Source organism: Lichenostomus cassidix, chromosome 4 (genome assembly GCF_008360975.1).
Source record: "Lichenostomus cassidix isolate B80296 chromosome 4, HeHo_3.0, whole genome shotgun sequence".
In the NCBI taxonomy this organism is placed as follows: Eukaryota; Metazoa; Chordata; class Aves; order Passeriformes; family Meliphagidae; genus Lichenostomus; species Lichenostomus cassidix.
The window spans coordinates 26894192-27038370 of record NC_139484.1 but is presented as its reverse complement, the minus strand read 5'-3'; the positions used below and the strand labels follow the sequence as shown (position 1 = coordinate 27038370).

The 144179-nt window shown below is 40.6% G+C and overlaps 1 long non-coding RNA gene across 1 annotated transcript; it reads left to right on the top strand.

Moving 5' to 3' along the window:
* Positions 1-50750: 50750 nt before the first annotated feature.
* Positions 50751-120930, top strand: LOC146438129 (uncharacterized). Its single transcript, XR_014852025.1, has 3 exons — positions 50751-50897; positions 52653-52720; positions 118772-120930. It is a non-coding gene; the product is annotated as an uncharacterized LOC146438129 (long non-coding RNA).
* The last annotated feature ends 23249 nt before the right edge of the window (positions 120931-144179 follow it).

The following is a 144179-nucleotide window of genomic DNA, read 5'->3' as shown; positions in this document are numbered from 1 at the left end:
ACCAATTCAATAGAATTATTCTAGAATTATTTCTAACAGAAATAGAATTATTCCAAACAAACATTTCAATACCAAATAAGCTTTTTCTGTGTCTTGAGAGAAGCACCAAATACATAGCCCTTCCTTTCTGGTCAAGTCCCCCTAACCAAACAACAATTATACAGAAAATATGAGCATCTCAGAGCTGTGGGAATTTGCACCAGTCATTATCCCCTGGCCAGCATAAGCATCTCCACAAAAGATGCATATATACTAAAATTCTGTGCACAGTGTAGCACCTAAACCTCTGTTCTCTGCTGCTTTGTTGCTAGTGGGTGTTGCATATTAATTTCCTCCATACCAAGCTCTTCCCATTTTGTTTACACCAAACTCCATCCCATTAACTCTTTCCACAACCACCACCCCAGGAACTGGGCACCCTGTGTTGGGTACCTGCTCTGGGTCTGAGCTAGCCCCTAATCCAGAAGGTGGGATCACATACACATCGTGCCACATACATGGAGAAGAGGCTGCTACAGGTATTCCCACACCTCCAGGAGAATGGAACAGGCTTAGTTTATTTTTAGATTAGTAGCTATTTTTGCAGTATTTGGGTTTATCACTCCACAAACCCTGGAGGCAGAAAAACACACTAAGTGCACAAAAATGACAGGAGAGCTATACCAGCCATAAGATCTCACTTGGGCACTGTTAAACACACAGGGGAAAAGATTCCTACTTCCCAGGCCATACTTATACATCAATACAGTTCTCTCCATTATGCAGCTGACCTTTTTCCTAGGACTGATTTGAGACCTTACATGAACTTCTAAAGCCAAAACCCCTCAACACCTCCAAATAAAAATTCAATGCTGACATCCTTAATTTCTTTCTGTAGCATCTCTCTCTGAATCAGCTCTTAGTGCTCTGCTGGGAAAAAAAAAGCCAATGGTGATAAGCACAAAAAAAAATCTAAGATACTCAAAGGCACTGTGTTTACACTAGAAAATCAGTAAAAGATGCACGAGGTCACTTAACACGGTACTGCACTGTAGCATACTGTATTGCATACAGCTATTCAGCTTTTACCAAGGTCTGTTCTTTGTCCTGAGACCAAAGCAAGCTGGACTTTCTGGGGCATTGCTACTGATTTGATTTGATTTTAGAACATACATTGCTGTAAGTAGATAGCTTGAGAATCTTTTGGCAAACTGCAGGTCATAGCTACCTTTTATTGTTTCTGTCATGAACAAAGGTGTGTCTCTGTGTATATACCAGCTCCTGGCACAACATTCCCTGCTTTCACTGGGATCTGATCTCTCCTGATACTCATAGCCGACTAGGTTATGGCTGGGTTCTACTAGATCAATCTTAGTTTAATTGCGTTCAGCTAGCAATTCAGTCATGTCATCTCAGTCAAGTTTTATTCACAAAAAACTTCATCTTCCATTTGATACAGAAGTCCACTGTTCTGATAGCTGTCATATTTCCTGGCTTCACATTAGGAAAGTGTGTGCTTGCTCACATGCTGAGCAGGGCTGGACTCTAAGCAGAGGTTTCAAAGCCATTTAGAAAACAGCGTCCTTGAACTGACTCAAGTAGTCTGTTTCTAGGAACTCTGTCCCAGGAGAAAGTCTCACTCAGCTCCTGTTTCCCAACACATACCTCCTTTCAGAAGAGAGCTTTATCACTCCCTCCCCAGCTCCATGCAAGCGCTAAGGTGAGGGCAATATGCAGCAGAACAGATGCTGTGGCAGGAGTGTGTTTACATGAAGCTGCTGATAGCAGATGCCAGCTTGTAAAATTAGCCAATAAAAATACCAGCATCACTGTTTACAACTACTCTGAGCAAGACGGGCTGCCAGCAAACTGGAAAGCACATTGAACCAGCACACCAGGTTAAAGTTACAGCATTTGAAAAAGCATCACTGTTTTTAGGCTACCAGAAGTGTGATTCTCATTCAAGTATAAGGGAGCCAACCAAGAGCTGCCCATCAGTCTCAGTCCTTTTCCCTTCTGCATTCTAAAAAAGCCCTTTTTAATGTTAAAACACAAAAGAACCAGAAATACTGTAAATACAAACCCACATGTATCACTAGCTCTTGAAAGCTTTTTATGTTCTATTGCTGTGGTCAAACCAGCAATTGAGCAACATGTGAACTGCAAATGTGTTATAGACCAGGAAGCTGTTACTTGAACTTAAACCTCCTCTAGTACATTTTGCAATCACAAATGTAGTAAAAAAAAAGTCCTGATTTTTGTGAAAAATTGCTGTCTGCATCTTACCCATGTAAATCTGGAGATGCTCAGATTGATCCTTTCAGAATGTTAGAATAATACTAAAATTTTTCACCAGTTTATTATCATTAATTCTTCTGAGTTATTCAAAATACCATTAAGACTAGAATCTAGACTAAAATAAAATAAAGACCTTTGAGAAAATAATTAAAATTATGTTTTTAAAAATAACAATGTGCCAGATAAAGCTAGGTTTTAGAATATCTTTTTTCCTGTCCATTGATTTCACTACATTGGAAAATATCAACCTTCATGAAAATCTCAGTTAATACATTCAATAATACTCTTAATTAGAAAGCTAGAATTATAATAGGAAATGTTAAAGTAACTGGGATATTTCAAAGATTAAGTTTGAGAACAAGTTTTGACAGCTTTTATTTTAAACAAACACTCAATTCTCTGAAAAAAATTCACTTTTTAAGTGTTTAATATGCTACTAATGGTTTCTGTAAGCCTGCTGGAGGTATAAGCAAGAAGTTAAAAAAAAGTAAGTAAAACAGCTACAAGAATGAGACATGTTATATCCCATAATTAAAAGTAGCTTCTTTTCCTCTATAATCAAAAATTGATATCAGTTATAGTAACATAACATACCTTTGGGATGCATCCATGAAACTACAGTACTAGATGAACTACATGCCTGCAATGCCTTTTTTACTAGAAATAACGAACAGCTTCAGTCTTCTGCTTTATGGACTAATGCAAGATAAGTGAAACAAAAAGAGTAAAATTGAAGTGCTGAAATCCTGTTGTCAACAAAATTCAAAGACTTGATTTTAAACCAGCATTTTTCCTCAATACATCGAAAAAGCTAACAAATTCAACCTACCCCAACATTAAATAGAAAAATAGCTACAAACCACCTTCTACTATACTACTCTCTTGCAAGGAATAAGCAAGAGCCTACATCATGCAACTAAGCAATAAATAGTAGAGGGTATTTTATATGTTTTATGGTTTTAGCAGGAGAGAGACCTCTACAAGAGGTCTGTGGTTGGTGGCAGTGGTGTTAATGAGCCCTTTGGTTTCTTTTTTTGTCAACAAAATAATTGGGCTTTTTCCATAAGCAGCTGTTGTTCATGACTAGCTTGGGGCTTCACATCTGTGTAGGTGAGCTATGATACTAGAACATGCTTAAAACATAAAGTGGAGAATAAGGATTCTCAATTTTGGGAGCTGAAGAAACCTTTTTTTCATATTCTAGTAAGTAGAGATGTTTTTTTCTCTATTCAGTTTAGTCCTGAGAAGTAATGTTGTAGCTTTCTCTTCTTAAGCCCCTCTTTGCCCCATATATATGTTTTTCTAATAAGTACTAGGCTTTTTTTCCCCTGAAACACTAGAGGGGGAGAGGATGGCTGCTGGGACCCCCTGTAACAATTGCTGTTTCAGAAAAATAGTTAAAATTGGTAAAAACTCTGTCTCTTCCTTGGCCAGTCTGATTGTTACCCTAATTGTTAATTAGGCTTTGCTAGATACAGGTGAAAGCTATATGCCTGCCTAGCGCAGGGAGCTTCTATCCACAGCTGTTAATATATTGATCAAGGTTTGTTCCTCTGCTTAAGCAGATGCAGAACTTCATGCTGAGGAGAATTTTGTAGATGTTTGGTTCTGTTTCAGGTGCATAAAACAACACGTGCAAGAAATTACAGGAAAGAGACTTGGTGAGTGCAGAAGAAATGTAGTCTGTTGATAATGTGATTGATGTGATTAACTTAACTGATGTATGTTTTTACTCCTTTAAAGTTCCAGAGCAGTGATTCAGACTGTTTATCATGTTGTGATAAGACCTAGAGACTTTATTCATGCTCTGTTAGTGAGCTGGTGTTTAAGATGCTGTTTTAAGCTGGTGTTTTAAGACGTTTTAAGACTCTGTTAGTGAGCTGGGAGTCTTAAGATGCATGTGGTCATACTTACTTATGAGTCTGAAAGGACTGTTTAAATCTTTGATGGTTTGTATATCAACTTTCACTTTCCTGGGTTTTATTATGTGTAAAGCAGGGGCTGCCACCAAGACTTCATATATGCTCTTTCCTAAATAAAATTATGGAAAAGGTTTCTTGCAGGTACAGTTGTGCAGAACTGAATGGCTTTCGTTTTGCTACTAGTGTGCTATTTTTGTAAGCCTGTTCAATAGCACTTAACCCTTTAAATTAATTTTATTCTGGTTTTGATCAGTTTATATCAAGCTCTCCATTTAGATGTGTGTAGAGGCATTTGACTTGTGGAGTCTCTAGGGATTGATGCCTTCCTCCCTTAATGTGGTGTGTGTGTGATAGGGTATTTTCTTGCTGGGATCCCTAAGGACTTGTGCTGTGCTAACAATGATTGGTAAGTGCTTTAAACTGCTCCATGAGTTATATGCTCTGGATGAGGAGGGTGAGTGGTATGGATGTGGGAAGGACAGGGTTCATAGTTCTCCAATAGGGAAAACCTTTTCTTAGCCAAATGTGGGGTTTGTGACTCTATTTGTCTCACCAATGGTAAATAGGATATATGTGGGTTGTAGGACTGTGAGGGTGGACTCTTTCAACTTAACTATACATATTCACGTTAAATGAGACTGAAGGGCACAAAAAGCAACTGTCATAGCACTTCTGAAGGGTTTTTGTCTCTAGCTGTTGAGTTCAGAATTGAAATTAAAGCCTCCCCAACAGGAAACTTCTCTGAAGCTTGCAAAAGACAAGCATGGATCTCCCTGAAGGATTTAAAATGGTAACATATAGAAGCTACATCAGGATTCTATCAAAAGACATCTCAAAAGTGATTTTTGGTGCCTTTATCTGTGTTCTAAAGAACACAGCAGCAGCATTTGAGAAAAGTTTCATGTCACTAGAAGCAGTTGTTTATGCTGGAAAACTCAACCCGTTCATAGGTTTAACTTCAAGAAACTGAACTCATGCCTGGGTTTTCCTTTGGCAATTTTCCTTTCCTTATTGGTAATGTTTCTATAGTATTTCTTAAATTAGTAATTAGTATCTGAAACAATTCTCTTTTATAGAAGCTACTCTAATTGAAAATAGAATTGACTGATTAATGTTCCTTTAGCATATAGCTGTAATGTCCAGTTGATTTTTACAGTCCCACCATTTTGTACTGGTCCTAGGGATTCAAGTTTTTTTTCTTCCTCATACTAGTTCTGTATCTGCTAGCATAAATGTGGTCTGTCAACAGGCAAATAATTAAAAAATAAGTATTTAATTCCTTTAGTATGCTGCTAAGGTCTACCTTGTATTTTTAAATCAAAGTAAGAAATAGTGATTTGGGAGTTAGCTCATCACATCAGGCATGGCACCGACCATGGAAATGCCTCATAGCCTATGGCTGTGAAGTCTTCATCCTGCTGTAAATGACCACCTGACTCAATATCTTCTGTTTAGACCTGAGCATATAAAAGGGCAAAGGAATATGATTTCCATCTCAGATGTCTAGTAAATAAAAAAATTCATCAGGTGGTATTTGTCAAGAAAAATCAGTGCATCTGTCTGGTATATGTGGATGGGAAATTGCATCCATCAAATGAAGTCCTGCCTTTCAGTTTAATATGACTGTTTGGCTCTACTTCATCTGCTTTTATATTGTATTTAACTGTCCTTTGAGGGACCAAAGTAGTGTGACTACAGCTAGGGAGGCAGCAGGTAGTTAAGCAGTAGCATGATTGAGGTTGTTGTGTGTCTAGGTATGGCAGGTGTTTTCAACTGCTTTGTGGAATTGGGATGGGTATTTAAGTAGTATTGGCTTCCTTGTTTTATGACTAAGGAGAACATAAGTTGCTATCATGGTGTCTGTGATGTACCAGGTTCTTTTTAAAAGAACAAGCTGCAAGTATTTTCTCCTGTCAGATTTCTGATTTTTCTCTTGCTTCTATAGCACTTTGCAGTCTGGCTTCAGGGCAAAATATTCAGCAACTTTCATCTCAGATGGTGAGAATGCTCATGGGTTTTTCCCAAAGTATATCCTCCAACTTGAGGGAAATTGCAGTGCTAGTGGTTAACTGTACAATATACTTCTCAGTAGAGTGGAGAGGTTGGCTTTGGCTTAGGAGGTTTGCCTGAGGTAAACATTAGTTTGGCAAGTCATTGGACTGACACTCTTGTTCTAATTGGTTAGTGGTTGACCCAAACACCCATGAGGTTTTCCAAAATGGAGACTGACTGAAACTGCTTGCGGTGAAATATGTGTTTTAAACCAAAGCCAGAATATCTTCTTCCTGGTACAATTAAATGCACTTATTTTTTGTCTGTTTGGAATTCTAGATATGGTGAGCTAAAAGTTATTTTGAGCTTTACTCACAACACGAGGCCTGGATCATGTTTGCTGTGGTAGGCAGTTCAGGGACATCCAGAGTGTAGGAGCTGGGTTTACCATTAGAGCAAGTGACTGGCCTTTGGTTTAGCCAGCAGGCTGTTTCAGAGGCCAGAGGTGTCTTGGGTTGTGTGGTAGAGGGGGTTACAGGAGTGGCTTCTGTGATAAGGGGGTAGCAGCTTCCCCCATGTCTGATGGAGCCAGTCCCAGCCAGCTCCAAGATGGACCCACCACTGGCCAAGGCTGAGCCCCTCAGTGCCAATGATGGCACATTGGGATGAGAGATTGAAGAATGGAGGAAATAGCTGTGCAGCAGGAAATGCAGCCAGAAAGAGGCATGAGAACTTGTGAGGGGAACAGCCCTGCAGACACACAGGTCCATAAAGGAGGGGCAGGAGGTGCTCCAGGCACTGGAGCTGAGATTCCCCTGCAGCCCATGGGGAAGACCATGGTGAGGCAGCTGTGCCCCTGGAGGTCCACAGTGGAGCAGGTGGATGCCCAAAGGAGGTTGTTACCCCATGCTGGAGCAGGCTCCTGGTAGGACATGTGGCCCTGTGGAGAGAGGAGCCCATGCTGGAGCAGGTTTGCTGGCAGAACCAGTGACTCTGCAGAGGAGCCATTCCAGAGCAGCCTGTTCCTGAGGAATTGCATCCCGTGGAAGGGACCCATGCTGGAGCAATGGCCTTCTTTGAATGTCATTGTATGATTGAAAGGCCAGAGATGGAGTGCTCTTCTACAATAGCTTCCCTGTTAGTGAGCAGGTATTCTGTGAAAGGAGGAGTAGCCAGAAACTTCAAAAGAAAACTACTTAAATGGAATTCTGGCTTGCTGTGCAGCTCATTCAGACCTTGGTCATAGAAGGTGAATTAAGCTGCAAGGGCCTAGCACTTAATCGGGAACTGTAGCAGGCATTAAAATCTTTTATGCAAAAAACTACTTTGCAGGAGTAAAAGATAAATGTGTTTAGAGTGCAGGCAAGCTGCCAGCAGCCTGCCAGAGACTGGTGTGTAACTGCAGGACAGTTATAAATAAGATCAAATCTTTTGTACACTTTTTCTCATTCAAGGAAGATGTTAATCCCCTAATGTGTCAAGGCAATGACTCATCAGGTGTTAGGTGCTGTATGTGGGTTAACAAAAAGCATCTTAAGCAACTTTGTTTCTCACCGTTCTCACCAAACCAGCAATGTTGCTAGACTTTGATTTTACTCCAAGATAGCCAGCTTCTAAAGCTCCTGAAAAACCTTGTGTTGCATTAGTAGCAATCCTGTTCCTTAAACATATTGGAAGCATCTATAACATATGATATAATCAGAACAGATTGTGACCCTCATACCCCCTGATTTGAATTGGATTCTTGCAAAGTCTGGTTCAATCCAGGGACTTAGAATTGTGTTCTTAGCAATCATGTATGCTAATTATCTGTAATCATGCTGTGTAGAAAAAATTTTGCACAATATGTAGCTTCCCTCAAATGTATGGCTGTCCTAGTCACTTGGTAATGTTTATTTTTGATGGTGGGTGGAGAGAAATCTTGCTGACTTTTCTCCTACTAGTTTTTCTCTTCTGAAAATGAATTGTGAGATATCTGTGTTTCATTGGAAAGCTACGGAGCTGACAGCTGAAGAAATACAGGAGGATGATGAGAAAGTTATGTACCTTGGGCATTTGATAGCTTAATCTGCTCATCCATGAGTGAATAGATCTATCTTGCAGGAATTTGTCTTTGGAGGCCTGTGTCTTTGGTAGTATATGGAGACAGGATAATTCACCTTTGTTCATTAAATCCCTGTGAGAATATGTTCAAAACAGGTTGGCATGGCATATGCTGTGATCTGGGTTGTTTGATTCACTAATGGAATAATCATAGAACTTTTAAGGTTGGAAAATGTCTCTAAGATAGAGTCCAACCATTAACCCAGCACTGCTGAGTCCACCACTAAACCTTGTCCCTAAGTGCCACAGCCACACTTTTCTGACAACTTCTAGAGACTGTGATTTCACTGCTTCCCTGGACAGACTGTTCCAATGCCTGACCACCCTTTCATTGAAGAAATTTTCCCTAATCTATCCAGTCTAAACCTCCACCAGTGCAAATTGAGACCATTTCCTTTTGTCCTGTTGACCCCCACCTTCCTATAAGCTCCTTTCAGAGCTAGTTGTAGAGGGTGAGAAAGTTCCTCCTGAGCCTTCTTTTCTCAAGGCTAAACAACCCCAGTTCCCTCAGCTGTTCCTAATCAGACTTAAGACCTAGACCCTTCACCAGCTCTGTTTTCTTTATCTGGACATGCTTATGTTTCCCCTTGCATACAGCAAAGGATGGGGATTCTCCTTAGCCACCCCTTTTGTTGTTTCTGTATTTATAAGAATATATTTGTTATCTTTTACAGCCATAGCCAGATTAAGTTCTAGCTGGGCTTTGGTCTTTCTAATTCTCTCCCTGCATATCCTCACAACATTCTTTTAATGCTTTGAGTTGCCTGCCCCTTCTTTCAAAGGTGATAATGCTGATCACAGGACAGCCAGGTTCTGGTGAATGTTCATACATGCAACTTATCTGAATGAATTTGTCAGTCTGTCATGTGACTGGTAGAATAATGACTTGTGTCAAAGGCACACCAGTGAAGTCTTTGCTTTTGCATCTTATTGAAGCTTCTGCTTCTACCTTGTGCTTTCTAACTCACCTGTGGAGGCTGACATCTGAACTACTGCGAGCAAGATGCTCTACTTCCCAGGACCTGGAGCTGAAGTGTGACTTTCAAAAGTTTTCACCTACGAAGCAGGTATGTGAAATCCTGTATTTTCCTGGAATGCTGAGCACTAGCAGATTTCACTCTCTTCAGAAGCATTTTAGAAAAGTCTGCATCTTTGGACCAAATTCCACAGGTCTTAAGACAGGGAAATAATTCTTTAAATGCTTATACCTTTTTTTGTATGATAAGTTGTGTTTTCAGGACTGCTTAAGGTCAAAAGCAAGGTACTCTCTTGAGATGATCTCGTCCTTTGCAGACAGTGATGTGTTTTTGTCCTTAAACCAAAGTCTAAGGAGAAAATTCTGCATGTTCAGGCTTGAGATGGGACTATCTGGGATTAAAGACAGTAAAAAAGGCTTCTTTTTGTAGGGAAAAATACCTCTTTGACATGACACAGCAGCATTGAAACTGCCTGCAACTGCATGACCAAGTTCAAATGTTGTGTCTGGTCTTGTGTTTTGCTGGGAATTCTATGTGACCTTATTGGCATTAAAAAGTTACGTGGAAGTCATTGTGGGACAGTTGCAGATTGATCATGGCTTGATGTTTTTTCTACAGAATACTTGGGAACTACCACAGTTCCTTCTCTGACAACATAACTTTAATTTTAGACCTTTGTCCCCATGAACAAATGTAACATATCAGCCTTTCATGATATCGTCTTCTATATTTCATCTGGTTGGCAACTAGAAGCTGAAAGTAAACTGTGCTAGCTTTTCTTGCTCATTCTTTTCAGCTACTCAAGAAAACATATACATTTCAACAAAGCTCTGAAAAAACTAATTTTCACTCAAAAATTTGAGACTTCAAGAAAGAAGCAAGCCAAATAACTGGGAAAGGGTGCTCTCCTTTTTCAAGAAGGTAGTAGCTGAGGCTGCCTGGCTACTTTCCTTTGGCCAGTTTTTGCATATGAAGTTTGAATTATCTAAATACAGGCTGGTTTTTGCTATGAGGTCTGAAGTGTACCAAGATACAAAGTGGACTCTCTCTGGGGCTTGATCAGGAGAAGACACCTGGGAGTACTTTTACTTCACTGGCCTGGATACAGGTTCCTAATTTTCTTTATTCCTACTGGAGACCTGTGTGTCTGACTCTCGAAGTGCCAAGGTTGAAGTCAATGGGGGTTATCTTAGACTGTGTCCTGATATATGCACAAAGTGCTCACTTCTGTGGCTTTAGTCAATCTAATCTTTTGAAGGAAACCAGACTGAGTCAATGGTGTTTGAATGTGTGGCTTTTGATCAGTCTGAAATTTGACTGCACCAGTTCATCACCCAGTTCATGGCAGTAGTGATACTCCCTGTGGTATGTCTTGGTCTTGAAGAGGGATGGGCCTCTGGCAGGGCTGAAGGTTTCGTGGAAGCTTACCAAGAGCAGGGGAAAGGTGGCCTGATCTTTTCTTTCCATTCCAGGCCCAGAAATTAAACGTTTTTCCTGGGGTCAGCCATTTGACTGTAAACTTGGCCACACTAAATTGCATGGTCAAGCTCTGGTGTGTCCTGGCCAGCCCCTTTCAGGATGATCAGTCCTGTTCTTGCTGACAGACAACTATTTTAATATCACTTGCTTCTACAGAGAGACTCCTTATGTCAAGTCTATCCTATTTGACAATTTTGAACTAATGTCTGATTTAAAACTATTTTCAGCCTGTAATTACTACAATGAAAATACCAAAGAAATTGATTTCTTATATTCCTCACATTATATTACTGTGGATTCCTGTCTAAGTGCCGAGGGGTTAAATATGATTCATGTAATCTACTTTCCCACTAATCATTTATTCAATTACCTATTAGAACTCAGGCAAGAAAGACCAAAAAAAGGAAAGGGGAGAGAACAACCTGGAGTATATATTCAATAAAATGCTGCAAAAAACAACCAATCATTAATTATCTAATCAGCATTCTGCGAGTCTTTTAGCCATGATCCCATTACTGTAATTAATTGCAAGAATCATTTTGTAAACAGAGCACAATAAAAGTATATGCAACATAACAGCACCCAAATTAAATCTAAATCCCAGAATGAATAACAGAGAAAGCTGGAAGATATTACTATGAGAGGGTGTCATTAAAGGAGATCATATTTCAATGTCAAAATCTGGTGGGCTACTTATGCTGCAGGAGTAAATCAATAGTGTTGCATTGAAAGGACTGGGCCAGATCCACTTTGGTGCAATTAATCACTACTCCATTAAAGCTTGGAGAGGTAGGGGTGGCTTCTTAGCTAGTAAAATTGGATTTTCTTTTTGTAGCTACTGGGGCTGGCATGTTGGCAAAACTTCTGTGCTCTGCTAGTTTTTTTGCACCTAACAGGTAAGATTGTTCATGTACTTACAGGATTTAGGAAACCCAGTCCCTTTCCATTTTGTAGTGAAGAAGCTCTTGAAGGGTTTCACATATTGAATGTCTTCCCTTTGGCCAGGTTTCTGTAGTCCTTCACTTCTGATAGTGGTAGCCCTACTCTACTTTTTAAGACTGTTTCTACAATAAATAATTAAATTATGCAGACAGATCCCACAAACACCTGCAGGGCTTACATTAAAGTTATTTCATGGCACTTTCAGGATTCTACATTTAATATTCCAGCAGCACAATATGTTACTTAGTCTTACCAGCCTTTTGACTACAGTATTTTGTCATCTTTTTCTCCTTTTCGTTTAATTTTTCATTATTTTTTCTGAGGATCAATGTCAAGATTCATTTAAAAGCTATAGAGCAATATATATAAAACAGTCCAAACAACCATAGGCTTGGTTGTGCCATTGATTTTTTTTCTGAGCAGAATTCCCTGCTGTCTGCAATAGGGAGTTGCTCAAAGATATTGATAGTGTGTTTCCCTCTAGAGGGAATTTAGATTTAAAACATGATACCTTCTAGTCAAAAATGTCTGTGAGGAGTGCATTAACTTTGGGGGAAAAGCTCTATTGTACAAAAAAAACCCAAAAACAACACCACCAAAAACCTCTCCTAGCAGACTCTAAACTGCCCCTTGCAGTAGAAATGAGTGTTCAGATGAAGGCTGTAATGTCAGGGAACCCGTCATTCATGCTCCCACCTCTCCCTGCTGAGACCTTACAAAGTACTGGGCTGTGGTCCAAACTGAGCTCCTTGGGACAGGGTAGGAGGCAAGTATGCCTGATGGCTTTCTGCGTGGAGGATCCCCCTTGTCTGTTGCTCAAAGCAGTGTTTGTTTTATCTGGACAGATTGGCCAAGGTTCAGATTTGAGGAACTTTAAGACCTTGTCTTGCATTGTACTGTTCCTTGCTAGCAAGTGCTACGTGCCTGCCTCGGTGTGGTACCCTGCCAATGTGTGGGTCAGGATGTGCTTTAGGAGGTTTGCCATGACACTGCAATGTATTTATTGAGCTACTGAGTTCAGAGCATCCCTTAAATCCTCCCTCAAAGAAAATTCTACAGAGGAAATGCAGAATGCCTTGTTAATTCAGTTTTAATGGTGAATGCCCCATGGATTTCCTTTTGATAATCACAGTTTGCTTCCATGAGCAGGTGAGCAGGTCATACCTTCTCAAGTCTGCGAATTCCTTCAGGTAAAACTGAGTGTTAGCCAATTCTGTAGATGAGGGGAATACCAAAAAGCGGAACTTTGGCCTCTGCCTGTTTTGCAGGTATATAAATAGTGGAAATACAGCTGAGCCAGGGAACTGCATTTTCTGTGACAAAGAGAAGATGTTTTAAGTCACTGACTAATTTTGTTTTTAAAGACTTAAATGTCCTTAAAACATTTTTTGCTTTGAAAGGGTAATTCTGATGTTTTATAGAGTCAGCCTCATGTTTAAATTCATTTGTCCTTAACAACGCACTACTACTGCATTTAGCAAGTGTGTTTTAATGGTAGGGTTAAAATAAATGCCTTTTTTTCCCCAGTAAAAATAAAAGTGCACCATCTATATGAATTAATAATTTCCAAAGTAATAAATATTATTAACTTATTCTTAGACACACTGGGATAATATTTTTCTGGTTTTAGACCATTAGCCAATTTTTACATATGCTCTGTTTGGCATGCTGGAGAGATGCCATAGTGGGGTCTGCATTTTTTACTAGTGCAGCTGTTAGATTAGTTGCATTGCTTGATTGATGCATCATGTGAGTGAGCTCTGGGGAATATGTCCACTTCTCTGACTAGAGTAAGGATGCCACGACCTTTCCCAGGATATTGGCATTACTCCACCTGTGCTGAGTCCTTGTGAAGGCTGGGCAAGGAAAGTGTTCAGTTTCTTGTACTGGGAAACCTTTGGCATGTGCAGAAGTTCCTCATTCACTCTGAGTTTTGGCAGACTGGGTGTCCAAGTCCTGCTTTGGGTACTGAGGCACTTGGGATTTGAAGGGGAGGTAATGCCCTTAGTGTAAGGGCATCTGTTTGTTTGGATTATATGGCATGGAAAGCATATATTGACCTTTACTTGTTTGCTGCTTCTGTGCAGTGTCTGAAATGAGATTATTTTTTTAAAGTTTAGCTGCTTAGGAAGATTTGGGAAAATGTTAGCTGTCATGAAATGTAGGGTGTTTTGTATTGGAAATAGATATTACCTTCCAAGTAGCAGTAATAGCTATTTTTCCTCAAAGAATTACATGGTGCTTTCCATTGGCTTTAATCCTGACCCTCGAAGAATAGATTTTACCATCTGCATGATAACTGAGTTTGGGAAATAAACTTCTAAAGGAATAGTGGATGCATTGTCTGTCCATGTGGGATTATTAAACTGAAACAGCTACATGGTATTTTGTCAGTTGTCTCCCATCTTCAATTTGAAACACGGACAGCTCAGTTTCTCCATTTGCAGCTTTGAATATACTTGAGAAACTAATAAACTGAAATGACAGATACAGAGGGATTACAGGATATCAAGCAGTATTTTCCAAATGGAATAACAACTGCTATAAAAAAACATTCTATTGTAGTAATGAAAGTTATCTTTTTACATCTGCTGCTTGCTGGTCTGGAATCACCAAAGAGATGAGAATTTCTCCTGCAGCAAAATACTCGGCAAACCTGCTGTGGGATGTTTGCCAGTGGTTACTGCTCTGAATAACTAAGGTAAATAAGCCCCTCGCCATTACACTGGGAAATATCGGATAAAACACTCTCTGCTGCTTAGGCTGACAAGAATCTTTTACCTCTCTGAAACCTTTCTTTTGCTTCATTCTGTGAAACTAGTGAGATGTTAGTGATTCTGGGGGCATCTCACCAGGCTCTGGGACAGTGATGAAAGCATTGGAATCACTGTCTGTATTCCTTCAAAACACCTTGAGTCCCTCTGAGGTGTGTGCAAAAATTAGAGAATAGATTTGATGGCTGTGCAGAGCAGTCCCTTCCAAAGCTTCTGGGATCTGGGAGCACTGCCTCTCTGAGTGATGAACCCTTGCTGAAAAGGGTCTGAGGTGAGAGCTACCTGACCCTTGCTTAAATACTGAGGTCAGGGCTACCTGAGCTGAGTTGCTATGAGTCTGAGGATCTCAGTGCAAAAGGTGATAGCACTAGCCCTGTGGCAAGTGTGCAAAAAAGAACAACATCTTAGTAGTGAATTGTATTTGGAGGAAGTACTCTAAATTTACACTAGACAGATTTCCCTTCTAGGACATTTCAATCTTTGCTGGGTCTTGCTATAATTAGAATCTCAGGACAAGAATACTGTTTCTTCTTGTTTGATTTGATTTCAATCTAGAAAATCATTATTTGAAGGGAATCTTCACACATAACTGTAAGTACTTGCTTAGCAACCTCGTATTAATGGCCTTCCTGAACAAAGGTGACCCTGAGTATTTTTCTTTCTCCAATGTCTCTGGTTTTATGGCTTAACTAGGGATGAAATTTACCACAATTTGCATAGAATTGCTTGATTGGATTGGGGTACACTCCCCAGTATATAAAAATAAATGTAACAAGGGCTAGTGCTGGATTCTGCACTGGTATGGGGCAACTCTGGATGTGTGTACAGACTGGGGAATGAGATGATGAAAAGCAACCCTGCAGAAAAGCATCTGGGAGTCCAGGTCGCTGGCAAGTTGAACATGGGTCATTGTGCCCTGGCAGCCAGGAGGAGCAATCGTGTCCTGGGGGCATCAGGCACAGCATTGCCAGCTGGGCAAGGGAGGGGATTGTCCTGCTGTGCTCTGCTCTGCTCTGGGGCAGCCTCACCTCGAGTGCTGGGAGCAGCTGGGGGTGCCACAACATACAAAAGACATTGAGCTGTTAGAGAGTGTCCAAAGGAGGGCCATGAGGATGGTGACAGGTCTGGAGAAGAAGCTGTATGAGGAGTGGCTGAAGTCACTTGGTCTGTTCAGTCTGGAGGAGACTGAGGGGAGATCTCATTGTGGTCATCAACATCCTCAGGAGGGGAAGAGGAGGGGCAGGTACCAATATCCTCTTTTTGGTGATCTCAGGTGACAGAACCCGAGAAAATGGTGTGATGTTGTTTCAAGGCATATTTAGGCTGGATTTCAAGAAAAGGTTTTTCACCCAAAGGGTGGTTGAACACTGGAACAAGCTCCCCAGGGAAGTGGTGACAGCACTGAATCAGTCAGAGTTCAAGAAGCATTTTGACAATACTCTCTGGCACATGGTGTGACTCTTAGGGATGGTCCAGTAGAGGGCCTGGAGCTGGAGCTGGTGATCCTTGTGGCTCCCTCCCAACTCAAGATATTTTATGGTTCTGTGAATGTTTATATTATGTGTTATACAGCAAAGAACCTTCAAACTTCAAAAATGCTGCAGCCCCTTTCTTCAGAATTTATTTGCCTTTTGGCAATTTTGATGCTGTGTATATATGTCTATGTAATGGCTGCTGAAGTTTCTCTGCCGAAGAGGAAGAACAGGCCTTGGGATCAGCTTGTGCAACTTGTGTGGCTTTGCCACTGTGTAGGATGTCGCCACCTTGACTTTTCAGGGCAATCATGTTCTTTTATATTTCTCCAGTGTCCACATAGCCTGCTCTATAGCCACCCTTCCTCTGGAGGAAGCAGAGATAAGCAAGAAGGCAATGCTGCAACTTGCTGGAGCAAAAGTGTTTTGTGATTTAATGGAGTTCTAAATGTTTGGTAGAGTTATTGAAGAACTGAGTGTGGGGGGAGGCATGCCTCATTTTTAATTCAGACTGTATTATCCTCTATAATGCATCTGAGGTGGGGAGGCAGCCAGAGTGTTTTTCAGCTGAATGTTTCAGCTGCTGCAATAAGGTGTGCAATAACCTTGCCTGTAAGTGAAATGTCCAAGTATCAGAGATGGAGGGAGATCTCTGTCATACTGTCCAGAAATTTGAGGGTATGTTCTTGAACTGTGCTTTCATATCAGGCAGTCAAATTATGTGCAAGGATCCTGTTGTCCTAATCTTCTCAGTGGGCTCTCTCATAAACAAATAAACAGCATTCTTGCTTTCTGCCTCAACTTTATCATGCACTCTTTAATGTTAGATATTAGCGTCAAAGGCTTATTTAGCTCCCAGAGCCTGGAGAATAATGAAATAGTTTGCCCTGAAATAGTGGATATATTGTATTCTCCAACCTTCCTGTTACTCTTCTCTTGATAAGGATGTTTCCCTGGGGATAATATCCCTACATAGAGCTATTGCCTGAAGATGCCTTCCTGCCCTTTTAAAAGATCTATTAGCTAATGCATCTTAAACTTTCTTTTCTGAATTTTCATCACAGTTGAGGTAACATTATTATGAGACTTCCCAGTAATGTGGTCATAGGTTAGGTGTGTGGATGATGGGTAACTGAACTTTGGGGATGGAGGCGTAGTTGGAAGGATTGATTACTTTTCTTCCTTTTGTTTCTATTCCTTCTTCTTTATGTTATTACACATATGTGAACACTTAGTAATGCTGTTAGGAAAATCACCAAAAAGATTTTTGCTGAGCTTTGACCCTGTGAATAAAGTTGAAATGACAGCTTATTCCTGTGATGAGTAACAGAGTTCTCTGCAACACTGGCATACCTTCCCAGTTGGCAAGAGGCATGGAGAAGTGATATTTTCCTTGAAGTTTCCAAACTGTTTGTCTACCAAAGACTTGAGGGCTGGCATTGCCCCTTTAACATTGCTTCCAGTCTTCTGAACCTTAGACTGATTCTATTTCATTACTTATACTCTACCTGGAGCCTGGCAGCAAGTGAGGTGCCATGTGGTCTGTACAGGGATGTGTGCTGTTGAGCTCCTTTACCCATTGCCTGGAAGAGAGGTTGGAGCACAGTAGCATCACACTGGCAGATGATCTCTAATTGCAGGGCAGGCCTGCCAATGCAGAAGGACCTGGGCTGGATGGAATGGGCTGCCAGGGGCCTTGGTGCATTTCAACAAGGATTAATGGCAAGTCCTGCCCAGTGGAGGATGAGTCCCAGGCAATGACATAGACCATGATTAGGGTGCAACTCTGTCAGAAGGATCCTGGTATTCCCATCCTTGGGGAGCTGAGTGTGAGCTGGTCCTGAGCCCTGGAGGTGGAGGAGGCCACTGGCATCTTGAGCTGTTGTGATAGCAGGCAATGAAACGTGTTCGGGTCTTCTCATGTGTTCTGCCCCACATACACACCTCCCCCTTTCCCTTCCCTTTCCTGTCTCTGATGGGCAGTGTGAATTGCCCCAGGGCAAGAATACCAGGTGGGAATTGTCCTATGAACACCAGGTGGGAATTGCAGGAGGAATTGTCTGGATGCTCAGATAATTAATGCATTGCAGAGATGGGGAAGCTGTGAGGGTTGCAAATGACTTGTACACATCAGCCTCCCAAAAGGTATAAAACGCTGCTGGAAACTGGGCTAACTGTACAAACTGGTATTCCAAGGTTGCAGGCAGCTTCCATGTGTATTCCCCATGCTGACAGTGCTTCCTTCAGGGTACCTCCAGACCAATGATGGGTAACACTCATAAATATGAGGAACACTCACTTTTGAGTGGGTGAGTGAAAGCAAGCCCTAAGATCCTGTCACATACAGAGAGCAGACTCCAAAGTAGCTCCAGAGGTGCTTTGTTACTGTGATTTCTTCAGGGCTGAAGACTGCAAATCTGTACATCTCTAGCCAAACTTGCCTATATTATAACCCTTCAGAATATTATATACTACATTGGCAATATTTAGATACCGTATTAGCTGTAAGTCTTATCATAATCCTCCTCATAATCAGTGTCATATTTCTTGCACTCTGACTGAGAGTCTTGTCTCCCTTTCTCAGCTACCACTGTGTAAGAGCAGGTGAAGTGAGGTGATATCCCCTCTCCTACCTGATGGGCCACAGGATCTGTGATAAAGTTGCTTAAGGAACTTTCCTGTTTAGGTAAAACTTCATATCATGTCTTCAGAGGCAGCTGTCCTGGAGGAGAAAATTCTCTTCCAGATCAATTCACTGTGACTTATTTCTGTTGCTGCCCTTAAATTAATCTTTTCAGGGTTACATGTAACAAATTAGAGAATTGCTAATATTATACTTGTGGCCAATATATTAGTTTCTATTTTGTGATTTCAGTTTCTCTTCTCTCCCTCGAACAGTGCTAGTGTAAAGTTGAAGCTGTCTCTATAATTCAGCTTTGTTTAATGCATTCCTGCAATAAAGCTTTTAGAGCTCAGCATCAATGCATCTGTTGTGGCTCCTCTGACACCTCTTATCCATCAGTTTTAGCAGTATGGCACAGAATCTGTGTTTTAAGACACATGTAATAAACATAGCTAAATTTCAGCTCTGCTACAAAATTATTTTTTCTTAAGCAATATCTATAGGTTTTTAATACATTACAGACTTAAAAATGTTAAATTCAAATACAAAGATGGGATCTGCTTTTTTTTTTTTTGAGGGAAAATTATTCATTAGTTGGCTCTAAATATCAGATAAGACTAATTTCTGGCGCATGACTTTTTGAAGGTTTTGTATTGCAGAAAAGCTTGCAATCTTCAACACCCTCTCCATTCTCTGCAAACATTTAGAACAGCTATTTTCTCCTTCAGATGACAATTTTCATTTCAAGCAGGCTACAAGAGGTCATTTAGCTAATTTATGTGGAGATGAGGGAGGGTTGGTGGCACAGGCTTGAGAAATCAGGGCGATATGCAGCAAATAAGACTGCAAAAATAGTTGATGAAGTGCCTTTGCTGTCAGCATTTGCAACTGCAGATTAAGGTGTTCACATCCTAATTTAGCCTTGTGCTTGAGGCACACCATTAACCTCCTGACAGCTAGCAAAGTGCATGCACTATGGATCACCTGATCTGTTTTTTTTCTTCTGAATGTTGACTGTTTAAGTGCTGCAGAAGTGTTAAAACTCTCTGGCCACAGACTCCTGTTCTAATTTTAAACTAGAGTGATTATATGGCGATATGGAGCTGATGCTATTGAAAGGGACAGCATGTTGTCTCCGAAACACAGACAACGTTCCCAACTATTGTCACACACATCAACAGCCTGGCTTCTCCTCTCCAAGCTGTTTGTTTCAGCAAATTCCAGAATAATAAAAATTCAGACCGTGTTATCTTCTATGAGTAATTCTCCTGCTTATGCAATGTTATTCCAGGAACTGTACTCTGCCAATGCCAACAATTGGCATAGATTTTGTTCCAACTCTTGCCCTGCTTTTAAACAGATTTTAGCTATTGCAGTGGATTATGCTGTGTGGGCTATTTGTTTTTCTGTGACAGTTATGTGTTAAATTTGATATTTGAAAGATAGCTTCTGTTACAAACCTTACATACATTCATCTTGATATGGGGTGAATAAGAAAAGAATAATTTTCTCATGCTGTGCATCAGTCACACAGATTCTATGAAATGTTTTGGATATGTCCAAATCCAGCCAATAAATTGCTTTCTTAAAGTTAGCATAAATCCTCGGATTTAATGGGCAGTCAACGTGAGATCCCAAATTCTGGTTGAGTAAGGCACAACAGAGAAATAGCAGCTCTGGGCTGTTCTGCACCCAGGTGATGCTAGCAGCACCTTTCCTTGAGTTTGCTGCAAATTGATCCCAGGTGTTTTGTTTAAAATGGGCAGAAAAACACTTCCAGTGGGATTTGCTATATGAACAGCTTAGTTTCAATTGTTCCTGGATTTCCTTGTATTCCCCTCTAAGATGCAGAGGTTTTCATAATACTTTGATCCTGTCACTATTTCTCTGGGTGGGAAGAAAATATCATCTTGTTTTCATTGCTCTGTCTCGAACTTGCTGAAGTTTTTAGCAGCCTCCTGCTGTGGAAGAAGTTTTTTGCTGAGGTGAAAACTGGTACAGATCTGTTAAATATAACATTGCTTCTTTCTCTTCTGCCAACCCTTTTCCCTGTGCTACAGCATGATAAATTGTGCATAAAACTCTGCACTTCCATGACATTCCTGTTTATCATTTGGGAACTTGCTGTCTTTACAAGAAAAAATTAAGCTAACTGGTGTATGCCTTGGATTCCCTGATCCTTGGTGTTTGAGTAGTGACTAGTGAGTTCCAGAAGGGTGAATGAAAATCAAAGTATCAATGCTGGTGAATTTTTTTCAGCCTGTGAGTTGTATTCAGGCTGGATGCAGCTGCTAAAGACTTGTTTTAGAGTTTGAGGGCCATGAGGGAGTTAAGTCACTGCCCTCATGGAATGAGTCACATCCTAACTTGGTGAGTCACCCAAAACTGGTGAGTGTTTGAGTCATGCTTCAGCTTGGTACTGACTACTTTACCATGAGGAGATGGTCCCTGCCCAGAGTACCAGTGCTGTAGTTCACAAGCTGAACCTCTTAGATGCTTTTTTGCAAAGGGCACAGTGAGACTGGATATTTCTTATTCTGAAAGAAGTATGATTACATGTCAGTTCTCGGAACTGGGTGTATAAATAGCAGTGTGTGGAAAAAGAAGAAAAACCTTCCACAGGTTCCACTCTTGGAGAGTGACTCAGGAGCTGCTAGCATAATGGAATGACTCTTCCATGACAGGGAGCAGTGGGAAATGGTGTTATTGCTGACTTTCCACTATATTTTCTTTACCGTCATCTTCTCCTTCAGACATGTGGGCTGTTAAGGATGCTTGAGGAAAGACTGGCAATCTCAGAGTATCCTTTGCCTCATTCTCAAACTGTGCTATTCACAGTGCCATTATTCAGAGCTGTGCTAGGGTTATGTCTTGTTTGCAGTAAAATATTATTTCTGGTGATCTCTACATAGAGGTGGCAGCAAGGCAAGAGGGCTCATACATAGATGTGTAGATGTTTCTTCTAGTCCTTTTCAAGACTGCAGTGGCCTGATGAAGGACAAAGTCAGTAATCTAATTTCATATGTTTGTGTCCCTGCCTTCTGCAGTGGCAGGATCTTGTGCTCTTAAGAAAGGTGTAGATAGAGAGGGGGAAAATACATCTATTTGAATGTTCCTTGATATTGAACCATTATTGAAGGCCCCTTTGAATAAACGTGCAAATAAATGGCATTGTTATTGTATGATCCAGGATCTGAAAGAGTGCTAGTCTTTTACCATTACAGTGACTTTTGGTTTGAGATGGAGATCAAAAAGCTCCAAATTCCCTTACTAACTTTACAGATTGTAACAGATGGCTTATAATGGTTGGGCACAAAGGGTTAGATGAATGGGGTAACACCAGGCTGGTGACTGATCACTAGTGAGATTCTGCAGGGCTCCATCCTTATCCCAGCTCTCTTGAGCATCTTCATTAATAACTTGGACAGGGGACTCAAAGGAATACTAAGTAAATTTGCCAATGACACCAAACTGTGAGGGGCTGTCAACTCTGTTGAGGACAGAGAGGCCCTGCAGAGAGACCTGGACAAATTAGAGTGATGGCCATCACCAACAATGTGAAATTCAACAAGGGAAAGTGCTGGATTCTGCACCTGGAATGGACAACCCTGGTTGTGTGTACAGATAGGGGAACGAGATGATGGAAAGCAGCCCCACAGACAGGGACCTGGGGGTCCAAGTCGCTGGCAAGTTGAACATGAGTCATTGTGCCCTGGCAGCCAGGAGGAACAATCGAGTCCTGGCGGCATCAGGCACAGCATTGCCAGCCGGGCAAGGGAGGGAATTGTCCTGCTCTGCTCTGGGGCAGCTTCACCTCCAGTGCTGGGGGCAGCTTGGGGTGCCACAGTATAAGAAAGACATTGAGCTGTTACAGAGTGTCCAAGGACGGCAATGAGGATGGTGAAGGGTGTGGTGAGGAAGCTGTATGGGTACTAAAATGTATTATTTAAGCAACTGTGTATGCATAGACAACTCAACAGTCTCAGTTCCACCCGTGGTCAGCATTTCTTAATAAAACTTCATGCCATGTGCTTTTGAGGGTGTCAACCTCTGCTTAGAAGTAACACACATTACTGTGAGCTTCTGCAAGCACCTGTTCAGGACAGGTCCACCCTGCACATTCTAACTTGGAAAATAAAACTGTACAAGAGCAGCTCAAATGAAGCATGGCTATGGCTCAGATTGTAGACTAGAAAGAAGATTTCTGTTAGTATTTCCCAATGCATACTTCCTGAGAAAAAAAAATTCTCAATTTTTCTAGCATGTTGTGTTGCTGTGTTTCTATTCTATTTTTTTTTTTTCATATTCAGTGAGTTTATTATGTTTTTAGATGCTCTGTTACATGGATTTCTGTTCTGCTTTTGTGTGACACCATTAGAGGTGTTTACTGAGGAGCTGGTGTTAGGAATTCTTCAGGCAGTAGTGTCAGGTAACAGTTTCTATAGTGGTTTTGAACTGCAGTCCAGAATGTTGTTTCTTGTCAGGTAGGCAAACAGAATCTTAGATTACAATGAGTAAGGTATAAAGATAATATTGCTAAGCTTTTGTATGGCAGGGTTTGTTAGTTTTCATTTTAGTGATCCTCTCATAAATCCACAAGGCTAATGTGGATGTTCTTGGTCCCCATTAACTTGTGAATGCATCAATGTCAACCTAAGAAAAGCCTCTCCAGTCTGTTTCTGACATTACTGTGTAGTGTTGCCTCTCTCAAGCATGTATAGTCTTGCATTTAGAGGCAGCACAGAAAGGTGTTTTTTTTAATAAAGATTTTGTCCAGCCTGCATGGTACAAAATATTAGTTTTCATCTGCTGCTATGTGCTGATATACATGTGTGCCAGTTATGTGTGTATATGTATTTATGTGCAGGTGCTACTCTGGGTTTGCTGACCTGAAACATCTCAATGACAAAAGCCATTTCCATGACACTTTACAAAATATGCATGTGTCCTTTCCTTCACTTATCACCACCTTGATGTATGTTTTAGCATACCTGAAAGCCCACCAATTGCAAGTTTTTATTCTCCTTAAATGCCTATCTAGCACTGTTTTACCTATTTGAGATATTTATTGTTTGAACAACACCCCTGAGTCCTAGATAAGGCAAGGTCCAGCTGAGACAAGCACTGTGTAAATACATAGTAAAAATCCCTGCTTTGAAGAATTTCAATATCAACTCTATTCCTTTGATCAACAATACACGATGGACTGCTGTGCCAATCTTGGTCTCCTCTGGAACTCTCAGGGTTCTAATTTATCCTCCATTTGATCCTGTAAATTGCAGAATGGAGGCCAAGATGGACAAGATGTGTGAGGTAGAAGGAAGGAGAGAAGTACAGTGGAAGTAAGAGCAACAAAAATGGAGTAGTTTTTATAACTGAGCTATGGCTTAGCATTTGAAAAATGACCAGAGGTGTGACGGGTGAGGGTGGGATGTTGCCTCTTCTAGCATTAGAGCTTCAAGGCATTGGGTAACCTAGTAGGTGGCTAGTAGGTAAAAGTTAAGAGAGAGTTAAAGGAGGTAATAATCTGTTGTGCAACAAGTAGTTAAGCTGTTGATGTGCTTGCCACAGGGTACTGGATATGCTGAAAGCTTATATGGTCCTAAAGTGTGACTGGACAAATTAATGCAATTAAAAGACATCACAGGAGATTAAAGAGGGATGTTTCCTCTGGCGCAGGATTGGGAAACAAATTTCCAGTGTGCTGGGAAGTAAGAGCTTTGCTCTCCAGTTGTAATCCCTTATGTTTGCAGATATCCATGTCAGGCCACTGTCATGGAACATTAGTCCTTGCTGTGGCATGGCACACCTTTGTGTTGTTACGTTCTGTGTTTTTTTATTTGTCATCATCTTGGGGAAGTCTGGCATGCTAATGTAATGGTAGCCACTGGACTTTATTACTGTTAAATTTGCCAAAATATTTTGCTTTATGAACAAACAGTGGCCTTTATTGCCCTTTCCTCATGACACAGGTGGTCATTTCTGTAAATGAGCCATTGCTCTTGGGCAGCTTGTCATGGCCAAACTCTTAAAATAAATGAGCATGTGCCTACTCTGCTAACCAGTTGGACCTGATCCCTCAATATTTCCAAATGCTATCTCCTGTTGACATTCCTAATGTCTACTGGTCCAGGGAGGTGCTGTTTCTCCTACACTGAATTCAAAATAACTACTTCAGAGGTCTAGAAGGTCCTATAACAAGGCTAGAAAAAAATAAACAAAGCTTTAAAAAAAAAGGCTAAAAGCAGACATAGAAATAAATTCTAGTTGTGCATAAATGTGCAGGTAATTTTGGCAAAGGAGGGTTTATGGTGGTAGATGCATCAAGGGCTTAGAAAGCCAGAAGAAGGGAAGTTTTCACAGATGCAAGATGGATTCACAGCCTATCTCTTTTGCACCCAATGAGCTAAAATAAGGGAGTGCATGCAGACTTCATTCGGAGGCCAAGAAAGCAGATATTTGGATGCTTCTGTTAAAGGAGAGGGTATCTCAGTTGACATAGCAGCCCTATGAAGCCATCTTACCGCTGTGCTCCTCTCTTATGGACCTGCCATGCTTGCTGCTTATTTCGAAATTCCATGTATTTTTGACAAGTTATGACTATTTTTGCACAAGGTTCAGATGTTGATGGTTACACAGAAATCGGATAATAATCTAGAGAAAGGTGCAGGAATATAAGTAACACCACACTTTTCATTAAAGCAATATCTGTACTGTGCACTGAAGAATATTCTGCATACTGAATAACTTTTCTTCTTTGACACCCAATGGGTAACTTTGATGAGCAACAGTACCTGTAGAGACAGTAAAATCATCACAGCTGTCAGCTAAGCCTACATTAATGTGTCTTGAAAGAGTGATTAATGGGTTTTGACAATATCATTGCATTTCATATTTAATCAGATTACGCATCTGTTAGGAATGGTGCACTCCTAACATCTGCAGTCAGAGCCCATGATCTGCATCCAGATCATCGTTTTGGCAGGAGCATGAAGCATGGTCTATGGTGGACCTTTGAGAAGTTAAAGCTATATGCTGTCTAGAGTGCTTTTAAAATTGGCTGTGTTCACCTGCATGGCTCCTATGTGTGTATATGTATGCTCATAGGCTCCTTTCCTGGTGAAAATCCCAGTATGGCAAAGCATAAAGCCTGAAGACAAAGTAAATGGAATTCTTTACTAAAAGGGAGAGGTGGTGTAATATACTGCTAGCACACATATATCAGTATATGTATGCCTAATGCTTGGTTCCCAGCTCTGCTAGGTGCTTCCTGTGTCACTTCTCTCAAGCTGGCTGCAGTCCAGCCATAAGGGTGTGCCCTAATTTCCTCTGGACCTTATGTTCAGCTCTAATTTGGTTGGTAGTGCTTTTAGATATTGTGGGGCTGTGGAAAGATGGGGGCAACATCAGGCGCTACAGTAGTGAAGGTTACGTGGCCAACAGAAATATAAGGGGTCATGATTTCAAGATGATCATACACCTATTTGAGAAGCTCTTAAAATGCATGGGAGTCCCTGCCTGGAAATACGTGGAACACACTGATGTGTTCTGGCTGAAGGCTGTCTCAACACTTATCTTTAATATCTTTTGAAATAATTCTGCTTAAATTCTTTGTGAAGCAAAACAAACTGCCTTGGCTATTTGGCTGCCAAAACACTTCTCAAATAGAGAACCTGAGCATAGCAACACAAATACACATGGTCCAAGAATTAAAAAAAAAGTCCATATAGACTATCTTTCTTTGGTACATACAGCATGAATGACCTCCCCAAATACTATCAGAAATTTATTTCTGGGGTGTCCTGCTACGCTGTGCAGTGACAGTGTATAATGTAGCACTCGTTGGCCAGGAGCAGGCAGGGAAAGGTAGTGGAAAATTAACATGGAATGCACAAAAGTGTGCACTTCATTGTTTTGGTTTCCCTAGGCACCCAACAAGACCAGTGACTGAGGTGCCCCCCTGACAGCAAGTTGGGGGATGTAGCAGGGGATAAGCTGTGCTCTGGAGTGAAATAAGTTACATGGCATTCACACAGGGGGGAGCAATCATGACTCTGACCAGCCTCATTATCTCATCTTTGCAGATATGTCTCAGGGCTTAGAAGTACATTATAAAAGTACACCCCAGGGTGAGTGTGAGCAGGAGCTAAGTGCGAGCCTTCCTTGTCAGTGAGACACTGTCTGCTTAGGATTTGTTGGTCTGTCTCCATTGTTCTATGAATGATATTCCTCTTCTAATCTGTAGAGCAAACGTCCCCCACTCCAGAGCATGTGGAAGCAGGGCTTGCAAGGGAGCCGCAGCTTTCATGGGGAAGATGACTTTAGTATCACCTCACTCATTTCTTCTTTTAAGTGACTTCATGGTATGCAGGGTCTTAAGCAGTCTTGCTCTTCCTTTGGAAGATGAGGTCTCTGCTTTGACAGACTGAGAAGAATTAATTTTCCATTTAAATACCAGCTGTCACCCCAGAGTGGTTGCATGACCATCTACATCTGCAAGGCAATTTTCTTTTCAGAAAAACAAGTCATCTTATTTGCTCTGTGAATATCTAAAATGGAGGATTATTGTTTTTTAAATAAACAATAAGTAGTTAAAAGACATTCCAGTCAACAAATACAAAATAACAGCCTATAATTCCCTTGTCGTGACTATTGTAAAAAGCAGTATTTTATTAGACAGGCTCATGTCATCTCTTGGTATATATTTGCCATCAGATGTGTCAAAAGGTGTCCAAATGTCCATGATCAGATGCAGGGAGATGCTTTGAGGAATAATTATACACTGGTAAAACAAAAAGATATCAGTGATTCATAATTTTGTTAGATAAATCATCAGTCTCAATACTGGGGGAAGGGATTAGAATTGCTTGTTCAACAATATTGTCTCCAAAAGGATCTTAAGACTTTAGTCCATGTTTCAGAACTTTCTGTTGCACTCTGGTTATGCAGCAAGTTTTGAGCCCTGATGTGGGAGAACCTGTTTTCACCTGAGGTGGAAAATATGCCTCTTAAAGTGAACTATTAGTACAAAGTGGAAAGACACAAAACAAAGGCACTGCTGAAGAAAGAAGCAGGATGAGGCTCCTGCTTGAGAGAAACCATCCCTGTTCAGGAAAGCATGTGAATGCTCGTGTCCGTACTCCCAAGCAAGGAGCAAGGCAAGCACTTAACAGAAATGGTTTCCTAACTCAAGGCACTTCTCTGAGAGGTTTGCTTGAGGGAAGGGTGGGGGAGGTGTAAGTTTTGGGGAGGATGGACTTTTTCCATTTTCATGGAGTATGTTTTCTTGGGTATACTGAATAAACTGGGGAAAATCTTAAGAACAGAGCTCGACTGCATTTGTGCCTGACTGTTGCATTGCTCTAAAGACATAGGTAAACGTTGGCTTAGTGAATACTGTTGGCTAGGAAACCATTCCCCTTTCCTCAGCATCCTGCTTGCCAACAGGGAAACCTGTCTGTGTGAGCTAGTCTGAAATCTGACAGTTGAGTTCTGGGATTTAGTGTGGAAACTGTGCCTGGAGGGCTTTTAGCATGTCCCTTACAGTCTGCTACAGTGAGGACTGCAGTTGGATTTCTTTTCCTTGAGCTCCACATTTTACTGTTGAAGAATTTTGAAGTGCTCCCAACTTTGAAAAAGGGTGGAGTAAAAGCATAACCACAAAGGGTTGCTGAACTTAAAAGCCTGAGAGCTGGTGTAAAAACTGGTGCAGGGCTTCATTAGTTGTCCTTCATCCATTAACCTCTGGACCGGGGTTAATGGGGCACCACTAAAAGCAAGTCTTGTGCCTTAGACACAAAGACCTTTCTGCTTGCCTGCCCTGTAGTCACCCAACACCTCAGAGGATAAATCAGCTGCAGGTTTTCCAAAACCTCTGGAAATGGATGTTTCCACATCAGTTGTTAGTCTAGCAAATTGGGACTTGATGGGTAGATATTTGATGGACACTCAGTGTACAGGTGTAGGAATATATGCCTATGGGAGCTAGAGGGTCACAGCCCATTTCTTAAACCTGGTGCAAAAGATCATTCCTACAAATGCATGTTTATGCTTACTGTGAAATGAGTATTTGTCATGCACCAGACTCTGGCAGTGCTGGTGCTATTTTGAATACAGCTGAGACCAATTGTTGGCTGTGGGCTGCATTGTTCTGCAGCATTTTATGTTTAAGCATCTTGCCTGTGTTTTTCTTGTTGGCCTGCCTCCCTCAGGACTCAGTCTAACACTGCAAGCAGCTTTAAATACTGCAAGGTAAAAGCTGTTTGAGCAGTAGCACCATGCCTGACAAAGAAAAGTTTTGCTGTGCTGTTTGGATCCAGTCACCAAGCTCAAATCTGACTTTGTTTCGGAATAGCTCAAGTCTAAGACCTTGAGTGGGTAATGTACAGTACTGGCATGAAGATGGGTGTAATAACATCCCATAAGGTTAGAAAGAGCAGTAGACTCACTCTGCCATTGGGAAGCAACAACTGTCATGTCTGTTAGAACAGGGAACTGCCTTTCTTCCTGCAACATCGTGCAGCACTGTTGCAGTGAACTACTCTAAAGAAATTTATTTTATTTTTTCCCTTTTTGAGCTCTGTGAGTATAGAGAGTTCCATATTATGTCAAAAGCTAAAAAACGGACCAGTGGAAAAATAGAAATAACTCTCCAATGAAACCAAGTGTTTACTTTGAAGCAATGTGGCATCAAGCCTTTAGCACTACTGAATTCAGTTTGTAGAGTCACCTTCTCTGGAGACAATAAAAAGTTGTCTGGACATAATCCTGAGTAACATGCTCTATGGGATCCTGCTTGAGTAAAGAGGTTGGACTAGATGACCTCCAGTGGTCCCTACCAACCTCAACCATTCTGTGATTAGTGGCTCTGCACAACTGCTTATTCAAGAAAATGAAATTAACTCCATGCGTTTAATTTCAGTGGTAATTAGAACTGCTGCACTCAGGCTTTTCAGAAAATCACAGCCAATATCTGAGATGTGATGCTGCTCCACAGCATGTAATTTCTATGTCCACAGGGAATTCTCCATCCCTTGTGAGTTAGATCATCCTTAGAGAACTAGATTTGAAATTTGTGCTTCCTGTGTATAGCCGAAAGCATTAAACTCATCTGCCATTATTTTGGCTGTATTTTGTAGGCCTTCCAATTTTTCATTTAGCAATATAGCAGCCATACTTGAAACTAATACCGAGATTTAGTAATTAAGATGTCTAAGCTATCCTGTAGTCCTGCAAAGTCCATCCACTACTGTTCATTTAAAGACAGGCTTTAGCAAAGCACTGGTATTAAGGAGATTTAATTCTCAAGTTTGCTGCACTTTGGAATCTTTTGAGTTGATTTATCTCCTCTGAGCATTACACATACATATGTATGTATGTGTACATATATATAATGGAATGTCTGCCAGTTGTGAGGAGTACAAGGCTCTTATGAAAACTGATGAACACACCAATGTGCATTATAAAAGCCAAAATTCATGATAACTACAGCAATGCAGGGTTGTTTTCTTTTCAAGGAAATTTTCCATAAAGTAAGAATTGTATCACTTTTATTATGCAGCTACAGTACTTACCATGCTGGAAAACTTTGAAAAATAATACAGAATACATTTGACCTCAGAGATGAATATGATAAATTAGAGTTGCTTTTAACAATTCAAATTAGATTTGCAAACTGGTTAGTTTGAGCCAAGATGATCTTGTAGAGAAAGGGAAAAATAATGGCAGAAAGATAGATAGACACTTCACCATTAAATCCTACAGACTGTTCTTTTCACTTTCTCCCGCTTTTTCCCCCTGGTTTTGTTCATTCATTAGCAAACATTGGTAAGTAATGTCTTTCCACTCTTTAAACTAGAGAGAGGAATTTTATTTTTTTTTTTAAGGTCTTACTCTTTAAGGGTTTTGTCTTTGCTCACTGAAACTCTTCAGGACACTGCATAGAGGATCTGAGTAGTTTTTGGTTTCTAAAGTCTACAGAAGCTGAAAGCTACTTTTCTGGCAAACTAGTAAGGGAGAGCAAAGGAGGCAGCTAACCTCTAGGTATGACCCAGAGGGACAGAGGGGAAAAGCTTGGCATATTCACTGTGATATCTGGTGTGAGATATCAGGGACAGGAATATCCCTCAGACAGTGGGCACTGTTGTGGGGTGAACACCTCCTGTGAAAAGGCATCCTCCAGAGGCCAGACCCTCCCAAATCCTTCCCAGATACACAAGCAAAACTGGCTGACCTGAGTTCCTTCAGTCCAATCTTTTACGTGGGATGAGGGAGAAAAGCTCTCAGTGCACAAAAAACAAATGGCAAAGGCAAGCTGCTGCTTAAACGGCCCATTTTGCTCACAAGGGTCTGAATCTTTCTTCTGGTTCTGACTAGTTGATTTGCTTTTCTTTCACAGACATTTAACAAAACAGAAGTATTATAATAGGGTGAAAAGAAGGAATAGGAATGAAAGATGAGGGGTGCTGATAGGCCTGAAAATGAATAAAGTATAGTACAAAGAAGGACAAGTGCAGAATTTCTTCCTTCAGCAAGAGTTTTCCATCTGTAATTCAGCCTGATATGTTGAGAACCTATTTGGCAGCTGAAAGGGACTTCACCTGATAACTTTTTATTTTAGGCAGGTTGAAGTGTGGTGGGAGGAAAAGCTTCTTCTAAATCACAAATGTAAATCAGTTGGACAAAATGTTTTCCCTTCTCATAAATGGCTCATTTTCAAGGGTGGTTCCTAATTCCTTTCATTGATTGAGGAGGGGTAGATTAGAGAATGAGCAGTAGATTAGGTCAGGAGCACTGGTGCTGTCCTGGGAAAAAGGAGTGAAAGGATTTCACTCTTTTAAGATTGTAGCCCACAGGAGCACTGTGACAAGTGCCTGTGTGGTACCCTTAGATGGCCAGGTTTGTCCCAGATGTCTTATTTCATGTCCCTTTCTTCCATCCCCTTTGGTGTTGTATGGATCTTTGTCGCTGGATTAAGACCTGGGCCCCCTGCTTGCACATGTTGTGTGTCCACCCAGTTTACTCTGTCCAGCATCCCCAGCCAAGGTGGTCAAGGCTCAGCTCTGGCTGTATCTCCTTTCCAGGGCTTTGCAACTGGAAATACAGCCTGAACTGAAGTTGTCTGGATTTTAAGTGTAATCTCTTTTCAGCAATTGCTCGACAGTGATGTCTGCTTCTCACTCAATTCTTAGTTGGATTCTTGGTGTCATCTTGAGCGTCAGCTAAATGAAAAGGAAATGCTTGGGGAAATCCTTCACTTGATTTGTACCCATGGAAACTGTATGGTCCCTGCTTTGCCAGGCATTTGGCTCTTGCCTTAGTAGAGACATTTCTGCAAAACTCAGTGCATCCACAGTATGCTTTTAAACTGGGGAGGAGCAAGCATACACCTGTACACTTCCACAGCTGTAAAGCAAAATGCAAATCATTGTCACAGCTTTAACTGGCTGGGGTGTGCCTTGTTCTTTTCCTAATCTCAGCTCTTAGCAGTTATGGGGCTGCCACCTAGTCTGGCACCTGATTTTTCAGGCAACTTCTCTTTCACAATGACAGATTTTAAAGCTATCTGAATGTGTTTTCAGCATGTGACCAGGTCAGTTACTATTTTCTGCTTTCATGGAGGAGGGCATAAAGAAATAAGATCTCTGATCTTGAGTGACTGAAATGAGTAGGAGTAAATCAAAGGCAAAAAAATGTGCAAGAAGGTGAGTTTTTAAAAAGCAAACCTCTAACAGTTTATTCTAAATTATCAAAGACAGATTCTTGGATTTTCTGTTACAAACAGATGTTTAATGAAGTCTGATGCTTTTGTTGAATACAACAGCAGCATGTGGCTTCAGGAGTCTCAGCTTTGGACTGGATAAAGCTAAGTCTTCACTATATGCACTGGTCGTCAGCACTGGATGCTTCAGGGGGAGATGTAAGCATCCTGCAAGCAAGTTGTCTATAAAGAAAGTTTTCCTTCCATGTCTTAATACCTGTTGACTTATCTTCTAAAGTAATTTCATTTACCTAATCTATTTCCTTAACACTGATAATGTTTTGTATCAAAACAAATGCTATTTTGAATGCTTCTAAGGTATCTCACACAGACATCTTATGGCAGAGCTCTGCAGATTAGTAATAGGGAAAGTGTTTTATCAGTTCTGCATCTAACATTTTCCCTTGTCACATGGGCCCCTAATCTTATTCACAATTTGAACAATAAATCTCAGAGGAGCTGGTTTAGAATCATCCTTTCTGTACCTGTCTTTAAAAGATCCCATTTTTTATTTAGCTGAAATGCTCACAGCAAACAACATTTCTTCTCTGGAACATTTTCTTAAATTTGTGTTTATCAGATCTCTGGAGTTTTGTTGTTGGGGTTTCGTACGAATGCTTACTTTAGAATCACCTATTTATGCTTAAAAACTGTAAAGTACAGTTGGAACTTTGGCAACTGCACTCAGTTTAGACTTCAGCTTCCAAAGACAGAAGATAATCTTATATTTCAGAAGCCACACAGTTGCAGAAATTGCTCTATACATATATAGGTGTTGCTATATTTAATTTACTCCAAATGGAAAGTGCCTGTGGTTCTAGCTTAGCACCTGCTGTACATGAAATTACTGGTATTATACTTCATGATCCAGACAGCCAAAAACTTAAGGGGCTAAAAAAGCAGGATATAAGTCTTTTAAGCACTTCATTATTAAGTAAAAGACGTTTCTATCTTTCAGGGACATAAAGAAAACCTGAATGCTACAGGTGATAATGACCCACAGTCCAGGGTTGTAATTAAGTTATGGGATTTCAGATGCAGTTGCAAGGAGTTCTGAACTTACATTTATTATCAGATTATTCTACCAGCATTATGCTGGCAGTAACCTACTAAAGGCTCCAGTGTAGAACCAGCACTGAAACACTTAAGGCAGGAGCGCTCACCAGCAGTGCTCTTTGTCAACTAACCTTGGCAGTATGGTAGTGTTTCCTCTCTTTGCTTGGTATTCTGCTATTCATCAAAATCTTCTTCTTAGGTGTCTGAAAGCCAAGAATACTCTTTGGAAGCTGCATTGCTGATAAGTGAAAAAGGTCATTTGGGTCGTGTGTTATTTTAATTCCATGCTCCCCATATTCCAGTGTGTGATGTCTACTCATCAGAAGAGCTTATTTAATATTGTGCTTTCACTAAATTAATACTTATTTCTGCTTTAGTGGGCACTGATGTAGCTAGAAAAGAAAAAAGGAAACATAATCGTTTTAGCCACCAGGCAGTATGGATAAGCAAACAAAAATGGGTTTGTTGTTTTGTTTTGTGCAATAAGACACTAATGCTAATGAGAATGCTATGAAATAAGGTGCTGTGCTAAGGAGGTGTACAAAAGAAGCTGGTGGCAGCTGTCAAGACTTCCAGGCAATGCTGTCCACACTTCAGTCCCATATACAGACAACAAATTTCTGTGTATGTAGCCAAGGGATGTTCTTGTAACAGCTGCCTGTCAGTTAATAGACATGTTTAGGAGGATGGGTAGATGTGCATGGCAACACAAGGAAGAAATGCATATAAAGGGCAAAATGCATTCCTCAACAAGAGGTCTTTGGGGCTTAGTGTGGAGAGTGAGTAGGAAACCCATTATGAGATTCCTGCATTTGATAATGGCAGTCCACATGATTAAAAAGGTCAGAGAGTGAGTGTCTGTATTCCCAGAAGCTGAAAAAATAAACCCACAGCCTAATATACCCAAATTAGGGAGATTGAAAGTGGATATTACAGGAGGGAGAGAAATACTCAGATTTATCCACAAGAACCAGAAGGTATATGGGGTGGAGAGTCCTGGTCTTTTGAAAGATCTGCCCCAAGTAACATCTGAGATCTGTGAATATGGAGTGAGACATGCCTGGAGGTAGGCTTGTCCCAGCTGCAGCCGTGCCTTTCTCTTGCTGTCCAAAGCACTGAGCTGGACAGTTTGGAGCTTGGCAGTTTGTGAGCAGTTTTGTGAGGTGCTGGCAGCGTGTCCCCAGGAGGCTGAGGAGCAAGCTGAAGCAGTCGCAAAGCTGACTTTGGGAGAGACAGTCTTTAGCTTACTGAGCTTGTGTTAACAGCCACAAGTCATGTGGGAAAGGGGCTTTGCTTTCAAAAGAAGCACTAGAAAGATTACTTCTCTAGAAGGGTCTTGGAAAAGACTCCGGTGCCCAGTTTTGCCTAATCTCTGAAAACCTGAAACCCAACTGTTATGCCATGTTAACACCCATAGCAGAGCTATTTCAGGGTGGTGCTGACTGCTTCAGGACAGGTCTCTGACACTACTCAATAAAAATCTCTTCTGATACCTTACATCTTTCATTGAAAACATTGCAATGAGTCCAGTCAGCCTTGTCCAAGGCATAGCACACATAGCAGACCAGTAGAAAAAATGCATAGCTCATTCAAACTCCTTTATTTTTGTAATGAGTTAATATTTCTGGTTGTTAGCACATGTGAGATGCAGCTAATAGTTAATCTGCTGAGGGCATTGCAGGTGCACTAACAATCATACCCCTCCTACAGTGCTATCTGGAGACAAAATGCCTAACTGTGCTTGGAGCACTTTCCATTGAAAAAACACATTATAAGAGGAGTGCTGATTACACCCTTCCATGAAAAATTAAATCTACAGATAATGTGCTGTTTGTAACTTGCCAAGAACATTGCTCATAAGCAGTGCAGGAGAATCAATTCCCTCATTAGTACAAATGAGCATACATCTTTTTATGAATGCTGAGGAATATTACATTATATGAGTTTTTGAGAAAAAGGTCTTTTGATTGAGGAAGTGATTTGTATGTCTTGTCTGAAAATGCCTTTTCAATTCTAAGACATTTTTCAATGAACAAGGTTCCAAACATGAGGAAAGTATGAAGCTGCTGATGTGCCTGATGTCAGGCTGATAATATTTTACTTGTAAAGTTAGTGTACTTCCACTAAGGAACCTGCATTTGTAATCTAAATGTTGTGCAGTCATATTTTTTTGAAGTGCATCTGAGCTTATTCTGTGTATTCCTTCCATGTCATTCACATTGCTGCTCAGCTGAGGTTCAAAAAATTAAATTGTATTATCTTTTCGTGGCTTGAATAGCGATTCAATCCTGCCTAATGTGCCTGTTATAAAATACTAGAGGGGGGTGACTGTAATTAGTATTTAAAAATATCAATACTTATCATGCCATCTTGAGAATGAGACAGCAACTTTGTCCAAATCTGGTAGTTATTATGTACTTAATAGCCAAGGAATTTTAAAATTGGCCCAAACCTCTTCTTTCTGAAGAAAGTGGTAAAACTCCAGTTTAGGCAAATAGAAAGGAGGATTACATAATGACTGCTTGTAAAGTTCCATCCATTAACATTCAATTTCAGTAGAAATTTTCCATATGTTCTACTTGCAAGACTAGATGACTGTGTTAACTAATTAGAAGCACTCTTCAAATATTTACTATCTGAACTTTCAAACAAATGAAAAGATTAATGAGATTCTACCAGTTTTTTTCAGAGTTGTTTTTGGAGGAAAAAATCTATACTTTTCTAACTGAAAATAAACCTACTAAACCAATGCTTATCAAAATCTCAATATTTGTCCTTAAAAATTCTGAGTAGCTATAAAGATCCACCCCTAACACCTGAATATTTGAATACTTTTGGAAGGAACCTCAGGGAGTTAAGTATTAAGGGATCCCATGTTTTTACACTAAAAACAGTAAGTGCAAACTTCAGTAAGTGCAAACTAGCTCCTGAATCTAAGGTTAGCAGCTCTGGTGTTGATTGATATAAATCTTTCTGATCCTTACCCTTGCCCATGCTCTGAGTACGAAATAGGCTCTCAGTCCCAGGCTGTGGCTAGTGCTCTAGAGTCGATGTTTGTGAGATTGTCTCACAAGTCTTGCCTTCAGGAGGGGCTCCTCAGTCTCTCTGCATCTCTCACCCTAAGCAGCTGAGCAATTACCCACAGGTACAGTACCAAGCTTCTGGCTGCAGACAGTCTGAAAAAACCCAAACCAAAAAAACAGAACACCACAAAGTGAACAGCTTGAAGGGTCTGGTGAACTTGAAACTCTTCTACAATGTGTAATATTGAACTATCATTTGTTCTCCAATCTTAATGCATATGGTATTTGTTGAAATTGATTGTAAATGACATTTTCCCTGAGTGGCAAAAGCACTGAAAGCAGACAGATGGTTAGCAGAAATATGTAGTATATTAACAGACCATGACAATTTGGTCCCATAGCTTTTCTTGTTGGCAACTGAATCAACTTTTTTTCAAATTGAGCATCTTGATCTTAAGGGTCTTTTCCAACCTAAATGATTCTGTGATCTAAGTGCACTGGAAAAATGCAAGTTCTTTAGAAGTCATAGCACAATTATTGTTTTTAGATGTCTTTTCCCTTCTACCTCTCCTGAGTACTACTACTTCTAAAAGAATAAGTGGAAAAAAATATGTAACAATTTAAGTTACTTAATTATAATACATTAGACTAAAGTTCCTTCTTTCCATTTGAGAGACCTGGATTGTGTCTGCATACTGAACCATACTTCTTATAATCTGAGTGAAATCACATGTATCAGGAAATTTTTTACATTAACTGACCCCAGAAGGCACAATGATTTTCATTTAACCTAACATCAATTTTTTCTCTGGGCTAAGTAATCCACACTCTCCCTAGGATGAGGCATGCTGGCCATTGGCATAATAAAAAAGCTCTTTTTGCAAAATGCCTAATCTGACTCCATTGAAAAATATTCTTGGGGTGGAGATATCTTCTGCATGTCTGAGTGGCTCTATCATAATATAAGGCACATGAATATCTGGCCTAAGTTGTTAGAAGACACCAACTCACAGGATCTGGATCTGGCTTACAGCTTTAAACATTTTGATGACACCCTAGGAGAGAGAAAAGATAGCATGAGTGTTAGCTGTAGAGCTCACTGTCATGCCAAATCAATGGGGGTTTTGCTAAATAACTCAGTAAATCATTAACGTGCTGCTGTTAAAAAAAAATCTTCAACAGTAAGATGAATCCCATTGTGAGATGATGCTTCAAAGAAATAATTTGGAGTGTTTCATTCCAGAGACTTAAATTGATGCCTTTCAACTTTGCAATGCAGGCAAAAAGAAATTAGGATTTAGAAAAAATAATAACCAGAATCTTTAAATGATTCAGTCAACTCAGACACCTGCTAGGAGTCTTATAAAAAGAGACTGAGTAATAAGTGAACTGTTGTGGAAATCTTGGTACTTCATTGATGAAAATAGGCAAATTCCACAGGAGATGGCATTATTGATTAAGCGGACACTAAGCTTCAGGAAATCGGGTTTCAGTTCCAGTATCTGCCGCAGACTCCCTGTGATGCTGCTATCACTTCACTCCTGTGCTAAGTTTGTCATTGAATCTACAAACTCTGACTGAAATTGGAGCCACATCATGCTACACACAACGCAAATACCCTGGAAAAGAGCCTCTTCCTCCAAGACCTTCCTGTGCAATTAAGCAACAAGAAGGATAAGAAGAAGATAGGGTTGCACAAAGCTGCACAGCAGCAGTATTAAATCCTGAAGCAGCAGTCTCCTGGTGCCCAACTCAAGGCTGTTCTACTTGATGGTAGCAAATCCAAGATTTGACCTGGGTTTGCTCAGACAAATAGACCATACATCTTTATTTGTTGCTGTAGCGGTATTTTAGTTACAGGGGAATCATATGAGAAGTAAATGGTCTCTTTAAATCCATTCCAAACTGAATTTTCCTGTGATCATAGGATAAGGTTTATCTTGGTTTATTTGTTGCAAGCATTTAGGGAAAAAATGAAATAGAAGACATTTGCTACATTTTCTGTAGCAGGCAGCACTGAAGGAGGAAAATATCTTTAAACTGGCGTGGCTGTGGAATGGCTGTTAAACTCTTGCTTGACATATGTAATGGAGTCAAACTTCAGTCACATCTGCATATAGCATTACTTGGACTGATGTGCAAGTATTTGTCCTGTACTGTTGATTACTTGGAAGTGTCTTGGATATCAATCAGAATGCTACAATCAGCCTCCAAATTTTTTTTTTGAATGCTTGGGTGCCAAACTACTTTCAAGTATTTCAGTTCGTGGTGAAAGTCTACTCAATAGCTTCTATTATACTAAAATCAGCCAGCAGGACTTACCCTCTCTGGCATTGTCCCATGCAGGCAGTGGAAAAGAGATCTAGCACTTGAATACATCCACCAATTAAACTGGGACCAAAGTGCTGATGTGCCAATGGTGTAGCAATCTGAAAGACAGACTCATTGCAGATCTGACTTATGCATCAATCTTTATCTAGCAAAGTATTTAAACCTTGCTGAAGTCTTAAGTACATGCAGATGATTTCATGCTACTCCAAAAGATGAACCTAATTATGCTTTCTGCTGCAATCATTTAGAGATCATCTTTAGGGAGTGCTTCCCATTTGTCCAAATTCTGTATCCAAATAGATACAGGGGAAAATATCGCAAAAGATTTGTTTTGCTGATAGTGAATTAGACTGAGTGGTATGTGATAAAAACGTGGTGTGATACATAAAGCACTTGCATCCCACACTGCATATGAATGCACTACTTAAATGAATATGGTGAATTCATAATGTGGTGCAATAGCTGCTGAACAGCACATGAATCTTTTGCTTATGTTCATCTCATGCTGGAGTCATGACATGTTGGAATTTAGACAGAGAAGTGCAATGGTTACCTGCCAAAATTAACTATCTTTGTGCACTAAAAGGAAACAGATCCCCTGCCATGCAGCAAAAATTATGGCCACTACAGAATGATGTGAATGTGAGGAGGGATCTGCCAGACAAGGAGTTTCAGGGTTTGCTGTGGGACTTGCCTGGTCAATGGACTCCCATCACTCAGGCTAGTGTTTGCTGAAGGAACCTGAGGCATTCAGGCTCTGAAACCTGCAACTCCAAACTGAAGAAGGATTTTATTTGTGTTACTTAATGACTTTAGCAAAATAATGGTTTGAGGTATTGTGCCAAGAGAAATGAAGCAATCATTTCAGCTGAAACCCAGCTTTCTATGTGACTCTATTATGGCTGCTGCCAGGGGGTTTCATTTTGTCAGTTGAAAACTGCCCCTCTGGTGAGCTCCGCCTCTCTATGTGGTGCTCAAGTTGGCTGTGTGATGGAGATGAGATGTCAGTCAACTGAAGGGCAGAATACTTACGGACTTAAACATTTTAGGAGGATTCAGGTCATGGGATCTGGGGGCGTTGTGCAGTCTAGCAAGGATCCTCAGTGTAAACGTTCTGACTTCAGAACATATTCATAGACTATTTGGTTTGCACTGCAGTATATCATAAGACCTTACTTAAAACGATATATAATCCTCCTGTACTGCAAACAGGTATCCCTGGGAAATAGAAACAATTCCTCAGAAAGAGACACAAGTTGGACCTGAACTGATCTAATGATGTGACACTACCATTGCACCAATATTTTGTTGCAGTAGTTAAGCTCCTTCACTGGTAAAAGCCACACTCACTTTCATTTAAATTTGTCTCCCGTCTGCTCTCACCTGCTGTCTTATTACATCTTTTTCTGATACTTAAATATATCTTCAATACCCAGAACTTTATCCACATCAAACTATTCCATTCTTAAGTCAACTTTTGATCTTTAGTTTGGTAACTTAAGCAGAGTACGCTAATTAAGCCTATTGAAGCAAGATTGTTTTTTCTTCCTCAAACTGCAAAATTCTGCTTCCTCTCCAACTTTGTGGTATCTTTTCTGAAATGTAAAAATGGCTGCATGTAGTATTTTAGTGGTGGTGGCAGACATTTCCTAGCAAACACTTATCTTCATTTGCAAGATGTAGAGTTGCGCAGAAGCTTTGTGGCAAATAGTTTAAGGCAAAGCATATGTAGAACACATTTTGAGAATCCTTTAAGGACCCCACATTGGATCCTTTTACTGGTGACAGCTCCTAAGTGCTCCCACGTAACATCCCTTAAGTACTTGCTTGGAACAGTACTTAGCCCATATGCAAGCTCACTGGTGGGGTGCTGTTGTTGTGACTGACTTACTACAAGGAAAATCCTTACCCTCTCTAGAAATCCCAGTGCATAAATATGCAGCATGGGTTCCAACTTGTTTGCTGAAGTTAAAACAGGAAAAGATAACTTTGCACAGGTTGAGTTTGTCTTTTTCCCCTTTCCTCAGTGAGGTGGGCTGTGTTGTAATTTTGGCTGATATTTTATACAATGGAGATGCACCAGCATGACATCCTAGTGCAGATATCCTTCTTTCAGTGACAAAGTCCTCTGAGCATTCAGGGTCTGTATTACCGCTGGGCAGTTTTCCCAGTGGCTGCTAAAGGACTTAGGAGTGCCAAGCTCACCATTTCTCAGTGGTATTTCTGCTTCTAACTTCCTTCAGTGCTTTTTTCAAAGCTCTGCAGCAACACACTCCTGTCATGGCAAAGGAGCAAAGTACTGAAAGCAAGACAGAATCTGCTGTCTTGCCTTTGTACAAAACAAGCACAGAAATTAGGAGAGATTTTTCAGGACAAGAATCTCAAGTAAAGAAAAATACTGTCATATTGGGCAATGTGCCTGTTCCTGGAGATACTGTGGGTTTTGAAAAGCTTCTGATTTATCTAGTCTGTTTTGTAAGCCACAGGGGACTGCATGTCATGCTGCAGTTCTGTTTGCTGAGACTGATGCTTTACCACTCTCTGCTGCTTCTGTCTGCTTGACAGTATCTCTGGGAGCCTGGTTTAGGTTGTGCATTGGGTTCACAGAATGGGGTCCCTGGAAAGCCATTTTCAGGGAGAAATTGTGTCCAGCCCTGCATCCTTGCAGCAGCATTTCTTAGGTATACAATAAGGCCTACATGTGGATTTGCACACATACAACCCTACCTATCCTCTCGTACACAGGCAAACTGAACACCACTCAGTTCCTTCTGGCCTTTCAAGCAGACTGTGAACTGGGAGCAGCCTGTTCATGCCATTTCATGGAGTGAACAGCAGTTCCAACAGTCTGAATCCAACCGGCACTCTTTGTTTTGCTGCCAGGGGGAAAGGACAAATCCTTGAACAAAATGGCCCCCTTTAGGGGCATGATATGGTTTCAGTTCAGCTTGTTGATAGGGCAAGTAGCCAGAATTGATCTGTATGAATCCATGGAAACAGAACTTGACCTCTGAAGAGCAAGATTAAATTTATCCATTGTCTTCCATTTATCCCTCTCTCAGGTGATCTGTGAATGCTGCCCGTGGGTGTTTCACCCCTGTGCTGGGACAGTGCTCTGTCACTTGCATCAGTTGCTTATGTATGTTTCTTCCCTGACTGCAGGCAGGGAATCTCTCTCCTGGCTTTCCAGATGTGTAACACATATTCACCTTCCCCTCATGGCTTGGCTTCTTGTCTGTTCCTGTGTAGTGTACGCAGTGCATGTTCGTTTCCTCTTGTCCAGCTCATCCGCTGCTTCTCCCAGAAGTATCTTGCTACTTTATTGCTGAATGGACTCATTCCTTGGAAAGAAATTCCTTGGAAAGGAATGAACAGCTTTCTCTTCTTTGCTCATATCATATGCTCCAAAATTCATACCCAGGTGACACACAGGAAAGAGTGAACTCAGCTCTTCTGTGAGATCGTTGATGGAGAGCTTTGGCACTAAGTGCTGCAAAGCAAGCTTGCTCATGCTACCTCCAAGCAAGCATACACCTGCAAACCCAGAGCTAACAGGCACAGAAAGTCAGGCTTATGGGAAGTGGGGAGGTTGGAAAGACAAATTATGGAAGCACCTCTCAGCTATTAAAGTGCACAATCCAGCACGAGAACTCACTAGGAGATCAGGGAGTGCAATTTTATGAACTAACAGTCTAGCAAAAACTTACATTGCAGAAGGAAACCTTGAGCTTTGGGGATGTCTTATGATGGGTAGTTCAAAGCCAGAGGATATAAAGCTACTTGCTGGAGGTTTTGAAAGGTCTTCCATGTAGAGGGAAAAGCAGGATTAAACAAACCCATTTATTCATGTATGCTCCAAATGAGTCAAGATTACATGGAGATTGCACCATACTGCCTAAAACTAGTAGTGTTGGATTCATTGAGGAACTGGTGAGGCCAAAGTAACCACATAGTTTCTGAGTGTCTTGGAACGTGAATCTCCTCCAAAACAAAAGAAATGCAAAGTTTCTTTCTGCATGTCCAGTAACCTACTGGGTTACCAGTTTTGCACTAATAAAAACCTGTTGGGAGGGGGGTCCATTGAAGGCAGTATCACTTATTCACAGCAAAGGCATCCCTTTACCTACCTTGCCCTGAGTGTGGTATGAAGGATGAAGCTTGCAGTTTGTGTGCATCATCATTAAGGCTGGAAAAGACCTTTAAAATCCCTGTGTCCAACCAAATCCAGTGGCTCTAATGTAATTTTTCACTTTTTCCATGACAAGAGAAAAGCTTACTTCTCTCAACACCTTCCAATCCACTTGTACAGCTGGGAGAAATGTAGGATTTTTTCCTCTCCTACATGAAGAACTCTGAAACCCAGATTTACTTCACTGGGAAGGGTTTAGTCGTGGGACTGTGATCTCATTTGGAGTGGATATAGCAATCCATCTCCTTCTGCATAAGCACTGCATGGAGCAGCTAAGAATCAATGGATATCACAGAGAGAAAGAATGCTTGCATGCTTCTTCGCTCTGGGGAGTAGGAATGTCTGTAAGGAATAGGAACTGGGATAAGCTATAGGATTTAAAGGCAGCCATGTGCCCTTAACCTAAGGACTATATCACCATTCCCCTCAAGCAGATGCTTCTCCTACAGTTACAACCAGCCTGGACTTTTTAGTCATGGTACAATTCACTGCCACTGAGCTGATCAAATTATCACAGTGTCTGGTTTACAATATCACTGATTAAGTCACAGAGGAGGAAGCTAATTATAGAGGAGCATGCTATTTGCACACAGGGATGCTGTAGCAAGCTCTGCAGGAGGCAGATGGAAGTATTTTGAAAGAAAAAAAAGGGGAAAGGCATACGGCAGCAAAACAATTTTTGTAGGGAATGTTACAGCTCTTCTTCTTTCTCTTGAGGCATTTCTTCTCTATAGCAGAGATGGTCTGAGAAATGCTCTCAGGATCTGAATGTACAATTCCAAGAGGCTGCTTTAATTTTATTACATGTGATCATTACGCTACAGACTAGAATAGCTCAAGCTTGGTTTTAATGTCAACCTGTCAGTGTATTCATCACTGAACAAGCATTACATAATTATACTGAATCACAAGATTAGAATATAAGGGATTTTTTTTAGGGTAGGCAGGGGTATTTTAGTACAGAGTGATCTAATTTGTATTGATCTTTCTTTAACATGTTTAAGGATAAGTGTACTTAGGAGCCAACCACATCATAAAAACAAGATCTGCAGTCAAATGGAGGAGAGCTGTGGCACAACCACACTGTGGGTACTTGCTCAGAAGATTCATTAAAGCAAATGGAACCAATAACTAGTTATACTGCCCTTGAAGTGAAATATTTTAAATGCAAAACAATCTAATATTGTACTTGCAATTGACATTTTCTACAGTGATCAAGGGTGTGCTAATACTCCAACTTTACAGTGGGAAGTACAAGTTTGCAGAGTGTGAATCTGATGTTGTCTTACTTTGCCTCTTGTGAGATGGCTTGTAAAGGAGTATAATAAAGAACTGTTGATACAAAAGCTTTTAACCCCATTTGTATATATGTGAAGGCCAGAGAAAGATACAGGGCCAGCAAAGGTTAACCTGATTTATAAATCCTGTGGAATAAATCTTTCTGACTTGTCACCATAAGATTAAAAAAAAAATGGTCTGTTGACCAGGAATTCATGGAAATACTGCTTTGACAGCTTTTCTTGTGAAAGCTGGCAGAATTCAGCTCACAAACTATAACACAGTACTTTTCTTAGAGAAGATTAACAGACAAGGGGGACTGAAGTGACTTTCCTATAGGACATATGAATCCCCTGCAGTCACATCATTAAACCCCCAATAGGTCAGCAGAAGTGCAGATAGCACAAGTAGAAGGAAGAATTGGATTACTCCACTTTAGCTAGCTCCACTTTGGCATTTAGCAGACCATTTTCAGTTCGACAGGATCAGTTAGCACAGTGGGACTGGATGAAGGCCATAATTTCCTCACTGTGGGAATGACCATTGAGAAATCAGGTGATAGGAGAGGTATAAGCATTTACTTTGTGAGGGTGAGCTTTGAAACAGGAGTAATTTGTTTTGTCTCTGCTTATAGAGGGCCTAAGTAGCAGTCAGCTGGATTCTGAGATTTTTTTTAATTATTTTTTTGTCCACAGACTGGTAGGTAATCTTTTGAAAGAAGAATGGAACTAAGGAGTAGGAGATGTTGTGTGAACTACCTCTGTCTGGGGTATCAGTAACAGCACATCCCTGAAAGCCTGAGCTACCAGCAGACTGTTGCTGCTTGCAGTACAACAGCCTTGCCTGGGATGCTGAAGATGAGACAGAGGGACAGACTGTCAGTACATGTTCACACAGAGTAAAGAATAAACTGCTTGGGAAAAAAGTACCTGAGACAGCTGTGATTTTCCTTCTGCTGGCATAACCTTAGCTGTGTTTGGACCCATGTGCAGATTGGAAATGCCTGGTGAGAACATCCTGGGGCCAGGGTAGTGTCTGGTTCTCAGAGAGGAACTGTGGTGGATTATGGGGTCATGGTTTAACCCCAGTCAGCAACTAAGTACAATGCAGATGCTCATCCTCTCCCCTGCCCCCACAGGGGGGGAGAATCAGAAATGAAATATTAAACCTTGTGGGTTGAGACAAGAACTGTTTCATGAGTAAAAGAAAACAAAATATAATGATGATGATGATAGTGGCAGTAAAAACAGCTTTAAAGGGTCTCCTCCAACACAAACTGTTTTATGATTCTACTAATTGTAATGGAAAAGAGACAGAGAGAAATAAAATAAAAAAAACAGCAAACAAAGTGATGCACAATAGAGCTGCTCGCCGCTCACCGACCAATGTGCAGTCAGTCTCCAGGCATGGATTGGCACATCCCAGCCAATTCACTCCATTTTACAGACTGAGCATGATGTTCTATGGCATGGAATATCCCTTTGGCCACTTTGGGTCAGCTGTCCTGGCCACGCTCCTATCCCAGTTTCTTGTGCAATTCCTCACTGGCAAAACATGGGAAACTGAGTAAGTAACTTATGGGAAGCACTACTGAACAACAGCCAAAACATCAGTGTTGTTTTATCAACATTATTCTCCTACTGAATCTAAAACAATTAAAATTAAATCTATCCCAGTCCAAACCATGACAGGAAGGAACATCAGTAGCTGGTGTCTAAGCATTTGGTACATTGCAGCACAAAGTTTGATGTGAACAGAGAATTGGCCTAACATATTTTTCTAGCTAAAGGTAATTAATTATGTGGGAAAGTCGTGGCATGGAGAATGCCAACACCCTAAGGGACTACTACTGTGTTTGTGCCAGAGAGGTATCCACTGGTGCTGATTTGTGGCAATACTCCGAGGTTTGCCTCTGTGTGAACTGTCTTTCTGGAGGTACTATCTCTTCTGCTAGTGAAGGTCTCACTTTCTGTTAGAGATGCTTGCAAATCCTGATAAGACCTGTAGGGGCTGTACAGTCTCTGGATTGAAGTGTCCAATAGTGATTCCCTTTGAAGTGACCTGTGGGGCACTATAAACCGTTAACTGGAGTCCATTTTCTTTCACAATAGCTCATATGGGGCTATGTTTGGGATTTGTGCTGGAAACAACGTTGATAGCACAGGGATATTTTCAATACTGACTAGCTCTTACACTGGTCAAGGTTTTTCTGCCTCTCACCCTACCCCACCAGTGAGAAGGCTGGGGGTGACAAGAAGCTGGGAGGGGACACAGCTGCGAGAGCTGATCCCAGCTGACCCAAGGGATGTTCCATACCATATGGCATCATACTCAGCACATGAAGCTGGGGGAAGAAGGAACAGGGTACCTTGAAAATGATGGCGTTTGTTTTCCCAAGTGAAATATACATGTGGAGGAGCCCTGCTTTCCCAGGCATGGCTGAATACCTGCCTGCCAATGGGAAATAATGAATGAATTCCTTGTGTTGCTTTGCCTGCGTTCACAACTTTTACTTTACCTAGTTTAGTGCCTTTATGTCAACCCATGAGTTTTCTCACTTTTACTCTTCTAATTCTCTCCCCCACCCCACTGGTGGAGGAGTGAGTGACCAGCTGTTTGGGGCCAAGCTGTTGGCTGGGGTTAACCCATGACACCGAATAAGTGTGTAACTCTGCCACAGGGGTAAGAAAAACATGTCATGTCCAGTTGTGGCAAATTCAGCATTCTAAACAGGTGATAAAATAGATACCAATTTTCCGTTTTATTCCTTCAGTACAGTAAGTTTCAAGACACCTGTAACATAAACTTGAAAATAAGGCAGGCTAGATAATTGTGTCCTAGTATTTACTTTCTGAACTGGTCTAAGGAGGATGTTTAAATGCTGAGAACAGGCCTACTTAAATGTTCATAAGAGTCTCAGTATAAAATCCTAATGAGCAATAATCTGTCTCTAATTCCTCTAATGTAGTCTCTGGTCTGAATGATAGCACTTGCATTACTTTCTATGAAACACATTTACCTTCTGCAATTCATTTGACTGTAATTCTTTTGCAGTTTATATTTGGCTGGTTTTGTTTTATTCTTAATAGTAACTCTATCTAAGCATAAATACATTTCTTAAAAAAAACCCCCTAAACATATTTAAATAGTACTGAAATAAGATTCTTCTAGCTGCAGCTATAATAACATCTCTAATGTTTAACAAGCCACAAGAACTGGAAGAATAGAATAATTTACTTGGCTCATAAAAGAACAGTAGTAGTTACATAAAATGAACATATCGGTCTGCTGTTATTTCTATTCCACACTGTTCCCCGTGGCTTATTTCATTTGAGGCTTATTTTTCTTTTTTTGAGGAAAATTAATTCAATGATGATACAGTTTCTTCTGGGTCAGAGAGACCAGGTTAGCCAGAAAGAAATTACTTTTCAGAAACAGAAAGATGATATGCTTCCTGGCTTTCAACCCTGTTACTAGGACAATAGATGGATATAAATTTCAACAAATACAAAATATGCCCAATTGGAGAGCTACTCCAAGAGGGATTCTGAAATGAGACAAAAACAAATGGGTTTATAGAACTGTAAAGCAAAATACTACATTACTTATATCACTTTTCCTGAAGGCATAAAAAGATATTAAAAAGTTATTAGCCATGCTAGCTTAGTCACCTGAGAATTTTTGGGAATGACACTTCAATTCCACTTTCTTAATGACCATGTGGGTTTGTGAAAGTGGAAAGACAACAGAATTAATTCTTCTGGAGTAGCTCTTTTCTGGAAAGATGGCAAAGTGTCCCTAGCAGCTCTGAGACAAACGCCTGCTCCAAACACACATTTAAAGTTCAGGCCCTGTGTCAGACCAAGTCATTGTGGCTGATATTCCAGTCTGTGCTAGGTCTGCAGAGGTAGTGCTGGCAGCTTCTGTGGAAGTCTCATTATGTAGCCAGCAACTTTTCCAGTCAAACTATAATTTTATATCTTCTCATTTTATAGGGCTATGCATTGTACCTCCCTAATTTTATGCTCTTTTGTGGAAAATGTAACATTTGGGGCAAGGTGAAAACTTCTCCTAGCTGTCTGATGTTGTCCTTCAGCAGTCAGAAGTCTGTCTTCTCAGGAGGGGACACTTGCACTGTTTTCAGGAAGAACAGGGCTTTGGGACCAGATCTGCCCCAATGAGTGGTCTAGTGGCATTTCTGGCTTACAGCTGGTCTACTTGGTATTGAGTACACACATAACTCAGCTGCTATTGACTTGTCTCCACTGCAGTGCACAGGGCTCTGATCTCTTTCTTTTGTGTAAAACAGTTCTGCTACTTGTCTGGGATGATGTAGGGGAAAAGGGAATTTGTTGTATATTCTACATTTTAGCCCAGCCCTTTGTCCTGTCTTGGTAAGGAGAAATAGCGAACTCGTGTACAAAGTAATTGCATTCTGTGACTTGTTGACTGGAAGCAAGAGCAATTTTCATAGTTTATTTGCTAGAGTGATTTCCAACTCTTTGAATGAAAGATGAGCTTGTGGAATTGAAGCCTACGTTTAAGGCCTATAAAACATGACATGTGGAGAGAAGGATGTGTATGTATGACTAAATTTCCTCCAAGGGATTTCTTGGAGCCCCAGGCTGGAGCTATCAATACTGTAGGGAAGTGTTTCTTTAGCCAGCGAGCAGATGAAAGGTGATCTTCCTACAGGGAGTTAGCACTGCTGGTGCTTTCTGTCCTGGAAATCCTTAGGGTGGGGAGGAGGGGTGGGGATTGCAGAGAGCAGCCCCTGCTCTGTTTTGTGAGGCTAGAAGTTTGGCCTTTCTTCATGTCTCTTGCTCCCCCTCCTGCACAGCCTTGATGAGACCACAGTTTTGCTGTGGCTTCAGCCATTGACATGGTACTAGAGCATCTGTGATATCATGGAGAACAGGAAGCCAAGGTAATGATAGGACTGGGAAAATAGCTATTAATTCTGAATATAGTCTATCCTCTGCTTAGATCTTATTTGTATTTCTTCTCTCTGTCAGTTTTAAGCCCTCAATAGCCTGTCATTGTTGATAATTATCACAGTTGAGTATCATTGTTGAATAATAAAATGCCTCTGAAGGAGATTGAGGGGCAACAAATGAGGAGATTTGGTGCTCTGCAAATTGTGGTTGTCTCTGTACAGCTTTGCTCTGCTGGGAAAATATCCTGTGCTTGTCTTTTGGCTTTTGCTCCTGACCCTCCAGCGGGAGGGTGAGGCACGTGGTGGGCTTGGGCATCCTGCAGGGCTTTTCCCCAGCTGAAGGACATAGCAGGGAACAGATACCTCCCCTGAAGGGCTGGGGCTGCTCTCTCTAGCATGAGGACTTACCTGCTTCTGGTTTAGCCAGGCAAACAGCAAACTCCTCCTGGCTATGCCAGACACACGGAGCCAAGTGCAGGGGCAGTGTGAGAAGCAGAAAAGGCCTTGATGCTGTGCAAGCCCTGCTTGCATGGGGTTTTTTGTGCAAGCAATGAGGAAAAGATCCCTCTTTCACCACCACTGTCTCCAACACAAATCCCAAACACAGCTCCATACCAGCTACTGTAAAGAAAATTCTCTCCAACCCAGCCCAAACCAGCACACTGGGCTCGTGCAAAGATTCACCTTTCCACCATCTCCTCCCTGTGAGGGCAGCAGGACTGAGTCAAATGGCTCTCTGCAACACAATAAGCAGGGGTTGGACAGAGTACTTCTTTTCTACTTGCTTTTCTTTATTTTCTTTCCAGTTCTTTGTGTTCTCTCTTCTAATAGAGCTTTTGTAAAATTTCACTTATCAGGCTTGACCTGCACTTTCTTTTTTTGCACAGTGGAAGTGAACTATGAGCTTTGCTGTAGCTAGAGTGAGGCTGAGCTTAAAAGTTTGATCATTGTGATGTTTGTGAAGGCAAAGTAGAGAGCAAAGTTATTGGAAGTTTCTAAGAAACTTGCTGCTGGGCAGAGCCAAGGTGCGGGAGCTGGCTGTCAGGAGCTCTCCTTGCAAAATGAGTGCTGCTTTTTTCCCCTCCTGTCATTTATTAATGCATTTTGGGATATGTGGGACAATGGGGAGCTGTTTCTTCATGCTTAAATGTGCCTGGCATCTCATTTTGGACTTTAAATATGCCAGCAGTACAACTGGTAATGCTTTTAATTTGGGGTGCAGGTGCAGCAGGGGCTGTTGTGAGGTTGTTGGCTCTTTTGTGGGATTTTGTTTGGTTTTGTTTTGCTGTTTTTTTTAGTAAAGCCATGTCATAAAGGGCTTATATTGTTATTAAACAATGGCCATACTTAGGCATTTAGAAACTCTAGTTCTCCTAGGACTATGGTCTGGCAGCAGTGAATTGCTCTGGGAATGTGCCAAGATTTCTTGTTTTCTCCAGGTTTCCTAGAATATATGAGTTAAGTGCCTGATATTTATTGGTATGAAACTGGCCCTCAGGGCCTGATTCAGAGTCAGGTGTTATTTCACAGGAGTGGCATCAGGCTTGTATTTATTTTGGAATGATTTCAGGATGTCTTTTGACATGGCACCAAGCGATACTGGGTGTCTCCTGCAGGGCTGTGTGACCTGAGTCTGTCCATTTGATGAGTAGCTAAAGGGAGACAAACTACAAGCAATTGCAATAATCAAGTTGCTGGGGATGGGGCAAAATCAATATCTGAGGCAGAATTTCAGTACTGGGAAACAAATGTCAGCAAAGTCAGGTAATATTCAAGAGATGGAGAATGTTCTGGGGGTAGGGAGACGGGAAGCAGAGGGGCGGGTTTTTCTTCCCTTTTAAAAAAATTTTGTCTATTTTTATTGTGGGTTTGTTTGGTTTTGTTGGTTTGTTGTTTGGGGTTTTTTTATAGCCTTCAAGTTCTGCAGGTAATCCATATTGTGGGTTACAGCCCAAATTGATTTTGAAGGCAAGGTTTTATCCAAAAGGTATATATGTTGAAAACAAGTGGAAATGGACTATTAACTGTGAGGGCAATGGGGTGACAAGGTATCATAACTTCAGATTTGAATGCATTTACGTGTAAGAAAACTTGATTACATTTGGGTTTTCACTGTTGTATGGAGCTGGGGAAAAGAGAGCCCAGAGTAACAGCATCAAATGAGGTAAAAGTGAAATAAATCTATAGAGAAATAGAAAGCTGTTGAGAAATGCAGCGTTTCAGTAAAGGGCAATAGCTTAAAGGCCGGCATGGCCTATGGATTCTGAGTAAACTTAAATTCAAACAACTTTTTATGCAGTAACCAGCTGAGCTGAAAAGGGAGAGGAGGAGGATACCAGACAATAAGGACTTGTCTCTGGAGTGCAGCTAAGTTCTAAATCAATCGTATGGTGCTTTTGAAATGCCAGTGAATGCTTCCAAGCATTATATTAAAATTTCATGATCAATAATGCTGAAAGCTGCACTACACACAGGCTAAAATAACAGCTGATAATTCACCAGTATATGAATTTAATAAAATGTTGTTCACCGATGTTAGCTGCAATGCACTGTCCAGGTTATCCTCTTGATTAGAAATTACCTGTCAAAACGCTCCTTTTTTTTTTTTTTAGGTGAGCACAGATCAAAGACGGTAGTGCTTGTTCTCTGCTGTATTTACTGCCAGAAATAGGTGGCTGTTTAGTCAAACTTGGTCTAGCTGCTAAGGAACATAGATTTTTTTTTTTTCTTTCTGTAAACATATTATAGTCTGCATCAAAGGAATGCCTGCAGGCCCAGCTGAGTTCAGGACTCTTGTTCCAGTCAGCAGCAGTCCCTGTCCTAAAGAATTAACGTATAAATAGACAAAAGCCAGCGGGCTGGGAAGTGGAAGCAGGTATTTTAAGAAGAGGCAGAATTGATTACAAGGACTTGTTTAGTTATCCTTGGAAAACCCAAAGAATTGATTATTAAACCTATGTTTAACACATTGCTTCATCTGTCCAAGATGCTTCTTGAAATGGGACTTAGTTATCCAGGAGCTTCTTTGAAGATTTACCTGAAGAACTGGGTTTTTCTTTTTCATTAGAAACCAGAGGTTTTCTTAGACTTACCAACTTGAATATAGACAGAAAGTTTGTGTGTTATGATACTGAGTGCTAAATTACTTAACTTTTGACTGCTAGGTAGTTAAAGTCCCTATATGATGCTGAAGCTAACTTTGTGTTTACTTGTTACCTCAGTAGTTGCATATTTTCTTTTTACTGTTTATCCAGCATGTGAAAAACATTCAAATCCCTCAACTGTCTGAGAGATTTTGAAAGCTACTGTTTCCCAGGACTTGCAACTATTTGGCTATCTGTAGAATATTTTAGGATGCTTTTACTGATTTTTGTTGAACCTCTTCCACTTGTCATGAATGAGCAAGGATTTCGTGGAGTGCAAGTAGGCGCAAAACTATCTTTCAGTGCCAGCTATGGTGGGAGAAATCAGGCTTTTTAGCTGTGCTGCAAGAACCATTTCTATTTTTTCATATTTCAGGGTTATTTGGGAATGGAATCTAGAATGCAGTTGCCCCTCTGCTCAAGGAATTGACTTCAGAAATGCAGGTATGCTGTTTGATTTGTGGATAATTAGGTCCATATTATGCGATTTGAAATGGCACAATTTTAGGAATAAAGAATGAGAGCATTCTGTCACATCTTCTGCCTAAAGGCATGATATCATTTAATGATGATGTACTCTCCTGACATATGGGAAAACTGGATTTACATCACTGTTTATTTTTACAAGTTATTATGCTTAATAAACAAAATATGAGGGAACAGTCTTCATGAATGTAACACTCATGTTCTCTGAGGTATTTCATCTTCATTGGTTTGTCAGACCTTTTGGTAATTCTGCAGCAGCTGGCAATTCTAGATGGTATTGCCTGGAGGACGTGGGTAGAGGCTTGTCTAATATTGGGGATTACATGATGATGTTGAGTAATGCAATAAAGTATTACATATTTTGTTCTAGCAATAGTTGTCATCAACTCCAAGTGACTCTGACCGTTAGAGCCCTTAATGCACTGCCCTAGTTAGTCTGCTGAAGCCCCTACTTTGATTAGATGTTCACAGCTTCAGTGCCATGATTCTTTATCCTTTATAATAGTAGAGGCTGCTGTCCAAAACACTTATTTTGTTGAATTTTGTGTGTCTTGATATATTCTGGTGTTTCTTATGTGGTTGGATGTCTGCCCAGGATTTGCTTGGAAGTATGAAACATTTAAAAAAAAAATCTGATTTTATTGTATTTGTCAGGGATATGGTAAACCATAAAAATAAAACATATTGTAGGACTACACTAACTCACAGTAATGGCCTTGAATCCTTCTGTGGGAAACTAGTTGTTACAAATTAGCGGGTAAATGTGCATTCACAAATAAGCAGTAGGTAGCTCATTTATTTGGACAATTGTTCTTTAAATAATTTATGGCAACACTTCATAATGATCAAGTAGTACAGATACCACAGTAGTATGTCTTGCAAGAGTAAAGAGGGAATGGTAGCATATACTTACTACTAAGTCTTTTCCTAAAAACAGGCTGAGTCCAGTGGGAAAAATTAATCTTGTAGAATATGTAGGATGTTCATGAGTAGTGATCTGTACACCGTGGAGATCTTGATGAACCTACAGAAAAAAACAGGAAATACAGGATGTCCAGCTCTATATGGGTCCTAGTCCTACCATGTCTCAGGGGTTTGGCTTGGCTAATCCTGCTTTCTGTTATTGCAAGCACTGCAAAGGCAACTGTTTGGATTTATATTATCAGCTGAACGATTGGTTAGGCATTGGAATAAGTTGCTCAGGGAAGTGTTTAAGAGGCATCTGGACGTGGCACTAGAGGATATGGTTTAGGAGTGATTATGGTGGTGCTGGGTTGATGGTTGGACTGGATGATCTTGAAGATCTCTTCCAACCTTGATGATTCTGTGATATTTGAAGTTATGTTTAGTTTCTACTGCTAAGTGTGAAACACATACATAGATACCCTCAAAACTCACCCTTTTTTTTTTTTTAATATAACACTGTTTTGAAAACTGTCAAGGAGAGGCAGGTTGGTACAGTGTTAGAGCACGGAAGACAAGCGATGATTTCCTCTGCTTCTCTTAAGTTCTGTGGGATAGGACAGGCACCAATATTCTTCTGTGCCACAGCTCACTCAGTATCCTCTTATCTCACTTGATAGGTGGAAATAATTATAGCAGGATGCTATGTGGATGGATATGCTGTATATATTTTTGAATAGTCCAAAAATTGCTGCTAGGGAGTTTGGCTCTGAAGCTATTAGCAGCTTTGATATTGCAAAGGCAGATTCCATTACCTGTGGTAGTCATTGTTCAAAACACTGGTGTTTCATTTCAGAGGTTGTCTGATCTGACCGAGAGTGGAAAGCAGTCTTGGAAAATTGCTATGCCCAAACAAATGAACTGCTATGGCAATCAGGCTCTACCTTTCACGGAACAGAAAGCATGAGAAAGACATTTTAAGACAAGCACCTTCTCCCCCTGTGCCTTCTTTGCCAAGTCACCAGAACAACTGGTTCACTGTCTGGGTTTCCAAAGCAACGGCCATTCTAGTGATTCAGTGTCATTTTTTTCCTATTTTTGTTCAATGAGGTGAAATAAAGGTGCCACTTAGAATCACAGAATGGGTCTGGCTGGAAGGGACCACAATGGGTCATCTGGTCCAACCTCCTTGCTCCAGCAGGGTCATCCCCAGAGCACATGGCATAGGATTATGTTCAGATGGTTCTTGAATAATGAGGGAGACTCCACAACATTTCTGGTCCAGTGTGAACTTCCTCCAGCAAGGACTTCTTCTACAGTTGTCTTTTTTTAAATTTAGACTTTGCTTTAATACTATCTTCTGATATCAAATTTCCACTTTAATAAAAATAGATTTTGAGCCTTGTTTTGACATTGTGATGGGACACAGGAGGTATTTGTCCCTTGGAGAAACCCTTTCTGGATCAAAAGGTCTCCTCTTGGCAGGGCAGAGCAGTACAACATATGGTTAAGGAAGAGGAGTGACACCCAGGGTAACTGCTGCAAGAGACAAGGTTACGTGTGACGTGTCCTAACTGTTACTTGCTCATAAACAACAGCATATATTTGCTTATAAATGCAAAAGGCTTTAAGGATTCTCTGGAGGATTTGGCTGTCCTTTAGGCAGAGCTGTGATTGAGGGACAGTGGCACAAAATGTGCTCTACAGCTGCAGCTTGAATCCTGGTAAAAAAAGTCAGGTGAGAAACTGGGAAATGCCAGGCTTAGTTGAATTCAAAATTAGTTGAATTTGGCTTATTTTTTTACATGATACCCCCCTCAGCCTGCCCCTCCCCTGCAGAAAAAGCACTTTTTTTTCTTTTCTGTTTTGTTAATGGCTTGTCCATTTGAAAAATGGAGATTCACTTGACTAGAACCTCTCCTGTACTAAGTGAATTTCATATAAATTATATTTAGTCAAGTTTTTGAGGGTTTTTTTGTTTGTTGTGATTTGGTGGTGGATTGCTTTGGTTACTTATTTTGTTTTTTAAGAATGGAATCTCTGAACAGTGACCTAGCTGGAAATTTCCTGTCTCAGGAGTACTGCAGTGCCTTGAAGCATCTTTGCTTGACCAGAACATAGAATATAATTCCTACAGTTATAGAAAGCAATTTCATACAAGCCCAGCTGCAAATTTGCCAGGTTGTCACACAGGAAATGTTAGCTCCTTCTTTTTTCTGCTGGTTCAACTGGAAAGCTTGACAACTTCCTTGTTGTCTCTTTGGAAATTTCTGTCATCTCCAGTATTTGCTAATTCACAGTTGGTCTAATAAATGCTTGGTTTCAGGCCATCATTTGTTTGAATTTAATATCTTTTTTTCTCCACAGGATGCTCCCCTGGAGTTAAGTTAAAGAGGATGTTTCATTTTTTTTAGGAGCAATGCTCATCTGAAGTCCAAAAGCCCCCCTTTCTTTTATGCCAGTAGCCTTCCTTTTTAGCTTTTCTGTTAAATAATTTAGCCTAAACTGAAGTCTGATTCTTCAGTCAGGAAGGATCTTGGTCTCAAACCGACTTTCACTCTTCCCCTCTTATTATTGATGGCTCGTGACAATCCTCATGTGGAATATAGCAAAGCAATCCTCATCATAAACTGTGCATAGATTATTCATCTGCAATAATTTGGGCAAAATAAAGTTCATTTTTCTGTTAGCCAGTATGGTGGCTGTCACTGCAGAGCCAACACTTGTTCAAAGTTACTGTGCACTGAGATTTTGGGATCTTTTTTGGTTTTCTTTTTCTTCCCAGTATGCTAAGAATAGGAAAATATCCATGGTAACTGCATGTTATGTCATGGCAAATGTTGAATTTCTGTGTATGTGTGTGAAACAGTGACAGCTGCATGGTACCATTTCTAAGCATTTTCAGCTTATGTGTGTTGAGTAGGATAAGGTTACCTCATACGTTACCAACTTTAAAGCATCTGAGTTTCAGTATCCTGTATTTGTACTTCTCTTCATGCTTGGCTTTTATCTATAGGAATGAGGTGCTGGGAAAATAAGCCTTGCCATCAAAATCTCCAAGCTTGTGCATTTGTGGAGAGTATAATTAGTGTCCTTTGAGACACTTACAAGGGAGGAGAGAAAGAGAGAAGTGTAAATTTACTCCTGCTTTTTATTATTCCTGAGCTCAAAAGCTCTGTGTTCTGCTGGTTTTACTCAGAATCAAATGTCACTTCAAAACATCCTGGAATTATTGACAGCTTCCAGATTTCTGAACTGAGTCAAGTTCTTACTGGATGATCATGTCTGGATGGCATCCCATCCCTCAGGGGGATTTGTCAATTATACCCCTCAGCTTGGTTTTGTCTGCAAAAGTGATAACTTGAAAGAGACTTTGCAAATGTTACCTGTTGATAGCAGAGTGTGAAAATGTAAGCAGCAGGTCAGCCTGTATATCCTTTTGACTTGCATGGGGTCAAGCACTTATTTCGTTGTCTGGTCTAAACCAACATTTCAGCTGAGATGGTTCCTGCCCTATGAAAGAATAATTGAATACAAATTTGTTTGGCTTTTGGAACATAGTTGAATGGGTTCTAATCTAATTTTAGGATAAAAAATCTCACGCTCTGCCAACCAGGTCACACAGGTTAGCAAAGGCTGCCTCTGTAAACAGCAGTATGCAAATACAAAGATGAGCTCTGCAGCAAGAGCCCGGGCTTATTAGGAGTTCTCCTCCAGAAACTGCCAAATACAATTCTGAAGGGACCCTAATTCTTTTTATAATGGACATCTCCACAGGGTGGTTCAACCTTCTGGAGTCTGAAGGAGTTTCCCTGGCTGCAAGGTGGTCCTAGGCTGACTTGGATCTCAGCTTGGGCCCTTAGAAGGTCTAGTGTAAGGTCATCTGTACTGGACATTTTGTAGCAGTAGCTGGCTGTGCGCTGAATTCTAAAGCTTCAGTATTCTGTAGTCCCTCAAAACTCCATGGTAGATGAGAAACTGAGACACAGTTTTTGAGAAGGGTGATTTGGTTCCTGCCCAATGCCCGACAGAGTGCTTTGTGTATGTACATTCTGCAGCAGATTTCTTACAGGCAGTGCATAGAAATTCAAAGAATTGAGTGTGTTGCTTTGCCTTGAAGTGGGACAATTGCTGCTGACTTTGAAGTCTAAAGGGAGTAAATAGTGCTTTCTGTGAGAGGCTGCAATACTAGGACAGCTATGACAAAAACTATGCTATGACAATCTGTTGGCTTTTCAACTTGAAATTTTATTTAAAATAAATACTTAAATTTATATTTGAAATTCTTAGTTTTATCACTGAGCACCTGTTACAGGCCTGCCTCACTTATATCCTCCTTCCTGCTAAAGTTTGGTAGCCAAAAGTCACTAAGGATAGGTTTGCTGTGAAAATATGACTGATATTTATCTGATAAAATATGTGAATTCTCCTTCTTTGGTCCTGATGGACATTTTCAATAGAATGTGCATATGGGAAATACAATGCCAGTTGGTGCTTCCACTATAGACATTTTTTTTCTCCATGGTAAAATACTAGTAGAAGTACAAATTGACAACCTGCTGCTGCTCTCTGATTCCACAGAAGACACTAGAGGTTTTGGGAAATGAGGGAATATGATAGGCTCTTTTATGCCAGGGTAATACTGACTAATGTGGTACAATGTTCAGAGCCAGGTACATGGCTCTTCTGACATTTTCAAGGACATTGTACATATCCTTTTTAGCATTCAGTGTGCCTGCTTCCATTCCCATTTATTTGACAGTGGGTCCTACAAATTTAGCTAGGAGCAGAAACTCCCCTAGTTCAATAATAACACACAAATTTAATTACCCATATTCACATTTTGTCCCAGCCCAACATTTAAAAGGTAGGCAAGCAATGAATTTCATTGTAATGTAAAATACTTGAATTATTTCTGGGCATAATATTGAGACTCTAGGGACAGTAACTTTTTGATTCTTGAAATACAAGATGCTTATTTAGGTCATAATGTCATCTGCAATGCTACTTGCTCCTTGTGACAAATTTCAAGGAAGACTCAGCTACTGTTTTAGAGGAGTGTTGTACTGTACAGTGCAGTGTGTTTGGTACATGACCCAAACCTCATGGGTTCAGAATTTCTTTTTCTGTGTTTCCACTGATGTTAGTGGATTTACATCATAGCTTGAATGTAGTGGTTACTTGTTTGTATGAAAAATGAATTCATATTTTAGTTTTCAAAGAACAATAGCTTGTAACCCATTCATGCCTTTTAATACTTTGGTTAAGGGAAAACGAGGAGATAGTCATTCACAAGAGTACTTGGCTTGCTGAAATAGGTCAGGTATTACAAAGAAACCTCTAAACTCGGATTCTGCTAAAGAGAACAGCAACAGCAGATCTGGGAGCCAAACGATTGGATTTTCAGGATTCTGTGTGGAAGTACATAGGTATAAGGGGACTGTTCTTTGGAATATCACAGCCACAGATGGATTGCTGAAGGTAGGTAATGGTCTGCAGCACCAGAAACTTCCATCCCTACCACTGCCCAGTATCCAGGATGTCACTTACATGTCTCAGTTTCTCACACAAAGCAAATGGGTGAAACTGGTGATCACCTGTTAACTTCAGTGCAATTGAATGTGAGAAGGATGGATGTGGTATTTGATGCTTTTAGTAAGAAGAATACTCTATTGCCTGTGATGTCAAAAGGTTGAAACAACTGCAACTTTCCAAAAGATCAAACTAGCTAGCACCTGATTTATTTCTCTTTGATTTCTGTGAAATCTAGAGATATGTTTATTGATAAAGACACATGTGGTTACGTACATAATGCTCACTAAAATGTCCAAGCTCAGGCTCTAGCTGGGCTCAGTAGAGTGTTTTCAAATTTTCTGTGCCTATGGTGAGCAGGTATGATTTCAGAGATGCTGCTTTCAGCTAAGCTGCAAGTGCTGGGCTCTGGCAGTGTTCCTGGGCTGCTCCAGCTGTGTTGTAAAACATTTTGAACCATGGCTTAGCCTGTTGGTAAGGATGGCCAGGTTATTTGCCTCTACTGATTATTTAGACCTTGTATGGTGAATGAGTTCAGCTGATCTCTGCCTTTGTGCATAATTTTGTTTGTAATTACAAATGCTGTTCTCTCAGGCTGCTTGCAGCTTTCTCTTGGTTCTGATTACATTAAAAGGTAGTTCATGGCTTTTGCTGATTTGGTTTCCTCCTTGGCAGAAATCTTCTCGAGATTGTTAATCCAAATGCTAAATGAGGTTGTAGAAAGGAACCTTCACATAATCTAAGAGTTTCTTGTAGCATCAATATAGCAGATAGCTCTAATGGGAGCTAAAATTAGAAGATTGTCCAGCAGAGGAAACAACCAGAAAAACATTTGCAGATTATCTTGTCAGTGATCCTGCCAGCCAAAGTATGTTTTGTGAAAGTGAGATCTTTTCTGCACTCAGAGCTTTTTGATGGCCTTAACTCTGATCTCTTTTGCTCATCACATTTTCTCAACAGGAGTGTGTAGAAAATGGTGGACAGTTTGGAACATAAAATTCCCAAGCCACAGAGTTGGCTTTTTTGGGTTTTTTCCTCGTTGAGGCCAGGACTGCAGTCCAGGTGTCTGCAAAGGAACAAGTAATATGAGGAAGTGTGAAAGTATTGCGAGGAAGGGAGACCTGCTGGCTGCAACTTGCTAGTTTTCCTGGGGAATAAAAGCACTACTTTGAACTGCTATAAGGAGTAGGCCAAGCATGAGCTTCTTGAATCTCTTGATTGTTAAGTAAATTATGTGGATGTGTGTGTGTGTGTAGATGGGTTATTTAGAATTATATGGTAGATTTAATTTAAACTGATTTTCAAAGGGATATCAGCAAACTGTTTCATTTGCCAGGGGAAATCACCTTTTATTTGAAATCACCTGTCTTTAAATGAGAATGACCTTTTATTTGAAATCACCTGTCTTCAAATGAGAATGGTAATTAGGAAGAAGTTTGGGTAAAAATTGTTTCTTGGGCTAGCTTGTTACTTCACTATTCACTACATTACCAAAGGGAAATAGCCTTGTCCCCATCTAATCTGAACTCATCAACAAGTGCTCAAAACCACATGTGGCTTGTTAGTAAAGCCTATAATTAAAAGGTGGAAGGGACTAGAATGCAATAGGACAGGAATAAAAAGGCCAGCTTTTTCCCTTGCTGCCTGTTTCCTCCAAGGTCTGAATAGTGTAGTCCTCACTCAGAGCTGCTGCTCTCCTTATAAGTATTGTTTGCCCATGAAGTAGAAAGGCAAATTGAGAACTACAACCTGAACAGGTTAAGAAAAATAATGCTGTGTTCTATGAAGTTGAGAAGCAGATAGTGATGAAATACCAAGGTTGCTGTTCCCTGAAGTGGATGTTCATAACGAGTAATGTGGAATGGTAAGGGTCAGAATTTAACCTAAAATCTATAAAATAATCAGAATTTGTCAAAAATGTAGCACTTAAATTTTGACAGCAGCTGAACACTTAAAGCCAGAACATCTAGTGCCCTTGCATCTCCAAGGTCTTTATCTTCCCTTTTATACCTTAATACTGTTGATTCTCATCCTGGCAACCTTTTAAAGAAAAGCTGCAAATGAATGTATCCCCTTTTAGGTACTTGGGTGCAGAAGTGTTGAGACAGTCCAAGGTGGCCTCTCTTGGTAGGCTTTGTGAGATAAAGAACTGATGCTTTTGGCTTTATTTGATAATTGTGTTCTCAAACATCCCTTGTCTGTTTTCACAGCAGCGTAATACATATATCTTAAGGAGGAAATGGGGTTTTAGTTTTCTGTGTCTTTTTAAGTATGACTATTCATAGGAGGGGAGAGGGAGTCAAGGGGCATTGTGGCCATCTGAGCAGATTTAGCTGTGTTTCTAAGTAGTTTTGTCCTTCAAACACAATTCCTCATTCCTGTCAGCAGTGACTGTCTGAATCATACACAGAGGAGAAAAGGTGTTTGGTAGGTGTGGATTTCTACCAGAATGCAGTTTTTGAAACATTAGTGACATTTTTAAAGTGTGCATACTCAGCATAACATATTCATTTGTGGTTGCCTCCTCATTCTTTAGCTAATTAAAGCAATTTATTGGGGCATGAATATGCAACAAAGCTAACTCTCAAAAGATTTTTCTCTTTTTTTCTGTCTTCTTTTGAATGTAGTCGGCATTTTTTTTCTATATGCCATTCCAACTGCTGGCACATGGTTTTTAGTGTTATAATCTTGCACCCTGTTTCTTGAATGGCTTTGATTAGAGCTTTGTACTTTTCTAGTAATGATTATTTCTGTAGGTTTAATGAAAGTAATAATGATGATATTAAAAAGAGGGCAACCCCCACTCCCCAAGATAGCTTTCTCTCTGCCTGATTCTTGTATCTATTGAAGGATATGTATTAAGAATTTTAATACATATTGGTTCTAAATCCACACATATCATAATAGGTGCATTTGTAGATAGCAGAAAATTTTGTGAATAAGTAATGGTGGGGGAATTACTGCAGAGATATCTAAGGGTAAGCCATGGGGGTTTTCAACACTAATAACTAAGCAGGAAGTATAAAAATCTCAGGTACCTATTAGCTATAGTACTGTAATAATTGTGCAATCAAGACATTTAATTGTTAATGGTGTTTTTTTTTTGGTCTTGCATCACCAGACACTTGAAATCTGGAAAGTACACATAAATATAGAGCAAGTAAGCAGATTTGCTTCACAGAGGCCTCTTAATTCTGATGGAAGTTTAGAATCATTTGTATTCTGCTTTTGTTGCTCTTGAAAATGGCTGGAGTACTCTGGATATAAGATTTTTTGTTGTAAGATTGTGGATTGTAGGTGTTGCACTTTTATAATGTCACCTTGTCAGCGTGTACCTGATCCAAAGAGGACTGGGAATATTGTTTACAGCTGTTGGACCACATAATGAATGTCTGTAACTTAAGTCTGTGAAGTGATGCCACTTTACACTTGCCTGCCCAGAGTGGGTGCTGTGGTTGCTGAGCGCTTTTGAGAAAGAAGTGTGCTCTGCGGTAGGTCAGGTCCACTGCCAGCAAGAGACAGAAGACAATTTAATAATGATACTGTCCACACAGATTGGCCATCTGGGTGCTTCCAAAGCAGGTGGCAGAGTCTTTGTACTTGAAAGAGAAAAATAGTATGTGAGAACTTTAAATTGGACACATCATTCCCTAGTAAAAAGTTATGCAAATTAGAAACCTCTCATTAAATGCAAGCTAGACGGAGCAGCTTCCCCATGTATTTGATCAGATTGTGTGCTTTTGATTGAAATAATTTCATTTTGTACTGAGGATTTACCTTTTTATAAATTATGTTTAGTTAACTTAAATGTAATGTGAGATGTCTATCTCTGGTCCCTAGATAACACTGAAATTATACTAGTTACAATTTTACAAATCTGACAAATCCCTGGTAATCGTTATCTTGGTTGAAATCTAATTAATAATAATATAGCATTACTGTCGTACCTCCTTTGTGAAATTTAATAGTCACTTGGTGACTTTCAGACAGTAGCTGCCTGGTAGGCATACATGCTGCAGTGCTAGACCAGGAATAGGCAAAACCCAAACACTTAGCAATATGCCCTTTACTGTGACGTGCAACACTTCTAAGAAAGTTTCTCTTGCACAAGGAGGCATTGAAAAGAGTTTTTTCCCTTGGTTGGGGGGGAAAAAAGGAGGTAATGGAATATCAGTGCACCCTGGGGAAGTGTTTCTCTAGATTTTTACTTTGCTTTAATTCTGTGCATGTGGCATGCATATAAATTGGAGCGACCTGGTTTATTTTTTAATTTTCTATTTCCAGATCCTTGTGAAATATATACTGTTCCATATGTTTGCAGGATTATGCTTTGCTATGTTGTCTTAAGTTCCTTAGGCATAATAAGCATCTAGTATTGTTCAGTAGAAGCTAAATTTTCCTCCTGAATTTAGCTCTGTTTGTGCTTTGGCTCAGAAACAGTGGAAGTCAGGTTCAAGGAATAAAACATGATAGAACAGCAACTCAACCACAGGTCAGAATTTCAATCTCTCTCTCTGAATTTTAGAATATGTCTGAAACAATACATGCAGATTATCAAGTTCTCTACCAAAGCAATGGGGTTGACCTGAATTCATGCATTATAGGAAAGAAAAGAGGAAGATGAGCATTTGGCTCAAGTTTCTGATAACTCAAATCATAAGGTTTAAAACAGTTCTAGCCTATTTTCGATGCAGGCAGTTGAAATTTTTGTTTGTAAAGGACTTCCTCAGCCAACCAGACAAATTTCTGTGTGTGGGGGTTTCATGGCAAGCACAGCACACAACAGTCGGGGTGGACTGCAGGAGAACTTTAAGATATGTATCTGTGATCAAAACAAAACGATGACCCACCTAGAAAGATTACTAAGGAAAAAGTGAACAAAGAGAAAGGGCTTTTCTTTTCCAGAATCTGTCGCTTTCTCTGGCTGCTACTGGCTGGAGATTTAGTTAGTGACTCATAGCTGACTGCTAGGAGTAAGCCTGTGACTTTGTGGATCTGTTTCAGACTTGGATGCACCCTTTGGGACCCTTTCTTTAAGGTAGTGTGGTAGAAAGGAATTTTCATCATGTTCCTATACAATGAAGCCAAAACCACCTGGGTTTGGTGGAGCCATGGCAGCAACCACAGCATGGCATAATTGGAATAGAATAAACATAACCTGGTAGAAACTATAAGATCTCCCATGGCTGTGTTGATAATTTCACAGCTGATTAGTTGCTCATTCAAACTCTAATCACTGCAACCACAATGTGGTTTTGGGTTTTTTTTGCCAGACCACCTAATACTGAATGCAGTACCTGTAAGGCTACCTGCTCTTTGACCTTGTGTGCTAGTGTTTTTTAGGTGGTAGGAGTTGATGGGTGACAAGCAACCTGTGTTAATGAAGATGTAAAGTTGAGTGCTAGGATACTGAGAACTGAGGGAAACACTTTGCAGATAAGCAAGCTTTACATTAGGTGGAAGATGGCATGGCATAGTTACTCATGAATAGTACTTTTCCTCTAAGCAAATGCATCTGTCCCAGTACCAGCACAGTCCATTTCAGATGCTGGCAGAAGCATCTTTTCAAAAGTCTCAGGGCGTTAATTTTCATTTTAGTCCTGATAAACACCAGCCTGAAGCAAAACAACGGGAAGGGAGGAGATGAGCAGTAAATAGTACAACCACTTTGAAAATACCTTAATTCTTAAAAGATAGAAAACCAAAGAAAATTAGTCACAACCTACAGGCAAACCTAACTTGTCTCTAACACACATCTAGTTTGGAATTTCATCGTATTTCTGATTGAGGAAAGAAAGAGCAATTATCCCAGGAAAACATGGATTGCGTTACATATGCATTCACTGCCAAAGGGGGAGAATGTCGATTACTTAACACAAAAGTGCTGAAGCCATTAGTACAGCCTTTTAAGAGTCGAAATAAACATGTGTATTATATGCCTGTAAATCCCACTGGACAGCACAACTGGTGTCATATTCCACAGTGGATCCATTAGCAACGTAATGTCATCTAACCACAGGCCATGCTAATGGTTTAAATTAGAATGTGTGTGGATTTTTTAATTTATAAAAGACACTGCTGCCTGATTAGAATAACCCTCTTCAGCCTAAAGCTGCTGATCTTGTGATACATCACTTCAAGCAATATCAGTGAATGGAAAGGTGTGAAACTAAGCTTTCTGAGCATGCAAGGACTAAGAGTTGAACAAAATCAAATGTGTCCATGTGGTACTTTGTAGCAAAGAAATAATGGCTGAGATGTCTTTAAAAACAACTGAGATCTAGCATGGGGAAGGTAACAAAGGATGTACAATGACATGTTTGTGCAAATTCATTTTATAGCTGAAGATAATTGCCTCCACTATACTCTGGGCAACAGTGCCCCACTGACAGTAGTGGTCCTAATTGCTTGGGTTGAGAAATTGGCAATAGTCATGGCTTTGATGCAGAAAGGAATCTGTGCAAAGCGAGACTTTAAAAATCAAAATGATGACCTCAACACAGAAAACAGAAGGATGTGTGAACTTGGGGACTGCTGTTCTTCTTTTACATGATTGCTTTAAATGCCTCTGCCAGAGGTATGGAGGCTACTGCTGTGGCTTCAAACCTTTTGAGAGAATGTGGCACTTGTACTATACAGCTTCCCACACAATTCCTCTGTGAAAACATTTCACCAGGTGGCTGTGTTACAGTAGGACACGAGTAAATCATTCTCTTATATGGAGCTGGAGGGAAGACTGCTGGTCTTGATACTGTATGGCTAACTAATAATACTGCTAGCAGTTCTTCCCTTAAAGTCCTCCATAGCATTCTTTGTCAGAAAATGCATTTATATTTTCTCTCCTCATCCTCTGTATCACTTATGATTCTGAAAATTCATGTTCGCGTTAAGCACAACAAATAATGAACTGTTTGTGAAATATGTCTCGCGCAGTTTGGTTTGAGTTGAAGACAGGAATAGAAAAAAACCTCTTCTGGTGGGTAGGGAAGCAGGATGAGGACCTTGTGCTTATAGAAGTTACCTAAAATAGTTCTTATTTCTCTTAAATGAGATGCTAACTTCAGCACAGAGTTCCTCCCCATGGGTACGGTAGAGTGCCGGTCAGCTCAGCTCTGATACCTTAGGAGCACTCATTCTTACTGCAAAGATGATTTGACTGCAATGAGAGAGGTCTCAGTTTTAAACGCAGTAGTGCTCTTACCTAGGACTGGCTGGCCAACTGGAGAGCTTGAGCAGAGCCCACAACGTGCTCAGTGAATCACAGCCTGAGCTTGCTTCCCTGCTGCCCCAAGAAACACAGTTTTTCCTGTCTCAGTAAAAACACTGTGTAGTGGCAGTAGCTGTTTTCTAAACAGGTGCTCATGGGTCAGTTACTAGAGTGGAACAAACCCATGCTGTGCTCACACAAACCAAAAATTTTAAGTGCCATGCCCCTGAGAAGAGGAGGAAAACTATAATCCAGTTTGTTGTATGGAGATGACAGTAGAGCTTCAGAGAGAAGGAGAGCAGGTGAAATTGGGGTGGGAAAGTGGTCTTCTTCAATCTGTATTGGAAAAGAGAGCAAGACAGTCTTCAGGGGAGTAAATGATGTAAATATTTGTGCAGTGAAATAAGCTCTTCACAGTTAAATCCTCACTGTACAGGGTCCCTCTGTTGCATTTTGTTCTTCTGAAAGGAATTTTGAATTCTGCTGACTATTCACATGTTTTATGTATATATCTATGCATGTTTTAGTAGTGCCATTCAAGGGAATATTTTCATTTCCTAGCTATGTGCAGTGAGACCTCCCATACGTTACTGTTTATATATGTCCTTTGGTGAAAGCTGAGCATACCTTAGGAATTTGATCTGATGTCTGAAGCTGAAATACTGGCCTCTGACTACAATGAAAGGTGGTATTTGCTTCTTTTTAGTCACTTTCTTAAAGACCAAACCAACTTCCAGATTGTTTGTGTTTTGCCTGACAGAGCTAAAGGAAGCAGAACTGTTCACTTAATTCTCCTTAGCACAATGGACAGGTGCTTTCTATGAGAACATAACAAGGACATTTTAAAAATGACCTGTTGTTGACACACAGCACTGTATGATTTCTTTTGGACAGGCTAAGAAGGTTACATTGCAGCCTTTTGCAGAGCTGTGGTACTGTATCTGTGATTCCTGGCTTTGGGGCTAACTCTGATTCCTGTCAAGGTTGGCTGACAGGACTGGAGGAGACTTCACCAGACCCATGCTGAGCTCAGGTGGTGACATAGTTCTGCTGCTGCTGCTCTGTGAGTCTGCTCTGGCAAGTGCTGCTCTGTGTTGTGCCATTTTAGTATTAGCATAGAATCACAGAACACCCTGAGTTGGCAGGACCCCACAATGATCATTGAGTCCATTTCCTGGAGCTGGACAGGACAACTTTAACCAACCTCTCAGTATATACAAGCTGAGTATATACTTTCACAGACAGCCTTGGTTGCTGCACTGGTAGAGGGCATTTCTAATCATGCATCTGAGTCTATTGTGGCAGCTGCTGTCAGGAGTTGAGCTGCAGGCTTTTGCTGCTGAGGTGCTGCAGCTGCCATTCCGGGCTGCTCCTTCACTAGGGAGCAAATCCCTTTTCATCTAAGATATTTGCAAAATAAAGCAGGAGATAACAAAAAAAAAATAGATATTCACTAATAATCTCTGACCCTCTACGGAAGGCTCATCACACCTTGCTGGCACCTTGCTTTTGCTGTGGCAGGGGAGGTCCGTGACTGAGCTGCTTAGATTGGGATGTCCAAAGTCAAAGCAGCAGTGGCTGGATAGTCTGTCTAGGCCAAATGTGAAGAGAGTTGATAGGGTTTGAGCTGTGCATGGAAATACTGTATTCCTTTTGTGATTTCTGTGGTTTTTGAAAGCTCTTGCAGAGTCCACTTTACCTGGCCTAAAAGCAAATGCCCTGATTTTGCTGTCTTCATCCTTGAACACTTCGGTTAGAGTAAAAGGCCTTTCCATGTGCCTTATGTCAATCTGCTTGCTGGTGAGCTAGCTTGCAACCTTGGGAACCAGGAATTTGGTTTTTTCAGAATGCTGGGAAATGCAAACATGCAAAAGCTCTATTAGCATCCACTGTGAGAGAAAGTGTTAAGCTAGCTGAATACAAGTTTGGGTCCCATTTGCTATTGTTGTTGAGGGATTTATCACATGACTGTGAACAGCCTCATATAATAGACCTTGTTCTATAATATTACCTACCACATGCACTTTCTGCATCAGAACCTTACAATCTGCTTGACATTTTCAAAATCACCAAAGGGAGCTGTGCAGGAATTAGACCCTGGTTTCCTGAAATGCTTAAAAAAATTAAATAAGTCAGTGGCACATTCTGAGGTATACCCAGTATATAAGGAATATGCACTGAGTCTGAGTCTTCTCTGAGTCTGACTTCCCATCTTTAAGTGAAGAGTTTTCAAGACTTCGCTGCACCTTTTCCTAAAGAAGCTAGATTGCTATTAGTAAAGCAGCTAAACCCATTTGCTCTTTCTGGCCTCAGCCTATAATCAGTATTCAGTGTTGTTTGGAGCCTTTAACTGAGCCAGAAAATCAGTCTCGCAGCTCACATTTGCATGAGAATGCTTAAGAAATGCATCTTCCTGTTTTTTTCCTTAATTCAACAAAAGTTACAATTGAATTTGCATTTTCCCAGTTAAGGAATCTGTTTTCACTTGGGCTAGGAAGACAAAATATCAAAAACAGTGTTCACAAATGGGAATGCAAAATAAAAATTGGCAGCATGGCATAGTTTGCTCATCATATTTTTCAATATCAGACATTAATGTGTAATATAACAGAGGTGAAAATAAAACACTCAAAGTGAACATTTGGTATTGGAACGTAGTCGAGATAACACTGAACAATCTTTTTGGTAGTTGTCATGTTTTTGCAGATTGTTTGAATATTCCCTCCTCAGGGGGGAAGCTCATCTACTAGGGAAGTTTGGGATAGCTTGTAACAAAAGCAAATGCCAAGTGGTTTTCTTTTGAGAAATTCTAGTCTGCCATTTCTTCCAGTTCTGATCTTTTCATGGAGTCATGTACAAAATGGCTATGTAACTTTTCCCACCATGTATAGCTCCAGTGGGAATCCTTGACATGGGATTACTTTAGCTTGGTTATCCACAGCTACCATTCTTCACACATGAATACAGTCTATAAGAGATAAATTAAGCACGTATTTGGCTTGAAACATCAAAAATTAATCACTGAAGTAAATCCAGAAGGGCAGCAGAATTTTCTTGAAATTGTTTTCCCCTCATTAAGGGAGTCATCTTTTGTCAGATGTCTTTTTTTGGCACCTATGGTAGCAGGCACTTGAGGATCTCTGCCTGGGCATGGTAACAGCAAGGAGAAGCCAGGACAGGCAGGGGAATTGAGGCTTTGAAACTGCAGTGAGGACCCAGCATGGAGTGGGTTTGGAGTATGAATCTGATGTGTTTCATTGTGTTCACTTAGGAGAAAAGGAAAAAGTAAACCTTTGAGAAGCTTGGGAAGCTTCAAAACTAATTTTATTCTCTGGTTTTTATCATAGTGTGGAATGACTCAGAAGCCTTCAGAGACTTCACTTTCTCATCATTGATGAGATCCCCATTAAGCTTTTTAGGGTTGGGTTGCCTCAGCTACAACTGAGCACAATAAAATGTGAGATCATCTGTATTATTTTTTGACCATTTATCTTAGTTATTTGGCTTCAGTAGTGATACATGGGACTTTCTCTTCCTTAGTAGATTCCTTTCAGCATCAGACTTGGAGAGCCTTCAGTGCCCTCACTGTAACTTTCACTGGAGTGCCAACTTAGCAGAGACCTCTCTGTCTCAAATGATGTGATAGATTGCTATGGTGACAGTTCTGTTGTGCAAAGCTGCCAGCAGGGATGGGTTACACTTAAATTAAATTAATTAAAATAAATGAAACCAGTGCGTTGTCTTAGTTTAAAGCTTATTAGTGGTGAAGTAATTTCTTTTTGAAACCTGATTCTATTGAAAATGGATCCCAAAATATTCTACAATTCCTTTGTGAAACCAAGGGTTTCATGTCTCCTCATGGTGCCCTTTATAATTTTTGTGCTTTCTGTTTTGAGCAAAGGTGCAACTTCAGAAACATCCTGTGAATCTTGGATTAATTATTGAAATAGTAAATAATCAAAAATAAAATTGTGTTCTTTAATTTCTAAGGTGGAATTTTCCACTTTGTTTCTGTACCTTTGTGTCTCCATTGAGGATTTCCCTTATCAGGGATCTTTTCATGCAGATAGAAGAGACTGTTTCTTACTTCTTTTCCAGTTTTTCAGATCTTATCTTATTTATGTGGGCTTTTTTCCTAGAATTCTGCTGAGATAATATACCCCTTGTATCTCCCTTCCCTTTAAGTAAGGACACTGGGACTACACAGAGCATTTCAGGTAATTCTCTGCCCACTTTCTCAATCCTGCCTTGGATCTCCTGCTTGAAGACCTGGCTGTTGGATTATCCCTCTGCCATAACCATGGGGAACTTCTGTTCCTTTTCTGTCATGTGGTCCTTAGTCATTCGCTCCATGGCACTTTATTTTAGGATTTCACATTCTTCCCCTATCTTACATCCAACATGTTTTGTCATGCATTTGGTTTGTTTAACAACCCCTACCACTCAAATGAATCATCTTTTTCTGAGATCAAATTCATCTGTGTAACAGATCCATTGTTGTTAACAAGCCTTGCAGTTTGAGTACTGCATGAATCCTACTGGCAAGGATTTAATAATGATCTGAAGGAAAATGACACAGTGTCATCTGCAGCAGTTCCTGGCTTATGAGTCGGAAAGGTACTTATTTTTCTGTATTGCCATGCAAGACTAAATCAAATATTTTGAAGTCCTCAATGGCTATAGAAGAATATCAGCAATATGACTGTATTTTTTTATCTTGCTGACTTTTTCATGCCAGTTTCCACTACATTTAAATCAATGTCAAGCTTATCAGCCAAAGCTTTGCCCAGATATCTCTTGGAATTTCAGAGAGAGGTGCAAAACATTTCAGAATAATTAGTAGTTCCCATTGAATAAAGGCACTACTAATATATGAATGAAGGACTACTGATATACTTAAGTGTATTAGTACCTGTCTTTCTTTTTATGAACCTGTATTCTAGTCCATCCCCTCCACTCAAGGGCTGCCACAAATAAATAAAAATAATAGAAAGGACCCAACTCCCACAAAAAATAATTCTGAATATAAGAGAACCGTGACTGTATGATGACTATGGTCTGTCATATGTATGTTTGTAGGATGTCCTTGTTCTGTTTTAAAGGAAAATGACATTAGGTGAGAAAAAGATATCCAAAATAATCCCAATCCTCTATGGTGTACTGTTTGGCCATGGGGCCACCTATGCTGTCACACACATAGATGTGACTGAAACATTTGTTGTGGTGTTCTCCCAAATGCTACTATGAAAATTAATTTAGATAAATTTGGACTGAGATCTGATGAAGATTGTCAGGAGGACTATAAATGACAAAGACCAATTGTGTGTGATGAAGGGAGGAGAGAGACTGCTGAGGGGTGAGGTGTTTCTCAGCTTTCATTGATGACCCATGAGAGGAAGTAAACAAAACATGACTCAGTTTCACAGATGCTGCTCTGTTCCGAAGGACTGAGAATGCAAAATGTTAGAATGTTAGAGTACAAAAACAATGCAGAGGGGAATGAGTGGGATTATAAACAAGGAGAGAAGATGGAATAAAAAAATCTAGTCTGTGTGTCTAGAAGGAAAGAACATAAAAAGCATGCATTTGTCTGCAAACATAGACATTGTTAGAGGAAAAACTTCAGCAATAGGAATGACCAAGGAGATGTCTATCCTCTGGCCAAACTGAAATGGCTGCTGGAGTGTAATTTGGCCAGTCATGTGTTTAGCATAAGAATACTTGGGAATGTTTTGAAGGGAGAGAAATGGAAGGTTTTCTCTTCATTACCACCAAATTTTATTTACTGTTCCCTATCAGTGCAAATTCAGATTTCTAAAAATTGCCTAGATAAAAGATTAGAGCAGAGATGGTCAATTTCCATATCCTGCGAGTTGAGTACCCAAAAGCTCATTTGGGCAAGCAGTGCACAAGAACCAGAGAAATGAGGGCAGAGAACTGAGGAGCTGATTGCGAATGGGTATCCTGCTGCTTCGCAGGGCTTCATCTCTTCCCTTCCAATAAGGGAGAGAAGTAATTGCTTTGCAGCAGGCTCTAGCAGCAGCCTTTGGCTGTTGGTCTGACAGATGCTCTTGGGTCACTTTTCCTTACAGATGCAGATCAAGATTTCCTGTTCTGTGGTGTTGCAAAAGCAGTACTTTACATTTCTGTGATCTCTTGTACTCGGCTGTGTTTTTAAGGGATTTTAAGGGCTGGGTTTAGTCTCCAACAGTGCACCTACAGCCCACCAGATTTGTACTCCGTGTGCTCAGATGCAAGCATGTATGGCATACTAACATACTGCTCCTACATTGCCTATTTTTAAAATTATGGAAAAGCATAAAGTGCTTCAACTAAGACAACTTATTTTTGCTCTCCCTTTTGCCATCTACTGCAAATATATTTGGCAAATGTACTAATCAATGTTGACTGGTCTGCTGTGGGCTGTCTTATTTATCTGTGTTTGACTATCTTGTCTGTTATGATTTGTTGAATATAATTTTGTTTTTGTTATAGCCTAAATTTCAATGAAAATTCTTTACATGTCTGCTCATTCAAAATGAGATTTATTGAGGGTGATAGAAGAACACTTATAATGTGCAGTGTACTGAATGAAAATATACTCATAATAATTGCACTTGTTTTACATCTGCATTGGTAAAAGGTTGCAAGGAGTTTGAATTAAGGAGTGAAAACTGCTGAAAAGAGGCCAGAATGCAAATTATGAAGGGATGGAATGAATTTTCTTCTGCTTTGCTTTATTTCTTTCAAGACTGAGTATTTAGTCTCCAAGCTGCACAGTACTTAGGGGGTGGGTTCCTTCTGAACCCTTACTTTTTGTAAAGAAAACTAGTTCGGATGTCAGTCAAGTTCTTGAGGTTTGAGCCTCAAACAAAACAAAAAAAAAATTAGTTTTGCCTGCTCTTGTTTCCAGTCGTGTGTCGCTGCTCCCTGGACTGTGAGTAGAAGCAGGGGCTATGGGGAGAGCAATGCAACTGCATCAGCATCGTGATGCTGCTGTGCAGTGCAAAGGAGCAGAGGCTGTGCTACAGTCCTGTCTTAGCCTCTGCCTTCCCTCCCCTACTGGTGCATTCCTGGCTCATTTGCTCCCTTATGGTTGTGATACTTGAAGCAGAGACTCTCTCTTGCTGTATCTGGCAAAGTGAAATCTTGAAGTGGAGGTATTGGTATACAGTAAGGGAAAAACAGAGTACAGGAGAGCTCTGGCACTAATTCCATCAGGCAGCCCTGGGGCTCAGATTTGTTCATGATTTGGTAAGATCTTGTTGGTACTCGGAGGACATGTAATAACGATAATTATATTTTTCTGTGCCTTGATGATATATTTTGGTACATTTATCATTCTCTTCCTTCCCCTTTATGGCTACTGCATGACTGTTAATCATTACTCTTAAAAGCCTAGCAAATTTTCAGAATACCTGGTAAATTGCAAGTACCCAGCACTTATGTTAATATGTCAAAATATGTGAAAAGGGTCTTAATGTTAAAAAAACAAACCAACCAAAAATTACGCCACAACCCACCCTCCCCCTCAACAATATTCTTGCCACTTTGCTTTAATTTTTAACATAGCGCTATCTATCTTAATCCTAAAATTTTGCTGTAGCTCTGTCATCTACACAGAAAGTGGTGGTGTGTGAGACATGTCAAAGAAAACTGACACATGCAAAATGGCTGTACTTGGTCACTTCAAAATCATCATCTTTTGCTCTTGCTGTACATTGTGTTTAGTACCTGGCATCGTGCTGTGTCCCACAGCATTGTCCCTTCCCATGTGTTTCCAGAGTACCATTCAGTGAGGGTAACTGCTGTAAAAAACATATGTTTCTAGAAAATGGCATATTTTCTGGATAATTCAGGAATTTAGAAAACGTTGCTTCATTTCTTCTCCTTATTAATTAGAGTTAGACAAAAAAATCTACTTATCTTTGACTAGGTTAGTCGAGGGTAGACAGTCTCTGTCCTTCCAAGAATAATGTTATCATCTATATTCTCTAGAAGCAAGTTAGTTGTGGCTCCTTGCTCTGCTCTGCACTGGGGCAGCCTCACCTTGAGTCCTCTGTGCAGTTTTGGGTGCCACAGTATAAGACATTGAGCTGTTAGAGAGTGTCCAAAGGAGGGCAATGAGGATGGTGAGGGGCCTGCAGGGGAAGCTGTATGAGGAGAGGCTGAAGTCACTTGGTTTGTTCAGCCTGAAGAAGAGGAGACTGAGGGGAGATCTCATTGCAGTTACAACTTCCTTGTGAGTTTAAGAGAGGGGCAGGCACTGATTTCTTCTCTGGGGTGACCAGTGACAGGACCTGAGGGAATGGCCTGAAGCTGTGACAGGAAGGTTAAGGCTGGATATCAGGAAAAGGTTCTTCACACAAACAGTGGTTAGGCATTGGAACAGCTCCCCAGGGAAGAAGTCACAGCACCAGGGCTGACAGAGTTCAAGAAGCATTTGGACAACACTTTCAGGCCCATGGTGTGACTCTTCCAACGCAGCACATTCTATGCTTCTGTGACGCAACAGCCAGGCTTTGTATCTAAAATGCTTTGTTTCTAGTAATCTGGCTAAGAAGGCAACAACCTGATGATATGTAAAGTAAAACCTGCAGGGACTGTGCTTCCATTTCTCAGTCTATTAAAGTAAAAGAACAGAAGGCTTGCAGCCTTAAGCTTAATTAAACAAGTAGATTTTCAACTAATGTACTGGAGAGAGGAGTTGCTGTGTGTAAATAACAATAAAAGAGTTCCCCGCTAGAAAAACAAAACAGAAAACTTAGAGAAAAAAACCTAAAGAAAAATAGCTGTCACATTATTCTGAAAGCCACTGGTTACATGTCAGTCAGAGGATCTTGCTGCTCATGGCAACAGCCTTTACTGACACAAGATTAGAAGCTGCTTTTTCAGCTGTCATCCAGGAGTGTACAAGTAATTGATTTTTAGGTTCAACTGCCAAACTAAAAATAACAATAATAATAAAAAATGACTTAGATTGGATAACATGTATGGCTTCCCCCTTATCCATATGAAAAACCAAAATTATTTTATGTGAATAAAATATTATATTTTGTTGGGGTTTTTTTTTCAAAACAATGAAAAAAACAAATTGATAGGTTCTCCTTATAGGTGTGTTAATTGCTTTGTGTTCTGTTATGACAAAGATAGGGGGTTTAAGCATTTCATACAGGATTTGAATATTTCATAATATTAATTAGATATACTTTTTTCACACAGAGAGTCAAATTTTGAGAGCTCTGTGTGGCTATATATTGTATTGTTCTCAAAGGAGACAACTTGATCATCTGATAACATCTGATTGGATTTTCATAAGATTCATAAGACTGATGTGAAATCTGCCTTCGATACTGGAATCCTCATTTTCCCTTAAAGTAATCAAGTAATTGAAGCCTCTAATGTAACAAAACACAAGTGAAAATGTACAACTCCCTTTCATTTCCTTGTAGGTAGGTACGTCCAAATAATATCTTGTGACAACACAATGAAATCAAAGGTGACATTTATCTTCAGGATGTATTAAGATACCTTTTAGACCCAGCAGGGCATTAGACCCTCTTTCTCTTTCCGGACTGGCGCCACAGACTCATGAATCCCAGTGAATGAGGGTGCCACTGCAGTTCATTAACCCAGCCTTTCCAATTGCTGGCACTGCAGACCCCCATATACACACATGAACGCAGAAATAAGAATCCCTCACCCAGAAAAACAGAAAAATATGGAATCTGATAAGAAAATGAGATCGTGGCAATCAGGAGCAGGGTGTTGACAGAGAAGTGTGCCGAGCACTGTTAACATTAGATTGCTCACATTTATTCCTTTATCTCCCTCTATTTCCCATGATTGTTCCTTTCCAAATCACCTAGATCCATCTTTTTCTCTGCTTTCAGCTCTTCTCATCAACATCCCTTAAGTCCTGTGTAATTCCCAAATGTCTGCATTCTGTAGTAAGTGTACCCTGCCATTGTGCACCCGTGCTGTTTTCTGTGTGTGCAAACCAGCCTTTATCACATAACCTACTGCCATTTTCTTGGCTTACCTTTTAGCCAGTTCATGTGTTTGAGGGGGTTATGATGCCTCAAGGGCCGTGTGTACCTCTCTACCATGAAAGTCTGGAGGTTTTCTTGAGCTATGCTTCAAGAAAACCATCTCTGGGACAGTGTTGCCTGAGTTTTTGCTTTCCCTGAGACTCTGGTCTAGGAAACACTGATATCAAGAGGTGACTGAGTTCACTGGCAAATGGCAAATATTAATTTAATAAATTAATTAAATATTTTTCCAACACCAAACTGGAATTTTGCTCACTTCTGAGCAAAATGTGAACACTTGTCCTAAGTCCGATTTGTTGTTAATAATTTTTAAACTCACTTCTATTGTTCAGTTCTTAGTCCTTGTGACTTCTGGTTTCTGTCTATCAGTTGCAGATGCAAGAAAGCCCTTAGATAAATTGCCTCTGTTCTGACAGATCCATCTTCTAACAAACTTTGCTCTACACCTTAGTATGACAGAACCTACATTAAATGTAGTTAATAGTAAAAAGGCTCTGGTAGAGAGTTCTGATGAAAAGTAGATTCTCAGTCATTGTGCTGTTGCTAGAAGAATTTATTATTTTATCCTCTAACAGGACACCAGTCACTCTGTAGCTTTGACTTCAGCTGGAGTCAATGGAAACATGTTCTCTGCATCACACTGGGTTTCCATAAAATAATATTTGTGGAGCTCAGCTTCCCCAGTTATTTTTGCTTCCAGCAGTACTGGAGACAAAAATGAATTTACTTCTGCAGCTACCGCAAAGTCACCATGCTGTAGGGTAATGGGAGTTACCATGGAGTGAGACTGTCTATTGACCTTTCTCCTTTCCAGCAGAATTCAGTGACTGCTGTTGGCTGTTGCTGTCACCAAGCAGGACAAGATAAATCACAATAAAACCAAGATATTAGTTCGGCAATAACCTGGGCAAAGAAAATTCCTAGCCATTTTGGAAAACCTACCTTTCCAGTTGTTGTGCTCTTGGAACTAGCTGTAGATATTCCCTCCCTGTCAAAGTAGCTAACCTCCCTGGGCTCTGGCTGTGCTCCCAGCCTGAGTCGTTGTGGCTGCAGCCATCTGAGTTGCACACAGAGATGAGGTAATTTTCTGCTTCTGTGCCATCTGCACATATATATCTGCAAGGAACAAAGACTAGCAAATAGCAAAAAATCAGAAGACCAGGAAAGAGAGGGGGAAAAATAAGCAGCAAATGTTAATCACTGGGATGGTAGTAAAGCAGTGCTTAAAAATGCTTTTGGATGCATGCTATATTCATTAGGTTGATTTTTCTCTCAGGTTCACTTAGTTGGATTTGAAGGTAATGATTTTCATAACTTCCTAGATGCCTTCAGTACATGCCTTGCAATCTAAGGGAGAAAGGTGTTTTATCTTTCTATGTACCTCAGCTGTGAGACTGGTTTCATAGTAGTTAGCTTACCTTTGTCTAAATAAGCCATGTGTGATAGCTCTGAGAGCTCTGTTCTTTTCCCTTGCCACATGGCAGTGTTCACACCTCAGCTGTTCCCTGCCTATACATATTCAGGAGGAAGTCACAGGAGTATGGATTTTTTATTAATATAAAAAATGTTTTCACTGTCCCTGTGTAAATTTATACTTTTTTTCTTTTTTTTATGGCTGCAATTGGATTTTTTTTTTAAATGTAATCACAGGAATCCAAGGACAGGAGACTTCAGAAAAATGGAAACTATCATGGGCATCTCAGTAAAATTCCTAATGATTTTTAGAAACATAAGGTGAAAGAGAGGCTGCTTTTTGCTAAGCGGACATATTTCAGTGTGGATTTGACATAGGTGAAGGCAATACTCACATGTGATGCGTAAATGTCTCTCCTAGTAATGGGGATGTTATTTAGAGCACAACTACAATTTCAGATGCACACATTCACTTTTGTAAGTCCTGCTAATGTTTCTATTTGGTACAGTGTGTGTAATGCCTTTTATGATAGGTGATAACCTGTGACTGAGCCTTTTTGAATAAAGGACTGTTTCTCTGAGACTCTGGAAGATCTCATCTCCTTGCAGAGAAACTTCAGAAAGTTCCCAAGGTTTTCAACCCAAGTTGCATGGGCTTCTCTCATACCTTGCCCCTCTTTGCTGCTATTTTTTTCAGGACTACTTCTACTCATCAACTAACATGAACTCACCTTGGCTGCTGCTTAATGCTTATCAAAACAGCCTTGCTCTGTGGAAACAGCACAGAGGAGACATTCCAGTGCCTTTGCCTCTGAAAAAAAAGTTGTGTAAACCTTTTCTTTATGCTCTGTAGCAAATGGAGCTGTTAAATATGATACTGAGGGAGGCATAACTGATAACCTCCACAGAAGTCGAAAAATGTTTCAGAGAACCTTTCACAAGGCAGAGCTTAGGGCTGATGTATGCAGTGCCATGAGAGCCCCTGTTGCTAACAGGTATTTTTCAGTGGAGCTTGTCAGCAGCAGATGAGGCTCTTGTCTGTCTGCTTTTACTGTATCTGGAAAGCAAAGCTCCAGGCAGCATGGTGTGGATGTGGAAGGGTACAGCTGCTTCACAATGTGAAGCTTGGTGTGCTATACGCAGAACAGAGGAGGAAAACCTGTCACATACGTGTATCCTTCTCCTTTCCTCCTGAATCTGCCCTATTCTAGCTGAGCATCTCCTGCAGTCATAAAATACCATTGTTTCCTTTAAGGTTCTGTGAAAACACAGGCCTGGGGAGGGCTGGATATTTCTTTGCTCAGAGGAATTTTATTGTTTTTTAAATAAAGGAGAAGGATTAGGAATACAGAACATCTGGGTTGGGGTAGAGGTATGGGCCACAGACTGTGGCCATAGATGCTCACACGTAAGTGGCACAGGGCTATTGCAGCTTCAGTTTCCCCTCCACCTCAAGCAATGGCAGGGGTTGTCCTTCATCTCAACACTTGAGCAGACAAGGACCCAAGCAGGCTCAGTGTTGCCACCTGTGGCATGGCTCTCTGTATGACCTTTAAAATCCCTGGATATCTTATCAGGCCAGTTGCTGGAGACCAGTGAGGCCCCCACAGAAACTCTGAGAGTATTTCAGCTGTCCTAACAGGCAATTTCCATTAAATGCTCCAGAGCTGATGAATTACCCTCCCTTTACTTCCATCAAATGCTTTCTTCTCCGCTCTAGCTGGGGGCATTATGTTGTTCATAGAAGCACAAATCCTAAGAGCAGTCCTGTGACAGTGGCAGGGTTTGAGAATGTAGTGTTTGTTGTTTCCACTGTGGATAAAGAGAGAAGTCTTGTTGAAATCCAATACTCTGTTCAACTTCAGTTGCAGTGGCCCTGACTTGGACTTCAGCCCTGCACCTGTAATTTGCTGTTCTAGAGGGCTGAAAACTAAAGTGGTGTTACTTGTACAAGGGAGAAATTGAAGCAGTTGAATGACTCAGATATGAAGGTGTCTGTTCTTGGTCTAAGGCTCTGCAACGTGGAAAACACTTGGGTTTTTTGATGAAGGCAGTTTTAAAAAATCTGAGCACTAAATAAAGATTATTAACAGTTAAGGGGTATTTCTGAAAATGTTGTTCTTGCAAGGTCTTCCACTGTTACACCACTGGAACCACATACCTAGTCTTGTGTCCCAGTCCTTATTTATAAGAAACTTAAGAGAGCTGGATATTCAGTTTGTGACTATTTCTGTTATCCCACCCAATTCTGTTATTTCAACTTCTTAGACTGGCTTTAAAATTATATTTCAGGTTCTTGTGCCTCTTTTGGCACCCAGGGCTAGATTTGCAAGTTAAAACTTTCCCTGACCTTTGGTCACCAGGATTGGGCAGCTAACTAGCTGTTGTGGACTACCTCAAACTTCTAATTTTAAGTGTCTAATTCATCCTATATGAGGAAAAGATATGTTCCCTAGTGTTGGGGTTAACTTGGTAGAATGATACCACATCACCTCAAATAGCTTACCATACCTGGTGGTGAATAGTGCACTTTGAGAGCAGCTCTACCACTTTGTTTTTATTTTAGTGGTAAGCCTGATCCTAAGTGTTGTGTGGATGATTTCTTCCACTCTCTCCAACAGCAGTAAGGAAAAATGAAAGTCAGGAGAGGGTCATTGGCAACCAAGTTACTGTGCCAGGCTGAAAGCCCAGCCTGTTAAGTGTGAAAATCCATTAATTGTTTAAGTTTTGATTATATCTTTCTTTCAGACCCAGGACAGCATAGTCATAGCAACATAAATAGGTGGATGTACATTAGATCACATTAGGGTGTCTCTAACTGTGGAAGATTTTATTGTAAATGTGTGAGTGATACCTTCAGTTATTATCTCTAATTGAACAGACACAGGAAGGGCCCCAATAAGCTCACTGCACAGCTGTGGGGAGGGATGGAGATCTGGCGCGACCAAACCAAATCACATTTTGTCTTTTGCAAGTGTAGCATGTTGATGAAGTCTAGAAGAAAAATATGAGAGATTATTGAAATTCTGTTCCTGTAATCTGCTGAGTACTGATGTCTGAGAAGACAGAGGCTGTTTAGCAAATATGCCCTTGCATTGTCATTAGTGTTAAGTAATGGGACTTTAATATATTTAGTTATTTAGATCACAATAGTCTATCAGCTTGATATTAAGTACTCAGCACGAAGTCCTCAGCCTCAGTCCTACCTCCTCCTTTTCATTTTTCAACAAATAGAAGCCTGCAACAGTGTAAATACAGTACTTATTGCAGGACAAAAGCTGCTTGCAGTCCGTATCTTTTCAACCACTGATATGTGGGGTAGGAGAACTGTTTGAGGACATGTTTACAGGTAAAAATGCAAGTTTTAAAAGAAAACGGAATTTTTTTCCACTCAAAAAGTAGTTTTGGTGCAATTATGGCACTTCTCCATTTGGAAACTCTGGATTAAAATTGTAGTTTTCCTCTATTTCATATGGCACCCTCTTTTACCTCTACTGTGTGCTCACATGCACACAAGCTTTTAAATCTGGAACCAATGCATCCATTGAAACAAAAAATCTTTTGAAGACTTCCAGCTGAAGAGACATTGGGTTTTTTTGTAAAGTTTTATCTGTGTGCAATGGGGAAATAATTTTTCAAGCATGTCTCGATGACTTGCTTGTATCTGTAAACAAAGGACAAGGCTGGAATTAGAAATCATGTCTGCTGAACCTCAGCTCCACATTGCTAATGCAGTCAGCATTTCTCCCAAGGTAGGTGCTTTTAAAATGATGGCACAATCACTGAAATCTGAGATGTTATGAAAAAGAAAAACACAGTATTTTTGACAAAACCTTGATAGAACATTGGGGCAGATGGCAGTGGGAGAGAGATGAAAAGCAGTCCCTTGTGTGAATAAAATACATTCTATTCAGTTCACTTTGGTTATGGAGCACATTGCACTGAATTTTATAACACAGTGTGATTGCATTAAAAGTGTGTGACTAGATGTCTGTGTTGTTGCAGCTCTCTGCACTTAAAAAAGGCAGCAACCTTTGTACCCTCAACTACTCAAAGGAGCAGAAAGCCCCTGAAAGGGCCATTTGTAGCAGGAAGGTTTGGAGCTAGGAGCACTCAGTCCATTGGACTGCTAGCTATTGTGGTCAGGTTTCTAGCTTGCTTGCAACCCACAGGTCTCCTTCAATGCTCCCTAGTTCCTAGTTCTTTGTGCAACCAATTTAGACAGATCTGTCAGAAGATTATGAGAGCTGCTACCACACATTGCCACAGGCAAATTTCAGATCAGGACATTTCTTTCATGGATGATTCTTCTTTTAAAACAAATGAGAACAAATGGGATCTAAATTTCTTCATGCAAACTGTTTGCTGCTGTACAGCTTCAGTGTAAAAGCCAGATGAGACCACACAGATGAGCACAACAAAAACAAGAAAGAGCTACAGTCATGGAATCATGGAATCACAGAACCACAGAAGAGTTTGGATTGGAAGGGACTTTAAAGATCATCTAATTCCAACCCCCTGCCATGGGCAGGGACACCTTCCAGGTGGAAAACCCCTCCTGAAAGAGTGTGCAGGGGGCAGGTGTAAGCATGGTTAAAGGCTCAATCACAAGATGTTCCTTGGCTTACTAAACATTATGGCTAAAGATGAGCTGGCGGAAAGTATGGAGTTACCTGGTTTTGCTGCAAATAGGAGAAAGTGTTTTCCCATTGGTAGGAAGAGTGTGATTATCTCCCAGGCCCTAAGGAGTGTAGCTCAAGCCTCTCACTTGAGATTGATAATGGGAATGATGGGGCAACACACAGCACACTGCTAATCACTACACAGGATATCTCCTGCTGCACACAGACAGAGGAAAATACTTGAGACATTCTTCCTAAACCCCACCTCCCCTGTGGCTAGCAGAAGTCTTTGATCTATCTTCCCATTTTGAAGTCATTCATTACCAGAGTGGTATGAAAAAAGTCAGTGGTTCACCAAAAAAAATAGCTGATTGCTTTGCTTTTAGGCAATTTGAAGCAAGTTCTTAAAAGACAAACCCTGGGAGGCAAGGCAGAAGAAAATAGTTTCTACTGTGAAGGAGGCTTATTAAAAATAGGGAACATATAAAGAAAATTCACTCTAAATATCAGCTGTGCATGTCCAAATTGATTTCATGAATCTATCACCTTTTCTCACCTTTCTCTCCCCTCTGATGAGGTCACATCTAATAAGTTTCCTGCTGTGATCCCTACACTTTGTGAAAAATCTATGGGAAATCCATTCAAGTGGCTGTAGTTTGGCATAAAGGCCTTCTATTAATGAATTGACACCAGAAACATAGCTTTCATCTCCTGCAGGGTCACTGCTGTAAGGAAGTACTTATGCTAAAGTCATTCTTTTGTTCAGAAACATGGTCTTGACTGAGCTGCCAGACCTCTGGGAAATTACATTTCTGTGGAGCTCGAACATAATGAGCAACAAGAAAATCCTACTAGCTCAAAAGCCAGGTTGGTATATTCCTGCTGCAGCAACACCCCCAGGTCAGCAGCATTCAGGCCACAACCATTATGCTCACCTCTGCTGAGATAATTGCTAACTCTGGCAGCTTATTCCATGGTGTGGTGGGTTGACCCTGTCTGGACACCAGGTGCTTAGCAAAGTCACTTTGTGGCTCCTCTCCTCACCTGAGCAGGTGAGAGAAAATATAAGCAAAAGCTTGTGGCTTGGGATAAGGACAGGAGAGAGCAATTCACCAGTTACTGTCAAAAGCAAAACAACTTTGACTTGGGGAAAAATTTATTAACAATCAACTTTTACTGTAAGATCATGAGAAATAACACCTACCCCCTCATTGTTCCCTTCTTCCCAGGCTCATCTTCACTCCTCATTTTTTTCTACCTCCTTCCTCCCTCAGTGACACAGGGAAATGGGAATGGAGGCTTCAGTCAGTGCCTCACACATTGTCATTGGTGCTCCTTCCTCTTCAGGAGGAGGACTTCTCACTCTTACACAGAGTTTTCCTGCTCCAGCATGGACCTCCATGAGCTGCAGGGTCCATGATTGGACCATTGTCTCTTTTACCATGTAAATTAAATTCCTTGCTACTGCCATTGGCCAGGAGATCAAATTAGAATGCTGTCTGCATCCCAGTCCTCCATCTAAAAAACTGTATCTCACCACCCAGCTTGCACCACCAGTATGATGTGTGTCTCAGTGATTTTACTCTTGCAGAAATCATGTAGCAATACACTGATGTTGAAGTGCCCTGCCCAAGTTCCTCTACCATATCTGACCCCAACTCTCCACCATTCCAGTCTGAAGTGCTCAATCACAACCCCAGGCAGCATCTCTGGGTAAACCAGAGAGACCTCAGCTGAATGCATGAGGAGGTGGCTCTTCATTGAAATTTATCTGCAGTGTCAATTGCCACATGATGTAGTGGTTGCCATTTATTGATGATGAAAGCTTTCGCTGTTTGGTGGGCATTCTTGAGCTTTATTGAAAATAAATTGACTGAAACTTGCTAGACACATAAAAACAACATTTGGCTCCAATTCCTGGTGATTACAAGAAGTACTCTGAGAAGCATGGACCATGCGAAAGATACCATAACTGGTTGTTAATGGATGGCTAAGTTAAGGAGTGAGAAATGGCTTCTGTACAAGAGCATCTAAGGGGATAGGCATGTCCTTGCTCTGACCAAGTATGACCACTCCTGTGATTTTTGCTGTCCTTAACCATGTGAAACTTGTATTAAGAGGGGCCTGCATAGCTAAACAAAAGTCTCTTCCAACCTGCTTTTAGAGGTTATACTTTTACAAGGTCAACAGTTTCTTCTTGCTATGCTTGTTAGACACCACATGCAAATTTGAGTCAAGGTTCAGGATCTTTTCTAACAAGGAAGGGCTAGAAAATTAACCATGTTTTCACCCACAGACTTCAAACTGAATGGGAAAAATATTTTATCTATCCTGATTTGTCATGGGTTTTTTGTTACCTTCTCTACTATTTCTTTATAATTTAAAAAAATACAGTAATAACACTTAAAAGGACAGAAAGGGGAGGAAAAAAAAGAGTTTTATTTTTCTATCCTTAAGCATGGTCTTATGTGGTGTTAAAATTGTCCTTGTTTTGCACAGTTTTGTTCTATTGTCTAGGGCCACTCAGTTTTACACAGGCAGGAAGGAGTACTGTATTCAAGTGAATTTTGTACACTGCATTCAGGTGAGCTTCAAGTAGTTAAAGCCTGTGTAGCAAGCAGTATAAATATTTGCATTTTGTGCTTGGAGTAGTTTCTAACAAGAGAAACAAAAAAGATTACTACTGATATTCATCTTCGTTGTGTTGATCTCACATTTTAATGATAGAGGAAACATGTCTACTGGGTGCTAGTTCATTTTCAGCTAATCCTGATGGGAAAGGTTGGAGGGAAAAATGATTTTTAAATACTTAATCTCTTTAGCAATTAGGTGATTTGGGCTTTTAAATAGTATAAAAGGCTGTAATTTACAACTTAAATAGTATAGTTTGTGGCTGCCCTGAGTCAGGAAAATGAGTTCTGGGAAAGATTTAATAGAATTTGTCGGATGATGGAAAACCTAGTATCTTTATGATTAAAGTGCTCCAAAGTTTGCATTTTGGCAACTTTATTGCACAAACACCACTAACTGCAAAATCAGGCTGGAGATGGATCATGAAAACACTTGTAGAGCTGGAATGCTATGCCAAAAAAAAGTGCATCTAGGGAAAGGAAAAAAGCTGTCTGATTTCTTGCCATTATCTGATGACAGATAAGCAGGTAGGCAAGAATGAAAAATTGGACAACATGATTCCTTGAAGGATTTTATTCATTCTGTTATGTCCAACACTAAGCAGAGAAGTTTTGAGCTGGTACTAGAACTCGGAGGAGAGCAATTGTTTACATTTCTCCATATTTTCTGTCTCCACTTCCAGGAGTTCAAGGATCTCTCCAGACTGGGAGATTCCAACTGGCTCTGCAGTCCCAGTGATGGCAAGAAAAATAGCAATACTCCTCTGTGTCCATCTCAAGAGGGGAATGGCTACACCACAGGCACACAGATTAGTAATGCTGGGAGCTGCCCTGTGGTATAGCAGGATAAAGGTAGAGAGCAATGGTTTCTTTCAGGGCAAACTTGATTTCTCAAAGAAACCACAACAATGTTATGACTGCTGGGTATTTGGTAACACAGTTTTTGATAAGCTGCTGAAAATGCCACACACTTTCACGTTTTGTCTAAAATGTTTGGTGACAGCAAAACTGTACACAACATCAAGGAATGTATTTTAGCTTTTTTTTTCCCCTACTTGCTTAGTGAGGAGGTGGTTTTCAGCAGAAATAGAAGTTCTGCTTTGCAGTATGAGATGTTTCTACAAGTAAATGGTGAAGCAGGGAGGCTAAGGTCCATGAGGAGAGTAAATCAAATTCAGGGTGCTGGGAGCTGTGTGATGCAGTGCTTTGCAAGGACCTGAGTGACTTGACATTGTTATTGTACAGCAAGACAGATGAGCTTGGAAATGTGGACTCAGAAGGGATATATCAGCTGAAGATCAGCTCTGCTGAGGCTCAGTAGTGTGGAATGAGGTATAACTGTGATTTGGAGACATGGATGTTTAGTTTGCTACTCTACCTGTTTTTGTAACAAAGCCAAGATGCAAGTAAATTTACAACAGTGTATGTAGTAATATATTAATGAAAGACTTAAATAGGTTGTGAAACCAAGTTAAATGGAGATTACAGTGTTTAATTTTGTTTAAGCGAAGGGAGGTTTGTACTGATTAAGAAGGCCAGTCAGTTTTGGATCTGTTTTCTGTGCAGCTGCTTTCCCAAGTCATTTGGAAGTTTTCTGTATCACGAATGGTGTGGTATATGAGGGGTTGATACACCATCCCAGTGCTGTGGAATCTGAAGTGGCATGTGGCATTTCCATGAGCTCCTGCTGAAAGAAGGAGCAAAGAGTCTGCTGTGTTTCAGGCAGGCCTGGTGGAACAGGATTAACATGACTGGTGTCTATTTGGCTCAGCAAAATGGAGTGTGACTTTTTCAGGCGGCAAGGTAAAATAAATAATTTTAATTGAGAAACTGTTTAATAAAAATGAAACAGCTTTTTTTCTGAACTCTTTCATTCTGGGAAAAAAAAAAAGGGGGAGCTAATGCTTTCTTGTAAGCACTTCTATTTTCTCTTACACAGAAGAAAAAAAGATTGAATTACTAGAATTTACCATTCAATAGAAGTGTTGATTTCTGCTTGCCCTCCTTCCCCTCCCACATAAGGCAGAAGATTATTCTTGGAACTGGTAATAAAGGACCAGAAATGGAGCACTCAGTTACAGAGAAGAGGGAGACAATTGTGTCCATATTGCCATTTAAACGTGGATGGTGCCAAAGAGAAGTTTTCTTTTAGAGGTGTGCTCCTGCAGTTCCTGGTTAGCCACTAATGTTGAAATGTATTCTTGCCTCTGTTTGCTTTGCTGGGCCTGTCTGAGAATTCCAGCTTTTCATACATGCAGTAAAAAATGAATTACGCTTTTTTGAAATGCTGCTTGGAGTCATGGATGCTTGAGAGCTTTGTAGAAGCCTGGACTAAAAAGGTCCAAAAAACGTAATTTTGACTTGGGAAAGAAGTTATCAGTGGAGGGAATAAATTGAGGTAAGTGTAAGAAAATAGTGAACAGAATGAGTCATGCATGGCTAAGAGCAATTCACTGAATTAATACTTGCTGTGTCAACGAGTATGTTTTGTGGGGCTGGGAGCAGGGCTGAAATCTAGAGAAGGCCAGAAAGGTGCTTCTCAGAGCTAGAGCTCTTCTCTCTGCACATAAGAAGAGAAGAAAGACAGTGTGGATAAGAAGCTGATGGATGTGGATATCTTCTACAGTAATGAGTTCAAGAAAAGGTAAAAAGGAGTTTGGCACTGATCTGAAGTGGGTTGCACACAGACCTGGGAATACAGCCAGAGGAAAGAATGATGCTTCTCCAAGTCCAAGGGTGCCCCATATGGATGTGGTGGGGACAGAACACCCTCTCTGGTACTGAGTTTGATAGCCATGAACATTGTGCTGGCCTAGCAAATGAGTTTTGTACATTTTTTTGGGAGACTTGTCACTTCCTCCACTGTCATGGCCTATTTGCAGTGTCTGGTCATCCTATTCATTGACTGAGTATGAGGCAGAGAGATGGAGACTGCAGTCAAGGTTTACTTGTTGTCTGCAGTGATGTATTGTCTTCCTTGCAGGATATTTCAGTGTTTTTTCCTCCCTAGTGCAAATATGAACTCTGAAATTCATATGAATAGACACCTCTTTTAGCTTAGCATTTGTGCAGGCTACTTCTCCACAGATAAATCAGAGGTTTCTGTTGCTCAGATATCTTAAAGGGTAATATCTTAAAACTGCAAGGTAATAACGTTTTCCTGCTATAATTTCTCTAGCCCATTAGTTTGGAGAGTGATTTACACTTGGAGGAATTAAGAGAGTTGTCCAGCCCATACAGGATGCTGTGGCTAAAGCAGTACAAGTATATCTTTAATGCAGCTCTTCGTGGAGGTTTCTCATCATCTCTGAATGAGGTGGACATCAAACCAGAAGAAGTTCAGAACTTGTTTTGAGGTTCTACTTTGTATTGGTGATACTCCTGCTTAAAAATATTGAACACAAATAATAACTGTTTTAAGTATCTTGCATAAATAAATGACAGTGTGCCACAGCAGTGGCAATATTGCAGATGTACCAGACGTACTCAGGACATTATTTAGTCCAGGCACCCACCCTGAGCAGGGCCAACAGCACATTCAGACCAGGTTGCTCAGGACCTTTTTCAGCACAAGGGCAGACTCCTGACTGCTCTGAGCAAGGTGTTCCAACTCTTTATTATATCTCAAATGAAATCAGAAAACAGCCAAAAGGCAAAAATAATTTCTTGATTGCCAGTTTTGTTGTTTTGGTGGTTATGTATTTGTTTCTTCATGTAAACCAGGACCTCTCCCTAATTTTTTGTATGACTTTGTGACTTGAAGGGTGTCAAATTCCCTTACCTGTCTTATTTTATTCACATTTTTTAAAACTGAAAAGCAGTGGAGAGTAAAAAAAGGCATAAGGAGGAAATTTCAGTTTCTTTCTTTTAAGTCCTTTTCCATCTGTGCAGAGGATAGAGCAGGACTGGAGATCACCTGCTGTTTCTGACATAATCCTTTGGGATTTGAAGATGTGAGAGTAGAGTCTATTTCTGATCTTTGTTGCTTTCAACAGCAAAGGCAGCTCTTGGAACTGAAGAACTGAGGCTCAAATCCTGATTGTATTGAAAAAGATGCAGTTTGCTTTCCCATACCAAACTCATTGCTAACAGAAACTATAGCCCAGGCAGGTTTCCACTGAGGAGGTAGGCAAGTGTATCTCCAGGAAACAACTGTGTTGTGGTAGAGTGTTGGTGTATGGCAGCCAAAAATGGACTTCTGAGTCGTTAGGTTATTCCTCTGAACCAAAATGTTACTGCCTTGACTACCACCACAACTGTGCTCAGCCATACCCACCTTCCACTGAATGGGTATTTACAACCTGCCTCTTTATGGCTATGCTGCTGCTGGACAAGGGAGGTGTCAGGACAGAAGGTCATTGGAAGGAATTTAGCTAGGGTTCCAAGCTGAGCTGCCACAGACTGTGCTAAGAAAAATAAGGAAGAAATCAAAAGCAGGCGGTTGAATGCTAGCTTCTTGCACAGAAGGACATGCAGCAGTGAGCAAACCAGTGTTTGCCAAATGGGAAAAAGGACACTGACTGGCAAGGAGAAATGCTACTTGATGGTTTGAGGGACAAGCAAGTGGACTAAACCCAAACCACTGCCTAGTCATCAGAACAGGACAACATGGAAATTAGTGTGTAGCTGGTATTTTCCAGTGACAGGTCTCTTTAAACTTAGTGATATTGCCTTCAATTTTTTCCAGACAACCAGAACAACTTTGCCTTTGCCTCTGCACTTTCTGCAAGATCTTGTGTGAAGCCCCGTGGTGATGGGCAGATTGTTAATTTCAATCATCAGCCCAGTAGGATCAGGGAAGTGTGGCAGCAGTAATCAAAAATGGATGCTTAGAGTAAGGAGAGTAACAAAGCAGTAGGAGCAAATATTGGTAACTATTAGCAAATATTTGTTAGTATCACTGCTGTTATACAGTGCAAAGTGAATTACAGCCAGTGTCAGAGAAAGTTTAGAGCTCTGCTGGAACAAATCATAAAACGGTAATGGAAATTTTGGGTCCCAGCTGTTCGGGGAATAGCTTGAACCTTCTGATAAGATGAATTACAGCAGGATTGAGGTGCCTGACATCTCAGATTCCTTGAAAAATCCCATCCTAAGAAGTTGCTTTCTGCTTCATGTCAGTTCTGCAGGTAGTCTTGGGTGTGTTCTGCCTCTGCTCTCACCACTAGGAACTTTGCCACGTGCTCTGAGTGTGTCTCTGCTTTCACTCTGCCAGCTTTATTTGTCAGTTTTGCTTTACATTCTGCAAATGCTGAATTGATTCATTTGGCAGATTTATGGATTTGCCTCACACCAGTTGTGGTTTAATATGGAAAATAAAGAAGTGGATTTCAAGTACCACATGTTCTAGTATCTCTGCCAATAAAAGAGTATATGGAGGGACAAAGCAAATCTCAACTGATATCCATTTTTCTGCCTGTCTGCTTAATCAGTGGAAGCCAAAAGTTTTTTTGATTCATCCCAAAGGGACAATCAAAGTTAACAGATATTAAGTATTGATTTAACTTACTGGATTCAGATACTTCTGGAAACTACAGTCAGATCCTTTCATATATTTAGCACCCAATATTGGATAACTCCTTTATACATCACTGCAACATTAAAAAACATTCTTAAGAATATGGGTTTTCCAGAAATGTTCTGAGGGGTAATAGGAGTGTTATTTCACTTTTATAGTAGAGAAATTCAGAATTAACTTAAGTTCTGATTTTTTTGCTTTGGGTATGAAAATATTGAGGTGTTGTTGTGCATTTCTCTCCTCTGTCCCCTGTACGATTGTGGATGTGCAAGAAAAGAGAAGGCTTGTTCAAGATTTGGAAAAGATCCCTGCAGTGGAGCAGGCTGGTTTCACAACAGCTTTCAGAGTTTCAAAGGAAGTTTGAGAATTTGTGCTTGTTTTGAAAACCGTGAACTTCTGAATGTTTTCATGATACTAGATAGCATCAATAGCTGTGCCTTCAACTTACAGGTCTAATAAGAAGAGAAAAGGTGACCCTGGATCTGAGAGGTCTTTCTTTGTCAAAAGGAAAAAAAAAATCATGGAGGCATCTCAAATATGATGTGTATTTTGAAAAGAGTTTCTGGAAAAATATTTGTCTTAGCAAAAAGCATTCCAGCCAGGTCTCCTTGGAACCCATTATAACCAAGGGCAGATCTAGAAATTATTTCAGAAAAGATGTGATGCATGTATCTTGCCCAGGTGTCAATGTACTAACAGAAGCGATACAAATAATAAAATACACATATATGCTCTTGGAAATAATGTTTGAGTTGCATCTGCAATCCTAATTTTTTACGTTGGTTGAAAAGGATGATGACTTTGGAATATTTACATAGTGAACTATGCTAATTGTCTCTCCTCAGATGCTGTAAGGTCTTATTTGGAGGCTGCAACTTAGACACTAATATTGAAATGATGAACACCTAATATTTCATTACTGGGAGCTTCCTTGGTTCATCTAAACTAGTGTAAAATAACTGCTTTGATTTGCTAGTGCAGTAAACCTGTTTTGCACTGGCATAAATTAGAATGTCAGATGTGAAACAGTAAAGTGAGGATTAGAGATCTGGATTTCTATATGGAAAGTATACACTGTAGTAAAAAAATACTACAGTTGAATGTGGGGGTTACACGAAGAGATTGTTCTCACACCAGGTTTTAATTATGGTAGCATCAAGACTGAGAAACTCCACTGAACTTTTCAGTTTTGCTGTACTGTATTTCAACAGAATTTCATCAGCCATGGCTTGTATCTGTAATGTATAAACCTGCTGTAGTTAATTTATAACAGACATGTCCCTGCTAAGCAGTGCTAAAGGGTCTAACATGAAGGTGATATTTATAATACATAGAAACATTTAAAAGTCCTTTGAACGAGAAGTAAGATGGAAGTTCTCACTTGCTACTATAGATTCCTGTCTGTAGAGGTTATGAAATGTGTTCTTCTCCAAATCTCTTCCTGTAGTTTTTCCTTTTGATTTTGGAAAACACTTTGCTCTTGTGAATCTACTATCTGTCAGGTGGAATCGTCCTGTTTTTGCGTGAAAGGAATGCTAATCATTGAAAGTGCTTGAGAACTGTTTAAACACCATTCCTTAGAGAGAAAAGGGGCACAGCTTTCTTTGGCCTCTGATGCTTGGACTCCTTTATGGATGATATGAAGCTAAAGTATCTGTTGACACTCAACAAGTGTCAAACTCAGAGAAAGGCTCCAAGGGATCTTACTGAAATCAAAAGGAAGGATACAACATTTATGTGGATATCAGGGAAACATCTGCGTATAGCAAAAACAGCTTTTCAACACCTACCACTGACTTCAGTTTTAACTTCCATGCTGCAAATGCAGAAATGCTTGGAGGAATTTTGTTTAGCTTTTCCACTTTTTTTCCACTTTTCCCATGTCTCTGCACTGCATGCCATAGGGACCTAGGTTTTCGGCTGGGCTCCTTCTGGAACACAGGATAGGAGATGCTTGTCTCAGTCTTTGCTCAGGCATGGTTACTGAAGAACATTGGATTCAATGCATATGACCCTGCTATTGCTCTGTTTTCTTCTCCTAGTGATTTCATCTAAGAACCCTGAAGTCCCTGAATGTCACCAAGTCCCTCCCCTGCTCCCATGGCTTTTCTGCTAATCAGGCATCCAGCAAAGGAGGCTACTGTTATTGTTTTCTCCTGGAGAGCAGATACAGGGCTCTAGAAAACAGTCATCAGATATAGAGCCCAGGGAGAAAGCTGTGAGAGGGAATGCTGACTAGCAAGACTGGTGCAGAGCAGGGACTAGGAAAAAGATGGCCTGGGCAGAGACTAATGAGGAAGAAAGTGGTGAATCTGGGTGTGTGGTGAGTGGCTGTTGTAGCAAAAGGGTCCCACGGAAGAAAAGAGGTGCTGAACAAGTAGGTAAAATTGCCTGAGACTGCCTCCTTTTCACTGGATGGGAAATGTTGTTGTGACAAAGAACCTGTAAGGAAACCAGCTAGCACAATACAGAAATGTGGAGAAAGAGCACTTCATTGTGCCTAAGTACCTTCTTGAATTAGGGTCCTGCTGCCACTAAAGTATAAGACAACTGGATCTATCACTGTTTACTATTAATCAATTTCTCTTTACTATTAATCTATCTCTATTTACTATCTCTATTTACTGTCTCTGTTTACTAACTCTATTTACTGTTTGTTTGTCACCTTTCCCTCACTCAAAGAAATGTGTAAAGGAAAAGCCTAGACTTCAGCAGAATCATGGGGATATTATTTGAGATTGTCACAGTCCAAGTCATTAGTTTCTTGTGCAGCTTGTGGTTGAAGGCCCCTTGTGAAACCATATTATCAATCTGTTTACCTTCCCAGACTTGTGGTTTTGTTTGCTCAGTAAACTAAATGAATTTATTAAACCAAATAGTCACAAATAAAAGCTAAATTAAAACTGATCTGGGATGATATTCTAAGTGGACCTAGCCTCTTGAGGCAATGTGCTGTGAAGAAGCCTGGCATTTTTCAGATGCATTGCAGCAGCTTCATGCTTTGCATGACAAAGACCTGCCATCAGCCACAACTTCAACCTGCCTGTATGCGAGGTTAATGGAGTTAATCAGGGTTATGGGGGGAAAAAAGAATGGGTGGGAGGGTTGCCTAACAACGAAAGGTAAGTTGCAAGGAGAAGCTTTTTTAGTTTGTTTGGTTGTTTGGAGAGACTCTCAACATCGATCATTGATCTCTGTTTCCTTAAAATCAGGGATAAAACTTCCAGTGACTGCCTGCCCTTCTGAGTTTTAGTATGCAGCCCACCTGCACACAGCCCTTTCTTCTGCAGGAGCTGGCTGTACAATCTGTCTCGATTAGATCCTGTAGCTTTTGGCATTTTTTCAAATTCTTTTGATACCCATCTTGTCAAATCTGTCAATTCTTTCTTGAAATACTAACAAAACACAGAAGACGAGGTAATGTGCTAGCCTGGTATTTAAAGCTTTCTTTGTTTTGATTTGCTATTACCTCTTATTTTTCTCCCTGTGAGGGACACAAAAGAGAAAGAATAGATACCAGATCAACAATCAAATTACAATGCCTGCTTTTTAGCAGTTCATGCTGTCATGATTCACTGTAATCAACTGTGGTGCTCCCAGTGCAGGAAAGGATTTGAGATTACTTGATAAAGCACCTCTACTATATTCAGGCTTCATCTGGCCCAAGCTTTTGCTTTGTAAATACTTCAGGTTGCACTAGGATGTAACCTTCTTAAAAGAGATCAGTTGGGGATGCATTCTCATGGCTTCAGTTTCATCATAGTACTGTGGTGGGTAAAAAGGTGTAATCTTTTTTAGTACAGTTCTTCCATTAGAAGACTTCGAGTTAAGGATTTGTTATTTTTCATTCTTCTTGGGAATAATGTATAATTTGTCTCACTTTGGAAGAGCATAATCAGCAAAGGAGTAATGTTAAAAGACACAATAATGGGCTTCTATGTTATTGTTGATTGTGTGTGTTTGTAGAGGAGCCTTGGGTAAGATCCATATGCACAGGTCCATGTTTTTCCTGACCATGCACACAGTCTTTTTCCTGACCATGCGTTGTGATGGTGGAAGTGAAATACAGATGCAAAGACTGGGTGAGAAAGCTGCAGTGCTCTGGGTGTCTGAGTGGCCAGGACTGGTTACATATTTGTGCATGAAAAATGCCTTCTTGGGCAGGAATTTTGCAGAAGGAGAAACAGCAGTGAAACAGTGATAGGACTTACTCCCAGCATCTGTGTTAATATAAGGACTTAGTCTTGCAAAATCCATATAAACTCGTTGGTTTCTGGACTCTACACCTCTTTAGAAGGCTGAAGGTTTGTGTTATCTCCTTTCTAGAATGTGGGTCTTATGGAGAGGAAAATGAAGTGTCTCACCTTCATTTTCAGGCTTCAGGCTTCTCTTTACCTGAATGGGGCTGGTGCATCAAAAGCTTCCCTCCTTTTTCTTCATCCCTCCTGAAGTGTGGATGTATGCAGGAAGAACTAGCAGTGAAAAGCTTGTGGTGGCTTGTTCTGTGGCTGGGAAGTGGAAGAGGTTTTACAGCTGGGATGACATTTCTGTGCTTGCGTGAAAGGAGCAGCATAGCTCTAAGAGCCCATGAGCCCTGATTAAGTGTCTTATTTTTTACATACATCACAAATAAAACTTCAAAGCTTTGAAAGTGAGGAAGGGGGATGAGAGCACATTCTCCCATTCACTAGAAGTGTTTTTGCCTGCCAGAACCATTTACTAAATCTGCTAAACAGCTTTGTTAAGGTGTTTATCCCACCAAGACAGTTCATAGCTGTGGGCATTCAGGGATATAAAAATGAATTCAGGCTATGCCAAGCATACAGGACAATGTTTCTGAGCCTGACACAATATAGTGGCTCATCTGCATAATCCCTCCATCCTGCTTGAGATGGAGAATGGAAAAGCAGTAGATACTGTATGTCAACCCTGACAGCTTTATTATAACTAGAGAGTCTGTTACTCTGTTCTTCTGGTCTTGCTACTTTCTTCTTGCCAGCAGCCAGCCTGTAGAGAGAGGGCTTCATTGCCCCCTTTGGGGAATTGGAAAAACCTTGGAGGGTGACAAGGATGAAGGGATTTCACTTTATATGCTCCCTCACTGTATCTGAAGATGCTGCAGATTGTCACTCTGCAGATACCTTCAGGAGAGAACATGTGGCTGTGTGGGCTGGCCTGTGTAAGGTAGAGTGCATAGTGGATGAGCAGGGGAGGCAGGGCAGATTTCCAAACCTGTCAGCTCTTACTTGGGCATGTCCATGAAGAGGATAGATTTTCAATAGGCTACTGCTCTCAGCAGGAGTTGCTGGGTGCTGAGGCCTTCTGAAAATTTGGCTTCTTGACAGTACAATGCATCACTTAATTGGAAAGATTTCTTTCGGCACCCTGTGAATAATCCGTTCTGTTTGAGTATAAATAATATCTCTAATATTTCCTTTCTGGCTTTTGTGGAATACCAGGGGGTTTTTTCCCCCGAAAAAGCAAAGACAGACTCTCTCTATTTATTGAAGTTGGGTGAATAATTCTCAATTAATAATTTATTCAGGGAATCAAATCTGTTTCTGCTTGCAAAAATCTCTTCAATTACTCAAATGCATGTGACAAATTTATTACTAGCTCTCTCTTCAACCCCTCATATCCCCCATGCAGCCCTTCTCATGGGCTTGGGACAAGTTCAGTTTGGGACCTTGTTCCACAAACATGTCGAGTAACGTGGCAGCAGCTTCTTGGGCAGGTAATGATGTGCATCTGTCATGCAGGCATTTAAAATGGTGTTGGTTCTAATAAGTATTTGGGGCAATAGGAATCAATTGTTCATGCTTTCCAGAAAGTATCAGATGACACACCCTATAAAAGTGCTCATCTGCTGTGCAGTAGTGTCAGGTCCACTGGGCAGAATTTTTATACAAGCCCACTGAGAACTGTCCTGCACCTGAATGCAGACAGTAGATCCAGTAGATAGCTCATTTGTTTTGGAGGCATTTGTTCTGGCACTGTAGTCAGACATCCAAATCAAGACTTGCAGGTACCCTTATCCACACTATTCCCAGCCTGCTATATGTCCTTATCCCTGGTTTCTTTGGTTGGGTTTGTGTAGTTTCTCTATGTGGATTGTAAAGCTTTCACAGCAGGGACTCTCCCTTACCCAGTAAATCTGCAGGAGGCAGAGCAATGGGATGGAGTGACTTCTGTGCCCTACTTCTTGATGGCATGACAGCAGACGCAGTCCTATGCACTTCAGGTGCAGGATCAGACTTAACAATATTTCCAACTCCTTTAATTTCACTCCTACTTAGGGGATAAAGTGCAAGGTGTCTAGTAGCAGAATTAGTTGAAAGATTGAGGTGAGATACTTTGTAGAGATAATTCACACCTCCTACAGTAGCTGGCAAAAGGGAGATCTCCATCAGAGGCTGACATGAAACTGGCAGACTTGACTGAGTGTTCTGGGGCACCCTCCAGTAGCCTGATCAGTTGAATAATTTTGGCACCTAACTTACGAGCTTAAAATGAGATGGTGTGAGTATGTATGTTCAATGTAATCTCAGGAAAAGTCATCAGAAGTCCATCCCAAATTTCTTTCCTAGTCAGGATACTCCTGTGGTATTAAGACTTATAGGAGGCAATTGAATTGTGGCTGGGCAAAGACTGAGGTATCTGATACTGGTTCTGTCTGAAATTGTATGTGATCAGTGCAGCACTGTCCCAGATTTCAGGGCACCTATGCAGTTAATGTTGGCACTATGTCTCTAGCACAGATGAAAATCAAATTTGTCGGAGTATAAAGGCTCCATGGACACCTGGAGAATACCTTAAATTTGTCTAAATTTTTTAACAAAATCTAAGCCTTACAGAAGTTATGTGAAGGTTAATTTTCTTTAGTGTTCTTTTGTCTGCTTGAACCAGTTGCCTGTTCTTGTCCCTCTTTACTCCCTAAGTAGCTTTATTCCCTAAGTAGCTCAGTGTGCTGTTGTACTGCTAGCAGGAGACTGGGTGCTTTTGAGGATCACTCTCCTCCAGGGACTATTTCTGGGACTGCAGTAATTGAGAAAGGCTCTTAATCTGCATTTACTGCAGCACCCCTGGAGCTGCAACACTTCTTCTTTAATAGACAAATCTTTGTCAGAGAAACTAAGCAGTGAACTTTATGCAAGCATCTTCCATAAATTACTGCTAACTAAATCAATAGCAAGCCTGGCCTGCTACTCTTAGCTTATTTCCTTCTCCCTGTGCGTGAGCAAATGCCAACACACCTGCTAACTGCACAAATAGCACAGACCAGTGGAGGGTGTCCCTAGAATAAAAGCCACGAGCAGCTGGGCAGCATGGCCATCAATGAGTGTGAGAAGAGCATGAAAAGGGCATTCTGGGAAATGCTGGATCAGATGATGTGTCTTGCCACAGTTTATGTACCCATATTTCCCGAAGCAGTCTGCCCTTCAACCTCCCTTTTAAACTGTTATAAAGGATTTACCTTGAACAAAGAACGACTGTATACAGAAGGTATAAGAATAAATTGCTTTAAGTAAGGCATTTAATGTTGCTCTTAAATTTCCTCCTGAATTTTGGATTGTGACTGGCTGGTATCAAAGTCCTTCACGTGCTTTGCCTCTTAGCAGAAGTCTTGTGGAGGTTGAAGCAGTGGCTGTGTCTAGCCAAATGACTGTGCCCATGCCTCTTAGCCAGACCAGACTCCATGCCTGTACTGAGGCTGTTAATCCTTCCCTAAATTCCAGCAGAATGATGAATTAGAGGCCTCTCTGACATGAAAAGTATCTTGATTTGGAAGTATTGAGGCCCTTGTAAGAGAAGAATATTGTTGATCTAAAATCATCTCATTTCACAGAAGATAATTTATGACATGCTATGCTTTTCGGGAAAGAGATTGAAAAGGAAAGTATTTCCCGAGGGAGAAAGATAATATTGAATAAGTGAAATTAGTGTTAAGTTGGGGGAAATGTATGGTAAAATGTGAAAGGATGTTCTTATGAAATAATTTTGTAGGATTTTTTAGAATAATTTTTCTTTTCCAGATCACCCCCTTGCATATTTTCCTGTATGAGCGATTGCTAGTGTTTATAAAATGTTGTAATCTAATTGTTTATATGTCTTTTCAAGCTATTTCAAGTAATTCTTAGAGAGAAAGATGCCTTTCTAAACACTGCCAAGTGCAGGAAGTGAAAAATGTCTAGTCAGAGATAAAAAAGCCGACACAGTAAGCTTAAAAATCATAGCAGAAACTTGATTCTAATCAGATAAAATGCTGCTTGGATGCCCCTATAAACTAACCCCCAAGGGTGTAAACTACATTTTTATGAGATGGTTCCCCAAACACCAGTTTTGTAACTGCATATAATCTAAATGTGCATTTCCATAGAATTTCTGCAGCAAATTGTGTAAGGCTTATTGTATCACATAGTTACAATACTAAAAACAACAGTTTAGTTAGAAAGTACTCACTGGACAGCAAAAGAGAAGGGGCCTGTGGGAAATCCTATTTATTTGCATTTGCTGTTTGCATTTCTTGCTGTAAATGTTAAATACATGCCTCCTGTTTCAGATTGTACAAGCCCTTCATTTGGGTTTTCCAGCACCATCTGTAGCCAACAGACTACAAAAAGAGGAGAGGCAATGCTCTGGCTGTTGTAATAGCTAAATCATTTTTTTGTTGTCATTTTTACACACACACAGCATAGGTGCATAAAATTATGTGCCAGGTTGTCTGCCAGCAGTATTTACTGATAGCTAGTTGTGGATCATTGGGGGCTATCAGGTATGAGGAAGTTGTCCATGGAAAAAGCTATTGAACAAATAAACCAACAGCAAGAAACACTCTTGCTACCCCAGGCAAGAAAATGGCTAGAAGTTGAAAGAGATTCCATTTATTCTTTTGTTTTAAATTAAAACCATGGGGGAATTGCTGTATGTAGCAGCCCAGGCTTATGAGTAATTTATTGAAAACCCCAAACCCAAGTTGCATGAATTAATAACACTGACCAGTATTAGTGCAGAGCACTGACTGTTGTGTTGGTACCTGAACCAGCAGAAGGTGAACACAGGTTATTGTCTCGTTGGTTTGGGATATGCATCTGATACAGGCCTTAAAAGCAAGCCAGGGCTTTGTTTAAAACAACAAAATTTTTGACTCTGGCATGGAAATGAGGGGAGAATGATGACATGGAGATTTACAAGGCATCAAAAACCTGAGAAATTTTTGGCTAACTTTCATAAAATGTCTCATGGGCACTCTGGATGTGCCTGCACTAGACAGAATTTAAAAAAATATTTCCAATATTTTTGAGACCAAAAAATTCAAAGAAACCTTCCCTTCATCTCACAATTAATTTAAATATAATCAGAAAAAAGCCCAAGCCAAAAAATAATTAGCAAAAGGACATAGAAATCTCTTACAGAATTGGTTCTGCCAGAAATATATTTGTTGTAATATCCCACTAGTGGCCAGTAAAGGAAATGGAAAGGGAAAATCATGCCAAGATTACATATTCACAGCTCTGCCTACTCTGTTCTCAGTGCCCAGAAGCATGAAGGCCTGAAACAACATCATTTTTAACATTAAACTAACTCTTGTCATGTGGAAGTGGAAGATGAGCTAGATCTAAGATATATATAGCCCTTCTGCTACAGAAGGTTGGATTCTAATTATCAAACTTGTGGGGCAGGCAGCAAGAACCCTCTGCTGCTGATAAAAACACTGACCCTTAGTGTATTTCCAGTGGTTTAGGTGCTTAGTTGTCCCAGATAAGAACAAATAAAGTAGGGAACAAACTCTCTGTGTTACAGTGCTGCAGAGACAATGCACACCAGTTATTTAAAATGAAAAAAAACCAACACGTTATTTTTGGATTCCCAAGGGCTGTGAAATGCATAGCAAACATCAGGGTATTCTGTATAGGTCTGAGGTTGTCACAAGACCTGGCATCTCCTCCTGCCAGTGGTCCAGCTGGTAGGAGAAAGCAAAGCCTCTGCAGTGGGAACTCTGGAGTGGTGGTTTAGGTGAGCAGTCCTGCTCACCTATGGGTGAGTCAGGACTTCTTGTAGTACTAGCCACTACCCAGGTGTTTACTCGCTGCACCATCAGGGCTCTGAATGAGCTATTACAGTCTGCAAGGCAAATATGTATTTATTTAGACAATTTTTTTTAAAATTGATTTTTGATCCAGTACGTGGTAAAGGCTCCTAAGGAACCAGCTATGTAAATCCTTCTTTAGCTGTATAAATACTCGTTTTATTCTCTCTGTAGTTAACTTTCATGTGATGGTACAAAGGATGAATGATGATTAGCTGGAATCAGTGCTTGGGAAAGAGGGAGAACAGGAAAATGGATTCTCTATCATATATTTTCTTATGAGACTTGAGTAATTAAACACTTTTCAAGCAGGATAATAACCGGTGGCCTTTACTTGTTATGGTATTTATCCTGGCTCTGCCATTCAGATTGGCCCATTTGTATCACCTCCATTTCCTCATCTGTACAGTGGGAATAAAAGTATTGACCTTCTTAATAATATCTCTTGGAGATGGAAAGAGCAAAAATGCTCTGTAAGATCTGCATAATTATTGTTAACTTCAAGCTATGAGTAGTTCTCTTGGAGCTGATGGGAATGCTCACATGTGGAGCTAGTTACAGTACTGGGAGCCACTGATGGCTGCAAATTGTGGAAAACTGGCCTTCTGATGGATCATAAGTCTGCTTCTGGAAAACTGTTTTTGCTTTCCATATGGGCTGGGACTTCCAGTGATGCTTTAACAAGTTATATGCCTGGGAGGTGGATGCATAACTCTTTCAGGGTTTTTGAAAGTCCTTGCAGGGAAGCAGGGGGTTGCTGTTGGAATTGCAGTCTAAAATTACAAACAAGCACACATTAAAAAAAAAAAAAAAAAAAAAAGGAAATTGTAGAAGGAAGGGGGGAAAATCTTAAGTTATTCAGTTATTTTGGAAATGGAAACTTTACTGGAGATGAAAGTGAAAATTCAAAAAACTGTCAGTAGAAAAGAAATTCTGGTTTTACTTTTCTAATATGAGTGTAAACATTTTATATTAAAATGGACACTCTAGGGTGGGGGAGAAATTCTGAAGTACAAAGCACATGGTAATATTCATGATTCTTTTTTACTTAGTTCTGTCTGTCTTCCATTCCTGTTTGGACTGAAATACCAAAATAAGTAACCTAATTTTCAACACTGCTTTGAGCAGTCTTCATTAAAGAGAAAACAAGTGACTGTAGCCACCTACTTTGGAAAAACCTCAGCCACTTCTTTTCATTGATGCCACTTGCTTTCTTTTAGCTATGTTAGTTCCAGAAAATCCTCTCACTTGAGCCATGATTTTTCTTCCTTCTCTTCCAATTTAAGTGGATAATATCCATATGCAAATTTGCTAGAAAGGTCTCTTGGCAAATACAGGGGGGAAAACATCCAGCAAAACTTCTTAGCAACAGCTGGGAAGAACATCAAGAATGAATCTTTCTTTCTCAGCCTTAGAATCGTGTTGGCATTCATATCTCTACTCAGTGCTCTGCTTGAGCTGTGTGCTTATTAGTGCTCTTAGAGTGCAGACAAACTCCACTGATCCAATATATATGATTGTCCCACGTCCTTTGTTCATATTTTAATCCAAAAGTCTCCATAGGTGTATAGTGCAGTACTGATCCAAAGCTCATGAAAGTTAGTCCTTGCTGTCATCTTGCATGTCTTTACTTTTACCCTCTTCCCTCAATGTCCCTAAGTACCTGTGCTACATCCCTCTTATAAAGGCATTGAGCTGATTCAGAATGTCTTTGTGCTTAATATTTCAGATGCCTGCTACCTGTGTGGGGTCTAGGCAGTAAAGAAGTCCTTTATCCTTTTTTGGGCGCTACTGCAAAGAGTGGTTTGCATTTGCTGGTCTTTGATACCCTGTTCTTTATTTGCTCTTGACCACAGTCTGGTGCAGGGACATTGAGGGGCTTATCACTAGAATCAGGCTGCAATGAGAATAACCACAGCAGGACTTTTCCCAGCCTGAAATATGAAAAGTGTATTCCTCTTTTATGCAGAAAAGCTCAGGAAGATGGCCCATGTAATTACTGGAAATCAGCAATCTGTCTCCTGTCATTCAGTTTAACCCATGTAAACTTGCCATGTGCAATGGATACACTCCGTGGGTGTGATTTCAGAAAAGGAATGGTCCATCTGGTTTATGCAAATGCTGCTTTAGAGGAGGATGACTGACAGTTTTTTTCCAGACACAGAGTGCAACAGACAGGCTGGAAGCTGGTGACTTACCAGCTTGGATACAAAAGATCTCTGTATTAAGCATGCTGTAAAAGTAATAGAACTTGATATTATTAGCAGAAGCAGGCAAATAGGCAGTGGGATTGTTGTGGCTGAGCAGGTAAGTCAGAGCTCAGCTGTTTGTAAGGTGAGGTGACTCACATGGAGGAAGAAAGGCTCACCTCTTCTGGATGGAGAGTGATTTTTGTAAATAGCTCTCATTTGTAAAACCTGCAGTAGCATTTGAGGATGTGCCTTACAGCAGAAATGATCCAAAGGGGTCACAAAAATGAAGAGTGATCATAAGTACAGATGCATCCTCATTTCCTCTCCTGAATGTGGTGCTTCTGTTCTGATCTAGCTGTTCCAGTATTACATTTAAAAATAATTAAAAGACAATCACACCTATTTTTCTCATTCCTACTTCCCAAATCTACTGCTAAGTATGTTGTCTTGCATATTTGTCGGCTTAATTTGTACCTAGAGATGTTTTCTCTTCATTTTTCTTTCCCATCTTTAAGATTTCAGATTACTGATCTGGAGAAAATGGGCAGTTTGCCTTTACATTATATGAATAGCAGAATAGGATCCTGTCACCAATGAAAGTATTATATTTATGACTCATTATAATCCATTCATTGCTTCACAGACCCAGAGCCCTCCAGGGAATACCACAAACCCACATAATTTTCCCAAGTGCTCCATTTTGCATTTGGATCTTTGGTTTAGCTGACAGATATGAGAAAGGAAGAAAAAGGTGCAGGGAGGCAGGGAGTCCATGCAATTGTGCTCAGCAGGGATAGCAGGAATTTCAATTCAGAGTTGTCCCTGTCATGCTCCTGGTCCCCCTTCTTTCTGATGCTGTAACAACCATGAGGAGCAGTGGGGATGAACTTCAGGAGCTGACAGAGATCACCATGCCTTTACTGGTTGCAGGCCTATTGCAGTAGGTAAGTGTTGGCACCACAAGCCTTGCTGGAACAGGCTAACAGAGTGGCTTTACGGATCTTTACACACTGGAATGCCATCCAGAGAGACCTGAACAAGCTCGAGAAATGGGCTTATATGCACCTGTGTTGAGGCAATCCTTGGTATAACACAGGCTGGGGGATGAAGGGGTTGACAGCAGCCCTGCCAAGGATTTGAGGGTGCTGAGGGATGAAAACCTGGACAGGATCCAACAATGTGCTTCCAGCCCAGAAGCCAATCGTACCCTGGGCTGCACAAAAAGCAGGGGCAGAAGGGTGAGGGAGGGGATTCTGGCCCTTTAATCGGCTCTGGTGAAAGCCCACCTGGAGTGCTTCATCCAGCTCTGGGATTTCCAAGACGAGAATGACATGGACACTTAAGGATTGAGTCCAGAGGAGGAATACATAAATGATCAGAAGGCTGGAGCACCTCTCCTGTGATGAAAGGCTGAGGGAGTTGGGGTTCAGCCTGGAAAAGAGGAGGTTCCAGGAGACTTTATAGCAGCCTTCCAGTACCTACCAGGAGCCTACAAGAGAGCTGTCAAACTTTCTACAAGGTCATGTAGTGATAGGAAAAGCAGCTTTAAACTGAAAGAGGATAGATTCAGGCTAGAAATCAAGAAGTTTTTTACAATGAGGGTGGTAAGGTACAGGAACATGTTGCCAAATGAGGTGCTGGATGCCCCATCCCTGGAAGTGTTCAAGGGCAGGTTGGATGAAGTTCTGAGCAACCTGATTTAGTAGATGTTCCTGATCATTGCAAGGGATTTGGATTAGATGATCTTTAAAGGTCCCTTCAAACCCAAACCATTCTATGATCTTGCTGCAGAAAAGAGCTCAAAGTCCTGTGCAGGAAAGCTATGGTGCTATGTTTTCATAGTGCTGTCTGTCAGTCCTTGGAACAGCATGAAAATGCAACTTCTTATATTTATTCTGCAGTGCCCAAAAAATGCACTGATCTGGTGTTACCAAGTAGATTTCCTGGTTAGAAATGTATAGCTCTCAGAAAAGTGCTGTCAAATCTGTATGCAGACAGAGAGTTTTGGGCAAAGATGATCTAGACCAGGTGCTTTGATTGTGTCTTGCAGGTAATCTGATTGCCTCTTCAGTGCACAGCTTTCTGATGGCTGTGCTCAGTCCATGTTCTGGTGTGGTGTCTGCACAGTGGTGTTGGGACTCAGTAGTTCAGCATTAGCCACAGTGTAGAAGAGGAGGGCTGGCTTTGAGGGTCACTTGGGTCTGAAAGTTCTTTTCTGGCTTGATTTCACAGGGTCAATATCTCTATCTCTCTCCTTGGCACGGGGAAATGGCTCCTAAGCCAAGCCATACTTACCTTGCTCAGGCTCAGGAAGCTCTGCAGTGATTTGGGAAGTATTTTTTTTAAATTCTGCTGATATTATTCTGTGTATTGCAGCATGTGTATTATTTCCAGAGCTGTCCATTTCTGGGTGGAAATCTGACTGATGCCAGCCCTGCTCTGTCATTAACACTCTGATTGCCATCATCAGAGGGGTTTTAATTGTGGATGTTTGCAATGGAGAATGTGAGTGTCTCTGTTAACTGGAGATGCCTTCAATGGGATTGCAGTGTCACCTCTCTCAATGAGGAAGACAAGGAGAACAGAGGTAGCAAGATGCAAGAGGCCAAACTCAGATCTTTGGGGAGCTAAACACAAATTGGGGTAAATGAGTAAGTAAATGAGTTCTGATTTTTTACTTCAAGGTACAAAATCTATTCCTTGACTTTTCTTATGTGCTTTGCAATCCCATTGACTGGTTTTGTATGAAGTCTGAAGAACTCTTTGCCATTTCTCCTTTGATAACTTTCACAATTATTGTACCGGCTCTCCTCTTTTTCCCTCAAAACCTTGTTTTTTCTAGCCAAGAGGCGACAGTGAGTCACTTCTGATCACTTTGTGGTACCTTTTAATTTTCTGCTATTGCTTAATGGAGCACTTCACAGAAATATGCTCCATTTCATTCTTGCACCACCGTGAAATGCTGTCCGGCTGTGTGTAATGATTAGGGCAAAGAAGAGGAAAACATCATAACTCTTTCTTTCTCTAGGAAATTCATTGAAAAGTAGCAGAGATTCTGTGTCTGTCAGGAATGAAGGTGGCAGGGGCACCTGGGGGGGTACTCTGCTGTCTGGGGTAGTGTGGCTCTGCATCAGGGACTGGAGTCCTGTTTACCCTAGACTCTCACTGAGGTGGGATTGCCCTTAAACCTGGCAGCTGTTGAGAGCAAAACAGGTCTTCCAATGGCAATTCAAACTTAGTGACTCCACAAGTTACCCTGGAAAGTCACCTGCTGCAACTTAAAAAAAAAAAAAAAAAAAAGTCTTAAAATGATTGATTTGATCTGGGAAAGATTTGATTTAGAGAGCTATTCAGAAATTCAGGACACCTATGCACTGAGTAAGTATGGATTTAATGGTTTAATTTAAAGCATCCAAGTTTTAAAATGTTAGACTTGAAGTAGTAATGTTCTGTAGGAATACTTAGAAGTGCTTAAAATCAATCAGGATCCATCCCTTTGCTCCACAGGCAGGATGGTAGGTGCTGGCTAGCACCATGTGTGTGCACAGGCTGCAGATGGTGTTCACCCATAATCATCATGGAAAGCAATAATGATAACTGAGCTATGACAGCGACGCAGTTCTGGCTGATGCCTTTGACAAGTGCGTTTGTATGCCAGAATCAGGGATGCCTCTCTGAAATGCTGCTGCCTCTGGGGACCCACAACTGCAGTTATGCTTATGGCAAATGAGGTTGTTGAATCAAAAATTCTTCATCCTAATCTTCTCTGCTTGGCTGGCTTTATGCATTGTGTTTGCTATATGGGAAAGCTTTTAGATGTGTGCTTAGGCAGACATTTTCAGTGAGGGTTCCTTTCATCAACTCTACAGTTCTCATAAAAGTGAAAGCATGTAGATATGTACTTGTGTGCTTGAGTTTTGAGAGTAGCATTCCATTCTATTTTAATCCTACTTAAACTGAGCAGAAAAGCCTCCAAGCAGCATGACTGCCCAAGTTCTTATTTGCACTTTTGATGCTTCGGTGACTGCGGATGTACTCACACCTCCTTTTGTAGCATTTGCATTGGCTGGTGTAGGGACATAAGATTTTGACTAATATAGAAATGCATAATATAAATTAAGTGTGACTTCCTGGGTAGGAGGCATAATATCTAAATATTTTCAAGAAGAATTTTCACAAGCGACATTGAATAGTGTCCTTGCAGTGCTCTTCCCCTGCCTTTCAAAAACATAGCTGGGAAAAAAATCTCTGATTTAAGAAAAATAATAATCCCCAGTTCCTATTCATCCTAATTTTGCAGTATTTTATTTAAGTAATTTTAATATACTTTTCTTAGGCAAAATGCCAAGACATGGTTGATAATGGTTATGCTTAACTGAACAATCCTGAGAAGTTACCCTGAAAAATAAGGATATTTGCTTTTTCTTGGGAAGGTTTGAAATAATGTGATTTTGTGAGGTGTTGATGGCTAGGGTATCTCAAAGAAGCAGTTGTTCACAACAAGTCATAATTGCTCTTGATGTCCCTGGGTTATTTCGTGACTGTGTTCATAGGAGTTGTCATTGTTTCAAACATTAATTATTTCTCTTAAGCACAAGCTTAAACTTATCTACTCCCTTCCTGCATTAAACAAGCTTATATCAGATGACCAAAATTACCTGCTAAATCTTGGTGAGTCCGAAATAATTTGATCCAGCAAAACCATGTTAAAAAAACCACTGAGTTTTTAAAATGTAGGAGTGTTTTGGAAATAAAACATGAAGTGCAACTTCAGCAAGAATTGAAAGGTTTCAATCCTTGGCAGAGGAGTCCAGTTCCTTGAAGAGCTGACGCTGTGGGTAGTGCCACTGTGAGAGTAGATTCAGAAGGGTTGGCAAGGAGATTGTTTATGTGCTGGTAGCAGCAATAAGTATGACAGAGAGTGGTGGGTGCTTCTGACTCTTTACAACTCTGTGCCCTGCAGCTTTTCCATTGTCTACTAAGGATGTGGTTGAACTCATACATAGACAGCTTCTTACTCTTTGAGCATTAACTTGGGTCTCTCACCTCCCTGTCTTGCTCTTTCCAGCAACTGCATGAAAACTGTTTTTGAGGTGTCCAGCTTTCTGCCAAATGTAATTAAGTTGAATAAAAAGTTTAGAAGTTTTGATGGAGGATTACTAGATCAAAACAAAGAAATCATGCCTCCAGTTTCTTCAGGAAAACACAGTATTCCCAACTAGAGAGAATTACTGCTTCTTGAAGCAATCTGGTTTCATAAACACATTGCTGAAGTTTGTCTAAATACTAAGCCATCCTTAGAAAATGAGATTCTGTGTTGGCATATGCCAACATATTTCTGATGAGCTCAACTAACTGACTACCCTTCTGGAATTATTTATTTAGCCCTTTTCAAATTATTTAGATTTTTAATTAGAATCTTGATGGCATTGAGTTTTGGCAACTTGATAGCAGAAGTAACTGCATCTTCTTTAAGGAAACAGCTTTCCAAGTGACATAACCCTGTGTGAGAAAGAGTGGGAAGGAGGTGGGAACAGCCTTTCCCATAGTATCCCAGAAAGAAAACAACTTCATGGATTAGGAGCTTAATTAGGACTGAAATCCATAGCAATAAGTGGGGAACAAATATAGTTAATTTGATTAAGCCTCAGAGTGAATGAGTTGCACACTGCATTGATTACTTTAAAGCAAATACAAAGGCAAGGCCGTTTACTTTGTGGTACTATTACTGCAAATGAAATCAGTATCAAGCAGGTTGCTGGGGAGTGTAGCTAAGACAACCTCATAACCTCATCTGCTGATAAATGAATCTATTGGCTAATCAGTAGACTCAGCATGGAGGCTACTCCAGCAGACTGTAAGTGAGTCACAGCAAGGCAGGTACCCTCCTAAGCAAGATGGCTAAGAAATAAACAGGCCTTGGATAGATGGTAAAGGTCAAGCAGTGTCTGTGTTTGAGAGCGTTCTTCAGAAAAATACAAATAATGATATTGATTATGCACAATGCAAGAGAGCAATTTGTAGGGCTTTCTAGGGATATTTACATCAACAGATAGATGCCAGAATAACCTGTTTAAAACAAAATGCTGGCAAGTTTTGCTGCTGATGTGAGAAGTGAGAGTTTCATAGCACAGCGGGAGAACTGAGGAACAATCTCTCTGGTTCTTCGCAATATCAGTTCTCTGCTACAATTCCTCACGGATCTCTGTAGAGCTGGCTGGCTAGAGATATCTGCCATTGCCTCTGCAGATGGTATTACTCAGACGAAAAAGAGGGTCAGTTCTTCCCCTTCCCCCTCTGCTCCGTGTGATACACTGAGTGAGAGAGAAACCAGCGTGCTTGTTTTCTTAAAGTTTGCATTGATCAGTCAGATGCTGTGCTGGGAGTAGTCTGTGGCAAAAGTGAAAGTAGCACTTCTCCTAAGCTCCTTTTGTTGAGGAGGGCACTTCAGTACCACCACCAAAAGGTTGGTCCTTAACATGCCATGTTGGGTTTTAATTAGCACCAGGCAGATCCTGACTGCACAGCATTCCCTGAGGAATTAAGCATTCCATGAAAAGCTTGTGGGTGTGCATGTGTGATCCATCCCTGGAGAGATTTCTGCACTTGGTATTAGCACTGCAGAAATAGCTGCCCTCCCACCCACTACAGATAATTTTATTGCTCCTGCATCTCTGAAAGTGGGATAGTCAAGTGCTTGAAATTTGGAGACAGAAATTCTTCAAAAGCCCCTGCATCTGTTCTCAGTCCAAGCAAGCACTCTCCAGAGGCCAACTTCCCATAGGCCATCATGCATAATGTGGATGAAACCTCTTGAATTATTGATCTTGCAGAGGCATATAATTGTAGCTTACACAGTGTGTTTACTCTCAGTGCTTTGATTTATCAGATCTTATAATAATGTTCTCACTTTTGGCACTTGTAAAATGCAACTGGCTTGCAGTTTAATAAATATTGACTTCTAGCCATTTGCTGCTTTGTGATTATTCCTCCTAAAGAACAAACTGATTGCTTCCTTCATTCAGATCCACTGCAAATGGTGCAGGAATAGAATGCTTTTAATATTGCATTTTCCCAGCAGGGAAAAACTTGGTTCAGCAGTGACCTTCCCATGCTTGTAAGATCAGGACACTGTTTCTCAAACTGATGTGCACCTGAAGATATTTGTATATTTGTGGTCACCTTAAGGGTCAGCAGGCATGTTTCCTCCATAGAGAGAGCCTCTTTTCCCAGCCTTTTTTTTTTTTTTTTTTTTTTGGTGCTGTTCATCACTCTTAACAAATTAGCTGTTCCATGTTGCTCTGATTAGAATGAGGGGAATGCCTGTGCATCTCATCTCCTTGTAGATTTTGTCTTCAACCCCCTCATCACTGAATTATTGGCATGTGCAGCCCACTGGGCTGGGGCTTCCTGTAGAACTCTTGCCAAAGAGGAGGAGAGTCTGAGTGGGTATTTGCTTTAAGCAAGACATAAAATCCAGCCTCATCTTCCAGCAGCTGGAGAGCCATTTTCTGCTATTGCCATACCAATGTTGGCCACGTATCTCGAACAGCTTTTCAGGTCATTCCCTTTCTCTAACCTGAGCTGCTCATTTTCCAGTTTGCATCTGTGCAGTTTCTCTCTCTTCTGTGTTATCATAAATCCACACTTCTACTATGACTGACACTAACCATGATATTAAACTGAATACACAGTGGAAGCATGTAGAAACTGACAGTCATGACACCTTTCCAAGAATGGTAAATGCTCATCTTTTTGATGTAAAACCAAGAGGATAATGAGTTTTTATCATTTGAGGGGCTCCTGCTGTCCTAGAGGCTTTTTTCTGGGTTGAAGGCTCTTTGCATTAGGTGGAATCCAGACTCACAGCAGGATCTTGTCAGTCACGCTGCTTGTAGCTCAACAAACTAGAGGGCAGAGGTGGAAAAAAAATCACAGTTGATAGCCTAGATTCACAGCCTGATTAAATAACCTTCCCTTGGCTCCCACAGCAGGTCCATTGCAGACCCATACAGTGAATCTACTTTTTTTGGTCCCATATTATGACCCCCAAGCTCACCTGTCCACGTCCATCAGCACAGGACTCAGAATGAAAACTAAAAATTTTAACCAAGCCAGCAGAATCACAAAATGTTCTGGGCTGCATTTGCAATGCTGCCAGCACGGAGTCCCCTGGATGTCTTTCTGTTAATTGACAGTCATGCCAGAGCAGTCAGTTCAAGTAAAAATTACTTGTTCTGTCCTTTTTGTGGAGAATCCTCTGTTTCATTGGTAAATGCTGCAAGATTCCTCTTGGACTTTGATTATATTTTGAAATGGGTTTAGTTGAATTTAATTTATTTAAATAACAGATATAAATTAGAAAAGATGAAAATTCAAAATTACATCTTCTTTTTCTAATTAGATGTATTTTTGTGCTTAATTAGTGTATTTCCTTTCTCTTTGCCCATTGCTAAAAAGTATATATGTTCATGCCAGAAAACATCAATCTAGATCCCCTTTATTAGGGGTATTTCCTTTGCACCAGGTCAGGATTTGGCCTACAACCCCCTCTGGGGTAGCAAAGAGCAGCGTGTTTCAGTGAGTATCTAGTTCTCAGGAATGATTTGCCTTGCGGCATCTAGTGAGCTCTGGTAGCTGAGTCTTGAGGAGGAAACATTTCTCTGCGAGCACTTCTGGCTTTTGCCTGGTCTTCCCCAGCCAGCACTCTGCAGGCAGGGATGAGGTGCTCCAGAGGGATGTGTGGCAGGAAACCTCAGTGTTAGCTCAACTTTGTCAGCTTCCTGTTTGTATTTCTGGCTACACATAGAAAATGACAAGGGTGCCCTATACACATTCACATTTTCTCCTAGTGTCATCCTTTTCCTTCCTGAGATCTGCTTCACTCTGGCATCCCCCTGATTAGTGGAAAGAGGATGCTGAGCAGGTGAGAGGCAACCCTAGGTGCTGTGCTTACATTCTTGTCTCCTGGGGCCCTGCCCAGCTCCAGTATGAGAGGTACTCCATCCAGCTGGGTATCCCCTGGTGCCAACATACTCTTGGATGATAAAATTGTGACCAGTCCTGAGACTTTTTCTTCCTGCTCCATTCTGGCTGTAAATTTTAGAGCATAAGATATGGAAGTAGACAGACCTCAAAAAGAGGGAAATGAATGTTTGACTGTCACCAATTTGGAAATCCCCTGTGGTAGCTGTGAAGTTGGTGTCAGCTCCTGTTGTTGGTATAACAGGGCTGATGTGTTCTCTCAGCAAACGTAGATCTCCACATCTGCTTTATCCTTTAGATGGATGACATAAAGCAGCTTGCTTTACAGTGAATACTTTATGCCATCTTTAATCTGAAGTGTATTTCTGTAGTCTGCCAAAACACTTTGGTGTGAATTTCTTGTTAGGTCAAATATATGTTTGGAAGCCTTGATCAGTGCTGCAGAGAAAGATTCATTTCTGAGAGAAAGATTGGCACAGACAGACATTGATATAATTGTATTAGCAGGCCCATACTTCTCAGCACGTGTGCTCAATGTGTAACTGCAGGATAGCTGAGAAATTCGATAGCGCAAGGACAGGAAAGGGTAGCTGGTTTTCTTTTCTGTGTCTGTATCTATCATCTGCCTGCCTGCCTGCCTGCCTGCTGTATTTCCAAGATGTGATATCCTACCTCTGTAACTGAGATCTTTAGCAACAGCTAATGGATCCAAAAGCTTCAACCCCCAGCAACTTTAATGGGAATGACATTATTTCTTTTTTTTTTTTTTTTAGAGAATTGTAGCGTTTTCCTCTGAGGATTCACCTCACTGTGTTCATACACATGGGTACAATTTCCTTAAGCTCATGCAGTCTTGTTTTATATTGTTAAATACTGCCTCAGGAGAAGCTCTGAAGGTTAGCTCTGTCATCTCTGGGTCAGTAAGGTTTTGCAAATATACCATATTGAATTAGAATAATCTTCTCATGTGATCATCCCTGTTCATCAGCAAAAGAGTAACCTGAACTATTATTTCTTCTTATAAGCTGACAGTTATTTCTTCTGTCTTTCCTGGCTGCAAGATTGCTGCTGCCATTTTTTTTTCTCTGCCTCAGACTTTTGTAAGAAATACCCATTGCATATTAGCAGCAAATTCTTTGTTGTATATTTTTTTAGCAGAGAGATCAGCAAATTCAGGTAGCATTTTGAAGAGATGCAGCATTACATAGGTGACATTATAAACATGAGCATACTAAGCCTTACGCATTCCTGGGGAGGGTAGGAGGACAGTCTCCTGATCTTTTACAGTGGGAAACTGAAGAACAAAAATGTTCGTCAGAAGTAATAAAAGATGTCAGGGCCCGGGCTGTCCAGACAGCTTCCTCTTGAATTCCTCCCTTCCAACTGAATCACAAAGACTGCATGCCCTCCCTTCTTTCCTTTGGAAAGAGACGTATAGTGCAGAAATTCATTTCACACAATTGTATGTCCTTAATAAAATTCAGCTCTAGTTATGACCCTGTGAGATGATTAGTGAATTAGAATTCTTAATTAGCATTTTGCATAATTCATGGCAATTACAACATTCTCATGGATATGATTGTCAAGGTGCAGATGTGCAAACGTGCAGCTATAATTTTCTCATCTAAATAACTCTTTTGGTGAAACCTCTAATTTTTACAACTCTATTGTGTAAGGGCCATTATTCCTGTTGTTATTTTTAAGGCACTAGAAAATGGATGTGAATCTCACTTCAGCTTCAATCACTGCAACTAACTGTTTTTCAGAAGCTTTAAAAACTGTCATAAAAGTTTGCTTCTGGGTGAGAATTAGGCATTTGAATTTTCTGAAGGACCTATCCTACCCATTTTTTAACATCCCACAAGGAACTGTATTGCAGTTTTTCTGTTGCAATGATAAAACAAAAGCTAAATCCAGAACATGCACTAGCCAAGATTTTTATGTGGCTGGATTGTTAATGGATTGAGCCCCCATTCCTTCTTCAAACTATATGAAAATAGGTTTCAAAGTTCTTTGTACTGTGAAGATCCTTTTGTCAGAAATGTAGAAGGTATTATGTATTTAAGGTTATTAGAACTAGCTTTTAGGGCACAGAAAAATCTGGCAGTTACAGAGAGTGAGTGGCAGCTAAATAGAGGAGGAAGATGGTCATGGCATAGTTAGAGCCCCGAGCTTTCCAAAATGCCATCCATCAGAAATTAAAGGCAATGGCACAGAAATCAATGAACCAGATGATCAAAATACAGTTGCAGCCAACTCAACACTTCCAGGTACAGCTCATATTTAAAAAAAAAAAAAAAAAGAATTCCAAGTGACAAATTTGAAATTCTACTTCCTTCATTAAGTGCCTCCACAGACAGTATTAAATGTAATTAATTTTACCTTCATAATTATAATCTAATATGTAAATCCATTTACAGTATTCCCTTCTATTAAAGGTACAAATCAAAATGATAATTTCCAAACAAAAGTTATGAATTTCCTTAAATGAAAGGCATTTATAATTTCCCACAGGAAGTTTTAATCACTTTCGGATGCGTAGTCACAGAACATGTAGGAGTTCCATGCAGTCAAGATGTGATGGAGGGAAAGTGCAACCCTTATATTCTTAACAGAGGAAAATGGCACTCAGAGGCACTCACTTAATACACAGATAAAGGAAACTCTGCTTTCTGGCCCTTCTCTGCCTATTGAACATGACGGTAAAGTAGTTGCCCTGATCAGTTAGAACTTGATTGCCTCTTTAAGGTAGGATTTTCTTATACCCCATTTATATTTTTCTCCAGAAATTTATGTCTGTGATTTATGTCGCTGTCTTTCTGTGTTCAAGTTCCACAAAGCAGTGGTACCAAAACATATAACCAGATTTTAAAAAAGCAATTCTTTGCTCTTTCCAAGTGAAATGTTGAAGCTTCTTATCTATTTTTACCACCTTCTTTTAATGTCTTTGTTGTTTTGAGCACTCTGATACTGCTTACAACAGCTTACTCCCTAAATGTCATTCATGCAAATGCTACTTTCAGCAGGTTTATTCCCTTCCTTTATTTCTGTAACTCTTTCCTTAGCCCTAACACAACATGTGGAAATGCATGATGCTGTCCATGCATGTATCTGTTTGCTAGTTTGTGAATTCTCAGCATGCCTACCCAATCTGCTTACATCAGGAAAGATTTTCATTGATTTTAAGCATGTATCTTTTAAATTGTCCACCACTGAAATTAACGGTGAGGGGAAAAAACAAACCAAGGGAAATCCCCAGTGAAATTTCGCACTTTGTTTCCCAGCGTAAGAGGAAAAGTGAATGGCAATTGCTAACCTTGGAGGAGAGTTAGAGGACACAGGAAGCCAGCTTTCCTTCCAGTGAACATGACTGTTTTTCTAGCCTCTGGCTAGAAATAAGGAAACATTCAAACAAAACTTCTTTTCTTTATGTCTTTTTTCCCTGACAGTGATACCTTGTTCATGTTAGCCAAAAGCATTTATGAATTAGGTCAAATAATTTCAGCCAAGGGAAGATGAGGTTGATAAGAATTTTAGAAAACCTTGAAATATTTCAGGTTCTGTTATCTGAATGACATTTCTCTTCAGTTCATTTCTAACTTTTAAAGGCAAAAAATACACTCTTCCATAGAGGAGAGTTTTCTATTTTCAACTAAGTGAACTATTTTGACAAATCAAGAGTGTACTTTGCTTTCTCCTAAAATGAGGGAAGGGGAACCAGAGAAAGGGGAATTGGTTTCTGTAGAAGACAAATGTTACAGTTTTGTTTTTGTCAACCTGAGAACTAATTCTCTCACTTCAGTACTTACTGGAGGAGTGGGTCAGGCATATATAGCCATGGAAAAAGTATTTGCAACACTAAATTATACAGTAATTTGATGCAGTTGCTATCTGTAACCTTGAAAAATCTTATCACAAACAAGCAGTTAAAATGAAATAAATAAGGGGTGGCTTCCAGCTACAGTCTGTCACTCAGGATTGATCGGGAATCCACTGGCATGCTCCAGTTACTGTTCAGGTCCCTTCTGAGCTAAAATACACTGGGGGGAATTTTCAATGTCACAGGGTACAGTGGAGTGTCCAGTTCACATTCATGGCAAATGGGAGCCTGGGAGCTGATATGATCCCCCTTGAAATTAAACTCCTCTTGACTGAGATCATCTTCAGTCAGCAGAGTAGCCTAGCAAGGTGGTCCTTTGCTGTATGGCCAGATCCTGAGCAATCCTGGCTTTTTCCATGAGTATGTTCAGAACTGTGCTCCTATCAGCATGTTCCTCATGGGGTGCTTCTCCTTTGTGGCTTTGTGAGATTGTAGGAATACTGACCGCTCCATGTGCCTATGAAACACACCTCTGAACCCTTTGATTGTGAAAATAAGACCTTTCTTTTCTATACTGAAAAAACACGTATCTGAGGACAGTCTGTGTAATAAATTTTCACCTGATGAATTCCTCAGGTGGAGTAAAAACCTATAGCACTGTGTTCTGTTTTAATTTTGTTTATAGTGCTGCACATTTTGGTTTCCTGTGCTATAAGTGTTTGGTTTGCTCTATGTTAGCAGTGTTTTGTGGCTACTGTCATGTGGCAAAGGTAGCATGGAGCATTTTGGATTTAGCATGGTTTTTTATTTTCTTCCACTTGTAAGATGCCAGTTTATGACCTTGGAAGTCCTTCCAGTTCAGTGGTCCCAAAATTTTGAGTTCCTTTCAAAATTGCCAATAAACCAAACTTTCTGTGTCAAGTTAATTTCAGAATCATACAATTGTTCAGGTTGGAAAAGACTTTTAAGATCATCAAGTCCAACTGTTAACCTAGCAAAGAGTCAGGAGATCAATCATGAGAGCAAGGATACAGAAGCTATTTAACCCAAGTTTTCAATGTGTTGGCATCCAGTGGCTGATTGACAGAGTCCCTGTCAATCCCTCCCTGCCAGTCCCCCAGAGGTCTTTGCTCAGATGTGTCTCCCTTGAGGCAAAAATGAAGAGGAGGTTGACAGTGATGAAATGCAGGGAGTGTATATGTATGGAAGAGTGGAGCAGCAGAGGAAGATTCATGTCTGCTGTTACGTGGGGTGATGGGGGAGTAAACAAATGGGTAAGGGAGCAGAGCAGGGTGAAGGACATCTTGAGCGCAGATGGGAGCGCGATCGGCAGGCATGGCAACAAACCCGCAAGCAGGAGGATAGTGGATTGGGAAAGAAATTACAAGGGGCAGAAATGTGCAAATAACTGCAGAGACTTAATTTTATGTCTTCCAGGAGCACTTCATAAACAGTGTAAGTTTTATTGACTTGTCCACGAATCTTAAAGCACCTTTCAATTTTCATACTTATAAGGGACTGAGATCATTGGGCCTGACCTCTTGGGTAGTACAGACTATTGAATTTTACCCTGTGATTATTGCATCAAGTTTTATGCTTTTCTGTCCAAGCTTCAGTAGTAAACTTGTTTTCAAAGCCTCCCCTTAGAGGCAACACATTCCATTCATCAGTCCCCTTTGAATTATCTCCTGTATTGTCTTTCAGTGGGCTTTGTGTGGGCAAGACAGGGTGTTAGGGACAAAATCAAAGGCTGGGAGAGTGAAACAAAAGCTGAGTACAGTTTGATTAGTGCAAACCTGTTAATTGCTCAAGTTAAGGGCATCCTTTGTCAGTACAACACAAGAATAAAATTGTATTACACTGCACCACTGTACTATTGCAATGCTTTAAATGGACAAGATCAATTCACTGCACTTTCCATCTGGTCTTAATTTAATTGATTCCTCTATTATTTTACTGTAAATAAAGTTGTCTGTGTTTTCTATAACATAGAAAGTAATGTTCATGTGAAGTGAAATGAGAGTTATACATCAGCAAGCTTGGACTATATTCTCAAAATGGTAGGAGGGGAGAGAGTAGTAAAAGAAGATAAAGAAAAATATATTCTCCATAATTCTGTCAAAAGGGAGAGCATCTGTGCTTGAAAAATATATGGGAAGCTTCAAAGACTGCTTAAAGTGCAAACAAAGAGAAAAAACAAAAATTCTTTCACAATCTAGTATTTAGATAATAGAGCATCCTTCAAGCTTTAATTAAGAGTTCAGTGCTCAAATTAAAGGCCTGTCAAATATCTTGAAGGAAAGACAGACTTGTACTCTGAAAATGGCACACAAAGTTGGAAGGACTTGGTTGGATCAGCAAACCTGGTTATCTGTGTGTTCGGAGTTCACCCAAATGAACAAAATTTATTATGGTCAAATGATTATCATATTCTGTTACTGAGCAGGAATGGTGCTTTCAGACATCCAGTAATGGATTTTTGTTCTTTTTACACATAGCAAGCAGTTAGTTGTATGCTAAGGATGTGAATCTCTAAACACTTAGGCATATACTTAGTTCTAAGCATCCACAAAGTCTAGCTGAAATTGATGATCTGTACTTTCAAAGGGGATGAAGCAGTGTACACAAACAGACGTCAGCTCTTCTGGGAGCAATATTTTTGTTATTGTCTCCCACAGTCTTGTAACTTGGCTGAAACAGCCACCTAAGAAAAGGGCTGAGGATGGGGGCATGTTCTTCTGCAGCATTCTGTGAAAGTGGTGAAAGCTCTCGTAAAGTTTTTCAATAAAACCTGGCCATCTTCTGAACTGTTTTTTTCTCTTCTATTAAGTCTGCTTGTTGGTTTAGTTCGTAGTTTTGGGGGGATTTTAAAAGTAATTTATAAGTTTTATTTATTGTTTTGAAATTATTCTTTCAAATGACTCCATGGTCTCAGCATACATTTATACATATGGCTCAATCCTATATCAACTGTGAGGTCCTAATAGATCTGAATAGGATCTATTCAGAATAAGAGCTGAGTGGTTTGGTTTGGGTTTTTTTTTGCAGTGCACTTGTACAACATGCACTTGAAAGAGGATCTGGGTGTGTATTTGTAATGTCGACATGACTATAAGAATCATGAAGTACCGTGAAGTGTATTTTCACTTTGAAGAAAAGCATATCTGTCGAATCTGGAAGTTTCACCTTTATAGCTTCTTTTTTCCTTTATTATTTACTGTGTGGAAAGATTTACAGCATGAGATCCTATTCTCCTTCATGCTTTGGTAATAAATATTTTATTACACCTGTGTTTCTCTTCCCAGCCTCATTGTGTAGTATGTTAGGGTGAACTCTTCCTCCTCCTCCTCTTCTCAGCAATGCGCCCTGGTGCCCTGACCAGCATTTTCTGTTTATTGAATGAATCCGTGTATCAGACTGCTCTTTCTGTGGAGGGAAAGGGGCAAAAAGAGCACTGGTACTAATGGCAGCAGGTTGATTTAGCAGCAGGGGACAGGAGTGACTGACTAGCACTGTATTTTCCACTGGCTGCATGTTGCAAGAGGGCTGAACACTGTCCTCTTTCCGCTTGGCTGCTGATGTTCACACCAGTGCTGCTATCTGTGGTGGCCCTTGAGTGCCACTCAACTTAGCCAGCATGACATCTTTGGCATGTAATTAATTTTGACTGAAAGCTTTGGCAAACAGAAACACTGGGTTCATTTCAGTGTCTCTTCAGAGAGCTCTCATTTCCAAATCTTCGGAGAGTCAGGTGAGTACCAATTTAATGAAAACACCCGGCAAGGCCAAAAGCTTCTTGGATTTAGAGCACAAAGTATCATTCCCACCCTTCACACTTAGATACTTGAAGAAACTCAGTATTCCCTTTGCTGAGTCATTGTAGAAATCTGTGTGAGGTTTGGAAACGAGTGTGTGACACCAATACCTTCTGAGGACTCAGGTCATCCTTCTGTGCATTGACCACAGGGTGCTCCAAGACCAGAGCTCTTACACACCATTCCTTGAATATTGTAAGTACTTCAGTGACTGTGTCTGGTGGACAGCAAGCAGGGGCAATACACATTATGGTTTGAATCTTATTTCTGAAATACAGGCTTGTACCTAGATAAGTATTTTCTGAGAAATCAAGGTTGTTTTGCAAACTGTGTGCTGTTTCATGGTGAGATAACTGGTTGACCAGCTTCACTGACAACTTGAGCAAGAGGAGAGATCAGGGTACCTGGTGGAACTGTTGGTGCCACTCAGATCATTGTGCATATGTGGCTGGCGGGAAGAGCTCCCTGTCTCTGGTAGGTGTCAGTGATACTTTTTGCAGGCAGAACTGGCCAAGTGCTCTCTAGATGCTAAAGGTCCATGCTGCTGTTAATAAAGGGATTCTCCCCTAGAGGAGAATTTTATCTGAGCCAAGCACATTATAGCATGGCTACTTTTAGTTTGCTCAGTAAATCTGTGTTTGCTTTTACATACTACCAGGGAACTATTTACACAGACCGTATTCACCATGGGGCTTTCAGTACAGAAAATTCTCTTGAAGACATGACAGAGCACTCTTGATAAATTCCACTGGTCCAGGCTGTAAAACCCATACATCTACTGTTAAAATACGGGTTTGATGTGCCAGATACCCACTGGCATTCAGAAGCCTCCAATGTATTATTATTATTTGGAAGAGAAATGGTGAACCCTAATTATGCATTGATCACAACAACCCAGAAAGATATCAGTGGAGGGGCACGTTTTACCCTAAAGTGCTATTTGAACTCTTTGGAAAATGTTGAATTACCCCTACAGCTTTTGCCGATTAGCTACTTAATGAAGCATCTGTGACTGCTGGCATGTCCCAGCCATGTCACTGTGATGCTTGAAGGACGATGGAGATTAACTAAAAGATTGATCATGGTGATTTCTTATGTAGCAGTCAATTGAATCTATTAAGGGGCGCTTGGAATTGAAACTTGCTTTGGAAAACATTATTTTGCTATAATATAAACAGTTTTTCTAAGACCTACCCTGTTTATATTTTTTAAAAAGGTACCTATTCCTGCTTCAGCAATGTAATCCCTGAACCACACAGAGAGTTTTTATTTGCAGCCACTATTTCTGCCTGTTTTTTCCATTTGCTTCTGTACAAATACAGAGCAACAGGACTAGGTGTGTGAATTTAACTGAATAATAGCTAAATATTCCATGCAGATATAAATGCCCCATCTGATGCATTAACATAAGTAAATCTGTAGCCCTGTATGTCTTAATACATGTGAAGTTTATATATGTACATGTGTATATGAAAAGTATACATATAAAATACAGAAAGGTATTGTTTAGACATATGCACATAGATTATATATTTAAGATTTTAAGTGTGCAAAATCCTTAACTGATTAAAAAATTAGAAAGAAAGCATACACTCATGGATATTTTTTTTATGTATCAAATATTATTTTGCCATAATTCACAGCAGTGCCCTGAATATTCACTGTAATTTTAGCATTAAATGCTTTCAATATAAAGCTTATTGCACCTGGGAACAGCGGTGTTTAAATCAAGGCAATCTGTCATTTCCAGAAGAGCTGTTCTTGTGTTGAAATGGAGCCTGGCTCATATAGCAGCTGGACTGTCTGATACACAGAGCGAGCTAAAGACTGTGCTAGACATTCCCCAGGCAAGAGTGACGGTGTGCTCCCTTCAAACATTGCTATGGATCCCCACTCAGGGGAGAAGGGGCTGACGCATTTTCTGCTTTGAGGGTTTCCACTCTGCCCACTGTTGGGCTGAAGATCCCATTTTGTTCCCAAATGAATGAGAATGGGCAATCAAAACAATTTCTTGTGATTACCTGGAGCTCATGTTGCTGTCAGGAGATCTGGTTTATTTGCTGCCTGGCTCCACGTGATTGAGCAGCACCCCAGCAGTTTCCTGATATGGATATTCTCTAACCTTCACCATGAGAACTTTGGGAGTATTGAGTTGGTGAAAACAGCCAGTTTTTTTGCTTAGATTATAAATCAGTCTTCTTCCTTTTGGCTTGTCTCCTGTCATACTCTGGTATGTGTGATACATTGTGCTAAAAACACGTCAACAAGTTAATCTCACATCAAAATTTCCTGCCATTTACAGCACCTGTGCTTCTCTGACAATAATCAGATGCCATGGCCCTGGCTGGATGTATTGAGGGTGCATGGGGGGGGGGGATTCAGCTGGTCTTGGGCTTTAGAGAGAAGCTGAGAGTTTCTCCATCTGTGAGTCACTCTTGAAGCCTGAGAGAGCAGTCAAGCACATTGAGGCTGGACAAAGATGACCAAAGGTTTTGTCGGAAGAACATGTCTCATGAGAATCTCATCTGGGTCTTGCTCCAACTTGAAATAAGCAGGATTTCTGTCTTTTGCTTCCCTGTTGTGTTCTCAGGGACCAGACAGGGTTTGCTTTTGCCTGAAAGAGTTCAAGGTACTTTGGGTGCTTAGGCAGCAGGGCCGTCCCTGCTGGCGTCTCCTCATGGATGCTGCTGGAGTTGAGGAAAGGGCAAAAATGGCAGGACCTCTCATTAGGAGGGCAGCCCTGGAGGTGTGTGACAGCACAGCTGGACATTTATGGATCCCTCAGGGAGAGGCTGGAAATTAGAGCCTAGTTTGGGTATTTTTTGAGCATATTAGTAAATAGTGTGTTTTTTGAGGACTGTGATTTTATTGCTGTGGACTGTACTGGCTGGAGCTGCAGTCAGATATATATTTTAAAGTGCATTTCAAGTTGCCTTGCTTTTCATGTGCCTGAGATGGGAAGTTCAAAATTGCCTTGAAAAATTGAAATCTTTCTGTAACAAGAAATAGTCTACAGTAGAACAACTGAGCAGTCTTTGTTTCACAAAATGCCAAAATGCCTTTTCTAAGAGGACTTTGCATGGTTTACCATGATTTTGCTCCCTGCTGCTCATGAAAGATTTGCATGATTTCTACACAGTTGTCACTGAATGGTTTTAATTCAAACAATTGTTTCTAACTTTGTATATTGTGAGGAAAAAAAATCGCAACCTGAAATGTTAATATTTTTGTTGGTTTTCCTTGATTGCTGGTTAACCAAAGAACATTCCCTAATTATAAAAATCCAAATATGCCTTTCCTATGCCATGGTGATGTCACTGCTCTCATCTTCCCTGTGCTGACCTTCCATGCATTAAACCAACATTGCTCTTCAAACAGTATTTAAACCCTCTGTCGTAGATCTGTTCATAGTCAGTCATTGTGGGTACAGACCGAAACTGCCTTCTGTCTTTCGTCCTGGCATGAAATGAGGTTGCTTTGTGTTCAGGACCTACACAATGTGTCCTCATCTCAGGAAGTCTCTATGTTCAGTTTATTTCAGGAATGATTGCTGGAGATAGTGAGAGAGGGTTTGGGAAAAGACAAATGAAAGAAGATGTACATGGCAAGAGGGCTAATGCAGGCAATGCTGCCTCATCCTTGAAACTTCAGTGGTGATTACAGACAATAACTTATATCTTGGGGCTTGCATGGGGATCTGCATCTTCATCCAGATGAGAGGGGTGGAGCTATGGCAGAGCAGGTCTCCAGCATCTCTTTCCTTGGTGCTGCTGCTTGAGGAACTGATACTGCACCAGGCTTGTCACTGCTGGGTACTCCCCTCAACTGCTTTGTCACCTTGCCCTGGTCTGTGCTACCTGTGCCCAGACATCTTTGCTGTGTGGGAAAAAACCATGCAGACAGAGGCCTGGCCAAGCCACTGGGCTGGGTGTGAGGGGCATGAAAGCTGGTTGATACCTGTTTTGGAGTGTTTGAGGCCAGCATTGGCAAGGAAAAGGAAGAGCAAATTCTTCTTCCTTTCTCCTGTTATGACCAAGACCATGCAATGCCCATCGCCTTTCTGTAATTTTGTATTTATACCCTTTGCCATGTAAGCTCCCAAGGACACTGACTCCATCTCTTCTCAGGAGTGTTATGGCTCAAGTATTATGAGGTTTTCGTCATTTTCCATTTTCTGAGTCAGACAATGAGTACAAAGAGATCCTGACATATTTGTAATTTAACTGTCATTTTGTTGCCTCTACCTGTTGCAAAAGGACATTTTGTAAGAAATCCAGAAGACTGAGCTATCAAGCAGATCCCACTTCTCCTTCAGACACAGCAGAAGATTTCTGTTTAAATCACCCAGGATTCTGAAATTCCAGTCTAAGTCCTCCACATTGCTTAATTAACCTACCTTGATTATTCCCTGTGTAGTACATATATCACATTCTTTGCTGTGCCACACAGCCATGGTTATGCTTTCTTTACCTATCTGTCCTTTCTCATTGTATCACTGTCTTGCTGCTTATTTCATTCATAAAGATGAATGAGCAGCTTCCCCAAGCAATTGTGAAGTCAAGATTTCTGTATTTGGAGGTTGTAATAGATGCAAACAGCTCTGAATCAATTGACTTCCTCCTCACCTGCTCTTTGAGATTTGTCATAAGTAGCTACAGCTTTGTGCAATAGTGATGTGCTTTTATCCACTACAGATTGTTACCAGTGCCCTCACAGGGAGCATTTGCTTTTAGAAAGTCATTCTAGGAGTATCTCAGTTTGTCTGTTATTGCAGGTTTTATTTCTCTGTGAAATCACCACACTCAGGTCACAGCTTTTAATTTCTAAGACATTCACATTTTCAGAGCAGAAAAATAAATACTGCTCAGTAACAGGCTGAATTACAAAGGTCTAAAGCTTCTCAAACTGACTAACTGCTCCTCAGCAGGTGATTGATGTACAGAAACAGCCATGTAAAATTAGAGGGTATCCAGTGAAAAACAGTCAGTGATCATAACAGGGAGCAAACAGGCTGAAATATATTTAAAACTTATTTAAATAATAGCAGGAGCTGCTGCCTTAGTTCATTGAGCACTTAAGCTTGTGGCTAACTGTAAACACATGAAGTAGTGAGTTACTATATTTGATATAAAATTGGGGAGCAGAGCCTATACCATAGCTTGTGTTTTACATGTTTGTGTAAGATAGAGCACCTCTGAAAGCTGCACCTCTGTTGCATCTCTATGCAATTCCTCCTCAACACAGGGGGTTATACTTAAATTAGATTCTTGGTTTTTAGCTCTTGGCCCAAAGCTGCCCAGAAAACAGACTTTGAGAAGAGGAAGAAAATAGTGCATTTCTCAGCAATTTACTTCAGTCTCAGTGGTTTGGTGGAATATTTGGTCTTGGGCAGCAGGGACCTCAATGCCCGTGAAGTAATATTGTTAGTACCTGCACATCCATATTAAAAAACTTGTGTCTGTGCCTGCAGATCCCTTTGGGACTCCAGAGCCCACTCAAAATAAGAGCTGAGCTCATGTTAGTGGCCTGTGTTTGCCTGCTGCTGCCTGTATGGAGGTGTTGGCTGAGGCTTCTCCTATTCCTTCCCGTATCCTTGTGTGAGGAGGTTAAACAAAAACACAATAAAACTCTGGGCCAGGCATTTTTCACTGTAGGTCAGAGAGACATTTTATTCATAGTAATTTCTTTATTTGTGTCATAAATCCTTCTTCCCTTTGTGTTCCTCAAGGAGATTAAAATTAAGGGCATCACCTCTGCCACCAAAACCTAGACCCCCGAGGCCAAGGAATGGTATCGCTGTTTGTGCAGGTTTCCTTACCCACCTCTTCTTTGATGTCTGATTCTTCTAGCACATAGACTGTCTTTACCTTTTTCATTTATACATGCTGCAGCCTTAGTCTGTGGCTACAAATAACGATACCCTCCTCCTGTTTACCTGGTACTTACTAGCAGACAATGTGTGCACAGCAAGGAAGGAGAAAGGTAGAATGGATTCTGTAATAACAACAGAAAGGCAGCAACAATGCATAAAGTCTTAATAAATTTTGCTGTTGTTTTTCAGAGCATGGAAGAGTCTGGTGCACTCCTTACTATGCCAGCTCTTGGGAGCAGGGGATTTTGGAAGTGTCAGGATTTTTTTTAAGGGATTTGTTTGTTTGTTTTTGTTCACTTTATTTGTTGATTAATTTATGTCATGATTTAATTTTTTTGCCAGCAAAGCTGCATACCAATTTGTTTCTTAAATACTTAAAACCAGAAGGTAAATAAAAACCAAATTGGATCCTTCTTATTAAAATCTCAAGCAGGTTTTAAACCAGTTGTAGAATTTTAGGGGGAGAGGGAAGCTCTTTATGTTCATTCTCAGATGTGCTGGACTCCTTGGAATGAGGGACAGCAGGTTCACATCAACAGAAGAGGGCATTTATAAATTGCATCCTCTCCCTGCATTTATGTTTATGAGATTTTAAGAAATGGGTACAGTTCCTAGGAAAAACACTTGTTTCTGCAACTAATAACCTAGACTTTCAGATTCTTCTGGATGAATGTGAGTTCCCTTCCTTCACAGCACTCTCGTGCCTGAAAGGACAGTGTGAAAAATAAATAGAGAAACTGACAATGTGCTAAATGTCACGGCTCCTTGTGAGTGGTGATTACCCCTGCATGTCATCCTCCTTGTGTCACACTGCCTGAGCTGTGCTGGATGGGTGAAGGGCATGTAGCCCTGCTTTCTCTCTTCTTGTCACATGCCTGTGCTCGTTTCAGACCACACATCTTCCAAATCTTTTGCAAGTCAAGGACGTGAGGAAAAAATGTCAGGGAGTTGAATACGGGAGCTTTCCATCCCCTTTGCTTCCCTTCATGGCCAAGAAAGGTAATAAGAATTGCCCCATTTACTCTTTGGAACCTGCTGAACAGTCATCTGTAAAGGGTTTGTAGCTCCAGATCAGAGCCATGCCATTGCCAGTTGATCTCAGACTTATACTGGCTCATTCTATCTCAAAACAGAATTTTCTTCCACCTCTACTTGCTTTTCCATTGCTTTTCACATAAGGGTTAAGTGCTTGCCTGCCTACCAGGCTGTATTTGCACTGCTGCTCATGCTTTTTTACACATCCCACAATCCTTCCCTCTCTTCTGTTCCCAGGCTGGGATAGGCCTGTGGGAGAGGGAGTTGTGTCCTCCTTTCTGGTCCCCTGGCCTTGCTTCACACCTGTTCCTGCTGCAGTGTAACTAGTGGTCTTCATTCCCTTAAATCTGGTATGAGAGGTTAGAGACAGGCTCTGTGCTGAGAAGAGCAGCAGTACAGAGCCACCTTTGTGTCCCATCTCTTTCTCTCCCTTCCCTGGTGATCCACATCTATATCTATTTGCCTCCATGTTCCCAGTCTTTTCTAATCTATCTTTCTGTCACACATACACTCTCTCTGGTGATATAGCTGCTCCCTGGATAGCAGTTGTTTTTTGTCCAAGACTACAAAGCCAGCAAGCCCAAGTGAAAGGGTTGTTTTTTCCATAATAACTTTTAGTGACTCTTGAGTTGTTCTGGCCCCTCAGCTTCCAGAGGGTCTTTTGTGGCTGAGGACGGAGACTCCTGGGAAGCCTGTCCATGCTCCCACTCTCATGCTCCAGCTGCACAAAGAGCCATGCCTGGATGCAGCACTGCCCCGGGTAGCAGAGGTGTTGGCTGTCAGGGTGTCCCACACCCTCCCTGCCAGGCTGCCATTCCCAGGGGCCCCGGCGCATAGAGATGAGCCGAAGGGCAAAGCCGCTTGGAAACCATCTTTTCTTGTTCTGCTGCCATCTGCTTGGGAAGGTGATTGACAGCCAAAGGGTGAAGGGCCAGGGTCTGTGCTAATTGTCTGAGGCCCTTGCTCAAACATGGCTGGAGAAGGAGGGGGTCCCAACAGGCAGGGGAAGAATGGGAACCTTTGTGAAGCCCAACATAGTAAATGCCACCTTTGTGAAGATTTAGGCTCACTGAGGTCAGTTTTTAACAACTCGGGATGCTCCAGTCTTTTCCTCTTTCCTTTATCTCTAAAGGCTCCTCTTCCTCCTTTATTTCTGCTTCATCAACAAGCATTGTTTCAGTCAGGCTTGAATTCCCTTTCAGTGGCTTAGCCAAAGAAAAGACATCCCATCCTCCTAAACAAGACTCTTTTGGGGCCTGCTATTTTTTTTTTCTTTTCCTTCTCCTCGTCTCACACACCGTAAAGAATGCTTCAGTATTCTCAGAGGAATGGGAGCATTTGCATATTAATTTAATTGTGTGTGTTCATGCAAAACTACTCAACTCACAGCAAACTAGCCACAGTTATTAAAATTAATTTGCAAAGGAAGGGAGCTATTGTTTTTCAAGACAAGAGTTGTCAAAGCTTATGTTTTTCTGTGTGCTAAAAACACCTTCGTAGCTGCTTCCTGCCTTTATAGGCACTAGAGCACAGCTGGGGAAACATAACAAAATTCTTTGGAGAAAGTGGCATGTAGAGAAAGTTATATGGAGGCTAGAGCTGGGAGAAAATCCCAGTGTTTTTTAGCTGTTCCGAGAGCAGGATCTCCCCTCTATGACTCTGACATCACTGCTACTTGCTGAGAGAAGCAAAACAGTCCCTACTGCCTTTAACAGCGGAGATAAACCCAGCTCAACTCCAGCAGTATGCTCCCCCATAAAACTGCTTGTAGTGCTCTTGGATATATTTTCACCTGCTTTGGGCATGCCTCTCAAAAGAAACCTGTGTAAAGCTTGGGGTTGGTGTGTTTGCAAGCCCACGCACTGTCTGTGTGAGTGTATGTCCGAGTAAGATAGTGGAACACATCATCCACAGAAAGAACTGCCAGGCTATGGCTAGAAAGCCAGCTAGTGTAGTATTTTGTAGTAGTGGTCTGCAGTAACAAAATTTTGTCAAGACCTCACAGTGATTTTCATTGGAAATACACCATTAGATAGGAGGAACTTTGCATTGTCTCTGTATATACTGGATTATACACACTTTCTTTTATTTTTACCTTCCCTTTTTTATGCTTTCAAGATGTAAAGTGTACATATTTTTAAGGTCTGTCCTGATCAGCTAGAAGTCAATGTATGCTGTTATTCAATATGTGCAAGACTAAATCCTAAATGTTTTCCCATATTTATACTTGTTGGCTCTTTAATTATAAATAATATTGTGGACTTGGCTACCAGCACACAGATGCGCACACAAAGCAGCAGAAGGTTTTCTGGAAATTTTGACAGTTCCATACATAATCCATGGATGTGACATGACCTGTGTCTGGTCTTAAAATGTATTATCAGAACTATCACTGGCACAATATCCAAAGTAATTTAGCTTCAGACCATGCACAGAAGCATAATATGTAGGTGCTTTTGCCACATTGCTTTTGCAACATTTGCTCCTGTGTCACTGATAATAAAACTGTCGTAATGACCTTGGGGAGGTAATAACTGCTCATTGATTTGGATGTAAAGCTTCCATAGTGTTTTTCCCACTATGTGGTATTTGTTAAAGGAAAAAAATACCAAAATGAAGCTTGCTTCCACAATCTCCTTTAAAAGACGCAGTCTTAGGGTTTATAGAGATGTAGTATATTTATTAACTGCACAGACCTCTAGAAACTCCCAGAGACTTTGAATTTCCTGGTCCTGGGAGAGGGGCACTCAAAAGCTGCATACACAGAAAATTCTGGTTTCTGTAGTAGTCAGCCTGACAAAAAGCAGGATGCTGAGCCAGTTTTGATGGAATTTTGTTTACAAGGGTAAATTAATGAAAGCTGTCTTTTCAACCAATCACTTTGGTTTTAGTAAATATCTAGATCCTTTGTATTATGTCTGTCTTCCTCTTGAGAGTTAATTTCAGCTGCAAGCTCTGGATGTTTAAAGATAAACCTCCTTAAGTTGTTTGTTGCTTAATTCTTTGGAAAATCTATTTACCAATTTAGAAATATTAACACTGAGTTAAAAGGGGGATGCAAGACTTCTGGCTCTGACAGTCAGGGCGTGCATGGCTTGTTCCCAGTCTAGTACACATCATGTCTCTGACAGGCTGAGAAATCTGGTGGATAATCCCAAACAGTTTCCATGCCTAAGGAAGTCTTCTCTCAGCAGTTCTGAACTAGAAGTTTTGATTTCATGGACCATTTCATAGAGTGCAGCAGTATTCCCTTCATTAGCAATTTTTTTGGTGGAGAATAAAGCTTGGTCACCTAGGGTGGAAGGACTTGGAGGTTTTAAGGGGAAAGAATGGGCCGTAGTAGTAACTGTGATCAGAAGCAACTCTGCTGTGGAAAGGGAGCAAACTTTGAGCCCTCACTGAGAGCAAGACTCAGCATGATTAGTTCTCATCACTTGATTATGAATTATAAGCATCATTCTGGCAATTTAGTGTACAGAGCAGAATTCTTTGGTAAGCAGGGAAAGCACATTTTGAGCCACGATATTGATGCTCGTGGCTGCTTTATGTTTAGATACAGCTGTGCTATTTTGAAATTGCAAATTCAAAGAATGATTTTTCAAAGTGGCAAGTTAAAGGTCTGCTTTCCCATTCCTGTTACTACAGGCATTATTTGATGAGAATTTTTTTCAGTGAAGTGTGTTCATCTCTAAAACAAAAGAGGCATTTATATTATTAATTGATTTGCAAAAGATAGTGGCTTATATTAATTTGCTTGGGGGATTTCAGATGCAATTTAACATGCAAAGGGACACATGACTCTAAGAACATGTAGAATATACTAGTTCATATGTACTGACCATATAGGCTTTTTAACCTCTCACATAAACTGATGGAAAACATAACTCTGTTTCTGGTTTCCAGTTTGCTGCATATCACACACGAGAGTCAAAGTTGGGTTAATTAATTTGAATTAACTACAGGGATCCTTTGCATTGATTTTAGTGGACTGTGGATCATGCTGGTATATAATACAAATTGCTACTTCTTAATTAACCCCTCTACTCTTATCTGATCTCTTCGAGTTGCTCACCAGGTGTGCAGGAGAATAGGGACTGAAACCTTGGTCTTGTGTATCAATGACTGTAATCAAGAGTAGGTTATCCAGCTGGTTCTTCTGTTGTCCTCCAGCCAAATTAGTGCCTGGGGTGGGCTTTTTTTAATGCTAGTTAAAGACAGCAAGATAACTAGAAAAAAACTTCCTCTGTTGATGGAGATACCTGCCACTCTTCAGACAGAGTCAGGATGCAGGAACTTGATTCAGAATTTGTTATCCTTGTCAGCGCAAGTCTGCTACCAGCTTCCATCAATTTTTCTTTTCTTCTAATTTTTACCAAACTGTAAAGTTTTATGTTTGCCCAGTACAAGACATTGAAAGGGCATCATGGCAGGGTGCTGTCAGGGACAGAATGTTGCATGTCTCGAAACATCTTGTAATGGCAATGCCTGTGTCACTGTCCTTCGCCCACTGCAATCTGAGGGAGGTGGTAGATCCAGATGCATTTTTCTAGGCCTCTTCTCTCCTTCTGTCTTTCTCTCTTGCCTCTCTTTCTTTTCCTACTTCTCTTTGCCCAGAGCTTTTGGGTAGCATAGCATTTCGCGAGTTTCAAGGTTATTCTCGGTGGGGCTAAGTTTATGCTAAGTAAGTGCTAAATTAACACTAAGTACTGCTATAAGTGGTTGAATGTTGAAATCCATGCTGTATATCATCCTTTGCCAAACATGATTATTTTTGAACAGTTGATTTTGATATTTTTCCAGTAAGCTTTAGTGTGATTTCCACCTCTTGACTATATCGAGTGATACCTCATTTACGCTAAGAAAGACCAATAGAAACTAAAGTTAAACCCTTGGATCTAAGGATGCAGGAATAAGAGGTACCTGCAGGGCCTAACAGGTGACTCCACTGAAAACTGCAAATTTCTTCAACTGTGCAAACTATGGTGGTAAGCCCCTCTGGCCCAGGGCCAAGCTGCCGTCAGGGGCTAGCGTTAGCATTGAGAGATCAAAAGACCCTCAAGCTCCAGGCACACTGGTGTTGGAAAGAGCCTCCCAAGGCCATTGTGAGAAGGCCCTAACATGGCTGCTCCTGCATCTTTCTCAGCTGGAGAACACAGGTACTTGGCTCAAGTAATTAACTAGGGATAGGGTTAGGGTCATGCCTAGGGTCAGGCTTGAGAGATCTAAAGAGCCTCAAGCTCCAGGCACACTGGTGCTGGAAAGAGCCTCTCGAGACTATCGTGGCAAGACCCATCATTGCTGTTCTTATACCTTTCCCATCTGGCTCCCCCCATTTGGCTTAGCACCTTTGCCCTAGCGACAACCCACTCTACCTGACTTTGTACACTCCTAATATACATGGTCTCTTTTCTCAAGGATCCTTTTTTCTCTGATAAGTTCTTTGTTCTTTGCACCCAACCAGCAATATATGGTATGCAAAAGGGGATTAAAATATGGATATGACAGCATATCCTGGTTATTGCCAGTCATATCCATGCCAATGAGGCTACAGACTGAAATGTCTGAAGTCCTGTGATTTCTAGAACAAACTGTTTCTGGAATTCCTGTGAAATTTTGGATGCTAAGTGTGCCATTTTTAGAGCTTTCCTCAGGTTACATCCTCACAAACATCTTATTTGGATGGATCTTGGGCCACTCTAAGGCTCCAGATTCCGGTGGAGTTTATTGATGGTCAGCCTGTTGTTGCACTTTCAAGTGGCAGTTGAGCTAAAATGGCACTTCAGCAATTTAATTATTTTGATCTTGAAGCGCCTCTCTACCAACTGCAATTTTGAAAGTGGTAGTTAGGCTGCTAAGCTGCATGGACATGCCAAAAATGCTGACATTTATATCTCATGGTGGCAGCGCAGAACTGGCAAAATTCTCCTTAAAGTGCAGGGATATCTACTGTAGGGTTCTCCCTTCCTTATGTCATGGGAGATTGAGCTGAGCTCCCCAAGTTAATGCATAGTAGATGCAACAGCAAAGATGCTTGCTCGCAGGAAAAAAATCTTAAAAAGTAGATTTAGCCTGCTTTGCAATAAGAAAGCACAGTAAATTACTGTAGCCATTTACCTGTGTACTATTGCATCCATTCCCTTAAAACAAATAATGCATTATTGATAACTCCATTTCAGAGAAAAAATTGATGTCATGCTCTTTTGTCAATTTTCTTTTTAATTAATGGTGGCTTAGAGAATGATGTTTTAGAAGCTGCTGCATGATTTCAAAACCATCTTCTGTGCATTTCTTCCCCATGATCTAAGAGTCACCAAGTGAAATGATCTGTAAGACATCAGACTGGGTGATCACAGGAATATCATCCAGCCCTGAAATCACCTTTGTGGAGTTAAATTATACATCTTCTTTCAGACATAGCATTATGAAGTCACACCATCCCCCAAGTAAAGTGCCATCCTGAGCAGCACAGCAGTGTAGCCCAGCAAAGGAGAGCTGACCAGTGGGTTATCAGGCTGGCAGAGACTGCATTTTCTTCATGTGCCAGTTTTGTGCACAGTGGTATCACTTATGTACCTCTTAGTTTCACGCTGGGAATAAGAAAGTCAAAGGATAGAAGGTCAATTGAAGGAGGAACAATGGCATTTCTAATGAGAATACAAATCCTGTTATGCTCTAACTGGGCTGGGTCACAGTGTATCCAAATACATAGACTCCCAGGAACCACCAGATTGGATCAAAACCAAAGCCCAGGTGGTTTCCAGCAGTGGGCAGAACCAGAAATACCAGTGGAAGGGTTAAGACCTGTGCTGTAAACAGATAACAATGATGATCATGTACTCCCTTTGTCATTTACAGTAAGTCTTCTGCTGAGCTGTAACTGAACAAATTATGTTCTGGAGTGCAACACTGGGTTGTTGTTTCAAAGTGTTTTGAAACTGGGTAGTTGTTTCAAAGTGTTTTCTGATGTTGATGGTATATTTGGATAGTCTTGGTATGCAAATAAATGAGGAATCACATGAAGAAGTGACTTAACATGATGCACATTCAATACAAGTCTACTGACTGGGCAGGTTGCTGTGCAAGAGCAGCATGGAATAAATGAAGTGGGAGGGCAAAGAAGGGGCAACAAGTATTGTGTTTTCACAGGGACTACTACTAAAGAATGTAATACCAAGCAGAAAATGGTTGGTATTACTGTTTTGATAGTGACAATGAATAGATATTGTTGGAAGAGATTATATGAAAGATTTCTCATGTATGTACAGAGAAATGGCTGCGCCTTGCACTACAGATGTTGGATACTGTTTTATAGCTTAAATGAACGTGTGCCTTACATAGTATTTATTCCCAAGCTCTTTCATACCACAGTGAAAAGGAAGTAGTTTAACTGTTCAAAATATTGTGCTAGTGATTTGAAAGCCAAGAAAATGCTGCTTGGTGAGCTGATTCTTTTTCAGCTTTGGAAAAGGGCTCATTTCTTGGGAGAGCAGGGATTAAGTCAGCTCTTCAAGCTTTGAATCGATTATATCCACACACCAGAGGCACAAGGTGGGAAGAGTAGGAGACAAAAATGCTTTTTCTCTCCGAACTAAGCCAAACACTGAAAAGCAAAACACTGAAAAAAGCAAAACACTGAAAAAAAAGTAGACCTGTTCTAAGGAAAATGTTCACCAAAGAACTTTGAAAACGTGATACAATAAAGAAAAAAAACATTCTCATGTAAAGAGTTTATCACTGTAACTCCTTTCAGCCAGTGAAGTTGGGATTAGAAGTATTTAGTTTAAGTGCCAGAAACCTGTATGTGGAGAAGAGAGATTCATGGAATTGGAGATTTCCAGCACTTTTCTAATGCCATATTGGGAAGAACAACATAAGGAAATTGACAGCTGTGATAATTTCCCTATGCAGAAAATGCACACTTGATTCATGCATCCTATTTTACTTTGTCTGAAAGAAAGCAACACTTTCATTTTGATAGTATTAAAAACATGAAATCTATTGAAAAGGCAGAAGCACCTATAGATTGATCTAATTCTGTTATTGTAACTGAAAAGACAAAACAATATATGTGGAAGTCTGCATTTTCATAGGGCCATAAAATGTTAAAAGATCAAGATTATTAAAAACTTGAAGAAATGACAGCCAAGGAGAGAGAAGGGAAATTGTTCTGCATGATGCTGAGCTCAGGACATACATTTTAGCAGTGTCGTGCTACATGATTCAAGTGCTAAACTAGTAAATGTTAATATAATATTAGGAAATTATAATGATGAATATAGCTGGATACCATCTGGTATTAACTCAGTTCCCAGGGCATTTAAAATTCTGATTGCACAGTTCTTTGTAGGATTACTGGGTTGGAAAGCTGTAGTGAGGAATGTTGTAATTTGTCTGGTGCTAGGATTACTGAAAAGTCAGCCTGTGCTGACTTTTGATAGAAAATACCACCTTTTTTCTTTTCTTTTTTTTTATGCTTTAGATAAATAAGGTATTTTAGAGAAAGAGTGGGGTGGGGTTTTTCTGGTTTTTTTTTTTCTTTTTTTTTCTTTTCCCCAGAAATCTTGGAGGGGGATGTTGTGGTTTTTTGGTTTTGTTTTTTGTTGACAGTTGGGTTTGGGGTGGTGGAGCAGGCAGGACATACAGACTTTTTTTAATGATGCCACTTTCTGGAAGTTGCAGCTCTGAAGTCTGAGTCTCATTCTTTGTACTCTAAATTGGTCTCAAGAAGCCAGGCTGTGTTTGCTGTGCTGCACCATCCTCAGACCCTGCATTGCAATGGGTTTTTCTCCCTGAGAGACAGGGCTGTGCTGGGTCATTGAGGACATGGACTCTCCAGATCCATGAGGGAGAATCAGCATATGAGAAACACAAATTGCACCTCTCAAACTCCTGTTTCTGTCCAGACAGCTTTCAGTTTTAGAGACAATTTTTCTAAGAATAAATTTGCTTTTCATACCCCTAATAAAATTTTCTCAAAGAAAATTGAAACACTTTTTTATTCATAACTGATCCTTTATTTTGAAGAAACTGCTGAAAATCATTGTGTGTCTTAGGCCAGTGACAGAATAGACAAAAATCATAAGTAGTAGTGTGGTGAATATGAGTAGCCAAACCTAGGTCAACTGAGTTTTTTTAGGTTACTGAGAAGTAACAGACATGGAAAATATTGTTGCAAGAAACGTGTTAGGTTTTCTGTGCAGAAAGTCAGCAGAAATAGCTCCAGTGCCTCAGTGCCCCATATATATTTTGCCTTGTTAAGGTAAAATAAGACTTTTAAAGGACATCTGCTAGCAATGTAAAATTTCAGACAATAAAAGAGGTATCTGGTAGCTTGAGTGCAATCCTTAATCCTTGAGCTTCTGTTAGAGATTTCCATCTGCAGATGTTGAAATTCTCTCTGAGAATTATTTATTTTGCTTACAAAACATATGCTTCTTTCCTAACCAAAAACTTTCTATGAGTGGGGTTTTTTGGGAGAATTTTCTTTGTTCTTGATTGTTTATATTTGCCTTACTTTTACATGGTTTGATTTCCATGCTGTCTCTCTTAAACCGTAATCTTTACATTTTTCCTGCCTATTGCTGCCACACATGAATTTACTGTGTTACATCAGTATTTTTTATTTACATATGGAGCTGAGTGAATCAGCTGTGAAATAGAAATTGTGTTGTCCATCCTCAGCCCTTTGGGATTCCTTGAGAACTTGTGATTTCACTGTTAATGTCAAGGGGTTTGTACCTCAACTTTCAACATTGGTTTGTCAGAAATTGGTGCTATGATGAGAACAGGATGGCTATGATGCAGAACAGCGCTATCTTCTGATAGGGTAAGTGGCCACTGGAGTCCCAGCTGCCTTAATTAAGCTGATACATGTGGTTCAGAGGGCTGGCAAGGGCTCCCACAATCCTCTTAGCAGTTACCGTCTGGCAAAATGAAGGTGCATCTCAGCTTCACATTGTTCTGATAAAACACAAACCTGAGATTTTTAGAAGCCAGTAGAGGATTGGAGTGCCTTTCCTTTTAGGCTCCTCTCTAAATGCATCAACTGGAAGGCTTGAAATTTGGATGGAGAGACTGGAAAAAAAATTGTGAATGTTTTCTTAATTAAATCTTCGCCCTCCGTTTATTCCTCCCTGTACACAGAGATTTTCTGCTCTTATCCTTAAAGAACCTTTCATTAGCTCTCTTTGTGTATGCTTTTCAAGAATACACTGCAGAGGAAGAGAAGCTAAGGTGTGGGTATCACAGATGGGGCAAATGTCAAGGTATGTTCCTCTGGGGAAACATTTGTTTGAGTAAAAGGCTCAGGTGATCAGACTGATTGACTTCCTCCAAGCTGTTCCTTTAAGATCTTTCTGTTCTATGCCTCTCGCAGGACACAATCCAACTGTCCCTCTGGTTTCCCCTTGCAGTTTCTTTCTTTCTCCAGTCTGTGGTCTGTCCAGTGCAGGCACTCAGTTGTTTCCTGCCCAGCCAGAGCCAGCCACCCTGGCTGCATATATGCTGTCTGGATGTGTTATGTGCTAGCAGGTCAGATGCTGAAACATGAAATTTCAAGACAACTCCTCCCTGGGGTCTCTGCTGGGTCCTTACCACCACGATGACAATGAGATTGAGACAAGGTGCAGACAGGCTTTCCTGTACTGAGTCCACCCACAAGGCTCTGCCTGCTCTGTCCCCCAGGACAAAAGCACATTGGTCAACTAATCCATGACAGACACTCAACAAAAAGGCTTTTTGACCATCTTTTTCACATGCTCTTGCCTGCTTTGGGCACATGGTCTCCCTTTTTGTCCTAAGCATCCTTCTTCTTTGCTGTGTAGCTTTAGAGACAAGGGGTTGCTCAGCTATTTGATAAATTTCAGCATTTGTTTTAAATCCATTTCGCTTAACGCCTAGGTTTTTTTTCCTGAGATGCTGGTTTTCAAGGGCATTTAGGCACTTGTCTGTATTGCAGGTGGTTTTTCTATGACTTTTAGTGGAGCTAAAGTGACTGTGATTCCCTCTCCCTTCCTCCTGTTTCCACTGATCCCTTCTCAATCCTAATGCATTTTGTTTCATATGGAGAAGTGATAAATGGCCCAGAGTGGAGTTTGATGAGGTCAGATGTTACTGTCGGCTGTAAATCCTTCCTGCTTGTTGGTTCAGCAGTAGTCTCTGGCCTTGGACTTTTATGGGTCTCCCAGTGGAGGAGGGACAGGAGTGGTGTCACTCTGTGTCAGCACACCAGAGTGATTTGCAGGATGGTTTTATTGCAACGCTTCATGCACTTGGAGAAACTTCCCCAAGCCCCAGGAACAGAAAAAAATCTTCTAATCAGCAATTTTTTCCGGTAGGTAGAGCCCTCCTGCTTATGTAGCACAGGCCTGCTTGCTCCTCATGGGGCAAAAAGTCAAGCAGAGCGTCAGGATTTAATGATCTCTCACCACAGACAACTGAGATACACATGCAGGTATGTGGAGATACTTGCTGGGATAAGAAAGCCATGTCTGAGTAAGCAATGTGTTTACTTGGGTTGACATCCAAGCCTGAGCAAGATGTGAATATGCTTGGGTTTTGGTTTTTTTGGGGGGTACTAAATGTGATAGACCAATATATGCTGCAAGCAACAAAATGTTTGGAGACTGTCAGCTTGTAATAGCTGGTGCATACCTAAATCTTTGCTCTCCCAATGTTTATTCTGTCGGAATTGCTGAAAGAAAAAGGCATGGCACTGTGGGAAGAGCAAAGGATGGCTACATGAATTTACTCCCAAGTTACTGTGCCACTGCTGCACATAATAGAGAGGAAGAAATTAATGGAGATTTTGAAATGTAGCTTTATCTGTGTCCTGAAAGGCTCAGAGTCAGCCTGAAGTTCTGCATGAATTAGAAGATGCAAGTATATATGGCAAGGGAAAATGCTTCCCTAAAAACCCCAAAAAATTAGTGTTGCCATTAGCCCAGCATAGTCAGTACCACTCATTCTCCATAGATACTGCTATCATCTAATATGTCATAAGTTTTTAAATGTAGTTTGACAACACTTGAATAGAAAATGAAGCACATTAGTGGGTGGGGCAGAAATTTATTCTCTGTGCAAGCATTTGTTTATGATTAGGCCAAAGAGAAGAAAATATGCCTTTAATTTTTTTTTTTTTATTATAAAAATCAAGACATACCAGATAAAGAATACTTGCTCAGAAACAGGTTCATTCTGAAATGAGCCAATTAAAGAGACCAAATATACAGCACCACAATAAAGGAGCCGTTCAAAATGCAGTATTGCTCTCCATTCCTCATATATTTCAGCTTTGATTTTGATTACACCTTTTGGGTAAGATTAAAACTCTTCTGACTTGCTCTCTGTTTTGGTTTTTTGTTTGTTTGGGGGTTTTTTGTGATATCTTTAATATTCCAGGAGGAGAATCATTAGAAGGTTGACATAAAAAATTATGTTTGTTTATTGGATTGTTGCAAGGCGTTGATGTCTTCTACCTTCTCTGTCTGGTCTCTTTAAACCTGCAGGATCATACAAAGGAACATGAATAGCAGAATTTGCCTCCAGAACTTTTCATTATTAATGATGCTCTATGACTAAATTGGAAATCTGCTACTGTACCCCAAGGGGGTGATTAATTTAGCAGACTAGGAGTTTTGATTAAAAGGGAATGAAATGTCTGACACATAGTCTATTTATCAGTTATTATGATATTAAAACACTCTAATCATTGTGGTGCCTAAATTAAGGCTTCACAGCCTAAATGTCACTTCATAGTGTTCTTTTAGATCTGTCTGTGTGATACAAGTTTATTATCAGTGGGTGTATGAGAATATAAGTGTATGTAGTGGTCTTTGATAAGAACTAAGCAGTCTGGTGAAATCTCTGCTCTTTGCCCCTTTCTCATTTAAAGAGGAGATGAGAGAAGCTTTCTAAGATATGGTTTGTACAAGCAGTGCTTTCAGGACAAGATGAAGTTATCCCTAATATCCCTAGGGACTATGACACAAACTTTGTAAAACTGGACTAAGCCTAAAGGATACAGAAGAAACATCTCAGTGGTTTAAGGATTTAAGTCTAGACCAGTTCCTTTCAGAAACCACATGTGCTATGAGATTATACATTCCCTGAGAGGTGAAATCCATGTCCTTAAAGTAAAGGTCAGGGCAGAAATTGGCAGCGATCAATCAAGAATGGTAATCAACAGTTGGTGCTAAGTGTGTTGTTGAAGTCGTTTGCAGACAAGTAGGAGGTGAGAGCAGTAGATCAATAGTTTCTGTATATGTGTCCAAGAAATTGCTTCAAGCCATGATGTTGACATGCCAGCTTTGCAAGCCTCAGAGAGGGAAGAGGGAGTGTCAAGGAACACTGTAAGACCAAGCAGCACAGTGTACATGAAGGCAGTGAAGTACTGGTGGAGGAGTGGTGCTTTGTGTTCATGAGGGCTTGGAACCAAATCAGATCCCTTAACCAGCCATCCCAGCAACTCAAGATAGAAGTTTTAGGCCTCGATAGGGAATATGCTACATTAGGACTAAATTATCCATTGATTCAAAAAAACAAATAAAAACCCGAAACCAACCAAACAAACAAAAGAAAAGCTGAAATGGCTGAACAGCAGATAGAACATACTAAAGGCAAGAAGACATTCTTCAAGTAGCTGGGGCCTGACAAATGAGGAAAGTAGACAGGCTCATAAACCCAGGCATTTTATACGGGAAAATGCAATAAGAAAGGCCAGAAGAATTGGAGAAACTTACAGAAATCACAAAAAAATCCCTAACAAGTCCTGTGTCAAAAATGGGAAGCAGGAAGATTGCTGGAGTCTGTATGCTCAGTAAACAATAAATATGCAGGAGTATTCAGAAAAATTAAAAGTTTTGCGATTTTGCTGTGGAGGAACATGGAGAAGTTCCCACAGAAGCATTCAGAAGAATTCTTCTTCTGCCCGATGTCAGGGATGAAATAGGTCAAGTGGTAACTATATCATCCTCTAGCTTGAGTTCTGGTACCAGAGCATAAGGACCAGCGTAACACAATTTTTTTAAACTGTTTCCTGAGAAAATCCTACAGCAAGTTCACTGATAGAAGCTCAAATAATAACACAATAATAACAGCATGAGTAGGAGCATCAATATATATCATAGTGGCAAAAAAGCCAGATAGAGTTTTGAGATTAAAAGTTATGATTTACTGATCATTTGGGTAGCACTGGGGGAGTGAATGTGTGGGTGGGGCAGCACTCCTACCCCTTTCGTCGGGTTAGCCTGGGCACAGATCCAGGAGCTGTGCTTGCTTTGATCTCCAAACTGTCCTGCAGTGCATTGATGTATCTCCCAATCTGAAGACAGGCATGGAAGTGAGTACCTTGCTACAAAAAAGACCCAGAACTGTAAATAATTGTCCTTTGGAGATGCCTGGAGATTAGGATGTGTTTTTAAGAGAACCAGGATGTGAAATAGAAGTGGGGTAACTACAGGGGATAAAACCAGATGTTAAAAGAGGTATTATCAGAGAAAACAGCACTTTGCAAACAATGCTTTTAAAGACATGAGGGATCAAGGGGAACATGCCATCTGAATTAGTGGCAGATTTGGGGAAAGGAATTCTCATCAGTCTCTGCTTTCTGGATTCATTCTTCCCCTAGCTAAAATCCAAAGGAGAGTAAGAGTGGGAGTAAGAGATCTTCAGCAGAGGTTTTGTTTGCTAAGAAAACAAGTAGAACATTGGCAGAAGATAAACACTTCCTTAAAAAAGGAATGTAAGCCAAACCCCAGAAAGCACCCAGCACAAGTGGGAAGGGCAGCACTTGCCTCCCCTCTACGTTGCAGGCTGGCTTGCTGCCCGCTGCTGGAGCTGCTGCAGGTGAGGATGTGAGAGAGGCTGCCTGGATGCTGTGCTCCCTCCCTCTCAGTCCCCCAGGGCCCCTGCAGCTGTTTGCGGCTGCATGAGAATAATGAGGACATTGCTCTGGATGTGACACCACCTCAGTTGGGTCTTTAGGAAAGCTCTCTACAGCTATTCTCCCGAGTCCTGCAATAATCTGCAGCCTGAGTATACAGTGCTGGTGGGCTCAGCATTTTCCTCTATTTTATTTGCCTGTTGAGGGAAAATATTGCTGCCACCTCTGTGGCTCATTTTAAAATGATGGAAAGAAGTAACACATTGAAACAAGGGGCAAACACTCCCTGTCAGGATAAGGGTGAGGGCAATTAAGTAGAGAGTAAGTAGCTTTACATCACCTAGTCTTGATTAATTATACCAAACCCAAATTATATCACTGAACTGTGCCCTGCAGAGGATTCCTGGTGGGAGTATAGCCATCTCAGCAGCCAGATCATTGGACGGTGATCCATTTGCTCTCCCACTCCTGTTGGGACAGTTAAAATGCTTTGTGACTGCAGCTGTCATCCTTGCCCCTCTGCTGGGATTAGTATAGAGTGATTTGGTTGGTGGTGTCTTGCCTATTGGATTTGCAGGCTTAATGGTAATTTACACCACCAGGGATTTTGATCTCAAGTCTCTGACCGCAGGATACCAGGCCTTTTTCCCTACACATAGCACGGAAATTCCTAAGTGGGAATCCTTGGTCTGTAGCCTCCTGGGAATCCGATCAGAGGATTGGGGTGGTCCCATCTGTTGATAAAATTCACTCGATTTATCTTGTACACTGAGTTGCCATATTTTCAGTGGGATTTTGCACAGGAACCTGAGGCAGTGTGTGAGTGAGGCAGAAAAGTGCTCAACCTGATCAAAGCCTGGTGTTAGACAAGACATGGAAGTAGAAGGAGTTTCTGCATTTCTATGAGAGCATTGAATTTTATGTGATCTTTTTCAATATCTTGAATTCATTGTTCTGGGTGTTGATTTAGTGACCTGGAGCTTTCCAAGGTGGAAAATGTTAGAGAGAAAAAACCTGTCCATGAGTTAGTGATAGAAATATTGCTAGCCTTTTATCTGCTTTCCTGCTTTGATTTCTCTAGAGGTTACCTGAGCTGTCTGTCATCCAAAGGACATTTTTATACCTGTGCCAATAAGCAGTGGCGTGTTCAAGAAGGGCACAGCACAGTGGCAGTCTGTGAGGGATGCAGTGAAAGGCTTTCATTTAACACCACCGTACATGGCAAACCCAATTTTCAGCTGTATGTATCAGCATGGCAAGTCTTCTTGTTCCCAGTCAGCATGCTACAGGGTAATTCGGAATTCAGCTTATTGCAGGCTTTGGTTTCTCTTCCAAGATTCATTCCTTTTCATCCCTTTCTGTGCCAAGTATAATAAACAGAACAGGAGCTGAAGGCAGTTTGGCTGGGGAAACAACATTCAATAATTAAAAAAAAACCAACAAACCAACAAAAACCAACCCTGCAGAAAACAAAACAGAACAAAAAGGCTGGTCAGTAACAGAGGTAGAAAGACACCTTTGCTGACAGCAGAAGGAAAGTAGAAAAAGGAAAAGACACATCTGAGCTGTTTCTCCTGCCCTTCTCAACTAGCCTGGATGGAGATTGTGAATAACAAAGCATAGAGATTTCACCATTTCCTATCCAGGCAGACCGTGCTTTTTCAGTGCTCCGTTATTACTGTCAACCCATTGAAATCAGAATGGCTCAGAGCAGTGTCCCTGGATAGCCCTTCTCCTGAGGAGTGAGGACATCAGCTAGGTGGGAGGCTAGAGTGCCAGGTGAATGCTCTGGTCTCAAATGTCCTTAGCAAAATGCATATTGCCATTTGGCCCTTAATACCTTAAGCAGCCTGGAGAGAGTTCTGGAGAACTGGAACATGTTGAGGGGGAAATAGAAAAAAAGAAAAAAAAAAAAAAAAAGAGCAAGATAGTGAAAGAAAGGCACAGTGGTTCTGCTTTCTTTGTGTGCTTAAATCTTTTGAGTACATAAAAATGCAGATATATGAGCTCTTAAAATGCTGCACTTCTATCAGCTCCTTCTGTAGTGTTGAGTGTGAAGAATCCCATAACTGCCAGGCACTCCTTTTGATATGGGGAGGATCATCCCTGGGATTGAATCCAAATGCTAACTATTACAGATGAGCTTAAATGTTAACTATTACAGATGAGCTTAAATGTTAACTATTACAGATGAGCATTGCTGTACTAACAAATTACCCTGTATCTTCGCAGAGTGATATTCTTGTCTGTGCTTTTCTGGGCATTCTGAAACAAGAAAATTACATAGACAAACTGTAGTTGATGAACTTTAGCAATTCCTGTGTTTCCACGTTTTATCTGGGCTACTGTGGTTCGGTACTACACCCTGGAAATGGTTAAATAGTGTTTGGTGCTGGGCTAGGGACCTGGCTCTGCTTCCTAATACCTGTTGGCAGTTTCCTGCAGGAGCCTGGACTGTGCAGTGGAATCACTCAGACAGAGTGCTGAAGGTTCCTGCTAGGCCAGTCACTTGTGTTAATCTGCTGCCTGCGACCTCATTAAAATAGCCTGATTGGGGCTGCTAATCACATAAATAAAGAATTAAATCATAGCATTAACCTTCTACAGGGAAACCTGCCCTGGCAACACTGACAGAATTAGATATATTAATTATTTAGAGGGTCATTTGACAGAAATGTATAGAGATGGCAGATTATGAGCACTTGAAGCAATAAGTTAACCATAAATTTTTGCTCTGATAAGAATCTTTTCGTATTTTGTTCTTAATGTCCCAAACTAAAAGCTATCTTGCTTTTTTTTTTTACTAAGACAATATCATCATGTATCATTTACTGTATGTATATTAATTTTAAA